A 114,525-nucleotide genomic window follows, 5' to 3' on the forward strand; every position below is an offset into this window, starting at 1 on the left:
TTTCACCTTTGCGTAATGAGACATCGTTCTGGGAAAAAGGCATCGGCAATGCAGATTGTAATTGAAATATGATCATTTATTTTTAATTGCGTTACTAGATGGTTGAAGGAGGGTCCACGAGTTAGCTCAGGACAGATTTGTTATTGATGCTGTAAATAGAGTTTTGTGGCAGGACAACAGCAGATTGCCTTTTTTTTCATTCATTTATACTTTTATAATAGTCAGAGTTCATTTAGATGAATATGCCGCCATTTAAATACCGTAAGGAATTTGAGGCACCATGAGGAAAGCGACTCAGTGGTAATGAGTTTCACGTCCAGCAAATTAAAATATACCGAGGTACATAAGATTAATTTACTTCTGTTCTGAAATGTGGATTGTGCATGTGAAAAAGATGAATTATGCTTTGAAACGTTGAAGAGAAGCATGTCAGGGTGACTAGATTAATTAATGTATAGTCTAATAATTTTAAAAATATATTTGGGGCTTAGGATAATAGACTAAAATCGATAGCTGCAATGACTTACCGACTCCGAGTAATTGGTTGACACATATCATTCATTGTATTTTTTTTTGTTTGTACTGTATTTCCAATTATCGGATCATGATAGATATGAAGATGCATTCTGCAAATATATCAAAACGCTCGGCAACTTTTCAAGAGAAATAATATTTAATCATATGTGACAGCAAGAACATTGTCAATATATCATTTTATAGGATTCGATCTTGCACTGTCGAATATACAAATTGTTTTAAATTTAGGCTTAAGGTTGGAGCCCGTCTTTGTCGACTTTCTTTTTTTGACGCAGCCGAAGCTATTGTTTCTATATCTTGTCAATTCAAAATTTTGTTTTTAATTTTGTTCCACTTTGAATCATCAAAAATTATGGATAACTGACGAAGAAAGGTTTTCTCGAAACCCCGATTAAAAATGCAACAAAAGAAATTAAAAGGTGGATATACAATAATCTATAAACTCGTTATTGACACGTTAATGTATACTGTTATAGAAAAACCATTTTGCTCAATTAGTTGAATAGTTAAGAGGCAATGTTCCATTCAAAGTTAAAACATTTAATTAGCACATGCAAAACATTTGCGACATAGCCTATCCGTTAATTTAATAAAAACATATATATTAGAATTTGATCCAGGAGAAAAAACCTAGGATTACCACAAAAAATCAGGTTATTGTCTTACTCGTACCAATTTTTTTTAGTTGAACTAAAATATACATGCTACTTATCTGCGAAACTCCTCATTTTCCCATTGATATTTCTGCTTTGAAGCCAATAAATGGTTCAAAAATTTGCATATATATATTCGACATTGCCTTTATCAAATTTTTGTAATGGAACATCATCGGTCTTGTTCATACGCCAAAATATTGACAAATGAGTCAGATAAATAATGTAGTTTTAATTTAGAAACAAAACTGCCAAGAGATTAATGTATTTTGTGTTAAATTTAGGCCACGTTCGTTCAGCATCTTGTTTGGCTCAATATAGAATTTGTATTAGAAGTGGGAAGCTGCGAAATTTGAGTTAGCTCAGAAAATAGTGTGATAGGATATTTTTCGGCAGGATGTGATTAGACAAAAACCTTATTTGGAACGAAGACCTGAAATTTCTAATTAGTTGAAAAGGCACAGACGCTAGGCAAAAATTCATTGAAAAGGATTTTTTTGAAAATACACCGGAAAAATATTTTTAATCATAAATTTATAACAAAATTTAACAAAAATAAGTTGGAATAAAACATACTTAAAAACGCTGATTTAGAAACCACTACAACTGTTTGTCTTAGATTTAACGCTAGAGCGTCATTATACAATAACATACTGAATACAGCACGATCCTGCCATAATACGGTCACTTTGTTAGCACACAGTTACATCATTGTTGTTTCAATGTAAGTTAATTGTTCTCAGTTAAATGAGCAATATTGATACAAATTATTTTTATTATTAACCAATAATTAGGTCACATTAAATGAATGGAAAATTTACCAACCTATTCTAGACGAGATACTAATTCATTCTGTCTATATTTAAAATATGAGGCACTAACAAACCTGTGAAATTTTTAATGGGATTGACTAGATTAACCATGTGGATCAATATTTCATTGAATTTTAAGCCTAAACGGGTGTAAACGGCGCTTCACATCAGCAAATCATACTTGAAAAGACATTATTTTTGTTCCACTATCAATATTGATAAAATATGTATAACGGTGGAATTTTGGTTATACAGATGAGTTTTGAATGAAATACATAAACTAATCGTTTGCAAATTGCATTTATTATTTGTTTCACCAGAATAGAATCCTGTGTTGTCATGATAAAATTATTCAAAGATACATTTGAAAATATAGCATGAGCGAGTGTTACACGATATTGATAGACCATGGCTTCGCTTATAAAAGTGTTTGTATTCTGCTGTTCCGTATCGTACTATGCAAGCGCTTTTAACTTGGATAAACGCGTATCTGGAGCTAAATTTTTACCCTCGGATTCGTACAGAGAATTAGCTTATCATTTGTGGGAAAAAGAAAAAGAACAAGCAAACGTTTTGAAATTCAATGCAGTGCTGTTTGGATCAAAGTAAGTACTTATTTGAAAAATTACATCAAAACTCCAGAGCACGAGACACGGGAAAATAATTGTAGCCTACGTGTGTTTTACTGGAGAAAACTCACTGAATTTCACATGTAATGTGCACGATATCATTTTGAAAAACATGTTTTGTATATAATTTAGAAACAGCGAACTCATTTCATTGGCACTTTTAGTACCAGATTACACCTAAAGCGTTTACTACCATGGAAAATAAATTATGAGCTAACATCACTGGCGATTGTGATATCAAAACGTAGCGTAATAATGGCATACGTTGGAATATCATCATGACTACTAAGGCACCAACAATACTGAGGCATAAGATTATTGTGCTATCCAATTTAGTATGCTTATTTCCGTATTAAAGTTCATTCCCACTCTCTAATAGCAGTATGTGCACCAATGATTAGTATTGTTACCTTCTTTGTCTATCCGTATCTACGATTGAATTCGTTTCATTTTTTATATTTCAGTTGGACATTAGTAAAACCAACAGCCACACTAGAAGTTGGTTTAAGTGGAAGCGGAGAGACGGAAGAAGAAAAACTATTTGCAAAAGACATTAGAATACGATATGGATGTGGTAAGGACTTGGGTATTTTCATTTTATGTTGAGTTGGGGATCTTTAGAAATGGAATTAACTGAAACCACTCTTTCCTAAAGTTGTGATGTTTGGCAAACTTTGTTCTATTGAACCAATGTGTCAGTATCAAAAAGCTGGGAAAGCTTTCGATTTTTCTGTAATATTTCTCACCTAGGTTAGTTTCTCCACGTATATCGACTAGGGGTGAACAGGTTTTTAGATCAAGGGCCAAAAATTTTGCACACCTTGACTGGCGGGCCATATAAGTGTGACGTAAAAAGTTACATTATTCGAACAAGTAGAAACAATAAGCCTCATGTCAAAACTAAATTGATTCGCAATCTCAACAAAATTCCTAAAACGAGCTATTTTCAGCTAAAACATCAAAATTTTGTTTTAGTTTGGTTGTGGCTGCATCCGGCGGGCCAGATTGAATTACCCAACGGACCAAGTTTGGCCCGCGGGTCATAGTTTGCCCATGTCTGGACTAGACCATACCAAGCAATTTCTTGCAAAATCAACATTTCAAAAACCAATATAATGATGAAGCATATCACATTTTTTCGGGGCCATTGATTTTTTCAGTGCCAATGAAATGCAACTCACGACAGGTCATATACCTAGAAAAACAAAATCATAATTTTTAAAATTCTTTTCCCATCGTGGTTCAATGAACTTTGATGTCGTAAAATTGTTCAGCCTGAATATTTGCCGAAGCCGCTTGGAAATAGTTCATCCCTTATCATGAATATAACGTGTTTTATCAAGTATGAGTATAGCTTAAACACGAACCATTTGTTGGAAAGTAGCTTTTCATTATGAAATATATTCTTATGACACACATCATAAAAATAAAAGTCGTGTTTGACTTGCTACCTAATATGTACAAAATACCTGAAAATGAACATGGAGGTTTGAAGTACCGAAAATGACATATATGCATTAGTTAGTTTCACGGGGCACATACAATTCTCAAAAATCTATATTAAATATATGCATGCGTCGTATTTAACACTAAGTTTGGCATAATTATAAAAATTACGTGATTCAGAGGTTTTGTTTTGTATTGCCTATTACCTGTATGGGTTAGAACCCTTGGCGACCTATTGTGTGGACAATATATTGATAATTTACCACATCAAATATCAATTGTGTAAATAGCCATTTATTTGGGTTTATTGCAAGCGCACAGCGATTTGTTTTATTTAAACTGTTTGAAACAGTTTACGAGTAACATTTCATGTTCATTGTGTTTTATTTTAACAGACATGACAGTAAAGTAATATTACATTTCTGTTTAGAAGTGTATCATCATATGTCACCGCGTAATATCCACAATACTTTACCGTATTAAGCAGCCCTGCATTGCTTGGTTATTATCTAACTTTCATACTTTGTCATAAATGTCCAGATCAATAACCTCATTAATTATAGTTGTGTACAAATGTTGACAATAATCGTTCTTATTTTCTGTATATGATATATAGTAAATGTAAAAATAATAAAAGATAATCATAAAATGTAGTAACAAACATGGAGATTTTCATTGAAACTCATTATGTACCTACTGTAAATAACAAAAAATATATAACCCTAAAAATTACAATTTGTTTAAGCCTGACATTTTCCTATCACTTGACTTTGCATGAACTCAGCATTTCATAATTATTATTATTTGCATTGGAACGTCTATTGCTGGAAATATTAATGTTTAATCAATGTGATCGTTTCACATTCAACTCGTTTTGCTCGGCCGTGTGGAAGTTTGTATGAAAAGAAATTGAAATGTTTTAAAACTATAAGTTCTAATTTTGAACGATGATACTTATATTGTCATTTGTGTCATAAATTGCTCGTTTTTAAATGTCGGCCTGCTATAAAAATAACGGTATTTTATATAATTCAATATGTGCCAATAATTTTTCCGAAAAGTTTGACACAGCAACCGGAATCCGTGTATTCGAATTGGCAACTGCGGTCATGGTATACGTCTGTCTGCGATATCTAAAAACTTGCCAACATTCCTGCTTAAAATTAATCTAAACGCATCACGTTCAAATCATTATGCATTTCCTTCCTTCAGCATATCGTAAAGCCCACAAAAAACTAATTGAAATAGAGTTGGGCATGTGTTTTTAATTTTTATAGCAGTCTCAGATCTTACTCTTGTATAAACACACTGTTCTTTGTGAGTTACATTTTGCCACTACGTTCAACAGGTATAGTTGTATAAGTAGTTATAGAGGAAAGTAAAACGAGGTCGAGTTTTGACTTTTTTTGTAACTAAAAGAAGCACCTTTTCATAATATTCAAGTTAATTATATGAATAATCTTTAAATAATCAGCTATACGAATCAACACTTACTAATAGGTAATGAACAGAAAAAATAAATTTGCCATATTATACGATTTACAAGTGCACTATTAATGCCAGCTATTTTTGATTTATACATGCCCTCTTATTAGACGAAGGTTCTGCCATGTGTTATTCATACTTTTTGTATATAATCAAGTTTGCTTTATTGAATTGTCTCTTTTTAATAGAGCTTTTCAACGCATCAGCAACGAAGTGTTCAAGCAGTATTACACTCACTGTACCAAGTTCAACTATTAACTTGACATCAAACGGGAAAAATTCCATCGCAATTAAGAGCAACGACGAGAAAAGTGCAATTTTGGTAAGATTCACTCAACGTATTATCAACTTGTGTGAACCAGCAAGTTCATCGTGCATCCCATATATATTTAATTAACATCGTCGGCGTGAAATATTATGATTTGTTTTCCCTGTTTAAATTTTTTAATGTTTTTGAAGTTGTCTTAAATAATATGAAATCAATATTCACGGTCCTTGTACTCCGAGCAAAATAATGATGCTGTGCATTTAACGTTTTGCAGTATTGCAATTTAAAAATGTACTTACTTATCCAATACTTGCAAAGGTGTAGGTATTTCTCATTCTCTTTTATAAAACTCTATTATCTGACGTTGAACACGTTGCGCCAACACGAAAAACGAAGTCCCTTCATGTCGTTTTTAATATCTTATATTGTTCCAATATCCGAGACGCTTCCACCGGATATTAAGACAACCACGTCCTAGTTATATTTTTTGGAACAATATCATTCCTTTTCTTTATGATTATATGCAAATGTCGTACGGTTGATCTTTGCTAAAGCAATACAAATCGTTCAACAAAAAGTATTATATTTAAATGCATGTATTTTACAGACTATATATTAAGTCGACTAAACTAAGTACAATTATACAAACTGGGCTCAGGATATGGGCTCTACATGAGGAACCCTTAGGCGTTAGGAGGTCGTACGCGGACGAGCATTATTTTCGATTCTGTGTATCTTATCCAATTCTCCATGCTCTGGTAGTAGGTTCAGTTATACTTGGCTTGTTGGTTTTCGGGGTCCAAGCTTTCAAACTGTTATGAAACATAGTCAAGGGTGACATTGTGTAGATTACAATTTCAAATATCAAGCTACATTATTTCTTATTACCTAAAATATCAAGTTAAACACATGTGTTAATGTTCTTTTTTAGTTCATATATACATAATAAATACAATGTAATAGTGTCGTGTTTCTCAGATAAGAATCAATTTGAAGGTAATATCTTGAAAAGAGTTCAAAATTCAAACATTGGCAACACCTTAACTAGCGGTTGCGGTTGCTGTGGCGATGTCACTACAGTCCAGACAGTATGCTGGAAATGACAAATCGTCACGTTGTTTCTATTTTAGGAAGCTATTCAAGTTCTATTCCGAGTCACTAAAGACGATGCAATCACGATAATTACTTTTTGAAAAAATATTGATTATTCACTTTAGAGTAAATATGTGTATATATTTGAAATATAAGCAATGTCAGACGCACTAAGCTATGTATTTTGACGGAGACAGATTTCAAAACCCCCGATATATGTTCGCCCACACCCATTGTTCGACACGAGTTCATCATCGCAACTAGGAAGGTTTAATGACTTCAGTAGTTTATGCTTAACATGAAATATTTCAGTTATTCGAGACAGTATTTGGATCGAAATTTGCAACAAATTATTCAAAGTGTGGACTGTTTTTTAAAACTTCGACAATAAAACATGTAATACAACAATACCACGTTTATAATTGAATATGAAAAATAGATAAATTTGCTAATGGAAAACTCATTATATTTCATATGTACTTCAAAAATCCACAGACTTTACTAAGATCAACGAATATTTACCTCATCCATGATACTGTGAATTGCGAAAGCTATGGATGAGTTGGAATTTGGCAATCATTGTTCGTACAGTTGTAGTAACATTATTAATAATTATGCCTAAACATATCACCACAATTTCAAATACATTGGAAATACTTTAATCACAATATCTTGCTTTTGTACATGCAAATAAGTTCTGTTAAATACACTGGTTACCTCACATTGGCCAGATTCAGAGTCAAATATAAACTACTGATAATTTGTATTACAGACAATAAATCACTATAGATAACGTTGATATTTTCAGATTTGTCAACCGAGAGCAGAACAATTTTGTGAATCTTCATCTTATTCAACGGGTGCTTGTTATCTTACCACTGTAAACCACACTAACAATAAAGAAGAACTTTTCACAGATACTCCTGCTTGGAAAGAGATCACTCCATGTTGGAAAAGTGAGTCTCTGGTACTCGTTTTAAGAACACTTAGAACAAGTAATTTCTCAACGCTGAATTGCACATTTTAGTTATTGTTTTGATTATGTCTTAGTTATGATTATATCAAATCTAATACCACCAGTGATCACTGTACCAACACAAGTTTATATTGTTAACAAAAGTAATCTAGTCAATTATCCGAATACTGGTAAGTTCTGAAGTCAGTCAGCGCTATTGGCGTCAGCCATGTTTTTACATACTGAGTAGGCAACATAGCTTGTAAATGCAGCTTGCGATTTTGAAACCACATATAAATTGTCTCTATAAACTTTACTTACACAAGTATTAACAACACTCTAAACGCCACCGCTCCGGAAGATTCTATGTTAAATAAGAATGACCAGACTTTTGATATTTATTAAAAGCTTATTCTTTTCAGGTTGCTATCCGACTATCGTTGACTTGGCGTTTGTTGTCGACGGATCATCTTCCGTGAAGAAGAAAAACTTCGAACGTGTATTAAACTGGATGGAACAAATTGTTCAAGCATTTGACGTCACTCAGTCATATCAAATTGCGGTTGTAAGTTATTATTAAAAATTTGTGTTTCGATCTCGACATATCTGAAATGATAAAGCAAAATATTGTAACAATACGTATTTTTGCATTTGCTAAACAAACGAACAGTAGATGAAATTTTTCCTTCATAATATATTTATTTCAAGTGTATTCTCATTTTCAAACAGTTCAGTTTAAAATTGAATTCAAAGCAAAATGAACACTAACAAACCGGGGCTTCGCTCTGGATTACGTCGGGGATTTTGACATGATGTTTAGGTCGAGATGATAACACGATAATAGAATCCATAATTTATATTGAGATTGTGCCAGTCAAAGAATAAATAAAATATATGTTATACTATTCTAGGAACTCATTTTCTTTATCGCAATAACATATCGACCCCTTCATACAGGTAAAATATGCAAGAAAACAAAAAACAAAAGTAGAAATTCAACTCGGGCAATATAAAACCCACGAGTCACTCCGAAATGGAATAAACCAAATACAGGTAACAAACCATCGATGGATTGTGATGTAAAAATTTCAATAGTGTTCGACCTGTCATGGAAAAGTCGGCTAATTTACCGTGCTATTTCCAATAATTTGAGTTTGAAGGCTCAGTAACCCGTTCATAAAAAGTTCATCAGAGAGGGGTATCCTGTGTTAGTCATCGCTGATTTGAAATCTGTGTATCTTTATCAAGAGTAGATGTTTCCAATTTTTTACATCAAGGCAATTTAATTACATTGAAAATCCTTTTCGCGCAATATGTGAGTCATATCTTTCTGTGTTTTATAATTGTAAACTTACATCACGCGCTCCTTCAAAAACAATTGATTGAACAAATTTACGAGGTAATGGATATAAAATATATGTAACCACACTTTTGAAATCGTGATTTTAGTACAATCCAGGAGGCTCGCAATCAAGTTACGCAATCAATCTCACAATAAATGATGTTTTCAACGGGCCTAATGGGCGATTTCCGAATGCAAGAAGAATAATGTTGTTTCTTACTGATGGAAAATCATCAGACTCAAGGTAGGTACATGTTTCATGTCAGGATGAGCTTCAACAGTAGCCTACGATATAGGTGTTTAAAGCATTCACCTATTGGCGGTTTTAAACGAAGAATAAATTTCGTGCCCAATAAATAGCTGGGATAAATCGACCAATATTAATCTAGTATTGAAGTCAGTTATCGATTAGGCAAAAAGTTTGTTCAAACTCAGTTACTGCTCTTCAAATACGACATTTTTTTTAAATTGCATTGTTTTAATATTATTTTGCAGTTACATATCCAATCGAAAAAAAAGAACGCTATAAACACATATTGACTAAAATGCGTTCAGATAATCGTTTTTGACATTTTTTAAACACTGTTTATTCCCCTAAGTAATGGTGAATTTTATTTGATATATATCGTATCATGAGTTTTCTAACGTCATTGAACAAACCTGGCGGTACCTCTGACTTCTATTGCCCTGATTTACAACTACGTAACGCTCCTATTAGGCTTGTAAAATCCCAATATTATTCCAACTAAATTTTATCCACATTGGCAATAGATATATCAAATTGGTTCAAACACAGATTTCAGATTCATATTCGTTTTTGACAGCCTGCTAGAATCAACCACAAATTACGCGAGGCAGAATGATGTTGAGGCATTTGCCGTTGGAATAGCACAGTACAAAATGAAAGAGTTGCTGATGATTGCTGGAGACCCATCGAGAGTTTTCACTGAAGAAGATTATGACAACTTACCAAATACAATATCCAAATTACAACGCGGAATTAGAGCTCTTGAAGGTATGTATGAGAGGTCATCTATTCTTCGTCGCAACACCGACCCATAAATCGTTATAACTGTAGTGTACAAAGTGTGCCAATTGATACACAATAAGTGTCACGCCCTCATCAGTGGTATGCTTTAATATTTAGGAGCGAAAATCGTGCAGTTGCTGTAAGCATTTTACATTTTACCTTCCAGTGTGAAACACGATTTACATTTGATGCTGCAAAGTGACCCACTGTTATAAAGTTGAACGTTCTGTTAAGGAAGTAGCTCTTACAAATGATTCAGCCTCAATAATAAACTATTTTGCATAACATATGGAAAACTATTAATAATTCCTTGCGGAGTTTTTAGAATCCTAAAAATAGAATGACCTAATTTTTGGCACACTCTATCAGCAACTTAAGCGATTAAGATGCACGAAGATTGTGATTGTTGTGCGCCAATGTGCTTCCTCCAAAACGAGGCACAATAAATTAAATTTGTCAAATTTCTTTTCAGGCGGCAACAAAATAAGTCAAAATATGGGGAGTGGCGGACTAGATCAATGTAGTGCAGGCATGTCTTCTATATTCGGCCGAAAGAAGGTAAAACGATATTTTTCTCATGGATATTGTTTGTGTTGGAGTACTGTATTGAAAATGTGTTTGTTAGCCCGAATGAATGTTGTGTTGAATGCGAGGGTTGGTAACTTATCATATAAAATCGAATGGTTGTGTATGCATTCTGATTTTGCCATATGTGCATATGTCATTGGCTGTATGTGTATATGTATGGCTGTATATTCATAGCACGTTACCAGCCCTATCGTATTGTGATGATAGGGTGCAGCAGCGATTCGGTTAATGTTCGGAGAAATTTGGGAGTCGGGTAAAAACTTTCACGCTGTCGATACAGCATCCTTATATACCTATTTTTTTGAATAATGTCCCAACGTTGTGCTATTATCGTGTACCAACAAAAGTGATATTGCCGTAAATGATGGTTGTCTGAAAATGTAACGGTGATTTGGAAGTCTGTGGAGACGTTGCCCTGATGACCTCATCGGCGCAGTAAGTAGATATACTTCTTTGTGAGGTTAAAACAGTTGGTTTTGTATAGTAAGTCTGTGTGCTAGAACCGGCTAATGAACCAGTGGGTGTGGTAGCAGTAAAAGGTGAATCACTTCTCCAGGGCTGGGCATTTTCGAATACCTGATGGTTTCTGAATCGAATCGATTATTTGTTTCAAATCAAATCCCGAATAGCCTACTTGAAATATATGTAACTATATGTACGTGACTTTTTATTACTGAAAACCAAGAATCCGTCTGTAAGTCGGTTCGTCGAGTGCTGGGACACAATGAGAAAGATGTTTATTTAATAACTCACTAGGAAGAAAAAAGTCACATGTCAGAATTGTATTTTGAAAATATGGCTTCGACAAAAAAATTGAACAAAAAAAAAAAACAAGATGGAGGCCTTTCCAAATTTTCGTCAGAACCGATTCGAATAATTTACTATTCGATTCGATATGCCTCAGCCCTAATATATTGCAAAATATATTGAATATTTAGCAAATAAATCGAATATATATAAACAGGTCACTTAAGGATTAGAAGGTAAGTATTTAATGTCGACATTACAAAAACAATAATTTGAAAGGTTGGCATCGATATTTTAACAGTATAAATAGAAAATAGATGCTTTTTTCGGCCTCACCGCCGATGTACAAGGTAGGTATCGGTGTAGAGACGGATATTGTGGAGCTAATAAAATATGTGGTGAGGCGTGTGAACGGTAGGTATGTGGGCCAACAAAAACGGTGCAGCATGTCTGTGGACTGTTTGAGGACGAAGAGCTATCTGCGTAATTCCTTCCGAATGTGCTCGGGGATATATATACGGACCACGGTATTGCAAAGAGTAAGTATATAACGAAACACATAGCCTTAGAAAAATAAATAATCAAATGAAATCACTCATTTGTAACCAAAAAATCGGACGAAATCCCTCATTTATGATTCGGTCCAGTTGCATTTGGTACATAAACTAAGCTATGTTCGTTGGAATATTTCTAAAGCTTTCCACACCATTGACCCTTCATTCCATCTATATTTAAGTAACCTTTGTCGCATATGGAATTTAAGATGTCCCATTCGATTGGAACAGGACCTGCAAGACCAAAAACAAGTTGTGCAATATGATAATTCATTCTCTAATAATATTTGGGTCATGAAGCACGGAGTTCCTCAAGGAGTCAAGCATAATTACTTGGTTCAATAACATTTTTGCTTAGAAGTGTCAAAACGAGTCAACCATGTTTGCAAATGACACTGATTTGATTCTCTTTGGGATCATCCTGGAAGATCTATTCACAGTTGCAAACCGAGAACTAACCAACATTCATAGCTGGATATTGGTAAATGAATTATCTCTTAATGCTAACAAGATTAAATTTGTATTATTCAATCCAAGCAAGAGAAGTGTGTGTTGTACAAATCCTTTGCTGATCAATGGTAACAAAATTGAAAGAGTGAGAGAAATAAAATTCTAATCTTTGATGAAAATCTGGCTTGGAAATCACAAATAGCATATACTATTGGTAAAACAAAAAGTAAATGTGAAAGTGTAAACCATTAATTTAAAATGGTAATATACTCAAAGTTGAAGATATAATGAAATTTGAAGTATTATCCTTAGTTTATGATGTTCATATCAATTCATTGCCAAACTGCGTTGCCTACATACCTGTTAACTAATTCGGTACAAAATGTGGCAATCTCTACAGGAATATTTATTTAAATTTATGTTGTATGAGTGATTGTGTGTGCGTGTTTCAATTACGTTAATACTTGTGGGTGAGCGAACATGTACGACTTCTTTTGACAATATTTTTCAATCTAAAATCTGTACGTTTCAAACCTTGCTTGAGTTTTGTTCGCCCTACTGATTCTGTGATCAATTTTTTTTATTTTGCTTTTATCAATTATCTTATCGTCGTTTATGCTGATTATGCAGTCAAAATAAATTTATACTCCCATATGTCCGAAGTATGCTGCATAATTTTTGTAGTAGATGCAACCATCTAAAAGTTTATTCCGTCATGCGAGAAATCATTAATAAGGATCATTTTTATTAAAACTATTTAACCACTTGTCGCTTAGAGTTAGGCTACTGATAGTTGGTTTTAGCCTAGTCTATCACACCTCTTTCGGGACTCATTTTTGAATATGGCAACTAAAACTCCTCGGGAGATATAATGGCAATAAAGTTACTTGATTTACAACTAATTTTTGAAAACACAACTGAATACTGGCAAATTACAGGCAAAACTACGAGAACAGGCAACGTTTACAAGCATGATCAAATGTTTGTCTGAGTGGAAGAAGTATCTGAGCGGCCGACAAATTGCAATTGTTACGGTATTGTTGACTTATTGCTGATTGATCTTTGTTATGAAAAAACACATAGAAATCGATGCTCGGGGGAACATCCATTGAGACACAATAGATTCGAAAAAAATGTTGTGTTCACGCAGCAGTACTTGAAAACACCAAGATTCTCCATATCATCCAGCCATATTTAACTTAATATAGTTCGCTCACGCTTTTTTCGTCTTTGTTTATTTATGTTACACAGTTCTCTCGTTACGCTTGAGTGATGCGTCATGGATTTTCTCAACGCGATATTGTGGCGCGTGTCTTAGCTATCTATGTATGTATGTTTATTTGCCTCAAAAAATAATTTCGATGTTTTATATGCGGATCTTCGGTAAAAAAAAGTTGAGTAGCCCTGGAATAAGGTATAAATCGCATTTTTGTGTGTTTTACAGTAGATTGTACGATACAAGTAAAAATTTGTTCTAGACATGAACTTGCCAAAAACCAACGTAGGGTAGGACCACGACACAAAAGGATTAGATTCTAAGAAAGTATACAATAAACGACATATGTAGAAATTCTTTGTTTACACTCGAGTTGTTAATCATAAATTGCATGCGACAAAAGTAATGAGAACAATAGAGTCTGGTATAAAATGTAGGTCAATTTCGTAGGCGCTATTGTGTGGAATTTATTGTCACCACGTCTCAGCATGATAAATTTAAATTTGTATAAGATGATCTTTTCATTAACTTATTGCAAAAGTTAACTTATTATGGTATGCGAGGTATTCCTTTGAAACTTCTATCTAGTTCTTCAACCAATCGAACACAATTTGTTCAACTATCACATGACACGAAATCGTCAAAACTTCCTATTACCTGTGGAGTTCCTCAAGGCTCAATTCTTGGAGTATTATTTTTTCTCCTGTATGTAAATGACCTCCCCAATGCCTCAATTCTTCTCACAAAACTCTTTGCGGATGACACTGGATTGTCCACGAGCTCCCTATCTATGTCATCATTGCAGGCAAATATAAATGACTAACTCATAAAAGCTCAAAATTGGATGACCAATAATAAATTGTCGATCAACATTGCTAAATCAAAATTTCTCATAATTGCTTCAAGTAAATCGTCCACATCTCCAATTTTCCAGGCCACAATTGACAATCAACTTCTTGAAAGAGTAGAATATTATAAATACCTAGGCATAAATATTGATGGAAACCTAAACTGGAATAAACATATTTCAGATTTGATTAAGGAAATTATCTTATGCTGTAGGAATTTTAAGTAAAGTTTGTAAACCCCTCCCCTCTCGAGTTCTGCGTATGAAATTCTTTGCCCTCTTTCAATCTCATATTCATTATGGTTTGGTGGCATGGGGATACTCAGTTACTAATAAATTGTCAAAAAGAATACAAGGTTTTACAAAATAAAGCTGTAAGAATATTATCTAATTCTCCACCTCGTTCTAGTTGTACCCCTTTGTTTGCTAAACTAAAAATTCTCAAATTCAAGACTTGTGTCTTTTTGAAGTTGCTAAAATACGGTAATGCATTAATATTCATCAAATTTATTACCAAGAGCTTTTGATAATTATTTCACGGCACAGTCTTATGTACACAGCAATCACACCCGATCATCAGCCCAAGGGTCTTTTTTTGTTCCAAGATGTAAATCAAAGCGGACACAAAGTACTCTGAGATATACCGGGGTAAAAACTTGGAATGACTTACCTTCTAGTATTAAAGACTCGACATATCCAAATTTTAAAACTCAGTTACGCAACCATTTACTATCCTTATATTCTTCATAAATGTGTATTGCATTTTCCAAGACCATATTTTATTTCAGTGTTTAGTGTTTCCTAGACATGATTGCTGATCCGTACAATACAATGTTACAATACAATTACATGTACCTTACATGTTCATTGAGCTATTTTTACTGTTATGGAGATATCTTTTCGCGTTAGCTACCAGTTTCAGTACTGGTATTTCTTTGGTATCGTACTATTACTAAACCTAATATATATTGTTTAACTTTTTCCAGAAACGTTAACCTAAAAGTGCTGGAACAGCACTGCTTCGAAATAAAATAGGGGGAATTCCCTAATTCTATAAATAACAAGGTGTGTTTTTGCCTTGCAGCGTCATCTTGGGGCGATGCTGTTCTCGCACAAAAACGTTTCGCGCTTTGCAAATTTTGTATTTAAGTTTTAAGCTATTTTGAGGTTGCCGCTGACAAGTAGACCATATAGTCATTTCGCGGTTATCCTGCCATTCGGTACAAATATTTTTGTGATCTTACTTGTTTTAAATTTTGTTCTGCTTTGCCGAGATGGCTAATAAAAACGATTTGACTGATTGATTGATTAGCGACGATCCAACGAAGTAACTGTACAAAGCTAATGAACCATAAAAATATGCAAGAACTAGAGACAATAGATCAGTGGGTTGCCCGAGACTTGTTTCTTGAGCAATGGGAGTTGATTGCATCCACGATGACATAGTTAGTCAAACGGAGATATTTTTCATCTGCCAGTCTTTTCTCAACTTTTTTTCACCGATCATCCCTACTGCACGGAAGCTAATATAATTCCAATAAATGTCGTTTAAGTTTTGATCTAAATTCGGACGTCGTTTTTGAGCTTTTAATACTGTTAGGCAGTGGATTCCACAATTTAGGACCAAAACATGTGATCTTCTTGATTTTCTCACATACGGAACAAAAAATTTATCGTAACTTCTGCTATTTCGAATATTATTATTTACGAAAACATGATCGAACCAACTAGGGAGTTGATCAGTAGAAGATAAAAACACCAATGTGCAAATCTCAAGTATTAGTAAATCTTCAACACGTAGTAGTCTTCACTTTTGAACAAATCCGCGACACTATCTCCCCGATCCCTACCAAAAGTCATTCTCAAGAACTGATTACAGACACTTTGAATTTTTGCTGTAATACCTTTTTGACAATGCATTCAAGTATGTATGCAATATCGTATATGACTTTCTATTAATGAGTGGTATAATGTTAACAGGCATGACTTATCAAGGTTTTTATTGACTTTTGAAATAGCTCCGAGTGCTGTTGCTGTCCTTGTTTTAGAATAGATAGTACCAATTTTGAGTGATATTTCCATGACAATTTGTCATCGGGTAAAACACCCATGAAACGAATTTGGTTTACTCTTTGAATGCACTTGGACTGCAGAATTAGCTCATCGTTGAGAATGGGTAGTTTTTGTCTAGGTGCACTGAAAATCATGTACTTGGTCTTTTCCGCATTTACTGTTAGTTTGTTTGCAGTTAGCCAAGATTCAATATTAGTAAGTCAGCCTTAGCTTTTTCAATAAGGTCTGGTAAATTTTTCCCTTGTAGAAAAGGGGTGGTGTCGTCAGCAAATAGGATAGCATCAAAGTTCTTGAGTGATTTAGGGAAATCATTAATCATAATTAAGAAAAATATAGGCCCCATAAGCGAGTCCCTTGAGGGACCCCAATTGTTAAGTCGCAGTATTTACTTGAAGAGTGCCCGTCATAGACTAACACTTGTTTGCGATCAGCCAGGTAATTGCGGAACCATGAAAGACAGTGGCCTCTAACACCTATTTGGTAGAGTTTGGAAAGCAATATATGATGGTCAATGCAATCAAAAGCTTTCGATAGGTCAAGAAATAGTCCGAGAGTATAATGGCCTTTTTCAAATCTACCCAGTATTTTACTTGTAAGTAGAGCCGTAGCCTGCGAAGTGGTATGTCCCTTACGAAAACCAAATTGTTGATGGTAGAAAAAACTCTTCTGTTCTAATAAGTTAACTAATCTATTGTACATTTCTTTTTCTAAAATTTTTGAAAAAGACGGCAGTAAGCTAATCGGTCCGTAGTTTTTGACATTTTTCATGTCTCCGCCTTTGTGAAACGGTACAACTACAGCGATTTTAAATTCATCAATAAATTGTCCCGATTGCAGAGAAAGATTAAAAACATGAGCTAGAGAGAGCATGCAGTTCCACGGTATTGCTCTGATAACCTTAATAGGGATTCCATCAAGCCCACAGCTGGTTTTAGGTCTAAAAGCTCGAATAATAGCTTGCATTTCATGAAGTTACCGTCATTATCATTAAAGTGTCTGCCCAGAAATTCCCAGTCCTCTCTATAGGCTAGTTGTCTGTATAGAAGAGTTGTCCGCCTCCCGTTTCATACAACCATTACAGCTGAGGTTCCCAGACTTTTGTTTCTGCGCTGCTAAATTATCAGGAAATAAACTCACGTGCATTTACACGAAAACACGAAAGTTCTTTCTGTAAATAAAACTTAATTTTGTGATCGTTAATGTTTACGGCTCGGCGGTGTGGCACATCGTGTTAAGCGTTAGAAATACACTCACCGCTGCACCTCTGATTACCCTGCGTGGGTTCGCAACCCATGCGGAGGTAATTATGTGTGAGAGGATTGCTGGACTCCTCGCGTGGTGGTTCACGTAACCGCTCGTCGGTTACGGCTTTCTCCGCCATCAAGTCCATGCATCTGAAAACAAATAACTTGCTAACTAATCCTATACTCGACATGGACTGGTAACTAAACGAGAGGCCGTGGTTCGCTATGATTAAGCAGTCTTATCAGCTTTCCAGTCCCCGGGATAATTACGTAAATCCTGTCCTATCCTAAATCCTACTTTTATTTATGCCTTTCAAAGTTTATAACCATGTTGACTTAACTAAGAAAGTCAAAAGGTCAACTATTCTTTCTCATCTCTGCCGGATTTTCCTTTGAAATACTAAAAATAGTATCCATGTTGGCTAAACTGCATCTCGAAATAACGAAATTGCAGCAAGTAGTATCTACCTCGTGTGTTACGCCACAGTTTCGTAATGATTGAGTCAAACCTACGAAACAAAAGTAAACGATATGAAATGGTAAAATAAACTGTTCGATTCATATACACAACATTTGGGATAAAAAATAAAAACATTCATAGTAAATACAATATGTAAAATATTTAATCATATATTATTAGAGACGCACTTAGCCGTAAATATGACTTAGCAAATCATCGCTGCGCCACGGCGCCACCTTTGGGAATCGCCGCATCACAGCATTGTGACATTGTACTGAATGGAAGTACTAAAGTAAATAAATAAATTACCTTACTTGTTGCTGTGGACAGATTGTCGAAATGGCTCAGCGGAAAGTTGTTTCATCAGCTTTGATAAGGTAAGTTATATTTAATATTCAGTTATTTCAGTGTTTAGGTCTATTCAATTTTACTGTGATTTGACCTCAATCTAACCCTCAATCTATTATATCCAGTCCAATAAATACCGTAATAGAGGAAGAGATATACCCGTATAGAAGTAGTGTCGACTGTCAATCCTGCAATCAGTCAATTGAATCAGATGCAGAGATGATAGAATACACTGAAATTCTGAAACTTCATGTTTTTTTTAAAAGTCTGCTAGTGCAGTAGTTGAGTACCGCTACCGTACAATTCACAAAAAATTTGGTTACTACAAATAGATTACATTTTTTGTATGAGAAAATGTGAAATTTTGATACTGCATATTTTAAATAAAATGTTTGTTGTTAACTGTGTTATGATTACTTACAGTATTATGTGAAAATATATTTTATTTTAGACGGAGCATGCTAAACACTGTATCCAAGATAGTGAAAAGTCGTTCATTTTCATCAAGTACGAGCAAAGTTCCGCTTTCGAAACCACTCGGAAATGCACCAAATGTTGTCTTTGCTGAAGGAGATGAGGAATCTGATACTCATGTAACAACACTTTCCAATGGATTAAAAGTTGCTTCGCAGACCAAATTTGGGACATTTTGCACAGTGGGAAGTGAGTGGTCCAAATTGAAATAGCAAACATCAAAATAAGCCACAAAATACTCAAAACTGCACTTTTATATTGACGCAAAATTTTCTGAAACATATTTTAAATTTATTTATTACAGTATTATGTAATAAAATAAAGGTATTATTCTATAGCGAAATGAAAATTTTTCAGCAACAAACCAAATCTCACTGAAATTGCAGTAATTTCAAATATGTGAATTATTTTGAATACAACTACAGTGATACCTCGGTAGTCGAACATAATTTGTTCAGGATCGGTGTTGACTACCGATTTGTTCGAGTACCTAGACATTTTTGTCATAGGAACCAATGGTAATTATTTTAATTCGTTCTTACGCATTCCAAAATATTAAGAAAACGTGTACCTAAACAACAATAATATTTTAAGTGTGTATATGATAAAAATTGAACAAAAATATAAAAAGAATGTAAATGCTCATATACTATTTAAATTTGTACATAATAATGATTTTACAAAATTAAGATAAAAATACGAAAATTTTTGTATAAGTTATTGTATACTTGAAAAAATTTCTGTTTGTTTTTTGTGTACGATGATGTCATCAAATTTTGCGCATCCTATGATGGTTCCACTTTTGCGTAAGTCGTGAAGATTGCCTTTGTGTCCATATATTTGCTTTGTTGAATGGTCAAAAGGCAGCCGAAATGCATGTTTCAGGTGATGTCATCTCACTCGGTGACGCGCTCAGGTGTTCGACCACCAAATTTACGTACAAGTAATGCAACATTTCTGACTAGAATTTTTTGGTCGACCACTTAATTGTTCAAGTATTGAGTCATTGTATTGATGTCTTCGATGAATTTGTCATATTTGATATGTTTTTTAGTATTGGTGGATGCTGGTTCTCGCCATGAATGCTTTTATCCTAGTGGTGTTAGTCATCTTCTGGAAAGATTATCATTTTCTGGATCTCGATTATATCAAACAAGAGATGATGTCATGAAAGCTGTTGAAAATTTTGGAGGAATATGTGATTGTCAGTCCTCCAGGTTTTTGTTACATATTTTTCATTTGTTATCAGTTGTTAAAGTCATCTAAACCAGCCATTCCGAAAGTGGGCTAAATACAATGAGTAAGAATTCAGATACTCCCATCCCTAGGACTCTGACTCGTTTCCGCCTCTGCGGGCCGTGCGTCAATTTTTGTATTTTGGATGTACATTCTGAAAGTGGGCTAGATACAATATGGTGCAAAACACCAGATGACGCTAAAGTTAGAATTTTCCTGTTTGATAATGATAAAATTTTAAATTTAGTCAAATGTTACCAAAATAGTATTTGCATAATATATCATGCTTCCTCCAAATAAAACTATTTGGTAAAGATGTTTGATCCAAAATAGCTACCTTAACATTTCTTGTTTTAGAGACACCATGATTTACGCAGCAAGTGTTAGCCGAGAAAATCTTCCATCATTAGTAGAGCTTCTTGGTGACTGTGTTTTTCAACCTGCTTTACCAGACACAGAAATTGAGCAAGCATTAGAAAACATTAAATTTGAGTTGCAACAGCTTGATACAAGGCCTGATCCTGAACCACTCATGACTGAGTTAATTCATGAGGTAAGACACACCTTTCTCACACCTTTCTAAAGACAAACTTTAAATTTGATCAATTATCATTATTATACATACTAAAGGTAATATTATTATTAATGAGGTAGAGAGAAAATTCTAGATGTACTGAATGATTGACCTTTGATATGGGTCTCTTCAGGGTTTCTCAAACTGGGCCATTCGCCACGAGCAAATACCAACACTAGGTGTCATGAGCAATAACTACATTAATTTAAAAAAAATTGTCATCTTAATCAGCTTTATCATTACAGCAGAAATTATCTTGTTATCTTAGTATATAGGCTACTATTTCATTTGATGGAAAAAATAATGCATATTCCATATTGCTTGCTTTTTGCAGTAAATCGAAAAATTAATTTATTTAATATGGTGATTCGTAATGTTTTATTGTACATTATGTAGTACTTACCTAGTTGATATTTTTCTCAAGGCTGCATTCAGGGGCAATACAGTTGGGCTACCAAAATTTCCAAAGTACGAAGAGATTAATAAACTTGATCGCAAAACATTACATAAATTTTTACGAAGCCACTATATTCCCAGCAGGATGGTTCTAGCTGGCGTCGGTGTAGAGCACGAGGAATTATGTGATTTAGCAGAGAAGCATATTTCATGTGAGATATTTTTCCTTTCCGAATATGAAAATATTATGTTGTAACCATGACATCACAACTACCATCAATGTTAAGTATTGATGTTAGAATCATAAAAGAACACAGTACAGTAGGCCTACATACTCAGTTTATTTCTACAGCATTTATTTTGAGGGAGGTCAAAAATGATAACAAATTTTAAATTGACTTTCAAACTGCTCTTTCCTGCAGTTGGCGATTTGTGCTAAGCGAGGGGAACAAGTTTCAACCATCACACCCCTGATTACCTTGCACAGATTCGCAGGTTCGAATTCCATGAATAATAATTATGTGCGAGAATATTACCGTTGTAGGGTGGTTTGCAAAACCGCTAGTCGGTTCCATACATCTGAAACAAATAACTGGAATAATGACTATTCTCATACTGGACATGGACTCTCTCAACCTGACGAGAGACCATGGTTAAGTTGTCTTATCGGCTTTCCTTTCCCTCAGGTTAAATATGAAAATCTTGTCCTATATTCCTATGTTTCATTTCAGCCCAAGCAAAAAATCCAACCTGGTCACTTGATGGCGATGTTTTAAAAGACGAGTCAACGTCACAGTATACAGGTGGTGAAGTTCACTTGTCGAAGACATTTGATTTATCAATGAGTGTAGTACCTTTACCAGATTTGGCTCATGTCTCCGTTGGTATGCAAAGTGTTGCATTTACGGTAAGTTTTTGAACTCTGAATATTATAATCTTATGTAATTTACAATGTCATTATTGAATCAGCAATTACCTCAAACGTCCCTAGCCCTGGCAGTAGGTACGTTGCACATTTGGGTTAGTGATTCTTGCAGTTTGTAAAACTGTCTCCGAATTTTATTTGCAAAACAGCCTTTTTTTATATTTGATGACTAGGTATACTGTAGGTTTTACTAAGTTCATATACAATGTTTCAGAAGAAAGTCTTTCAAATTTTTTTGAACGCAGATAGTATAGCTTTGATCAACGAAACATAATGGTATTGTTAGCAGATATTTTTAATTGTTGATCTTAATTAGATTTAATTATTTTTGAAACTTCTAATCGGGTATTGAATTTTACATTTCCCAACTTCATGTCATACATTCATATTTTGAGTCTCCTATTTTATAGCATCCAGACTTTGTTCCGTTCGCTGTTCTTAATATGTTGATGGGAGGTGGTGGATCATTTTCGGCTGGAGGTCCAGGGAAAGGAATGTTTTCAAGATTATATTTGAATGTTTTAAATCGGTGAGAATGTGATGTCTAATATTATTGCTGAATGTATTTTTGTCCAAAATTAGAAAGATTACAGGATTTCGATACTACGCATAAGCAAAATGTACAGGTCTGTGACAACTTACACCAGACTTCAAACTTCAAGCCATTCCAAAAGCGACTCTTGAGTTGACAATAATTTTAAACCCTGACTTCAGATCCGCAATTCTCACAATGCAATAGGTAACAATCCACAAAATAGCACCATTCGTATCTGTGTTTTTTTCCTATGTACAAAATCCGCATAATTATCTGTGTTTTTTTCTTTTGTACAAAATCCGCATAATTATCTGTGTTTTTTTCTTATGTACAAAATCCGCATAATTATCTGTGTTTTTTTTCTTTTGTACAAAATCCGCATAATTTGTATTTAGACATCATTGGATGTATGCAGCCACTGCGTTTCATCATAGTTATGATGACGGCGGATTATTCTGTATTCAAGCAAGCACACACCCATCACAAATACGAGAGTGTGTACACGTTATTACGCAAGAATTTGTCAGGCTTCTAAATGGTGTTGAGGAAGTAAGTGTAATATGATTTTCAATTTATTTTCTATAATTGTATCGTAAAAGTCTTACTTCATGTATAATATAATGGTGCAATATTATGCCTTTTGCTTTATTCTTTTCTTGTCTGTGGTCGCCTTGAATAGAACCTAATGAAAATTTGTATGTGCCCCAAATGAAATATTGTTTAATTTTTTAGCTGTAATATATTAAAACAACATCTCTGCATAGATCTTTCCACATTTATTTGTGCCTGTTAATTTTGACTTATTTTTCTTTCATTTTGAAGGCTGAATTGTTAAGGGCAAAAACCCAACTTAAATCAATGTTGATGATGAATTTGGAATCACGACCTGTCATGTTTGAAGATGTTGGAAGACAAGTACTTGCTACAGGTTTAAGAAAATCTCCACAGGAGTTATGCGAAATGATTGGTATGATATTAAACAGAGAAATTATCCAAAATTTAGTATACTTCAAAACAACTGTCGGTATTAAATTTTAGGTGCTCCAGAAGTGTGTGTACCAATATTGAGGTAACTAATTTTGTTCGTCTCCTTTAAGTTGTGTAAAGAGCTGAATCCTATGGGCATGGGGTATATTCACTTGGCTAATACAGACAGTCCTCGAACTCGTAATAGAACTAAAATAAAGAAAACCGGAATAAAATTATGGCTTAATTCTAACCTGGTACACACTCTACGGGAGTACCAAAATTTTATACTTTTATTCTGTTACTGTTACTGAAGTAATCACAGTAAAGTCTAAATTTGGATATGCTAATCATAAAATCTTGACTACAGCGTAAAGGTTACTTAACTTTCTGGTAGAAGTATTTACATATTTAGGTTGAACAAGTGTTTATCACTGCAACAAATACCCAAAGTACACTACTTTGTAATCGTCATATCGAGCTAGGAAAATCAGCCTCTTCAAACCAATAGTTGGTTTCTTTTAGTCTTTTTGATAGTCTTTTCGCGACCCCTCGTCCATTGCAGTTCAAATATTGTACTTTTTTCTTTCAATGGATTTATTTAATTTTTACCATTTGTTTAAATGTACAATGTTTTTGCTCGACGAAAAATAAATATCTGAATCAAAAAAAAAAAAATTATGTTTGTAATATTGAATATTCTTATTGATGAGACTTCAATTATGCTTTTTGGTGCGAACAATCTAATTTGCTGTTTCATGGGTTTAGTTATTTGAAGTTGTTTTCAGCTAGTTATAGAAATCACTTAACATCTTGTTTTTCGTTCTAGAATCCGTATCCAATGATGACATTTTGAGAGTTGCAAACAGAATGTTATCAAGTCGACCATCTGTAGCAGCATTAGGAGATGTATCCAACTGTCCATCACTTGCTGATATTCAGACTGCTCTAAATAGCAAAGATGGTAAACTGCCAAGAAAGTTCAGATTGTTCGGACGATGAGTGAATAAATGAAGACCAACCAAACTCACATATGTGCTGCCTATTTGCGCCAAATCTGAAATATGGAGCATTTGGGTGAACATACTCATTGCTATTTACTGCCTGCACCTCGAAATTTTGTTATCATCTACCCTCTTTCCGCTTTCATCTCAATGCTGCTTAGCACTGGTGCCATTTTATCCATCAGTCGACCATTTTTTATTTTTAATAACATCTTGGAAAATTTCTCTACTCCCAGGTTGAAAATGATTTTGATATGGAATCTAATTTTGTTCTTGGGAAAATAAAGGAGAGAGAAGATAGCTAGTTATGTTCACCTAAACTAACTTAAACCAAAATAAAAGATTGTATATGTGGTGATTTTATCAACAGCCGGACCTAAACAGTGCGATTCTCAACATACAAATATTTACCTGGACTGCATATCAAATGACCTTTTTTATTTAGGATTCGAAAACGCTATCAATAAATTGCATTGTGCTGTGATATTAAATTTTCAGGATAAAATCAGACTGAAGTTTAAAAAGATTCAATTTTTTCTCGCTTGAGAAATGAAAGAGATTTTCTCTCTCAATATCTGTTCCCAATCCTCTTCTTTGTGCATTACGATGCTTTTAGCAGGTTTGTGAAACAGATCTTTAATCCTTTTCGGTTCCTCAAAGATAATATAATTCAGAATAAACTTGTGACATAATTAGAGCAAAATGCCATAAATATAGTTTAGTAGTTGCTATGGAACCGTAATCTGCAAAACAATTCAGATCTTTGCGTAAATTGAATTGCCGATTCACAACCACAAGAGGCCGTCGTTATCCATATGATTAAACCGCCTTATCGGCTTTCCGCTCCCCTTGGATAAATCTAATCGTTTCTCGGTTGTGTGAATCTCACTTCATATGAATATTTCAACCTTCTGTCAAAATATTGTGTCTATCCTAAACCAAAACATAGCACGACTTCAATTTTACATGCGCACCTTAACCGTTTTCTCCACAATATTCATCTACATCTATCCTTCTCCGTGGGAGAAATGTGGCATTCAGCCTCGGAGTAACACCATAATTGTGCAGCAATTTCGTTCACTGATGATTAGTTTTATATTGCTGCTAATTGTATCTGGATCGCTTACAAAACAATGGGTCTTTGCGGTCCAACTACTTGTAGATCAAATTGCGAGCAAGCATGTACTTCGGCATCAGAACATGCTGAATCGGTATCAGTTTAAATTAAAATGATTACTTTTTGGGTTTCAATCTTACCTCCTTCCATTCAATCTCTGCCTTGGCCAGGATTTCTGGAAATTTGCAGATAGAGGCTGTTGACACACAAATTGAAGGTGACAGAGTGCCGTCACTGCCTTTGGTGCCTGTAGTTTGTCTAGTACTGAAATTGAAACAAATTAATTTTGAAAGAGAAAGACTATTTTTACGCTGTTCCGAATAATTCCTAACTAAAAAGAACTTTGTTTGGGCAAAGCTTCACGGACCCTCAAATTGAAATTTCTACATATATATAACATCAGTAGATTAGATGAATCAGTTTTAATTCATTCTAGAAAAAATACAAGTTTGGAAATGATGAACTTTATGATTTTGTAAATAACATTACCCATATTTCGATATTCCATAATGATATGCCAATGCTGCGCATGTATGTGGGCAAGCAATATATTGATGTTCCTCCCAACATTTTTTCATCGTTTGAACGATTTCTTCATCAGTAACAACGGCAGTTCGAATGTTCTCCTTCATCTGGTGACAATTGAAAATGTTAATGTATTCGCAGAATTTGAATGGAAAACGCACCCGCATACCGTGCCTTGAGGGTGAAACATGAGGCTATAGTTTGGATACACTTGGACAGTAGAGATACTATTTCGAGAATAATGGACTAGCTAGTAGGCCTACTTGGTTAATTGGGTCAAGTATGGTAAACCAAAAATGTCTTTTCTTGGTCATTACACATCATTAGGTCTCGTGTTAGACAATTTGGGTCATTTTTTATATACAAAACGAACAAATAATTGTAACTTACTATGATGAGCCAAACATAAAATTACGCTCGCAAAATGTTTACCTTCTGATGCAAATCTTTTGGTAATGATGTTGATCCCATCGTATCGAATTTTTGCATAATTTCTTTTGTTGCCTGAAAATCTTTACCAGAATAAATCCACATTACTCTCTCAATATTCGGGGGTATCTGCATATAAAAAGGATTTAGACGCATGGTATGAATGAAATGTTGAAATGAATGAAACGATGAAATTGTTGGCTCAGTCCTTGATGTGCAATCGTTTTACAACTCTCACTTTCTAGCACTCACCATATATTCGTTAGTGAAATTCGTTATAAAATTTTATAGGATGTATTGAAATAAGAAGAAACACCGCACCTCAGTACTTTCCTGCTATCAGTACCTATTTATTTAAATTTAGTCTTGTTGTGGATGACAGCAGTAAAACTGCATAAAAATACGTAATGTACGATATTCAGATGGCTTAGCTTATTTTTTTAATTTTTCTGCCTGTGCCACAATCCTGTTATGGGGAAAATTTGGAAATAAACATCCGTGATATTTTAAAATATCAAATATTTTATACAATTTACTTTTATACAGTTACGTTATTATTATTACCTGTATGTCCATGGAACATGCCAATGTTTGAACAACTTCAGACGCCACAGTGAAATCGTTATTTCTTAACATTCTGTGAACGATATCATTGTTGTTTACAACACATGCAAATTTGACCGGGACACCCATTGTTTGAGATAGAACACCAGCTGAACGAATGTTCAAGATGTTAAACGGAATTTCCTTAAAAATAAGTTGGAGGTCCAACGGGAACGTTAGACGGACGAACGCAAAATCTTCTCACACCATATTAATATCAATAACGAAGCTAACAAAATCATTTTTAACTATATGACTTCGTTGGTTAAATTGTTACAAATCATCAATTATTTTATTGAATAAGGTATTACATGATTTAATGCGCTCGTGGTACCTTTTGAAAGGCGGGACGTAACAAGCCAATAACTATAGTGGTACATCACATTCAGGTACCTTATCAATCTCATTGGTAAGAAAAACATATTGTCAAAAATACCTGACTGTAAACTTACAAGCTATGTTACCACATCCTCCCGTGGGTATCACAATATCAACCGGCTTCCCAATGGGTTCAGCAACTTGTAGGTACATGTATATATGATGAGCAATTTGAACCATTACTCTGCCCCAATTGATTGAGTTTATGCTGCATAAGTTATAATCTTTTACAAGTTTGCCGTCGTTGAAGAGATTTTTAATTGTGATCTCAAAATCATCCGAGAAACCATCCGCTAAAATGAAATATATATATATTGTGATAATTTTTTTTTATGAAAAGGAAAAAGAGTATAATTGACGGTCAGTCTTTTGTGCAGTTTAATTTTAAATCTCATTGGCAATTTATTGTTGAAACATCATACTATCGCGAAAAATAGTGTAGTGAGTGTGTAAAACCAATATAAAAGTGTATATTGTAGTGTAGTGTTAGGTAGGAAATTTACATAAATTTTGATTCTATTGACACATCTCAGATATAATTTATTGAATGAATTAAATAGGATAAAATTGGATATATACTATTATTAAAAACCCCTATACCTGCATAAACATGTACATTGTCATCCAGAACCGTTGTCATCATTAATTCTTGAATTTTTGATATTCTATTATGAGGTAATATAACAATGATATCAATATTTTCCTTTCCTCGTACAGCTTCTATTGCACTGCTACCGGTATCGCCAGAGGTACCTGCAGTTCAAAAATATATGTCGTGGTGAAGAAATATTTAATGAGCCTGACTCTTCTTTAAAGTAATCACGAAAATAGTTATTGATTCATCAATGGTGGTTCTTTCCATGCAAAGCTTCGAGCTAGCTCATAGTTGTGGTATGATAAGACCTACACCCGCTCTTTTGTGGATTACTTCCAAGTTACATCTTCCATATTATAACTTGCGTTGTCTAATTTGAAATTAGTTTACTTTTCAAATACAACCAAATAATCATAACTGTATCGTAATACAAAGATAAAAAGTAAAATGTTGACATAACAGGGCGGCAACCGTACCGACTATGACAACAACATTCTTCCTCCGTTTTTCCAAAAAATACCGGTACATTTCACCAACCACAGACATTGCAAGATCTTTGAATGCCATAGTTGGGCCATGCCATAATTCCGCAATATGAAGATCATCGAAAGAAGCGATTCTTATAACTTCATCAATGTCAAATCTCTTGAATGCGGAAGAAATAATATCTATGAGCAAAAATAGTTATATATTAGTTTAATTATCGATAGAAAACGTGTGTATGACATATGTTTCAATATTTAATAGGACATTTAGGCTTGGTTTACGGTTCATTTTAAATATTAATAATTAAATGAATTTATAAATATTAATTAAAATTAGTGAACGCTCAATCAAGATAAATTGGTTCATTAGTATTGCATGGCGTATTAATTGTACAGAGGGGTTGTTTAATCCCACCGAGTTGTCGTCTCGTAGGTTTCGTGAACATAAATGTAATGGTAAAAAGAAAAGCCACATACATTATTATTATTATACGGTACTCAATCGTAATCGGCGTAGCCTTAACAGGGATTGGCTACTATAGACGTCGTAAAATACAACTCGATCATGATTACGAGTAACGGCCATAACTAGAAAGCGATTTTCTTTACTTCACTTATATAAAAAATATTAGGTATGGGAAATGCTAGAAATGTACATCTGTCAGGATCGTATGGAATCGGTGCGAAAAATCGCCCAGACACTGTCACAGACAACTTACCTGGAAATATTATTTTTCATAGAATCTTTTTAAAATGTTTTTCATTTAATTTTGCAATCTTACTTTTGAGATCTTTTCGGGGGATTTCTTCTTCGGTAACGAAAATCGATACAACTTTTTCCACTATTTCTGCATATGACAAATTTTTCCATGATGTAAGAGTTTCAACTGGAACTGGAATACATGATATTTTTGAATAAATATGTATAGATTCGAATAGGCATTTTCGTCGTGCGGCAAACATTGTACATTTGAACAAAAAATAAAAATATCGAAAAAACGTACAATCTTTTAATTGAAAAAGGCACGGGGACATGAAAGACTATCAGAGAGAACATTTTTGCTGAGTTTAGTAGCAGATGACGTTAAACAATACGGAAGAATATTAACATAAAGAAATAAAATTTGAAAACTTGTTTGTGATGCGAGGTGCATTTCTCTGCGGTACGTTCTGCCACCAAAAATGTTTTAAAATTTCGAAGCCGATCCCACATCTACTCATGTGAAATAATTAGTTGACATTTATGTTTGATATAGCGGTATAGTGCTCAGTTTTACCACATGACTCACAAATTATTTCAGTCTGATAAAAATAATGTCATTTTATATGGAGTTGACATATGATACAATCTCACCAGTGAAAGAAATTATGAAATTTCTATGCATAATACTACAGAGCAAAATTTACTTTTTGGGTGTTAGGTCAGCCATTAAGTGAAGCAAAGGTATAGTTTAATCTTACTTTGTGGTATATTCTCCGGTACAAACAGTCCACCGTCGTTAGCGTAACCGGAAAATAAAGCGTCTTCAAATGAAACTAATCCAACACCGCCTCTTGTACTGACAAATTTCATTTTATCTGTTTCTTTACTATATTAGGTACATTTAAATACCCAATCTTAAATATACTAATTTCTATTGAGAGGTATAAGGTTTCAGTCTGAAATAAACAATTTATTTGCAGCTCTTGTTTTCGTCTGTCCATTCTGCCACGTAAGTAACAGGTGCATAAAATGAATTTAATATTTAGATAGCACACTTGTTTGATGTAAATATTACCATATCCATAGTAGTTGAACACGATTATCAAAGTTACCCGACTTGGTATTATTACTCTGTTACGCCCGGTTGCCCGCGACTCGGCCATTTTCTCTTGTCCCGTTCCGGTCGGCTGCTAGCGGCTCTCGCCCTTGGCATAGATAGCAAAGTTGCATTTCAAAACATAAAATTAACAATAACGTGGACTATGATCTATCTGCAATTTGACAAGACGAGAGGCCGCGCGTCGTATTGGATTTCGTCTCCCCGGGATATATATAAATTTCAGCTCATCTTCGTTCCTTTATGCAAAAGACAGTAAGTGCCGTTGTAAAAAGACAGTGTGACTGGTCATATTTATTCCAACTTTTGACAGCCTCTGTAACTTGCTTTTTGAGCCAATGACCTACCGCTTTCTATTCACTTTAAGCTCATGGGAGTTGAGATATATATTGACTATGGCACAATACAATATTTTTAACTTCGAAAACGGCCTACTGGCTATCAGATGATTAGCTCCAACTTTGTCAACTAGTTGCCGTTACCCGGCAGTATGAATATACATAGTCTTATCATAACCAGATAAGATTATGAGTCACATTAAGTTCCCCCCTTCTACCTGTAACGCCCGGAATTGGATACTCAAACTGCGCTACGTTTATACCCAACCACTGTCAAGTACCACGTCCCGGTTCTCCTACAATTTGCAATGCAAACTCGTAACATTAAGTCCCCACTCACAGTCTTGAACTTTTGAACCCAACACCTCAGAAGATCACACGAATTGGAAGAACTTTGTTGTAATATTCCGCTTGAAATCACGACAGAATACGGCAATAGCATTCACAATGCACATAGAGTTTGTGGCTCAACTAAAGTTTGAATTTCAATAATACACGCACAGAGTTTGTATGAGTTTGTGATTAACACACTGAGCACTGGGTTTGTGTCAGAGTCTGAGTTTGATTACAAATATTGATAGATTCCGGGATTAAATAACTAAATAAAATACAAAATAATTAGTAAACATTAATACACAATAAATCCCTGACTATCCTATATCCTAACATAATGATTCCCTAGCTACATTATAAACATAGCAAAATCTACTAACTACAAAACACACTCAACTAAATCCTAAAACACCGGCAAAGCATATGACTGCAGATTGCACCATCACAGCTCGTCTCCGCTCACGCAGAACCGAGAGCAATACAAGAAACTAACTATAGAACAAGAGTCGTCGTCGGTCGATTGCCTCAGCCAATAGCGTGCAAGACAAACATATTGCGACATAGCTACTATTCCCACTCTCTCGAATACGATAAAGAAATAAACAAGAACTACCAAAATGCGACCTGCGTCCATTACACCGGCCCCTAAGAACCGTCTACATCCCACGGTTATTACCGACCACCAAAAGGACGCATGTCTCATTTTCACGAAATGAAAACATGAAAAACAATATATACAAAAATTACACAACTCCCTCTAACAAACACAATTTACGAATGTCTCGCATGTAACAAGAATCCGCAGTCCTCACACGTACACTGCGGACATGCCCATCTGAATCAGGAAATACTTCCTCGATTAACCCTTTCGGCCAGAATCCTCTCTTAGTCTTTTCATCCACAATGAGAACAATATCTCCAATGGCAAAGTTTCTCACAGGCTTGTGCCACTTTTGCCTCAACTGCAATGTTGGCAAATATTCTTTCAACCACCTCTTCCAGAAACAATCTGTCATTAATTGTACCTGGCGCCATGACTTCTTATATCCATCTGCTTTCATGAATTGATCAGGAGGTAGATTCGGATTAGGCCTACCAAGTAACAACATATTAGGACTCAAAGTTGCGAGATCATCCGGGCTATCTCCAATCGGACAAATTGGTCTCCCATTTAAAATGCTTTCACACTGTGTTGTAAATGTATGCAGAGCATCATCATCTAATAATCTCTCCCCAGCAATTGCTCTCATCAATTTTCGAAAAGATCTTATCATTCTTTCCCATGCTCCATTTGTATGTGAAGCCAAAGGTACAGAAAAACACCATTCAATGTTTTGCTGTTGCATAACTTTAGAAATTTGATTTTGATTCCAATTTTGAATCCCTTCACGAAGTTCTCTCTCAGCACCAATGAAGTTTGTTCCATTATCACTGTACATTTTCCTTGGTCGTCCACGTCTGTTTATAAATCTCTGAAACACATTTATGAACGATGAAGTATCCAGTGACTTAGCAATCTCGATATGAACCGCTCGTGTGGCCATACAACTGAACATACATCCATATCTTTTCTCCTCACTCCTGCCTCTCTTCACTAATATTGGTCCAAAATAATCACAGGCAGTTTCCATAAAGGCATGATCACTAGGTGTCACTCGAACCTTTGGTAACGGTGCCATCACTTGCTCCCCCACCTTAGAGTTCCATCGACAGCAAGTAAAACATTTGCTCAATCTTCGACGCACAGTTGCATGTCCCTTAATAATCCAAAATTTCTCACGAATTGCAGATAAAACATGCAAAGTACCACTGTGACCTTCTCTTTCATGATACATGTCAATCACCAAATTAGTAACATAACTATCACTCGGCAAAATTACTGGATATCTACTTTCCAATGGCAAATGTGAACGATCAAGACGACCACCAACTCTCAAGATCCCATCCACAACAATAGGATTCAGTTTCTGTATTGATCTCATCTGCTCATTTCTTGATAATGACTTCTTTGGCGTCCTGACAATCTTTTCTTCCAAAGATGAATGATTATGCAAAGCATCGATTTGTTTTCCAAACTGCTCTCTTTGCACAAATCTTACTATGCAATCAATTGCACAGTGTAATTCACAAATCTCAAAATGTCCTGTTTTCAGCTGACCGACATCTCCATCACCTCGAGATTTAGCCACCTTCCATCTGAGATAAGATCGATATCTCAAAAGCCAAGCTGTCGATCTCTGAAGTTTCTCCAAAGTAGAGTATCTCGAAAGCAAATGCTTGATTGGATTTTCCTTCAAGTTATCTCTGACACAATACACAGATAAATCTTGCTTCAATTCAGGGTCATTATTTAATATGCCACGAATAGGTTTTGATTTTGGCCATAGGCTTTCTTCTCTCATCAAAAAAACAGGTCCCTCAAACCAAATCTTTGCCTTGTCCAACTGATACGGTTTCAAACCTCGAGATGCAATATCAGCCGGGTTACATTTCGTGTCAATATGTCTCCACTGCGAAGGCTCTGATCCCTCATGAATAACAGCAAGACGATTCGCCACAAAAGTATGAAAGCGTCTTGTCGTATTAGTGATATACTGCAACACTGACATTGAGTCGGTCCAATAAATTACTCTATCAATTTTGTACTCCAGCTGAGTCTTCACAAACTGACCCAACTTCACTGCTACCACTGCCGCAGTCAACTCTAGCCTTGGTATAGTCACTGGTTTTGAAGGTGTCACTCTTGACTTTCCCATAACAAAACTGCAATGCACGGTTCCATCAGACTTGTTCAACATTCGCATATAGCATGCACATCCATATCCGGTTTCACTTGCATCACAAAAAATATGCATTTGAATTTCACTAGGGTCATTCATATCTGATGATTTCAAACAACGAGGAATAGAAACACTTTCCAGATGCGGTAAATCTTGCAACCAGTTCATCCAGCAAGCCTTTTCACCATCAGGAATTTCATCGTCCCACCCCAAATCTTGTTTACATAATTTCTGCAGAATTTTCTTCATAGGCAAAATAAATGGCTGCAGAAATCCAATCGGATCAAATATCTGGCTCATGGTAGAAAGCATACCCCGTCTTGTAGTTGGTTTGTCTTTCACATTCACCTTGGTCACGAATTTATCCAAATCAGTATCCCAATATAACCCCAGGGCTCGTTCCACCGGTAGATTATCAAGATCCAAATTCACCAAAGTCTTTGCTCGCTCACTTTCTGGAATTTGCTCAAGCACCTCTCGACAATTGCTGATAAATTTCGTCAGATGGAATCCACCACTTTCCAGTAGAACAGACAATTGCTTAACCAAGTTTATAGCGTCACCACTCTTTGCTAAGGATTTCAACAAATCGTCAACATAAAAATTCTTCAGCACAGTATCAACTACCGATTGTTCAACACCCGGCTCATTATCTGAAGCACATTTCCTCAAGGCGAAACCTGCAACTGATGGACTTGAACGGCTTCCAAATATGTGTACCAACATGGAATAGTCACTTGCTTGAGATGACAAATCATCATTCGGCCACCACAAAAACCGAAGCGAGTCACAATCTTCTGGCCTCACTCTCACCTGATGGAACATAGCCTTGATATCTGCCATCACACCAATTCTTTCTTGTCGAAATCTCAAGAGAACTCCAGCCAAATTATTCGCATAATCTGGTCCTTGTAATAAATTATCGTTTAAGGAAACCCCACGAGAAGTTCCGGCCCCATTGAAAACTACACGGAATTTTGATTGTTTCGTACTATGATGCCCCAAATAAAAAGTTTTGTCACTAGTCACCAATTCATCATTAGGTATTTTTCTCGCATACCCATTGTCCAAGTAATCATTTATCACGCTCTTATAACACTCAAACAATTCTGGGTCTCGAATAAATTTTCTCCTTTGGTACATTAATTGTTTCTCAACCATGGTACGATTATTAGGAAGTTTTACCTCTTTATTCTTCCATGGGAGTCCCACTTCATAATGTCCATTAACTTTACAAACAGTTTTTTCCATGATAGACAATGCCCGCTTGTTTTCAACAGACAGTGAGGATGCAGATTCACATGCATTATCATTAAAATCATGCTCATAAATTTGACACAATTGGCGATGTAAAATATTATCATCACAATGAATAAAATTCACAAAATTATTATCACAATTAGAAACACTCTCTGGGCCAAACAGTGTCCACCCCAACAAGGTTTTCACCGCTCTGGGCTGTCCCCTTTTCCCGCGTTTAACCTCTAACACATCATGGGCATCTGGGACATTTGAGCCTATAAGAAGCTTGACCTCCCTATCCGTATTATCAGAAATATCAACATGGGAAAAATGTGAATACAATTCCGTATCACGCACACTGGGAATACTCGATTTTAAGTTTGGCAAACGCTCAACAGTTAGAACTCTATCCAGCACTAGGGAGTTGCCTGCACCCGTTGCAGTCAACGCTACCTCAAACCCCTCTTGGATTTTATGACCAGTCACAGTCTGCACAGAAAAATTGGTTTTAACCCTACTTATACCTAGCTCCCTCATGAGCCCACTAGTACAAAGGGACACCGTAGATCCCGGGTCTAACAGGGCATAGGTTGATATCTCCCTACCTCCTATGGCCTTACCCCTGACCGTGACTGGCAACACTTTGAGTCTAACATTCCCAACCCCTCCCGTAGCCTCCACGCTACAGGAAGTTGCTCCACATGTAGCTTTCTCACCGGCCCCACTGACCGGAGCACTCGTCTCTTTTCCTGAACAAGAACTTACAGGATTAGTAGAACCACCCGGCTTTTGCCGAGGTGGGAAATGCAGCAGCACATTGTGCTTTTTGCCACATCCATCAACATTGCATAACACATTGCGGGTACACTCATTTGCTTTGTGACCACTCAAAAGGCAATTATAACACAATTCATTTCTGCCCACCCACAATGATCTTTCTTTAGGAGTCATTTTCTTAAACTTCAGGCATTTCCATAATGGATGTTGATTACCTGACCCACAAAAAGGACAATCAAACTTTGCAATGGCCCCCCTACTAGGTATAGCATTGGAATCGGTCACAAAGGAGGATACCCTATCCCTAGTCTTGGGAACAGTCCCTCGTTTAGGACTTCTCGACTTTTTCTGTTCCCTATTCGAACAGACAATCTCCCCATACATGGTAGAAGCACCACGAGCAATTTGCATAACATAATCCTTTAAATCGGAAAACATTGGTTCCCTCCCCACCTCATAAATGCCGCTTGCAATCTTAGCATAGCCAGACTGCAAATCTTCAGGCAACCTGGAAAAAATCTTTTTCAAATTAACACTATTATTAAGATTATCCATACAATCCCATTGGTCAAAAACAATCTCACAATTATCCATTAATGTTACTAACTTATGCAAGTCAGCAGAGTTATTATCACGAAGAGGTTTTCCTTCAATCAATTCTTTCATAAAGGAATCTATAATCATATGTTTTTTGCCAAACCTCTCATTGAGAATGTCTAGGGCCCGCTTGTAACCCCTTTCCCATGGTTTAGTAATTACACATGACCGAATTGCCTCTCTGGCAATGCCCTTCGTACATTTTAAAAGAATAATAAGCTTACGATTTGCTGGAATATTTTCCACATCCACTGCTGCTGTAAATTCACTCAGAAACTCTGGATACCTCAGTGGATCACCATCGAACTCAGGTAGATCAACTTTCAGATGTTCACCCATTGATGCTGGACATGTAGGAACCACCGGATACACAGGAATTGCAGGAGAGCTCAAAGATGTCACTGCTACACTCGAACCGTAGACATTCTGGACAGGAACACTGCTCACACGATGATATTCACCCATTCCAGACACGCCACTCGTGACTGGGAATTGGCTCGCCACCGACACACCACCTGTGGCCGGGGCATAACTCGACACCGGCATGCCACTCATTACCGGATTGTAAACACAATGTCCAGATTGTACAAACGATGTGACAGGAACTTCGGACGATCTCTGCAGTCCAGGATTAGACATGTTTATAGCATTAGTCAATGTTGACGTCATCAATGGCACACGAACATCAGAAAAGTTTGTCTTTACAGGGGAAACCACAGCAGGACTTGATATAGGAATGTTCTCTATTTTTCTTTCAGGAATCGGCTGCAACTCAAATGATGAGGGTTCAGTCTTTACAAAAGGCACATTAGATTTAGGATCATAAATGTTCACAAATTTAGGTTTTGTCAATGGCTCTATCCCACTGACCAAGTTTTCAGAGGCACAACTTGTATACTCCAATTGATTGCTATCCAAATTAGAACTCATGATAGATCCTTCAGTTTCTTCGAAACTCTCAGCTATCAATTTCGCTTCATCTGCAAGATATTCCGCATCCAAAGCTCTTTTTTCAATGTTCAATTTCTCCTTTTCCAAAGTAGCTTGTTCACGTTCACGTTTAGCTTGAAGATCAGCTAGCTTGGCATCCAAACGAGCTCTGGCAGCTACTGATGATCTCACAGATGATTTATTTGAAGATTTACTTCTATGAGAAGCAACACTTGTTTTTCTTGATTTACTAGACACAGAGTTATTTTTGCTGGCGGCAGCATTGTATCGCTGCAAATATTCCCCATATAATTTATCACATACCGCTTTCTTTCTGAAAATTTCATCACACTTTACAGTCGCTTCTTCAAACTCAAGCTTGTCCATCTCCAGACCGGTATTGACAGAATTTCGAAAGTCTTCACAAGCATTAATACAGTTCTCAAATGCAGCATCCACAGCTTCTTTTGCACCCACAACCTCTTTGTATTTCTGTGGGTCCAGCATTAGATCCTCAATGGTTTTCAGAAGCTTTGTAAAGTGGCTTTCATATCCCGCACGAGATCTTTTCTTTTTCATTCGCAGTTCAGAAACAATACCATCTTCATCAGACATCTCGCAATATGAATAGCTTTATTCCGTTATGAAATTGTCCACGATAGAATGCAATTATTCTTCGAAATTGTAGAATAACTATGTATTTGAAATTCTCTACGTAAAACGTAGGAGACGAATCTTTATTTGTAATTGTGTAACGCCCGGAATTGGATACTCAAACTGCGCTACGTTTATACCCAACCACTGTCAAGTACCACGTCCCGGTTCTCCTACAATTTGCAATGCAAACTCGTAACATTAAGTCCCCACTCACAGTCTTGAACTTTTGAACCCAACACCTCAGAAGATCACACGAATTGGAAGAACTTTGTTGTAATATTCCGCTTGAAATCACGACAGAATACGGCAATAGCATTCACAATGCACATAGAGTTTGTGGCTCAACTAAAGTTTGAATTTCAATAATACACGCACAGAGTTTGTATGAGTTTGTGATTAACACACTGAGCACTGGGTTTGTGTCAGAGTCTGAGTTTGATTACAAATATTGATAGATTCCGGGATTAAATAACTAAATAAAATACAAAATAATTAGTAAACATTAATACACAATAAATCCCTGACTATCCTATATCCTAACATAATGATTCCCTAGCTACATTATAAACATAGCAAAATCTACTAACTACAAAACACACTCAACTAAATCCTAAAACACCGGCAAAGCATATGACTGCAGATTGCACCATCACAGCTCGTCTCCGCTCACGCAGAACCGAGAGCAATACAAGAAACTAACTATAGAACAAGAGTCGTCGTCGGTCGATTGCCTCAGCCAATAGCGTGCAAGACAAACATATTGCGACATAGCTACTATTCCCACTCTCTCGAATACGATAAAGAAATAAACAAGAACTACCAAAATGCGACCTGCGTCCATTACACTACCTAAGTCTTAATGTAGCCTACCTTTACGAAGTCTGCAAACAATCTGTAAGAACACAATTTACCGACCGTTAGGTAACGTTGAACTCGACGCGTGCAGCATTGAAACGTGATGATTGATATGAAACCGTTTGCTCTTCATACACAGCCGATTTTAAAGTGTGCTTGTCATATCTCGTCGTTTGTTTTGCTCCCGTGCTGTCGCAGCACAATAAATTTGCGATACGGCCTAGCCTGTGCCGTGAATAGCTCGAGGGTAGTAACTGCATACCGTTGACTGCTGAGCATTTCAACGCAGTGTTGTTTGCCAAATTTTATTTATGTTGGCATATCAAAAAAATTGTGTGTATAGCGCACGGTATCATGCGACATCCTACGATCACACATAATTCGACATGGTAGCTGCGAGAAACTGAGCCTGCTGGTCTCATACTTTTACAATTGAATAACAATCAGGTTTGAGTCTTATCATAACGAAGAAAGTGCTTTCGCAAATGTGTTTTCGAACATCGATAAGATTCTATCCCTTAGCTTTGGAAAATGCTAATTGCAAGAAAAACATACAAATATATCAGTATGAGCCGAATTTGACCAAGGTTTCTACCACCACCGGTACTTGGTTGAATGGCTTGGGCTCAAACTGAAGTTCTTGAATTACTTGTTCTGCTGTACTTTTTCGATCCTAATCCCTTGATAATATATATATTTCAAACATAATCTAGATAAGAAACTAACCAATAATTACTTTCATTAGCATCCCACTTATATTTACCAAAACAAATTGGAATACTCGCTACTTGAATGCGACTTTGCGACTTTTTTACTCGCTGTACATAATTATTAATTTGATACTGTACATAACTTTCGAACGCCAGTCGTCGGGTGCGGCACACGAAACCCATTTGCTGCGCTCGTCTAAAACAAAAACAGGTTCGCTAATTATCAAAACATTCCAAAAATCAACCAATTTTTATGGTCATCTCGGACGCCTCAATGGCGCATTATCGATATAAACGAATTATGGGCTCATGCTGCGACATTTTATTTACATCAAATAGAATGGGGGTATTTTCAAAACAATGGAACATGGCAAAAGCAACATTACATTGATTACTTTAGAACTGGTGCTTTGGCAGGTTCCTTCGTCAGAGAATGCGTCGCCGTCTAGTTGCCCTTTTAAATAATTACTTTAGAGAAGGTCAGGAAAATGACTGGTTGCCATTCAACTTTCATTTGTTTGTGGAATGTGAACGATTAGTTAGTCGGGTTTCCTTATTTACCTCAGCATAGAATATTGTAATATCTATAATATATATACCAACCACCAATATATGCTTGTCTTGTTAGATTTCTATTTAAAACGAAACGTAAAAATTTAACTAATGAAAGAAAATATAAGAAAGCAAATTGATTTTCATGAAAAAGTACATAATATAGGAAACGGGATATATTCGCAATTGAAAACAGGTACGAATATCGTACAAACGATATGAAGTGCAGAGATTTAATAATAAATTTAATTTGCAAAACACATATCTTAAAAAAGCAGAATGTCATGGATATATTGAAAGAAATTACGACAAACAGTAAGTATTATGCAGTAATTGCATTGCGTTACTTGAACTAAGCACATTGAATAACAATTCTCGGCAATTGCAAATCAGTGATACATATTATTCGTTTTTTTTTTTTGATTCTATCATTTTCTGCTTACCAATATATAACTATGAGCAATACAAGACACATTGAAATCAAAATTCAAATCGATTCGGATTTGGAATTGAAACAAACGTAAGTCAACGGTTCTGTACGGCAGATAGCCTAACACACGATATTATTTGGGCTTACTTGTCGCGGGGTCATGCTTTTATTCTTGGATTCCAACAGGCATGCCGCGTCTGAAAACGTGTACCTGCATATACCTTTTTCATATTAAACATAGAAATATTAAAAAACTGTTTGGTCTCACATATAAAACTATCGAAAGTCGTTTAAGTTGATTCCAATATTACCAAGTGCGATGCGTACATAATGTCAAATGGTATTATTCATGTTTGTGTGTCAGTGACTCCACATTATTGCGTAATAATAGTAACAATTGTCAGAACTGTAGCAGCGCTCAGCTGGTTGCCATTTTTTTTATTGCAATGGACATTTTCACCGATCAATGAATGATAAAACACAAATCATCATTTTGAAAAATAGCTAATATAAATAGTTTTTAATTGGTCAATTACAGTGAGTCATAGTAAAACTGGAACTTGATTTGCAAAAACTCTTTGCAAAGTTGGCTGGGTCCATTTTATTTTTACCTTTCGGCCAGTGAGCATTAATAACTTTACAGTTTACATCTTGCCAGGAAGCGTGCTGAATATTTTTTGCAGAGATACGCGTTATATTTTCCACATATCGCAACTCTCCTTTGTCATAAATTTATTTTGACCTTCTACGTTGTTACCAGACTTAATACCAGCAATCTACGTTTCGTACATATTCCAATTCGAGGTTATTATTCATACTTGACTCTCATTCTCTTCTGCTGAAATCTCTTCTATTACTAACGGATTTTCGCCCAAAAGCCAATACGTTGTTGTTTTCCCTTTCCCCTTCAGTTCTATTTCTCCTCGAAGTTCCAGATGAAAGGATCCGAATCTGTCCAGCAGATTTTTCGTCGATTGTGAAACATGGATCAACAATGCTATAAATAGAAGCATATTACATTAATTCTTTAGCTATCCGAATAGTTATAATATATTATTATATAGTATTCTTAGTCTGATCGTGGGTGTGGCGAGATGTACATTGATTGATATCTGTATATTGCTGTCAGATAAATAATAAAGAGCTAATGGGCCCAAGATGGTCTTCACTGAAACGTTTGAATAATTACGTCATTATTTGTTTTTATCCAGAATAGACAGGTATAGATCTTATCAATTCAAATTGTCCTAAATTGCGACACAAACTATGTGTAAACAAATAAATAAACTTTCACCGCAAGTCGCAACGGCAAATGTTTTGATGCGAGTTGTTTGTTTGTATATTTTTTAACTTGATTTTTTATTCTGTTCTTCACGCATTTAACACATGCTGTTAGTTAGACATGCTGTCATGACTTATCGGGTATCACGATTTGAAATAATTTTAGCTCATTGTGGTTTAAAAGCTATTTCTCAAATTTTGACATGTGTATAGTAGACCGCATGGATTTTGACGACTGTACAAATTGGATTTATCTATTACAGTGAAAAAGGAGGCAAACGGCAATATATTACCACCAAAAACTTACGTAGTCCATTCGACTCCATCCTTGAAGCAGTGTTCACTGTGTCTCCAAACAAGCAGTATCTTGGCATCTTCAAACCAACGACGCCAGCGCAGCATGGTCCTGAAATAAGTCGATTATATACTCATTTTTTTACCAAACATTCCTTAGTTCGGATTTGAATAGGTATATGGGCATGCAAACGAACATATTTTCATAGCATATCATGTCCTATTAGGTCAACATATCTGCAACAAAAGATGCACAATCGAGAGATTGTATATTAGATTCTCGTAAGTGGAGCTTTTCATATCGTTGTCAAATAATTGGTATTTGTATAAATGAAATTATAATATTATACCTGAATGTATGCCAATTCTCAATTTGATTTGTTCCCCGTTTCTATGGCGTATTTTAAAACTGTTGACCGCGCTCAAGAGTGCCAACGAAGTTCTTGCTATTTCTGCGGCATGCCTGATTCCATTGCGCTCGGGTAAACCAGAGACAAGCATGTAAGCATCTCCAATGGTTTCGACCTATAGATAATTGAAGTAACTACTATTTTATTATTTACTTTTTTGGTATAATGAGTAAACAAATCAAAGAGGGTATTCAAATATATGGGTTTTTCTAAAGTAACTCATGTAGCTTCAGCATAGTTTAGCTGATAATTATGTCGAGGTAAAAGTTAGTAAATTGCTTTCACTCCGTACCTTATAAACATCAAAATTATCAATGATAGCATCGAAGCAAGTGTACAAATCGTTCAACATGTCTACGACTTGCATTGGTGTAGATGTAGCTGATAATTGAGTGAATCCGACAATATCGGAGAAAAAAATGGTGACGCTTTCGTATGCTTCGGCTGGTACAGCATCTCCTCGCTTCAATCGATGAACAACTGGACTGTAGAGGCGAAGGAAATTTATTAATCAATGATTATGAGTATTAATGCCACACGTACAAAATAAACAATTATGTTGTGTCCAAGGGTATCCTTATTTGTTTAGTTGGACTGCTAGGTATACAATATCCGAGTAATTACCGATTTCTATCAGTTATCAAAGTAAAACTTACACTGGAAGCATCTGATATAACAGATCATCTGCTTTCCTCTTTTCTTCTAAGTAAGCAGCTGTTCTTTCTTCGACCAATCCTTCCAAGTTGGTGGCATACTGTTCCATTCTCGATAACAAACTGTCCAGCAAATTTCCTGGATTTCCCCTGGACAAAAGTGAATGTCAATTTCACATTGTTCATACAAGAGGATAGGCAGCGAAATTGAAAGTGATGGCATTCGCTAAAACAGAGTCATGGCTGATTAGCGACCATTAATCATTCAATTTCTGACAATTCAAACCGGGGAGTTTGTTCCCCTCTAGCTAAAATACCAACTGTTATCAAATTTGAAGCCAATCGTGGTCCACAGTACAAAATACGCTGATACACTATAATGATTTCGATGTTTAATGCTGCGAACTAAATAACAAATTGTAAAAAAATTTCATACTTGTTGAATCGCTTTATTATTTCTTTTGATTCTGTAAAGTCAGGTCTTTCAGCCGGGTCTTCACTCCAACAGCGTTGTAGTAAATGACAAAATCCTTCACTGAGTGCATCGAAGTCCACAGACGGTCGAAAGTAAGGATAGTATCCATTACGCACTTTAGTGAATATCTCTGATAAGAAAATATATAATTAATTTTTTACGAGTTTTATTTTTCCATATTTATGTTACTTCAATTTTTTACAAAAATGTAGCTTCCTAACCTTTAGCCGAAAGTTGCATTCCATCAACATAAAAAGTACCCTTTCGAAGTGCAATCTCGTGCAAAATAACCCCGAAGCTGTAAACGTCGCCTTTCTGAGTTCCACTAGGTGGTGCTGAAGCCATTCTTAGAAGCTCGGGTGCGGTCCACAATTGCTCTGTGAAATAAAATACAGCTTTTAGCAAATTTAATAAGATTTTGGACGAACAATAAATGCTATATTGCTTTTACTTCGATGAGACGAAACTTGCCCTCACTAACATTGGAATTTTAGGTCAAAAGTTATATGAAAATTATGAGTGATTCGTGTATTTCTAGATATAACGACGTAAAAATATAGGACCAAATATCGCTAAGGACCTTTAAGTTAATGATAACATGGCTCTGGGCATCAATTTTATCATATGACAATACAAATTTCACGCTAGGAAATATACGCCAACAAAAAGTCCAAATGGCCTTAAATTGGATCAGGTCCAATAATTCTTAGTTAATATCAATAAACTGTTGATATAAGATCTGCAGATATAATGATACTGTTTAGATTAATTGATAATAATAACATAAACCTAGAATACGTACTCGTTGTTAGACACAATAGGTCATAATAGATGAAAAAAGTCAATCGAAGTTTAATTAAAAGAACAAGCGTTTCATAATTGATTCACTGCATTTGTGTGTATTTGGGTAAGGTTTGAAATCATATCTGAAAATGAGTAGCTTCCTCAGAAATATGTTATTGGTAGAAACAACTGTAAAGTTCTTACTTGCATAAAATTGGTCAAAGTCTTCGTAACATGGTACGGAACGGAAAGATGCCAGCCCGTAATCAGTAATTTTGAGAACGAATCTTGAATCAACAACACAATTTGTAGACTTTAGATTTCCGTGTGAATGAATAGCGCTTCCGTGCAAAAAGCTCATTCCTATAAACAACACAAAAAACTGTTTTATGTAATTAAATTAACCATTTGTTGAAGATAACAAAAAACGCTCGCTGAAACGAACGATAAAAGCACGAAATGAGCGCCCCGAGCGTTTATTTGGCTTTTGATTGCATCTAAAAACTTAAATATTTCGAATTTCAAAACGCCGATACTTAGAGACCCAGCTCTCTAATTTAGGGTAATTTTAGTCGAAGAATATTATATGAAAGAGTCTCGCATTGTTTTTTGTCGTTTCCATACATTTTATGAAATGACTCGAGAGTTGGGATTACCTATTTGTGTTTAAATACTTTACACATTTTATTTAATATTAATTTTTTAATTTGATATAGCTTATTTTGATTAAAATGTTATAAATTTTAAAACTTGGGAGAATTTGCCTCTAAGCTGGTCAACGGAGCGGGCATTGAAGGTCTAATGTTTATTAATGTACATATTTACTGAAATGTCTATAAAGGAATCCATGAAATCAAAATGCTATAAAGACCCTGTAAAATATTGGTGGGATTTGATTTTTCTTTTCAAAAACTGGCGTTTTCAAGAATCGAACTGTTTTTCAGAAATGCCTTATTTACTACCATAACAAATTGCTTAAAGGTGGTCTTCGTGTTTTCTGTATCAGATTCTAGGAGCTCACTGAGTTATACATAATTGTATTCTATCTATGTCCTGCCCTGCGGAAATATGGGAAGAATGTATAATAAACAAAGCGACGTTGTATTATTTCTTAAAAAACGAGATAACGCCATCGTTATGTTGACGATTCTAAAAAAATTTAATGAACAATTTGCGAATCAATATTTACAATAAATTTATTGGTATATCAGGTAAAAAAGGCGATCTAATTATCGATTGGAATGGTTTACTCATCGAGATACATTTTTTTTTAAAATATAACAATCTTCATTTTAAATTTATAGTTATTTTAAAATTCCAAAAAACTTTTAATCCTGCTATAAGCGAATCCTTAAAATTATGGAAATGGTTTTTTAAAATGATATCTTGTTGCTACTCTAAATGGAGTAGGGATGATTTTGTATGTCTTTTTTTATTACATATTCTTTCTCTTAACCGTGTATGACCCTTTCACCTTGTATATTACAAATAAATATTTGTTTTATATCACATTATCTGACAAAGCACATTTTTGCTATCTATCCTAGTTCATCCGATTTAGGGGCGTGTTGAAAAATGCTTTTTAAGCAATATTATTTGAAGAAATACCGGTATACACTGTACAGGCTATTACTTTTGATTTTTGTTCGATGTATAAAAACCATAAAGTATTTGTTAATTACCCTTTAGTTTAAATTTTCGACAGGAAAAACATTTATGATTAATTCAATCGTTTGACAAATTATTTGAACGTGATAAAGTTTTTTTTTTGTGTTTCAGTACAAAGTTACCCATGTCTTCATATGATGTTATAGTATTCTCAAAATTATGAAATGAGTTTAATTTTATTTACAAACCAACATACCTTTTACAACATCGTTCATGAGTGAATATCGGAACATCCAATCGAGTTGAATTTCATCGTTCAACAGAATATCTCGCAAACTTCCTTTTGGACAATATTCGGTCAAAACACATATACGAGGTGGATCAACACATGCTCCCTCAAATCGAGTCAAATGGTCGTGAGTGATGTCTCGCATCTGAATAGAGAAATAACAGTTTGGCTTGAGGATAAGGCAATAATAGTTATGAAATAAAATAAAATAACGGATAAATGTTTGAAAAATCAGAGATCCCCATCCCTATACGATAGGCCGCGGTCTTGTGGGCTTTCTTCTCCACTGGTGTAAATAAAAATAAAAAATCCTATCCTATATTGCGTATTAGACGGGGTTGAGAAATGGATGCCTATACTGTAATCAAATTTGTAAGGGAAAGGAATAGCACGAACGCTTAATATGAGTGTACTCGAATTATAGAAAAAAGATAAGACCCTTTCCAATAAAATAAAAATTTCTTACGTGTTTAAGTTCCATTTGTAAACTTCTTGTAAGCTCCACTTTCTTTCTATTAGTGAGTTTGATCATCACTAGTTTTCCCTGTAATGATTTGGAAAAATGTAGATTAATTAGTAGTGCAATTCAATAAATGGAAATGTTGTTGAATAAAATATTTTTTTCCACATATAAATACCACAAATTCCACCGTGCCGAACGGTAATGTATATTCGATTGTATTGAACTTGACCGCGGTTCACTTCGACAATACCGATTCCTGATTTTACCGCATGCTCGTTTAGTTATATAAGATTTCTTTAACTACCGATTATAACGTCGTTAAAAATTCCGATCTGCTTGGATTGTATCCACTGTTTTGATGTGATTAATCATATTAGGGTCACGAGGTCAACTATAGACCACTAATTTTGTAGGTAGGTGGCATTCAAAGAATCAATATGCAAATTCGACGGAAAAATTATGTTGCACATTGCCATTTCAGAGTGCTAGTCAAAACAATTTGAATTCTAGTTTGAATAAACAAATATATCTTTATCAACACGATCTATAATAATATCGACAAATATAATTTACTCATTATAATACTTCATGCACATATGCATTTTTGCAAGTTCAGTGTAGGATTGTATCAATGGACCTTTGTCGACATCCGATACTAAATACGACTATCATCAAAATGTTTCTCATTCCCAAACTTCGATAAAAGTCATCAAAATGCAATATTATATCTTGTAAGACGAGAATTCGCATTTTTGAACTGTGAAACATAGAATCATGTAACGCATACGATGGCTGAGTTTAGTTGATCTGAAATATTATTTTTTTTAACCCTTTTTATACGCTAATCGGTATAAGGAGAATATAGTGATGAAGCGGTTTATTACGCAAAAAATTTAAAGACTTCGAGCATATTTATTTCTTACCTTGTACATTCCGAGAGTGGTGCAAGTTCCACCTGTACGGTCACTGATCAATGATCCGGAACTGGTTTTTCTTTGCTGAAATTTTAAGTTGTAAATAAGTTTATTTAGTGATAGATTGAAATTATTTACCAAAATTATAATTTACTAAAAAATATTAAAACATATTCAATTATAGTCTGAAATATTGAACAGATTCTGAAAAGAGTCGAATGGAAAATGTCAAATATTACAGCAGTACTACTGATACCAAATTCAATAGTAATGACTCGACAGAAAAACTAACAGAAATTTATTAAATAAAATAAATTTGAGTTATGGAACTGCCTTAGTATTCATATCTTTTGTGTTATAACTTTATCGAGAAAGTCACACTTTCTTACTTTCTCATAAGATATGTACGTGCACAGATAAAAACTATTGTGTGGCATACTCATTTCATAACAATTGACTTCATTTTTGACATTTTTCAACCCTTTTACCTCTCAGGTTCGCATGCAATAACGAAATGAAACAGTTTTGATATGAAAAAATATCGCAATAAGTGTGAAATATTCACCATAACCACTGCCGTATATATGACAAAAAGTATACAATATTTATTGTATTCATACGCCCTTTATACTCATGCATAGTTCATGTCTCTATCTTTTAGCATCATATTTTGATAAGCAAAGACCATCAATACATCAAACACAGACTCCATATTTATTCAGTTGTTTCGTACCGAGTTAAACAGACATCGCTCATATTTTGTTGTTTGTTGACCAACGGCTTTTTTTTTTTTGTATCAGAAAATGACGAAAATTGTATTTTAAACCATGATCCAAATAATCGTGCCGATTTTAGTACTGTTCGGAAGTGGTGTATTGAAATGATATCGAAAAAATAAATCGTCTTTGAATTTTTCAAGTCAAATAAAAGGTCATTGTTACAAAAGATCAAATATTTATTAGTCTTGCAAAAATAAAACGTTAACTGGATAACCGTCTAATATTTTTCCGGCAAATATCTGACGGGAGAATGGCAATTTTGTTGAAACACGTAAACAGAGCAACAAACAAATAAATAAATACGGACGTTAGCGACAAAATGTTACAGTTTTACGGTAACTGCAAAACCGTTTTAACAAATCGAAAGATCTTTGAGATATCGGCAAAACTTTTGTTTTTTACATTTAAGTGCTAAATACATCGAAATGCTTTTATTCACCATAGTTAGATCCATGCGTTTATTATTTTGAGTTAACAATAGAATACTACCATACATGATCGCTTCACCTGTTACTTTCACCATGTGCATTTTTCACCTTTATTCACCACCACGGCGCCACCCCTATTTTAAGCTTACTATACCTCAGCATCGTCCACTCTATTGCTCCATTTTCGTGAACGGAACTTTTTAGGACGCCTGTGATTTCGCTTAGATGAAACAGTAGGAGTCAAAGGAGGCACAGCAAAAGACATCACCTCTGCTAAAGACAAATCGCTTCCAGCAAAATCGATGGTGTTGTTTCTTCTTGGAGTTTGAGGTGTAACTCTGTAGTCTGCACCGCCTCCAAACACTCCTGGTGTAGGTCCGTTTGCCATATTTGATGTTCCGTCGTTTACCCATGTGATGTCGCACCAGAGTACCCTCCACAACTGACTTTGTAATTCTTTGGTCAGTTTGTATTTTCTGTAAAAGTTTAATAGAACATTGTATAAAATCCTAAGTTGAGGCATACATTAGAATACTTAAGAATGTGCTATTTTAAATGTATTCATTAACGCGATGTAGTATGTATAAACATTACTATCAAAGGTTTTCTAATACTTCAAGATAAAAAGTTTATACATAATTAAAAGATCAATGAAATATTGTTTAATATAATTTCGTCACGCGGTTTATATCTTCGTTTATATATTTATATTTGTTTATTAAGAGGTTTTACAATTTCCAATTTAACGTCACATCGGCGTTACAATATAAATATCAAAATAAACTGATGCAAAGAAACATGAATATATTTCCAATATATATGTAATATACATACCTGTAGGCATTGATAGAAACTATTGCGACCACTGCAGCTAAAGATACAACGGAAATCACGACCGCTTCCGTCACTGTCAGTCCTAAATGAAGCATTAAAATTTGCAACGTTTTAGATAGTTGTACATGTATGGTTATATGTTGTGTAAGCTGACATTTTCAGCCTATACACTCACGTATTCAAAATAAACTGTCAAAATGTGTTTTGTATGATTGATGTTTTTCTATCACACCGACGTATTTAATATTATATGTGTCTGATGCCTTTTGCCACAAAATTCCGAAATTATATAATGGAACATTCCGGTTTGAATTCTGATAACGATTTATCTATATGTTCGAAAAAACGGCAAGGAAATGTGTATATTTGATTTTTTCAGAATTTAAAATAAATATCATGTCAAATTTTGACGACAAAAAATTTATGTCATTTTTTGTTGATTTTTGTGAACTGTTGTTGCCTATCCTAGTGTGAAAGTTATTGCAATGAAGGCGTGGCCACACAAATTTTTTATTCACATTTGAACGAATTTATCGACTATCATAATGATAATATTGTATTCGAAATTTAAGGCTAAATGTGTACTTAATGTTACACTCGGACTGAACCATATGAAATTCTAAACGAGTAATTTAATGTTATTATTTTTGAATAGTTTCAATGAAAAAGAAAGTAAATTTTTGAATTTCGCAAGTTCCAGGAAAATGCCTACTTTGCTTCTTGCACTTTCCACCCGAAAATCCACAAACTGGTACATCCGGAGGTGGTGTACCGGAAGGCCAATGTGCCGCCATTTTTGGTAGTTCTCTGTAGAATTCGGTGTCTGAGTTGTACTCACCAACGACGACAAATTGTCCTGTAATTTTTAATTCGTGAAAATAAATGGCGGTCACAAAATCTTTATAATTAACTTTTTTCTACGCAATTACAAAAATGTATCTAAATAATTTTTCAAACGGTGTTTTAAAATATTAAGTATTTTGTATCCAACACAATTGATTATTATAAAATTACCTTGACTTTAAATACCTAGTAGACTAATTCAAATGACATGAAATTTTTTTTTATCAAAAACTATGCTAATCGAAAAAAAATGGACTTTTTTATTATTTATCTTACCCTGAACTGGATCCAAATCTAAAATATCAAAATCAATTTTTCTGTCTCCGTTATTGTTCATCGACATTTTCCCTGTCACACCTGAAATAGAATATTTTAAAAAATGATATAGGGGAAATTATAAGAATTAATCAGTTTCAAAAAATTTGTAGAAATGGAAAGTAATTAATTATTTTGGAATTTTTTTTTAAACGGTATATCATCTGGGTAAATATGAAATAGTTTATCGAATTCAAATTTAAAGCAAAATCGAAATTATTCACAGTATATTTGAATCTAATAACTAAATGTAGTGTGTAACATTCTCGAGTAACGATTTCTAGAGATGTCTGTGGTACCTCTATGCCTAACAACATTTTCTCATTTTTCACGCTTATGAGGAAGATATGGTAAACAATTTTTATGGCATTTTCATAACTACGAAAACTTGTTGGGACAACACTATCTTGTCTTGTATATATAAGGGTCAGTGCCCTAATGGGCTCAAAATACAGCAAAGATACCCAACTGTCGATGTCGATTTTTAAATTATAGTCAGCTCACCCACTCATCTTCAAAAACAGACCTACTTAACCCATAACATATTTTTCTCTTTGTAATATGATACAAAAAATAGTGAAGACGTTAAAACCACAATTTGATGAAGACGAAAAGTTTACCAAAAACAAACGATGATTGCGACCATATGGCTTCGTAATATTATTACATTCCCCATTTAGTGAAGTCGTTGTATATTTTACATATTATGCTTAACAGTGTAATTTTAGTGATTTTGAATTGCTTAGAGCAGTGTGTTTCAAGTTTGTTATACTTTATCTATTTTTGTCACGATGATCCCTTAAAGATTTCTCCCATTAGTTATGTTTACCCAGAATACAAGTTTCTAAATTGCACAAGTATGTATATTTTAAAATCTACGTTTCGTTAATATTGGAAGTTTGCTGTGCTGGTTGACTTTTAGTGTCACAGTATTACGTCTACACGTTCCACCAACGCAGCATCACCTCTAAAACAGGAATTCCTATTAAAATATATAGGTTCAATTAAGTCATCAGCAAAACTGGATTGTATATTACTTATTATCTAGTCCAGTTTGTAAATGTAGCCTGAGGTTTAGCTTTACACATTTTTTGTTTATTACTATAGTTTCAAAATTCGAAACAAATGTTTTATATTATAAATATATTTAGTTTTAAAAGTCATTCTAGCAGAATCAATTCATTTATAGAATAAATCAAAATTATAGAAAGAAATTTGAACAAAAATCACACGGCGAAAAAAGAGGAAATTTGAACAACATTTTACAAAACTAAATATAGATTGCCATTTTTTAACACAAATCGTCAAATTCAAAAACATTTGAGACATACGGTTCGTGCTGTATTCTGGCTATGTTTCCGATCCAAATGCCAGCCCGTATGTTATTTGAATTATTAACGACTTTGACATATACAATGTAGGTAAAAATACACATGCTTATCTCTTTCTTCACTAAAAAGGAAACTCTATACGAAAACTAAATTGTGCCTAACCTCAAACAATTTATCCTAAATATGGGTTCATCTAAGAGATTTTATGCAAAATAGACAAAAATACAACTTAAGGGTCAAAGTTAATCCTTAATCTTAAAAGATGAGTGTCAAGATATGCAAACCAATTTTATTAATAAATACAAAATACAATTTTAAATCTGAATGATCCTAAAATTGGTTACTATTTTAAACCGCTTTCATTTTCTAGAAATTATACCGGTGAATATCATTCTGTCTTTATTACAGATATAAATTCTACTCATGCGACTTGTGCTTATTTTGTAACTTTATGAAGCAGGAAATATCTTCAATATGGAGAATCTTTAGTAAATGAATTCAAATTAAATTGATAATTGTGATCTGAAACTAAAATACTTAGGGTGTTTGAATTTTTCAATTTTCTGGACTGTTTGGAATCATATGCAGAATATTATACATTAGAAGTCTAATCCTAGTCAGAAAATTGTCGGGTTCTTCAATTGAGAAAAAAAAAACTTTAACAACCTAATTTGTTGAAGTAATTTTTTAACATCAAAAGATTTCAATTTTGTGTGATAGAATTTCCAATATTTATATTCGATCGACATATTCTGTTGTATTTCACACAATAATAAATCACCTCAAGCACACCATGTGGTCTTGTGAACAACCTTAGCTTTTCTTATCTACAATATATATCTAATATTTAATACAGCATTATTAAATAATTTGAAATTAAGGACGTGGAATTTAACAATTTCAGCTGTGTGTGAATGCGTCGATGAAATCTCCATTAAAACATGCTTCACTACAACAATAAAAACCGCGACTAAATAGTAAAACGATACCTAGTGATGCCACATACCACTTTCCTTCAAGATTGACGTATCTACTTTCAATAAAAATAAACAAATATAAATTAAAAGCTTATAAAATCAGATAAATTCGGGAGATGGATGTAAGCAATGCAATTGTAGTTTTTAGAGGGTATGACGTAATAGAGTTCATGGCAAAATACATTTGGGGCGGGACAAAGGAGAGTTTCGTATCAAAAATCACTAGAATTGTTAAAGATCACATTCATTAAATTACAAGTTCGGAAAGATTATTTCTAATCTAGATTTTTTGTGAAAAATCGAAAGAGCAAAGCTCAAATATATATCTTCATTCTGTTCTCATAAATAAATTGCAGGACAAAATGTTTATATATATCTTAACATAATATTTTTTATAATGATATAATTCTGGATCAATTGTGATTCTGTTTCAAAAATAGCATATATATTGCTTCTATGACGTATTGCATAAACAATAATCCCGTTAAGGATAAGTTGATGACATAGCAAAACATAATTTGCGGTATTACATACGCATGTTAGGGTTGTCAGAAATAACCTATTCACTACTAGTGTTTATTGCTTTAGTGACGTTGCACATTACATGATAACATATACTAATCACTCATAGCGGAAATAACAATAAAAGTTTGTATACATACTGTATAATTTAAAAGTAATTTAGCATAAAAAACCATTGCAATGATACGTTTTTTTTATTTATCAATATTCAATAAAAATAACATTCGACTCATTCAATCTATACTAGTTGAGTGTGGAGTAAGTATCTCAGGATGAGATGGTGCTATTCATAAATCAGATTCCTGCACGAGGGTTACCAGAGATGTTTATCAACACATCAATAAACATATCCTGTGCTATATAGCAGACAAAATGCAAATTTCAAGTTGGCGAACTGCTGTTACTGCCGAACTGCTGTTACAGCGAAAAAATACCATAAAAGTAATCACTAAATTACTAAAAATAAATGTCCCACACTTTTTTAACACTGGTTATGCCTGCTATTTATATCTGCTAATATATTATTGGAGATGATATTTGATAGCAGACGTGAATTTCTCTAATTAACTTTTATTTTACAAGTAGGGGCTTCATATTCGTAGTTGTTATTTTATGTATGCTTAACATTTCTATTTCGTCTGTCATATGGTCAAACTTGCGCGAACTTCCGATTTGTATGGGAGTTGTATGCAGCGCAGTATACGCGCCGTGCCACGAGTAAAGGCCAGATATTTGTCAAGTTTGCAGTTACGCAGTGTTCTTTGAACTGTTGTTTGTGGCATTGTTTTGAGTTATTGCTATTTATTGGAAAGTTATTTAGGGTTTACCCTATTAGAGAAGAAAAAAGTGGTCAAATACGCACGTTTTATTGATACTACGACGCCAACCAGCAATTTCAAAATAGATGACGCGCAGTCGGCGTTCTTCATGTATTTTAATACTATGTCGTTCAAAAAACTTTGATTTTGCGATAAAAGGCACGTTATAATAACTTATTTCAGACAATTGAATTTACAGCACTGAGTAAAATTAAAGAAGACAGAGTAGACCTATACTCAGTTTTTATTATACCGATTCTCATTAAATACTAAACAAACTCGCACAAAAGCAAAACTGCGCAAAACCACTGGAGATCATGTTTTTTTATATTTTTATTTGCTACAAATAAGCCGTTTTTTGTTGAAAAATGAAACGTGACTAGAACCATGAAACCTATGCCTGGTGACGGAACAACGAAATTTCTATTGTGTATTGCATAAATAAACAAATACAAACACACAACTTCATGTGGTCATACTGAACTATCGAAATTCTTATGAGAAAATTAATATATTTCATGTATAATTGACTGACAGGCGATAATCATAATCGTTATGTAACGGACGTATACACAAATATTTCCCATTTACTCAGATTTCAAAATAATTTTTTTTGTCTGCAATTCCATTCTATCAAAATACCTGTTGTTTCAGTACGTCTTTGGACAATTTGTAATCGACTGATACAGCAATTCACTACTTATTCTAAAAATAGTTATTGAATACTTTGTTGTATTTATTGTGTCAAATTAAAAATATAATTTATAGCTAATTTATTCGTTACTTTGATTTGTTTCGATTTCATTTATACCGCTTAATGCTACGCTAGATGAATGAAATATAATATACATACCTTTGAACGATTTCCCCGCTATATAATTTTCCATGAGTCTAGTTCCATTGAGCGCAAACGACATAGCTTGCGCTATCATATCTTCAGTGTATCCTCCTCTACCAACCTCACCAAATCTCGCAGTAATGACATCATCAATACTCTTGTTTAAAATGTCGGCAACCATTAGCAAAGTATCGTGAAAAATAGCCGGGTACAGGTTTTTCTATTCAGAAGTAAATTAGGTATCATTAAATTTCTCGTATCAAGATAATTTTAGTATTGGAACATGATACTTAATTCAAAATGGCGATAACCGTTTTTCATGAATCATCAATTGAATACAAAATGGCGCAGCACGGTGAATAAAATCAGGATAATGGTTTACTAATTATTTGTAAACAGGCTTCTTGTCAAAACGTGCCAGAATTTCTGAGAAATATATAGGCTGGGCATCTTCGAGTATGACATAGAGCATAAACAAGTCTACAAAAACCTGTAAAAACAACACGCTGTTGTTGAAAATGGTCGCTTGTACATCTCCCAACAAGTGATGTATACATTTATTTCAAACGGCTTTTACTATTTCAAAAACCTTTATTGATCGAGTGATAAATAGTTCTACCAAATAGACGAACATTTGAAAAAAATATATACAAAAACCTCAATGCTCACGTAAATAGTATATTACGCATTGAAAAAAGCACAAAATATTTCCATATTGGCAATTATCATGATCAAAAAAATTGGTTCGACGACTTGTCATTTGCTGCGACTTGATATCAGTCTATATTTGAAGATCATCACAAAGACCACGAATTCGGCTGTTATGCAAGTTATGTAGGAGCATTTTATATTTGTTCAAAACTTGTTCTATCATATTTAAATGAATTAAAGAGTTATAACTCAAAGAGTTGGAAGAATAAAAATTGCAACACATCTTTTAGCATTTTTCTGATTGAATAATAGAAATCAGGAATTTCTACAAAAGAACTTGGAATTCAAAATAATTATCATCTTCCACAAGCATACCTGAAAATACTCCGATATCGTGGATGTTTGATATCTTGCCTGATCTGCTATCGCCTTTACTGTAAGTTCAACAATATCTTCATCTTCATTTTCAATCATCATGTTTCTGAAAAAATGAGCGGTGAGTGAATTTCATTTAGATAATATTAATATGATTTACATAGTTATTTTATTTGTTTTCTCACAAAGCTTTTGAAACGTGTGAATTCAAAAACACAAGATCAATAACTTACTTTCCAAGTCTGGATACAATCTCTTTCACGAAATGCTCGTACTCTTTACTTTCCTCTTTTTGTAGACGAATAATGAGGGAGGATTCTAAGCCTCTTCGCACAGCAGAATCCTGCAGAATTTGGGTATAAAAATTAATAGGTCTTTAATAACGATTATTTTATTTTGGAGTTTGCTGACTTGCAATAACACAACCACTACTTAAAGTCGACATCTGTTACAAAGTTTCCGAATTCAGTCACCTTTCAGATAGTCGTGAAATAATACTTTATACAATTTCACCACGTCTCACTTATATGTTTTCAGAATTTTCACAACAAAAATTTACAGAGGTTATTCGAATCACTAATATAACATTTTTTAATCAAATACTTACAATTTTATATGCTTCAAAAGTGAAGTTTAACATATCTTACGTTATGAAATGTTCCCGTATGGTCAGTCCACATCCAAGGTGTTGGTCCTAGTTTGTCTTCCAGGTCAATAATGACGTAGGCAAAATTTTTGTTCGAATATTCGTGTTCGTCAGCTTGACGAAGAAATTCGCGAACCACGTGATCAGCGGCGCTTAGTACGATGACTAAAAATGAATGGAGTGTTTTAAAAGTCTATAATTTGATTAGTCAACCACGGTATTTCTACCAAGAATGAATGTGCTCGGATATTTTTGTAGCATAGTCTGTAGGTACTCCTTCAAAAATTAAAAACTTTATCCAAAACTCAAAGAGGTAAAGCAATTTCAAATATCGTATCATTTTTGCATAGTAAAAAAGTCCACCCAATCTTGATATATTTTAATTTTAAATGATGTGAAGAAATTTTTCAGTTTTTGTGTTTTTTAGTCGTATCTAACTAATTATTTGAACACTTGTTTTCTATAGTATCCCGTGTTACGCCATTTTACTGTGTACATGCATACAAAATTAAACCTGCTTGATTTGCACGCTATTTTCTTGTATACGTTCTATTTTATCGCTTTGATTTATTTATGGCAAAACAAAGCGTTCCGTTAAAACTCATCGCATACCTGTCACAACACTAACCAACACTCAGGCGGAAAACTTCTGAAAGCCTGCATTTTCGAGATTCACAACCGCACAGTAAGTTTTATTTGAGATGATCCGGATTATTATGTCTCATTTGCACCGTAATTAAAGTACATATACGTCAAACGTCCTTATGATAACAATTTGTTACAGGTGTTTAATATCATATCATATACCAAGTATTTTGTGAATTGAGTCTCTGTAAGCCTTGCGTTGTCACTGACTTTTTTTGATAAAATTAAGATTAAACGGAGCAGTCCAACATGGTGAAGTTCAGATACTAGTTCAAAGATATTTTTAACACTCATCGTACTTACGATAAATCATTATAAATGATTTATTATCAAGTTATTGTTCTTTGTATAAACTCGTTGGTAGATTTTTTTTTTCAATTGTTTGTAAGTATGCGAAGATTAACTTTAAAATGATTAAAACAATAGCACGCAATGTAATGAGTGTTTATGTAACGTTATGCAACAGAAAAGGGCAATGAATGAGGTTACTTCAAATAAATATTGACATAAGTTTATACTTTCTGATTCACTCAAGAAATATATCGACTGAAATTAAACTATAGTCTTGCTCATGTTGAATTTCCTTCATTAATTCTAACTCAGATATTAGTTTGTGAATACAGATAAATGGTGATTAAATTTAACTATACTGTCATTTATCATAAGGTTATCTCAAAATCTGTTAAAGGGCAGTGGACAATCGGATTATATTAATCAAGATGGAGCAAACGAAAACTGTTTAAGCCTATAGTATAGTTTATTTTATTAGTTGCTAAAGATACCCTCAATCAACTGTTTGTGAACATGTTTCATATTCATTTCAAACACTTTTTTTTATTCATTGTTAGTTTTTGAGCAAAATTATTTAAGTACTTGTATTGGAGCCGTGTTGAATCATTTCATTATACTATACAGTATTTATACCGCCATATTTTTCTGCAGTAATGCATACGTTTCTAAACATGCATCACCAACTGAAAAATGGTGTAAGACTGAAGGTATGCGTGTGACTAGCTGATGTGCTATGGTCGGCATACATGGTCACGTTTTCTAGAATATGTCTGATAATAAAAATAATCCGTTAGTCATCATCATAATTTATTCAGGCTCGCCAATGTGAGGTAATCTGTCGGTCTAATCGTCATTGAAGTTTCCGGAAGAGCAACTCAACAGAAAAAATCCCGCCTATCATGATTTGTCTGAATATCGGGCAGTTGTAAACAAACAAAGACGACGTAGATTAAAAGTTTCATTCGATATATCTGTTTTATATTAACAAACATAAAACATCTCGTCTCAAACTCAAAATACATATGTCGCCGGGACTGAGCAGTTTTCAATGCAAATTTATTGTGACGAAACAATTGTTTTTGTGCCGTCATACTCAGTTGTTCCAACTATCTTTTGGCAGTTGTACTGACTGACTGGCCACGGAATGTAAGTTCTACTTGTGCTTATTATAATAGTGTTGAATTTTAATAGGTAAATTGTCGTCATCTATACCAGTTCGGATAAATCTTTTCAGACAAGCGATGCCGATTGATTTGCGTGACGGTTATGGTACTAGATCACACTTGTGTTTGTTGTCAGTTTATGTCGTGAGCCGACTTTGTTGCAAACATCAACAATGCCGACTATTACTTGAAGATATTTGAGTCTGTTGCCAACATCCACTTTCCATGTTTTCCGTCAATCAAAAGTTGCGAAAGATTAATATTTAGACCGTAGATTAAAACTACTTTCTGTTTAATCAAATTCACGTGAACTTAAGTTATAGACTGGTACTGTCATCAAGCAATGTGGGTTTTGCGGGAAATGACTTTAAACTACCACAAAGATTTTAACAGATTGTTATCTTAATGCAAATTTGCTTACATAAAGACGGTATCGATGAAGTATTGAACTCCATGCAAAATCACAAAATTTCCGTTTCGCAGTAAACGAAAATAAGCATTTCTTATCTTGATCCACACGTTGACGAAATGTCTCTAATGAGCAGGGTCGACTGTCTAAAGTTCCGTTCACGTGAGCACGATATATTTCTGCGAATAAGTTAATTTTTTTGTGCCGATAAAGTTGACTTATATTATGTGGTTTTTTATCGCAATTAAGAATGAATCGAGATAGTATTTTAAAAATCATATGAAGTTAATATCTATGAAAGAAAATGACCTAGAATTTTAGGGGGGAGGGCGTTGTATGAAAATTACTGCTTGGGGTGGATGCCGGGCATGCGGTTTTGTAATGGCTATGCCGCTCCAGGCATGTTCGAAAAATAATTTATATATATAGTGCCGTAATTTCAACAATATAGCAGTAAGTGCACTATACTATACAACCGATGTGCAGCTATTGCCAACAATGTTTTCCGATGTTTATGAAATTGTTAAGACTTTGTGATTCCTAACAAACAATTGAATGACCCACATTTTTCTTTTTTGCGACAAAATATGATATGTGACCCGATCAGAAAAAAGGCTCGCCATTCATGCCCGAGGTGCACATATCACATTCGTATGCATGTAATCTCTACGTTCTGATACATTGTCGATAAGAGATTTTGATCACCCGACCATTGGAATTCTAATCATTATTCAGCATTCTCAGGCGTTCAAATTTTTATCATGACTCGGCTTTTAATTGGAGGATTCCACGCACGCAATGTTTCTGTTTCGTGCGACTTCTAGTTTACATTTCAAGTCTATCTCTTAAATGTCGGAGAGGCTTAGTCTAAAAATCACAAACAGGAATGCAACCGGCAGATAAAATTTTTTGCAAAGTAATATTGATCTTGTGATAGGCCAATTGTCAATGCAAACTATGCTTTCTATATTCTAACCATTGGACACTTGCCGGTTCTGATTGAACTTAACCCGTTCTTCCCACCATTTACTTTGTTGGTTGAAATAATAGGCAAAAATCACAATGTGTAATTGAAGGGTAAAAGTTTCCCGGTTGCTGAGATGAAAAGACTCTGATAGGAAAGATAGTCACGGCATCAATTTGAGGATTAACAAAATTTGCTTCACATTTGCGCACGCGATCCAAGACGTTTACGCGTGCCATATTATTGGGCTATTATATGCTTTTACTACAAAAAGCGATCAAGCCGGGTGATAGAAAGCATATTATGCACTAACTGAGGTATCGATTTTATGATATCGGCAAATGTATTAAATAAATTAGGTTGCATTCATTCCAAGTGTAATTCAGCATTGAAGAATCGATCTAAAAATGTGAAATAATTTATCTAATTCTTTGCGTTGAGTTCTTGAAAAGTTGTAGATTTTTAATGAAGGGTACCACGAACAAAGTTACCTGTTTGTCGTTTCTTTTTTTTAAGTTTTTGTTCTAATTATTCATTATTATATCAAAGCAACATTAATACAACAGTTTTCTCATTACATTTAATATGCTATATATATATAAACTATGGAAAAGTTGACTATTTCAGTACCATATGTATAAGATACGTATATACATAACGGCGTAAATAATAAATAATTTATAAATAATAATTAAAGATAAAAATTTACGATAATATCTTTTGGGACGAAGTGAAAATGATAATCTTAATTCGGGGTGTATATTCAATTAAACAAAAAAAAATCGTATTGATACATCTCCCTTTCAGGCATCGGTAGTATCATATTCTCACAAAATTTCGACAGGGCTGTTTTTTATGCAAAGTTTTTCTGTTCAAAGTGGCATTTACGCTTAAGAATTTTTTTGTGATCGGCACTTTTTAATACTAGGATAAATATTCAAACTATGCATTTCAAATATATTTATAAAAATTCCAGATATAGAAAGTTATTTTTTCGAAAAAGAGGATGTGGATACTTTACTCGCGGTTAGGAGCTTTCGTGCCAATCCGTTATTACAATATGCAAATTTGCATCACCCACGAAGGCTACGTTACGTTTCATCCTAACAAGGTATTATTGAAGTCTTTATGTCGCGTGATGTAGTGTAATTACGTAAGAAATCGCAAGATTTAGGCGATCGAATTCAACTCAAATTAAAACCCTAATCCGCTGAATAAACGTCTAGGAACTTATGAAGACGATTTTGACGGTTCCTGGCACGCGAACAACAGAACGTTTAACGAACTACGCACGCAAACTTACTGAAACGAAGATGTAGATAGAGCAAATTCAGAGATGAATGCAAATAAGATTCAAAGACTATTACAAATTTGATCGAACAAAAGATATTCGACTGAAAGTTCACAGAGACTTAGTAGACCGCAAATTCAAAATGTCGCCTTTAACAGCCAATTAGTATTTCTCAAACATAGACTTCAGATTCGCATCGCTGATAAGACATGAACTTGATAGTAGTAAGACGTATAGGTCGGATGACATACAAAGACTGGGTCGTGGTAGAGTGTCTTCCTAAAAAGGGTTATCACTTTAACGCCATTAAATCGAATTTTCTTGTCAATATCATCTAATGGTTTCAACCCAAAAGGAAGAAACTTGAAAAAGAAAACTGGTTTTGAAAAATGAGGAAACATTTTATTGATTTTCAAACTCCTCTGATTTTTTAATAAAATACTTCGGTGAATATTTTTTCAAACTTTGATTATAAAACCATATTAAAAACATCTAATTTTATGCAATTTTTCAAATAATTTTAAAAAATTTAAACATTCGCCTTTTTGTTGTGAAACCCACGTTATAATGGAATGTATTTTTAGACCACGTTTTAAGAATATATTTATCACTACAGTATAAATTATGCACTAACTGAAGTATCGATTTTATGATATCGGCAAATGTATTAAAAAAATTATGTTAAATTTATTTCAAGTCTAATTCAGCATTGAAAATCGATCTAAGAAGATGAAATAATTTAATCAATCCTTCGAGTTGAGTTTTTGGAGTTGAAGATTTTTGAATCTACTGAAGCGTACCACGAACAAAGTTAAATGTTTATCGTTTCTTTTTTTTCTTTTTTTTTTTGTTCAAATTATTCCAGCCAACATTATTGGGACAGTTTTCTCAGTACATTAATATACTATGGAAAAGTTGATTATTTCAGTACCATATGTATAAGATATATACAGAACGGCGTGAATAATTTCAATAATAAAAATTTACGATAATGTCTTTTGGGACGAGATGAAAAGGATAATCTGAATTTACGTTGTATATTTAATTGAACAAAAAATGTTCAGATTGATACATATCATATTCTCACAACGTTTCGACAGAGCTGTTATTTATGCAAAGTTTTTCTGTTCAAAGTGACATTTACGCTTCTGGGTTATTTTTCAATTGATCGGCACTTTTCAAAAACAGGATAATATTCAAGCGATTCATTCCAAATATATAAAAATTCCGGATATGAAAAGTAATTTTTGAAAAAGAGGATGAGGATACTTCACTCGCGGCTAAGAGCCTTCGTCCGAATCCGTTATTACAATATGCAAATTGGCATCACCCACGAAGGCTACGTTTCTTTTGATCCTAACAAGGTATTATTAAAGTCTTTATGTCGCGTGATATAGTGTAATTACCAAAGACATCGCAAGATGTAGGCGATCGAATTCAACTCAAATTAAAACTCTAATCCGCTGAATAAACGTCTATGAAACTCATGAAGACGATTTTAACGGTTCCCGGCACGCGAACAACAGAACGGTCAAAGAACTACACATGCAAACTCGACTGAAACGAAGATGCAGATAGGGCAGATTCAGAGATGAATGCAAATAGGATTCAACGACTATTACAAATTTGATCGAACAAAAGATATTCAACTGACGGTTCACAGTGAATTAGTAGACCGCAAATTCGAAATATCGCCTTTAACAGCCAATTAGTATTTCTCGAACATTGACTTCAGATTCGCATCGCTGATGAGACATGAACTTGATAGTAGTAAGACGTATGGATCGGATGACCTACAAAGAGTGGGTCGCTGTGGCGTGTCGTTTTAAAAGGGAATTATTTTAACGCCATAAAATCGAATGTCATCTTGTCAATATCATCTAATGGTTTCAACCCAAAAGCATGAAACTTGAAAAAAAAATGGTTTGGAAAAATGAGGAAACATGGTGTGAATATTGAATATATTTAAAATGCAATGTTTAGAAAGAGGTAGGCTATATGCGGTGTTAATTTGTTTTAATGTCATTTTAACACTGTCCTAAAGCTCATGCTGGTACTTTAAGTCTGACGTTAAAGACCCGAAACGTAGCAATCTTTAATCTTAATGGGATAGCCCATTTTAAAATCTCCAGACCTGGTTTTAATAGACTGACATGCTGACCGTAAAAACGCTTTTCTAAACTACGCATGAAGGGTCAAAATATAAAAATAGTTGAAAAATTACGAGACGCATCAAAGCGATATTTGATGCGAAAGTAATTGAGAAAACGAGCCCGTCTACATCTGGTTGAGTAATGAGACAACGAAATTTTTCCTACGTGTTCCTGAAAGAAATTTTGCCCGTAGCATATGCTAGCAATTTATTATGGACTTTTACTATGGAAGCCATTTTGCAGATTATAACGTATCATTATCCATTCCTATTCTGAGCATGATCATCGCATTCATAAACTATTGGTTGCACTCACGATCCACTTTCGGCTACGCACGTTTCATTTCTCTTGTTTAGTATATACAGTACAAGTGTATACACATGTGTTCGAAAGCCCTATTTACAATGTAATTAAGAAGATGTTTCAATTTTGTGTCTATATCATAAATACCATATATATATTTGGATTCTTGTTTCAAAAACTTTTTTGCATCTGATGGGCGCATTAACACGTAGAAGAAGTGGAGAAACTAGATATTATCGAAGCCCAGATACTTGTACCACTAAGTGTTCACTCACTTCTTCCAAATTCTCTGACGCTCATCAGTACTTCAGTGTAGCTGTACGTTGACTGATTCACACTGGGAAATTCTGAAAGCCTGATTTGATCGACAATGTGATCACTGCTATTCTGCAAAATTCCTTCATATATCCCTTCGGCAAGAAAATAGTAGGGCCTGAAAATTATATAACTCTGCTATAATTTGCATTACTATAAAAAAAAATGTATATTTAGCTAATGTATTGTTATAAATTTTATCTGATATTCATTTTTGCATAAAAATTTCTTGAAATTAACTTTTGTGATTTTATGTATTCTTATTCACAAAGTTATTATAAAACGTCACATTCTCACCGTTCCTTCAAGTCGTCCTCGAAAACTTCAACACAAGTTCTGTGCCATCCATAGTATTGCAAAACACTGGAAACGCAATTTCCTACTTCTGTTGCTACAGGTCCAGTTCGAACCAGTGTGTTGATCAAATGGTCATTTTTCTGTATAATTAAATTCTGAGTAAATGCTTCTGTATAACTATAGAGCAAAATGATCAAATATAATAAAATTTCTTTATGAAAGTGCAGAATGTCAATTCAGATTTAACTGCAGTGTGGAGTTACAATGATATTCAATAATGGTTTCATATGAAGTTTCTGAATTTTTTTCAACAGTTGGGACAAAGGTTGGTGTTCAATTTGAAATAAAATAAATCTCCTTTTTGAAAATAAGGCACTTATGGGGGCCCGTCTTTGTATAAAGACGCCCCTTTTGAGCAGAGCTGTGTTTCTCCTAAAAGATACATTATTTTGGGGTTATTTTTGGAAATGATCAAAATATAACGTCACTAAAAATAATATTTTCACCCTTGTAACCGAATATTATATCTAAACTTGGATTTTATTTTTGCTTCAATGCGGATGAGGAAACCTAATTTAGGACATCGCGTTATATAATCGCCAGTTTAAAACTCTTTAAATCAATAACTGAGTATAGATTGAGTTTCCACGATAATAACAAAGTAGGGCGGTTAATCCTATTGCGAAGGTTATCTGAAAATCTCAGAATTGATACTTTGTGTGAGATTTATAGATAGAGACGCGGTATAAAAACTTTAGTAACTTTCCCCGCTATTTGCAGGTAATTTATTCGCCTATCTTTGACTGCGTTTTGCCAAGCAGCCCCGAAAGATGAAGCACACTTTCCTTGGTTATACTTACTCCATCGACAGGCCTTACGCTGCGCTCATAATAGTTGCATTGAGTATGAATTTATGAAAAAATTAAGCTGATGTTTTATTTTATTTATTCAACATACAATGAAATCCAAAAATATATAGTTTAGGGTTAATTTTATCATGTTTAAGTTTAAATCTTTCATACAAGACAAGAAAGCAGTTGGTAAACATTTAGAACGTTACATAATGACAAAATTTCAAACTTTTTGGAAATAAATAAACTAATGAAGTCTCTTTGGCATTTTTCAGCATTTGGGAGAAATTTTAAAAGTTATTTCTTTAACCATTCATTGAACTGACTATATCATGTTGTGTTCAAGCGATATCACAAAGAAAATATCACCTCGCAAGTCTTGTGGGTAGAATCGTAGACACATTAATTTTCATTATTGTGCTATAAAATGTGGAAATTTGCGTTACCTCTGACGCACTCGCGCAATCTGTAAATATATTCACCTCTCAAAGCGAGTAATATAATTTATAATCATTACATCTGGAAATGTTTGAGGTATTCCTCCACTGGGTTTAGCAAAAAAAATGGTCCAATTCTACTGGTTTTAAAATAGGAAACCATAAATAAGATTGATAAAATTAAGGCAAACATGTCACCTGTTGTATTAAAATCATTGGAACAAATAAGAATTAACGTTTTTCAAATACATTTTGTTTCGTTTTATTTCGAAGCATTGAGGCATTGTTAAATTTCACCAAATATTATCTGTATCCCGTTTATTCCGGATTTCACAAATTCTTTCCCGGATTGTTTGTTGTTGTTTGCAAGCTGCCATGACCTTTCGTGCGTCATAATAGGTCCGATAAAAAAATATATAAACATATCCCGAAAGAAACTGACCGTTCTTGTAGTTCTTGCTTAGTTATTTATCTTATACGGTAACGAGAAATCGTCCAAAATCACGAAGAGGCCGTGATGGTACCACTGATAAGGCTGCGGATAATTTCCAAACAAAAAAAACTCATTTTTGACGATGTTAGGGTAAATAAGGATGCAAAAATTTTTGACAACACAGATAAAATGTGCAAGTGCACAATAAAACATACATAATTAGTTTGAAATTTGCCTATCACTGTTGATTACCTAATAATATAACCAAATGTTCGCATTAAATCACCAAGTTATACGCTTTGCGAATCTTCAATATGGCAAGTTAGTTAAAGTAAAGTTGTTACATTTTTCATTTTCTCAACTAACGCAACATATCCCTCAAATAAATCGCGTTCTCTCTCTTTACTTATTGTTGATACTATCGATGAAGGTCATCGCTCATCAGAATCAGAACAAAAATTTTTTGCAAGAACTTTTTCGTAGAATTCGGAAATACCTATATGACTGAGTTTAAGCATATATTTTTTTCTAATGTAACATGTTACGTTACGAAGTAGGAAAAACAGTAAATTTTACTCGCTATTACAAGTGTCCAACCAAACATAGTTTGTGATAGATGCGCCATTGGTTCTACGGCAGTAAATCTGATATTATTATTATTAAAATATTCGGAAATGCGGACAAAATTTTTGATTACTATATTTTCGAAAAAATATGACGTTCCAGTCATTGATGACGTCACTAACCCTACTTATCAAAATGCGGGCGATATTTTTGAAAATTGTATTTTCAAAGAAATATGACGTAACACGCATCGATGACGTCCTCGAACACAACGTTTATTTTCACTAATAACAATATTTGAAAAAATATTATTATAGATCAGATATCATGAATATTTTTGAGTTACAAATAAAGCCTAGAACAACGATTACTTTCTTTTAGTTGTTTGAAATATTGTCTATATCTAAAATGGACGATATGATACCAATACAGGCAATTCTAAATGTCGTACTTGTAGAATGCTGTTATGTGAAATATTCGTTGTTATGACGCCAAACGTTGATAAAATGAATACACGAAATTACTTACTATTACGGATTAGGGAAGGTCATTTACACATTTATTTGTTACTACTTGAACGATATTGTATAGTGTGAATTGCTAAGTGAGCCTATTACACTGATGTTGAAATGTTTTTACTTGGCGATAATTCAAAGAATAGGTTGAATGTGGTTTATATACATTTACATACAAGTTGATGTAATATCGTACTCTGTATCACGTTCTCTTTTATCTCCGGTAGTTGTGGTCACGGTTTAATTTCGAACCATTACATTTTTAATAAATTAAAGAAATACTGAGAAACACCGCCCTAATTCATTTACTAAATAAATTTTTTTATATAAAAAAATATTTTTGCGGCCAAACATAAATTAGACATACAATAACGTTCTTTCACCCAAACATCTTTGTTCATGCGATATTCATTTACTGTTTACGAAATCGTATCAGTAGGTGTTGATTAGGTGCACTTTGTGTTCGTAAATTGTTTATGTTAAACTAAGGTCAAGAAACACTTTATTTTTATCTATTACCGGATTAAATCCCAGTTACAGTATGCACTTGTGAAAGTTGTTACAAAATACCAGCCACATATTTTAAAATATATACGTTGAAAATTTTATTCCGTTTATAATATGAAAATATTTATAATTAAAAGTGATTGTTCATGATAGGGTATTTTTCTTGTAGCTTTTTATGTCCAAAAACGTGACACTTTTCAACAATATTCTGTTAGAGCCACTAAAAACAATACGTGGTTTTTTATTCGAAAAGAAAAATTGCCTCAAATGTTTATACCTTGTTGTGTGATTTTTAGTGCTTTTTATAATAAATATAGCTTTTTTATATAAAAATTGAAAACACAAGCACGTTATTTTTCACTGATACTTATATTTTGAAATAGGACTGTAAGAATGTCGCAAAGAAAAAAAGACTCAATTTGATGTCTTGACAAACCATACACATTTGTGATTGGAACATTGAAAAAGTAAGACAACACCAGTTTAAGGCTTGAATTACAAGTAGACATGCTTCCGATATTTCTATAAAATAAGGTTAAAAAACGCATACAGACAGTGCGGATCTATTTTTGTATAATTTATCGTTGTCATCAAACTATATTTTATTAGATTGCTCTAGATATGACTCACTGTGAATATTTTTCGGTTATTCCATTCAAAAAATAACTATCATATTGGGTTAAATCTTGAGTCCCGTTTGAAAGCATGTTTATTATTTCACCGTATATAGTGCTACTTTCTCCCGAAACGTCGGAAAAAATTAACACGAAAATGTACTGTTTTGCGCCTGCAGTTATGTAGATAACGGAACAAAAATGTTTTACGATAATGTTTACAGCAATATATTCTACTAAAATACACTGTCCGATATGTCCTGAATACTTTTAATGACTTGCTATTTTACTTGTTTCCAATTAGATCAATTACGACGTGAGCTTGTGCAATAAAATTCACTTGAGTATCGAAATAGTATACAATATAGAATTGATTGTCCGTCAGATGTAAAAGGTTCAAGCGAACGTGTGTTTGAGATACAAAACACACACTATCCTATGAAAGGTTATATTTTTTGCATTTAGTGAACATTCCAATCACATTTTAGCAACGTTTGCATATTTTGTCAATACCAGGACGCCATTGGTTTTATTGTAATGAAATCGAAATAAGTTTTTGTAATGTCACAAATCTTAATGGGTGATCTCAAATGCGTTAAATGTTGGAGTTGAATGTCATAGATTTCATGACTTAGGGTTATAAATGCTACTTATTTTTCAGTCAGTCCTTGACCAAACAGACCCTCAAAGTACCGTCAAATTCAATAAGAATACCTGCTTTTCGAAATCCGTGGAAGCTTATGCGCCGTATAAAATTTTTTACTACTTTTATTTTATTACCTCCCGCAAAGTAACTGCGTAAGTGAAAATGTTTTAGTAACCGCTAACATGTTTCCTATCAATATCTAAATATACCATCTCTTGCTTTGACATTTAAATTTTTCCATTATAAATTCGGCGATTAAAAGATGTGAGTGCCGACGTCTACTATATACATTCGTAGGATAGGGATAGGAAGGATAGAAAAACTGATGTGTACACTAAAAATAAATTCATGATAAACCTCAACGTAAATAGTAAACGATAATTGGTGTATGCACTATGATATCGGGTCCAGTTTGATAACACTTGGCATAGGTTTTTGTCGATGCCTCTTAGTACATTACCAAACTGGAGGCATACTATTCTAAGTACATTCCTACCTAATGAACCGGTTTCGACCACATATAATTGTGATGGGAGCACGGCAAAGCAATATATTTTAAGTTCAATTTTATCCAGACCAATAACAACCATTACAGGTACAGCGAGTAAATTTCACTCATACACGAAATCTGGTATAGGATTTCCGACAACTTTCCAAATAATACCCAAGAATTATTTTTTTGCGTGGATTGGTTTGTCTTGGAACGAGACTTTGAACTTTCAAGTTACTTCCGATGTACAAAACGACGCACCCTCCACGACGCAAACATTGTTGTCATTAGACCGCCTGATTACGTCGTTTTTGTAGGCGGTGTCGAGAAAATTGAGAGTTTGGGACCAGCCCTCTAAATTTGTATAGCCGATTTTTTAAATAAAAAAGAAATGGATATTTCATGTCATTAACGCGATTCAATTACACGGTGAGATCCTGAAGTTTTTGTACCGGTCTGAACACGATATTTGGGTATTTTCTCAAAATAATTGACGTAAAATTGGTTTGTTAGCAAGGTCGTAAAATGCTCAGGTTCAGCTTGAATTACTAACACACTACTGGAACGATGGCTGTAGATATAGCACACCTACTTTACAAGTTCGGGGAACACACAGTGCCATTTATTAAAAGGCGCGCAACTATATATCATGTCATATTTTGAAATACTTTCGGTACAGTTTGGATTTTCGTTGTGTTTTTGCTCTGTTACAACAACAAATCTATAGCTATTTTTGCTCAAAAGATTTTGCTTCCAGCTCTTGTATAATTGATATATCTGCTTACAATAGAAGACTTGTGGTTCATTTTGAGCTATTCGAGTTCGAAATGTATTACGAAATCTGTGCTTTTCGGGGTGATTCAGGTTTGTCTTTTTTTAGGTTTCAAAACAACACTGGTTCAAACAATGTTAATAATATTAAGTTTACGTCTGGTTTATCCCGAAAAATATGTCGCTTCTCTTTCATCAGCGGAAGTTTTCGTATTCCTCACGCATTCCGCACGGGACCAATGCGCAGCGAATTTGTTGATGCGAGCGTAGCATTTTCGTCGGACTGTGGCACCGAACGGCACCGAATGTGTTGGCCTGCTGTGAATCGATGGATGTCCAGATAAGACTGACGTCATCGAATCAAATCTTCGAAACTCTTTTGACTCGATGCGGTAAAGTTATCAGTGGCTGTAACCTGTTTTTGTTTGGAGCGTTAAAACTTTGATGACAGGATAGACCCTAATTATATCTATTGTAAAATCACCGGGAGAAAGGCACAATGCATTGGAAAATCAAATCGGGTCGAAAAGATTAGTAAATTGGTCAAAAGTTGGAATTATTGTTATTATATTATTTTTAGTACGTACTTTCGCTATAATCAGTACTGCATGCTTTTTCACTGTATTAGTATATGAATAAGTGAAAACGCATTCATTTCAACAATTTACTGAACATAAACTAGTGCTGCTTTCTATGCGATCTTCGCAGTTGTACGCAGAAAACAGCATTTTAAGCATTTACAAGCACTATGCCTATCTGGATTTAAACTTGAACAGGCCTGATAATTATCTAAATCAATTATATGTTTTGGTTAGGATAGGTACAACTGTACACCCGTACGCTTCTCATTATTCCCGCTTTGAAAGTGTACGGTAAGTCAATTTTTTATAGGTAAGTATTACCCATACATACTCGAGTTAGATTTTGCTATATTTCCATCACAGGATGGGCAAAAATTTATTCTTCAATTATCCTGTTCATGGTGATTTATCTTAGAATCATGCATGGTTGATGCTTTTGTTTGTACTATTATTCACACCCTCAATGGAAAAGAAACAAAAACAAAATAATGACGAACCAGTCGCTTGCACGCAAGGCAGCTGAGTCACAAAAATATCAATGAAATCGTGAAACTACGAAATATTTCGAAATTCAAAATTGATTTAATCGCTATGATATCTTGATTATAAAAATTGAAAACAAACGACCACGAGCTCAAAAATTATTCGACAAACTATTTTTTAATATCGCGGGGACATTTTGACACTCATTCATTCATTGTTGAGAATGAGCAACTAATAAACAAGAAAAAGAATACCAACAACAACAACAGCATAATAACAAAACGATTTATAGATCTACTTTGTGTCCAAGAAGTAACAAATAAAATCTTTAAATAATTGCAGTCTCTTTCCCATGAACTGGTATCTAAAATAACATACTGGTAGGTGGTTGAATGCGAAATTGCGACTATTTTTAGTGATTCGCTATTTATTATGACGAACTTCCTATACTACAGTTATGAAATAACTACGTGAGGGCAAATTGAATATGAAAGAATTCCTGTATTAAATATTATTCTCTTGAATTCATTTTTTTTAATATAAATATTTTTTCTAATATTAGATTCTGCATAGGAATATTTTATAACAGAACAACACTAGCATCAGAAATGTTAACTTTGTCATATTTCCTGTTTTGGTTGTGTTCACCATAAAAAACCTAGGAATTATTCGATAGGCGTATACAGCGTTATAACCCTATTTTACATCGTATATATCGAGCAAGGGTCAGATTGGTCATTGTTACCTTAAGCCTAGAAGCTGAGATAGTGTGAAAAAATACATGGTAGGTCATGCAGAAAAATGGTAGTTCATAAATTTAAACTACAGCTGGGATAATTCCGCGTTCAGATGAACGACATGAAAACTCAATAAAAAGGACCAGGCGTACGGACGAAGTGATGCTCACCACGTTGAATACAATCTTTGATTTTAATAAAGATATTCTTTTATCTTATCTGCCATCTCAATTTCATTTGATAGTTTGCACTAAAGAACTAAAAAATATGTTTTTGCTTTTACAGCCGGCACTGGAAAATAAGAAGGATAATAAGGTTACAGCGATAGAACATCGAAAATATGTTGTTGTCGTTCGGCACGTAATAATAATGATAGCCGGTCTGATAAGTTACGTAGGGCATTTAAGGCTGAGCAATTTGCGTTGTATCATTATTACTCGTTGAAAAATTTGAAAAATGTGGTTTCTCAGAAAAGTGAATAAACAAAGAATTTTGAGGTTTCTCTGGCTCGACTGAACGAATTGTTTACACAAAACAGGGAAATGTCGATAATTCGATCTTATGAAATGTTGCCAGTGTTTTATTAAAGTATAATCCCCGGGATAAACTTGCTTTTTGATTAGACCAACCGCCGTAGCGTTTTTCAATCCAGGGAAATAACATTTAAATTTGGGAGTTCAGAAATATTTTAGTTTTGTTTGTATTTTGCATCTTACGGCATTGTATAAAGCTTTGAATTGCGAGGCACACGAAGTATAGTCGGTCATGCTGAACCGCTAACTTTGTCCATATAGAGTTTTGTTAGGTGTCGTGAAAAGATTTTTATTTAGTTGAATCCACTTTGGCTTCTTGTAATACATAAATACGTAATTTTTTATCAAATGATCAACCAAACAAAAATGGGTATTTACTCTTATTTTAATTTGCACTGGATTGCCACTTCGATTATTCGTTTGAACAACTGATTTCTATCAAATAAATGTATTAGAAAAAGCTTTGAAATATTTAAAAAAAATTCCATCGGACGCTTTGGTATAGTCAAAACTCTTAACCCGTACTCGACACAATTTAAGATAGTACCCTCTATTGACTTTATGCAGTTCAAATAAACTTGCTACGGGGAATAAGTGATGTAATGAATCGTGCGTACCAAGCTATGTCAATGTCGTCAGTTTATATTGAAACATTCTGGATTATACTCGCCGCAGCGTCCGGTATCCATAAAGATTGATTGACGTAAACGAATTCAAGTTTCTTTGTAAGAAAGCTAACGTAATTCTATGGTTGGATTTTCTGCGATGTATTTCCAATCACGAATACAACTCAAGAGAATGGACAATGGTTATGTTTCAACTATAGAGACAATACTTAAAGAAAAGAACCCTCATTGACCTCAATTACAATCACACTGCGCCATCAACACATCTTTAGACGCCATATCGATTAGTAAACTACTTAGACAGATAGTTGTGAATGATACATAAACTTGTCATATGTCATAAATGTCTTTGTTTTCCACGTACCAAGTAAGACTTGTACAAGAAATATTGTTACGTGCGAGTTATATACCATAAATCAGTTTTATTGAGTGTACTTTTACAGTCGTGTATAGTGTGGCAAGTAAACTATAAGTCAAGTAAGTTCTAAGTTTATCCTCGCCAATCATGAACTTACCTTTGCACGGGTTTTCAGACGTCAAAAACACAGTTTATATTTTTCTTTACTAATTTACATCAAAAGCTGTAACACACACAATGGAAATTCGTCTGTCGTCGATGTCGCGGACGTTTTTACTGATAGATTATTTAAAATGCAACTATGTCTAAACGGATTGAAATATTTTAAAACATTACACTAACCCTCAATCCGGATGAAATTGATCTGGGGCTGACATGTAAAATATTCCAATGTGTTGTGAAGGCGGCGACTCGTGAAGTAGCATAACTGCTCATTGGTCCAATCATGACTCCCATTTTATCTTCCATCCTCGCATCAACGGAAGCAATTTGTGAAACTCTACAAAACAATAAATATGATGAATAATAAAGAATATGCTTATAAAAGATTTGATGACAGGTTTACGAATATATTCTAAAATGACAATAAACTTGGACAAATTTTCATATTTATTCCTTCGATTTTCCTTCTGATAAAAATGAATTAGCTCAATCATCAAAAGTAGCGGTGGTTTTAAAAAAAAAGACAGGCGACACAATTCACGTCAAGCAGCAAGCACAATGTAAATATTGTTGATGGGTGCGTGATTTGTACTATTTTTAGGCTCGTGTATGTGTTGAATGTAATTTAGACCTTTAGACGATGCCGGGCATATTTAATTTTAATATTCATTTTTACTTTTTACATTTTTGCATTAGGGTAATCTAAAATCTCCGGAAGTATTCAGTTTTCATGTATTTTCGATTTGAGTGCATTACCTAATGAAAATTAATCAATGGTCGAATGAATAACTTTTCTCTTCTGTTTGCGACAGATGAATCTATTACTTAACTTCACTCAAATTTGAAATAATTGGATCGTTTGTCAAGCTCAATCGATAGAATTTTCACAACAGTTTTTACATTGTGATGGTTGAATATTGATATTTTGAAATTAAACTTTATATGCTTGGTAATATTTATACATCACCGTGACTAGATGTATAATTTTATGTGATTGTACATTTACAGGACACAATTTAATATGATCCTCTTTTGTGTTGCCTTAGTCCCACACAAAAAAGTACACATGCGCTAGTCACACAAAAAATGCGGTTTGTATCAAGATATCAGCATTTCTGTTTATAACAGGAACGATGATATTTTTAGTAAATCATAAAGTACTATTGTCTGCAGATTCTACAATAGTTATAGTACAATACATTTTAGGCTTACCTTGAAGACGCATACCCGTGTTCTCCGCTACAATCTCTATATTGTAACTGGATATCGAATTCTCCTGCGATGCCACTGGCTTTAATTTCCTCCATTGCAAGATCCAAGGCAGGTTTTATAAACGGATACGACCACGGGTAAAAATTGTAGCCCATTTCAAAGCATTGAATTCGTTCATACAAAGTTTCGTAACTTGTACAAGCGCTTAGATAGTCATAGTCACCCATTACGTAGTTTTCTCCTGAATCTCCCTCGGAATAGTCACTGTAGTCCGGCTGGTATACCATTTCATCCTCGGACAGTTTTAGATCTTGTAATATATTGTATATTGCAGTTATTCCAGGAGCCATAACAGTGATGTTTATAACTCTTGTTGATTTTACAAGAACAATACTCTCAAATATTAACGCGAACACGACAAGTGGACGAAACATCGTTTTTCTTCAACTTCAACTGACGTATAGTAAGTAACTTATTTGTTTTTCAACATAGACTGAAAAGTTTGATGATTCTCGCTTTTCTATAAAATATATATAAAACAAATATCATCAAATTTGAATCTTCTGTCTCAAAAAATCGGTGAATTAAAAATGCTCTCGAGTGATATATTTTTGACGCTCAATATTTTCGATTTTGAGAAATATGTCGACTTTATATTTTTCTTGACCTAGCTTAGCTGTAAAGATTAAACCTGCTTACTATATGAATGATCTTCTTAACCACGCGACATCATTTACAAACTAAGTAATAAAACACTTTAAAACTAAACAACTGTCAGCCAAACCTTAATAAAACGTCTTATCAGTTTTCTACGAATGACGATCGAGGGTCGAATGATGCTGTCAAGATCCAAAGAAGCAAATAAATAATCTTTCGGAAGTTCAACAATCATTGAGGAAGAAAGGTCGAAACGAGAGAAGTGAAAGTCAAAATGAGAGAACGAAAAAATAATATTCACCTATGACAGAAGACGAATGCAAATCATTCCGCACAAGGAAAGGTGTTGATTACAGTGTAATAAAACCTAGTGAATTTACTGGAATTTCATAGTAAGTAAAACATGTTATATCTAACTGAAATATTAAGATGACTTATACACACCACGAGAGTTTTATAATCAAGATCATTTAATTTGAATTTCAAATGTTAATTATTTTATAAAAATCCTGAATTTGATGTGAGAGATAAATAACTAATTTACAGAAATTGATGCAGATGCAGCCAATTCGGAGGGCATTGGGAAAACGAAAATGCTGTGTTCCTTGAATGTCGATGGATAATATAGTGTAAACGCGAAGGTGTTTTGAATGTTCTTCAGAGTATTGTAAGTGAAGTTGAAGTTTGTATAAGTCATTCATGGAACTCGAATCACAACAACTTGTTAATAATAAAACAAAAATTATTTTTATGCGATCATGAAATCGTACGTTAAATAGAATACTCGTAGGATTTATACAGGATAAGCGATATAATAATAAAAAAGGTCTGATTTATTTTTGAGAAAAAAAGTCAACATAATTGAATGTAAAATTGTGTGCCGGGAACTGGAAGAATATGGACTGTTTGCTGAAGATGAACAAATATTTTGGACAAAAAATGGCCCTAGTCTACAGTGATCGAAACGTATTTATTATGAAATAATAATCATTTACACGAATGCTCACAATATACCTATTATTCATCCCATTCAATTTATTCACTGTGAAAGCCATCAGAGTCAGAATATTCCTGTCTCTGTAATTGGTTTCGTGAAGTGTGCGTGGTTCCGTGTTCAAAGTAAAGACGATACAAATTGGTCAAGGTTAAATGGAACCCGTTCTCCGTTTTATTGAATGCCACATATTTGCTTTGTATCCATAATCCTTAACGTCAGAGTTTTTCACGCTCGATTAAACTTATTCAAAACAATTCTACTGAAGTTTTAAATACCTCCTTGTTATGAGGTAATAAAAGTTTGAAATTTTGTTAGAAACAGATCACACTAATCAAGAAAATCAAATGTTTATATTATTTGATCTCGACACATGACTATTTTATGCCGAGCATAGTTAGTGGCATAAACCAGGGGTGTGCAACCTGCGGCCCGCGGGCCAAATGTGGCCTACATAGAAAAACTGTGCGGCACGCGGAGAAGTGCCAATTTTGAATAGTGTGAGGAAAATAGACTTCGAATTGCTGGCATTTCCATTGAAGCAAATTTGGAAACATTAGTCAGGAAAATAAGCCAGCTACAAATATCTCACTGAATTCGTTTAAAGTCGGTGTGACAATAAATTTGAATAGCATTTTTTTTTCAGAAGTTCATGCGTGTTGACTCATCAGTTTTGCAAGGACCCCGGATAACGCCATAAGATCAATAACAAAAAGAAACTATTTTTGTGCATAAAGGTTGCACACCTCTGGCATAAACAATACAACAGAATGCTTTTTTAGACAATCTAAAATAAACGTAATCTTCAGTGTTTTCAAGAGTGTTTAAATCACATAAATATTGCAAATTTCTAATCCGGGGAAGTCTGTCAATCGAAGCGTTTTGTAATGCAATTTTTAAGGTGTGATGCCTGACTTTAAAACCACCCAGTACAACTGTTTTGATACGCGCTATCCCAGTAAAAACACCAAGTAAACACATAGAGTCGAACTTACCGTAGACTTCCGCAAAAATGATTTTCGTGGGCGAATTTGCATGTGTCGTTTTGGTGAATGTAAATGTTGTCTAAATAAGCATTTGAAACTTTTTTCAATAAAAATTTTTGGAAATTTTCTTATAGGACGCTGATGTCATAAGAAAATCTGTTACCTTTGGTTGACTTTGAACATTGGAGACAACAGAATGCTGATACTTCGCAGAAAAGACTTGTGGAAAATTGATTAGTATACCGCAATGACCAAGATTGCTATCTACAGTAGATCTATTCTCTACTGTGTTGTGTTGACTATGATAGATTACCAGCATAATCTTTTTTCGTAGTAATCGTTCACAGTGGTTAAAAACAATATTATGTCGTTACGTCCTTTTTAAATTTATACGGTAAACTTGTTACTTAATTACACTCCATTTTTATTTGTATATTGTTGAGAAAGATACTAATTTTAAATAAGATGACGTAACTTATAATGCTGGAGATGTAACTCAATTTTGTTATCTCCAACTGCGTAACGACAGTCCAAGGTATTGTACCTGTTACTACGAGACTATTGCTTCATATTGCCATATGGTCAACTTACAATAATATTCATGTAAATTGTCTTCAGGTTGCGAGTTGAGATCTCTTGAATAGCACACAAGTAGATTAATCGACGTAAAGCACTCTCCAATGCATCATCATGCCCTATTTTCATGCATACAACCATGACCAGCAGCACCAACAGTTTTCTTTGCGTACGAATAGAGTTAATATATCCGAAGAAACGTTTAGATCGAACATGGGCAAAGTACTGCCCGCGGGCCATGGCCGGCCTATTGGGTAATTCAATCTGGCCCCTCTGATGCTGCCACAACCAAATCAAATTCAGATTTTATTGTTTTAGCTAAAAATAGCTCAATGAATTTCTTGAGATTGCTGTTAAAATTAGTTTTGGCCAGAAGTGTATTGTTTTTCACCTTTGCTTAGTAATACTGTAAATATTGTTCATAAAATGTAACTTTTTACGTCACACTTTCATGGCCCGCCAGTCTGGGTGGGCAAGATTTATGACCCCTTGTTTAAAAACCGTGTCCACCACTGGTTTAGATACTAAACGCACACAATAAATTACTGAAATATTGAGTTTGGACAGAATTAATCGAATTGTAGGAAATTTGATACGACATATCACAGTATCATAATAATATACATTTTAAAAATACAACAAATAAACAATACAATCATAATAAACAAATAAACAATAAACAATTAATGATGCATATCCATCCGAGTCAATAATAAGGATAACGCTGTCAAAATAAAGTTTTCTTCCGAAATTTTGCGGTTTTATTTCTTATATTTATTATTTGTTTAATTTTGGTTGAAGAGATATGTCAATCTGAATGCATGACGAATTCCATACGTCATAGCATCGATCGTTTTTATAGATTTCATAGAATTAAATCGAAAATTAATTTCAATAAGTTTAGTCACAAACACAAAATATATCACCTAGCAACAAGCTCCATCAACAATTCATCTTCTTTTTGAAGAGTATGTGTAGAGAGCAAAACGCAAGTTTTTGGAAGAAAAATTCTAGTATAAAAAGGAATAATCAAATACGGGAAAATTTATGACTACATATATATACATTTTTTTGATAATTAATTTCTTTTGAGATTGGCTTCCGCCCAATTCTCTTTGTCATTGTAATTGCATTCTACTGGTAGTTTCTAATAAATATATGAAAATTTTTTTTTTTTTGAAACGGGGGTTATTTGAATGAACATGTTGTTCATATTTAAACTAAAATACAAAATGAAATGAAATTTTACTTATCATGTAATACAATGCTTTTTTAGCCTAGGTGGTCATGCTATGAATATATTAAATATGAATCTAATTTTCTCTTAAAAAGTGATTCAATAGTATTCTCCGCCCACAAGACAATTCTCCACTCATAAATTTCATGAATATTGTTTGAAAACCCCAAAGAGTATCTCGCCCACTGGGTAACCAGAGATCTCTGTGGTTAAATTTAATATTTTAAGAAGTTCAATGATATTTCTGTATATTGTTAGAAAAAACGATGGCGCAATATGAATATATTTATGTAATAGATATCTGGGATAAAATGGCATCGGATGTTAACTTAATATTTCCGTTGTGTCATTATACAATTCGGGATTTTCATCACGTTAAGATTGTTATGTCTCACTGGGTACCTCGCACCTGCTCCAAATACGACTCAGTACAATCGCAAGTCAGATGAAAAGAGTTACAGAGTTGAAATGATCATTTCCAATAAATATGGGCTTTTCCGAAGCATGGAGATCATCGCTGCTGGCATGTAGAACACTTAATGCGCTCTTATAAATTAGGGGAAATAGTGTAGTCAAACAGTTCTCAATCAATATTCGTGATGCGTGGGAGTTGCATCGAATAACAGTTTTTAAATTTAGACTTTCATAAAGAAAAGAGAGTTGCACATGCCCTTTCGTAAAGATTCACATCAGCGGAAATGCATTGGCATTTCTGTCAAATGTTGTTACTCACACATATTTATAAAATAAACAACTTTTCAACTTACTTTGACGTATTATCGTGACTTCGGATTTGCTGGCCTGTTTAAAATTGTTGATATTAAGTGAGCGAGGACAGATGGTATCAAAATTACTTTGTGGGTTCAAAAAATTTCCCCACATAAAGCAATTCGTCTTCTAACCTGTCCTCATTTGATACGGTATATTAGGTTGAAAGTTACGATTTGCCATAAAAAACATACAAAGAGTACGAAAATCGTGCGCGTATTACGCATTTAGTGATTGTATCGTGTCGGGTGGTATTGAATATGTTTATAACCACGCCAATCACTCGCGATCCTCATCAGGCTTATGTACCTTGTACTTTAGTGCTTGGTATTATGCACCGGTGATAGCATTAATAAAAGTAGATGGGAATCTGTTCAATTCAAGTAATAAAGCAAGAAAGAGATATTACGAAATATTTAACTACAATAATGATTGACGTTTTTAAATTTAAAAACTTTTTAATCAATTCGCCTTTTTTCTATTAAGGCATAATTTTAAACAGCAAGAAGAAGTTTGATAGTTTTCATTTTATTCCCCCCATCATTTCTTAAAAGGTATAGTTATATTCTTTCGGGATCGTATTTTTTTTTTTTAATTCAACTGTCTTATTCGTTTAGGGTCAAGACCATCCTTAATATGCATAGTATCCAGGTCAAGTTAAACTAAAACATTCCAACTGTACCTTGATAGATTGGGGTCAATAATAAGTACATTTATCAAGCAATCCATGAATTCCTCTTCGTCGGTATAGTTTTATAATATGATAAAGCCATTGGTTGTTCATAAATAACCGAATATTTTCTACCTGAATATAAAAAATTCCAAATATAAAAAGATATATTACTAAATCTTTTTACTCCGGGGTATGTACACCTAAATTTTCAATCTTCACAAACATCACGATCATTTGTTTGGTTGTGGTACAGATATGTTTGTTTTCGCTTCTCGAGATGTCTTAGAAGACGTCGTGGATTCCGACGAATTAATTTTACGATATCTTCTACCGAGAAATTGTCATTGTTAAATAAGTTAGGTTGAAAAGTTCAACGACGAAATTATTTATTAGCTCTTGTCAAAATCCGAGATCGAACGTGTTTTGACAATATGTCGGAAGTTTCTACCGTTTTCCGTCAATGACGTCACTCTAACCATCAAATAGGAAAGAACGTTCATGTTTCTACGGTGCTATTGTATTTGATGAATATTCTGCGAATATTAACGGAGAATAATCTGATAAATATTGATGGCAACAACCACAATGGTTAAGTCAATGATAACATGCTGGTAAGCGAATTCTGCGTATTCATACCACAGAGACAGGATGACTGAAAATGAGTCTGAATTCTTGGGTGTTAACTGTTACCCGCTCATTGTGCAACCTTAACCATACGTATTAATCATATTTTGGCTGAACAAATTTGCAATTTTTTTTGCTTTGGGAAATTTGCTCATTCATATGCACGTTTACCCCACAGCGTAAACGTGTAGAAAGTTCAGTATGTGAAAAAACATGAATTTTTTCATATTACCAATTAAAGAACAAGTTGGTCTGGCCAAATATAAGAGCCGCTATATATATTACAGTGCTGTTTATTCTATATCGATATAAACAATACATATGGCCATATTCGTTCAGGACGGCAACCAAATAATTCCGCTAGATGACAAAAGTAGCTGCGTAATAATTTCACTAAATGTGGTTCAGTCGCTACTGCACCTTCTTAAACTATCGGAAAACTAAACAAAAATTACACTGATTATACCCTATAACGTGATAGTACTGATAATTTGACAGCCCGAATCTCCAACATTCAGGTCTTATCAAGCATTGCGCGAAACTGCAATAGGGTCATAATGAGCATTTTATTCATTTTTTTATTTCTTATTTTTTGTTCTTTTATATTCGATAACGACCCCTGGTTTTACACTTCGAGGGGTGGGCTTTGATTGAGCAACCCACATTGACTTGTAATATATATAAAGGTATAGACAAATTACGGTTAGGTTTATGGCAGGGGTGACGAACCCATTTGCTATCGCGGGTCATTCTATCAGTCACCGCTGAGTGAGCGGGCCGCACAAGTGTTTAGTCATATTATGATATCTATTCATTTTTATCAACAAAAACAAACAACTGCATCCATACAGCTGAAGGCATTCAATGATATATTGCAGCATAAAAGAAAAATAGAGCATTCAATGCATTCAATGCGTTTTACTTTTGAAAACTTTTTTGCTTCACTAAACGCTTTATATTAGGACAAATTGACCATTTGGAAACTTTCAACTGCAAGCCAGGATTTTCAATATCTGAGAATAATCTTTGGCGGTAGCAATGGGATAAAGCAAAGTCAGTGTTGCAAGAACATATCAAATTTGTATAATTATTAACATCGCGAAAATACGAATCAAAACTAGATATTCGACATTTTTTTAAGATCTTCCATTGTTTTAAAAACTGAGCTAAAGTTATAAAAATTTTTTTAGTTTTCAAATGTCCCGTGTATCGTTCGCCAAAACATTACATTTTCACAAAGTAAGGTTACCCCTCCTCCATTAATTCCTATGCGTTTACCGATAAGACGGCGTAACTAGGATAAGACAATGGTTATTTTAATGAATAATCCATTGTGGATTCAACAAAACAAGATATATTGAAAATAGTGTTGTCAGTAATCGCTTGAATGACTGAATCGCCTGAATGACTCGCGGGCCGCACGAAATTCCTTGGCGGGCCGCATGTGGCCCGCGGGCCGCAGGTTTGTCACCTCTGGTTTATGTCAATAGTGGGTCTATGCAAATGGCATGATTTTTTTTCAATCACTAAACTGGACTTGAATCGGTTGAAGGAGTCAAGATCACGATCAAGTAGAGCCTCGGTAGATACGAATTTTGCCCATACGACTCGAAATTAATTGTCTCAAGCCATCGATACTTGGCAAATTGAACCGACTTGAAGATACTTATATTGACTTAACTTGGTCGCTGGCCGTTTGACTTCCGACAAAGATAAGCATGTATTGCATTTTGGTCAAATATGAGCATGAAATAATCTTCTACGCTGTTATTTAATATTTATACGAAATCGGTATTATGGCAATTTAATTATGAAGATTATTTTCAGACTAATATTTATTCCCATGTTTATTTTTGTTTTCAAGAATTATTACAAGCGATTAAAAATGCGTATCAAATTAATCATAAGTGATATTCAGCAGTTTAATATATGGATAATCACACATTTCGCTAAAGTAAATCCTACAGCAAATATGGGCTTTAGAATTAAATATCGAATGTCTAGGATATAATTATAAGATATTTTGGCATCAACACAAAAATAGTGTGCTTGAGATATGGTCAACCGTATACTGCTGCCAAAGAAATTTTAATCAGATCTATATAATCGCATTAACTTAAACACATAACCAATCTGAAAGTCAATCAAACTAGTCAATATACAAAACATAGTTAGTTTCATATCAAAAAAATTGTCGAAAAATGTTTTTACTCTATAGTTTAATAGTCAAAATAATTATAAATTAGTCATAGTGTATTAGTAATGAAGGTGGATTTATTCAACAATGTTCAAACGACAACAATGAATTGTGGTTTATGAATTAAGACGATACAATTAACGGCAAGCGAAAACTTATTGTCGTGAGAAAACACCACATGGTCGCAATGTTTGCGTTAGCTAACGTTATCCGTAACGCACGCATACTCGTCTATTCAACACTCTACACAGTGCGTCATATGCAATCCAGCGAGCAGCTGGATACGTTGGAAAGTTGTTCTTAATAACAATAACATGTGCACAAATTAAAAAGGTAACGACGAAGGAAATTCATTCAATTATATAAGGGTTCTCAAGGTCCTTCGATGTGAGAGTTCATTTTCATCAATGTAAGGACCGTTGAAAGGATGAATGTGGCTGGGTCCGGTAGTATCGTCATCTCGCAGGTTGTATTAGAAGTTATATTCAAGAGTGGTAAAGTATACTGGATCTGACCGAGGAATTCATGTTTGGTTATTGTTGACTCTTATAACTCAATTATCAGCCTAGTATTCAGGAATTAGTGATGAACATAATACGAATAAAAATGCTTTTATTCAGCAGGCAAATCTAGATTTTTCGGTATTTCTATTAACTAAATTTTCTGTCAGAATGAGACAGTTGGCTTCGGTATATTAATTCTGACGTTTGTCTGGATTATCCTCGTCCGTACCGATGACGAACAGCGCTACTTCCTGTATCTTCTATACGCAGCGGATGTAATTAACAACATTAACTTAATATTGTTTTAGGGGAATTAGCTCGAGTTCGCCTGAGAGAGTAGTTTAGAGTTGCTAATTATACAGCAAAATTCACTATGTCTTTACCCTAAGACTTTGTCTACGATATAGAGTGAGTAAATTTTCACTTGGCTTCGAGAGACCACCAACATAAGTATATTGCTGTAACAATGCGCCGCGTTAAACCTAGCCCCTTGTGTCTAAGTTAAGTAGAGTTCTATTGCGTTATCAATGGGATGATATCACAAGTTAAATTTTTTAAGGTTATTATATCCAATGTGCGGCGCAAGAGATTATATAAAATGGGATATGAAACGAGGTGGCAATTCGTAATATTTTTCTTTAGGATGTCAAAAGGGTCATTTTTTGGATAGATGGAGTAAGTTTATTAGGTAATCTGTGCGGGCTTTTTTTGTCAAAGATATTCAATTCAAACTTATTCGGTATGTTATTGCTATATTAGCCAAACTTCTCGACCGAGGTTCTATGTAACTGAATTTATGGTTGCAATACTCCCAAGATTTCAAGAACAATCGTTTGCAACTGTTTTCTGTTTGTTCCATATGCCTAAATGACAGATACCGTTATCTCCGCATGCTGAGAACATGCTGTAATGTTCCAACGTATTCATCGTCATATGTTTCTTACGAAGGTGTTGTATAATAACAAATGATGATTAATTAGCATTTTTGCATGAGGATAAGAATTAGAAAAATGACTACGTACGCAAGTTAGACACATTCACTTCAAACTTGAGTCACAAGCATGCAGACAAGTTAGTGGCGGGAAAATCGGCGACGTCATAGTTTTATTTAACAAGTTTATGAATGATCTTCTATGTATATCCCATGTATAATACGACCCCGATTGTTATGTAATAGTGTGTGCATGTCTTTTGTGTCACTAAATCATTGATTCTAAAAAGAGTCCCAAATTCGGGTAAAGCTAGAATCATCTTTTTGGCATGAGAATATTTACTCATTTTCGAGAAGTGTTGATATGCTCAATACAAAGAACCAAACGCAACATGAACCACGAATTCCTTTGTGAAGAAGAATACGCAAAATTTCGACACATTATTTCCGCTTTTCGTTGATCAATTCGCGCTAATTTCTCGAGATTTAAAGCAGAATCTTCAGTGCCATAACATGGCCCAGGGATAGCGGTTTTAAACCATGCTTAATCAATACAGAAAGAAATATCATTTTTTTGCGTGTGGCAGAACTGAGCAGCTTTCTTCTGCGTACGCTTACAAACATAAACGCTCGTGACGCTTTTCCGCTATTGCGTTATGTACCGGAAAACGAATGAACCGCCAGCAGTCACATTGAATTCATCTTAATAACAGCAAGCAATGAAATAATCTGTTTTGCTCCGTAGTATTGTTGTTATTATTAAGATTTGGCCTTAATGATGCATCCTTTAGTTATCATGTCGGGTTGACGCAGCATTGTCTATGTGTATGTATATGGTATAAAGTAGAAAGTTTCTCGGTGTTCGTCGAGAGTTAGTATTCATCGGTCACTATAAATTTGTAGTAAATATATTTATGTGGCTGGGTCGATAATTGTAGAAAATATGAAGGATTCGACATAGCGAAGATTTTATATTCATTTCGCAAATGATGTTCAAAGTAAAATGTAGCAGGAGCATGTAAATATGTAGTAACTGATTGTGTAAAAAATTTGAACGAGTGAATAGTTCCGTCTGGAAATTATTTGGGATTTAGTGCTCTTAGATACAGGAGCCCTAATTGAGGCTCGACAATTTCAATTAAAATGAGTTGCGCGATAGTCTTTATAAATTGAATATTTATATTGTTTCTCTAATCTGATCTTATTTTCTATTTGCCATATTACAGAAAAGCGTTTTCGTTTTATTCAACAGCTTTGTATAAATTTATATCATTGAAGAATCTCTATAATCTAGTATTATAATTTCATGAAGCGGATAAGAATTCGGAAAAAAATAATCTTTTTAAGAAAAATGATCCCGTAAGTATATAAAAAAGTAGTTGTAGTCAATTAATAATGTAACGATTAATAATTACAATCAAATTAGGACTTTTATTGGCAACCATGATTGAGACGCTGTCACCATGACACTATTCTATGGAATGACGTCACGAGACCGTTAACATGTATCACTTATTTAACTTGAGCATCTTTTCTCTCTAGTCGCAACTCGCGATAGATATCCTGGTGAAATAATGTATTTGCAAATTTACTTAGTTGAACTTATAAATAAAAACCTCCTTACTTACTAGTAGAACCTGAAAATAAATATTAGTTTTGTAAGGTAATTCTGTAGTGAAAAAATATGATTGCTACATCTTTTGGTAAAACGGTCTAGAACTCTAGAGATATACCTATTATACCATAATATAAGCCATGGTTATTTATGAGATGTTTCAACATTTCGTCCGTACAAGGTGGCACACAAGAAATCAACAAGACTTATTAGGTAGAACTTCGAACTAAGCCATCTTACCATATTTTGAATCCCAATGTCTGCCACCTCACCCAGGGTGGTATAAGTTAATAGGCAATGACGAGGAAAGATTATTCTGGTCATTCCAAAGCAAATTGATTCTGATTCTTGTCTATTTCAGGTTGTTAAAAAGTCTAATAAAAAGTGAACAATTGAAAAGTAATCTAGTTTTTTTTTCTTATCATGTTCTTTGAATTTTTCTGCAGAAATTTTCATGTTCGCCTATGTCTGTGTATGTTAGCTTTATCGTCGTTTTCATCCTGCGACAAAAATGGAACCTCGACTACAGCGAGCACAAAAATAACATTCGATGTAAATTCTACTGCAGCGACGACAACACACGCAGAAGAAAAGGATAATGGTAATTACCAATTTAGCATCTCATACAAAAATATCTAAACTGTATAAAAGTCTTCTACAAACTACATTATATACATTGCTTATACGCATTCTCGTTTTTGTATCGTTTTGGATTAACCTCAATCTTACGAACTTTATTACTTGAAATTTTAATCATTTTCTAATTATATATTGTAAATATAATTGATTAAAGTTTTTACAGTTCACATGCACGATGATGGGGATATGCTCTGCATCGTAAATTTTGGTGATTGTATGAATGCAAATGATACTTGCTCAGACGACAGGGCGTTTTTAAAAGGACTTTGCTCAGACTCACCAAGAAGATTATGCTGTGCTCCGAGTAAGTAGTAGTCATAATGAAAGAATTTAGCCAATGCATGATGGGAATTTGTATAAAATACTATTCTCACCGTAAGGATTTCAGTTACATATTGCTGTGTTCTTATCGCGCAATGATTGTTCTCACTCCTTGCTAGTCAGTTCATGGGCTAATAAACCACGACCACCACAGCGAATAGGATTTGAAAATTTGTGTAGGCTGTATGCCAAACTAGAGATTTCTCAGTTCCTCTAAGCAATACCGCAATATACGTTATTCGTAAAAGATATTTTTTCTTGGGTTAAAACATAAAACATGTCATAGATGGCCATCCAGATACAGAGCTACACTAAAATTATTTCAACCATTGTCATTGTTTATACTTATATTGATTTCCTAATATCCTTACAATTTTTCAGTGCAACGAGAAATGACTTCATGGGAAAGCAAAGACGAAGATTGTATCAGTCAATTTGGTGAGTGCTTGTTGGACACAAACAACTGCTCAGGAACGTTTAAAGATTTCACATGCGGAGGACCATCACACAGAAGATGCTGTACACCAGGTATGAAGTCTATCTATTTATTATTTTGAATATTAGTTTAAAAAAAGGAAAATAAACAAATGTTCAAACTAAATTCATTTAATGTTAGCTTCAATTCTTTTATTTTCATAATATATGACATTGAAATTTATTTATAAATACTGTGAAAAATGTGTGGAAACAATGAACAAATTCTAACTCCCGTTTTCTAGATGCCAAAGACGCTGCAGAATGGATAAAGGACGATAAAATCTGTGAACAGTCTCTGGGAACTTGCCAACTGAATTTGAGAGAATGCAAAGGAGAGTATCAAGTTGGAACGTGTGGAGGACCGCAACAGAGACAATGTTGTCTCCCGGGTACCTTTTACCTTTTTGTTTTGTTATTTCAACAAATATATAAACTTGTATAATTATAATATATTATTATCAAAAAAAAAATTTCTAATTATTTGTTTTGTTGCAGGCAATGATGTTAAGACTGAATGGAAAAATCACGACGCAAAATGTTATGAAAACTGGGGTACATGTACTGCTGCTGTAAAATCGTGCTCGGGTAAACGAAACAAATCGATGTGTGGAGGTCCTGATGAGCGACAATGTTGCGTTCCAGGTATCTGCTATGTTTACATTTAGTCTAATGAAATTCACACCACAAACCAAACAATATAATGCAAATCAAGATGGATTCTGCTAAGTATGGCATATTTCTGGTATTATTACCTGTATGTGATTTGAACGCCCACTGGCTGCTATTGCTATTTCAGTCCAACTAGTCGCTAGTCGCTATATTTCTTTTTGGATTTTAGATAAAGCAACGGTGAAGGCCTGGGCAAAAGATGATGACAAAAAATGTCTTCTCGAATTTGGTTCTTGTCAGCATGATTCAGCAAATTGCACCGGAAAAATCGAAGACGGCAAATGTGGTGGTCCATCATATAGGAAGTGTTGTATTCCAGGTATAGTATGGTTCTATGACTTCTTGAAATAGGATTGACATCTGAATTTAATAAAGATTCAAATACGGGCATACAATAATTTAATTTAAGTGAAAAAAATCAATGCTTCAAAATTTCGAAATATAACCAAAAACGATATGCAAAGTGAACGGACTTGAAACATAAACATCCATAAACGAAACTAAAATATTGAAATAAAACTCAAGATCTTTACCGAAAAAAAAAAACGCTATGAATTAATTTGATTTAGCTGAACTAACGAACGTATCAACATATCAGTTATAACGTTAACTTTTCTGATTGTTTCAGATATAAAAAATTTGGAAATTTGGAAGAAGGATGATGATTTGTGCAATGAGAAAGGGGGTCAATGTCAGAGCATTGCAACACCATGTCACGAAAAATATCAAGAAGGATTTTGTGGAGGTCCAGCAAAAGTTCGACAATGTTGCATTAAACCAGTTAAAGAAGGAGAAGTGCTTGGAACGGAGAAACCGGGTAAATTCACTAATAAAAACTTGATGGGTTACTTTTAAAATCTTAAATGTTTTTTTTTATGTTTTGGTTGGTATATGCATAACACTATTGCAAGTAAATGACACAGAAGTTAAAAAAATACGAAATGAATTCATGGAAATTCATTGGTTATAGGGAAGTTTCTATATTGGTGTAAGCCTTGTTACGTCAGCTATACCAATACATACACCTCAAGTGTAATTGTAGATATAAACTCCACTTGATGCGCATAATTGTCTAACTAAAAAAAAGATCTTTGCAACATATACTCGACTTTTACAGATTCAGTAAAACATATATTACCTTTTTTCAAAAGATATAACAGTGTTACCTTTTCATTCTGGTGATTTAAGAAGTGAGCAGATAAAAAAAATACAATTCATGTTATATATTGCTAAGACTAATTTTTATCAATAATACTATTTTTAGATGAAGACAAAAAAGAGGCGCCAGCAACGCCGAAAAACACTTCAACTGATTCAATAATGAAACGATTTTCCTCGAATTTAACATTGCTACTGAGTGTGTCAATTCCCGCCCTGGCTATTATGATAATAGCTTTGTATTGTCTTATTAAAAAGGTGGGGTGTACTGATATTGTGTTGTTTTTGCTGTTGTTAGAATCCGTTTTCTTATTTATGTTATATCTAAATTGAGTCCGTGCTAGTGCAAACTCCGACTTCAAGTATGTTTATTTTAACTTTATATATATGGGTAATTTCAAGTTTCGTGACTTCATTTTACTAAACTTTCTGAAGCTTTTTAAACTCTTACCTATGCTTTAGCGCGGAACATGTTGCAGACCATACAAGAAATTAAAAACACACAAGACACCTTGGTATAAGATGGAATATAATGAAAGTAAGTGTGAAGCCATGTTTTTTTGTTGAGATTATTGGTGCTGGCATACATGTTTCTCGTGTAGCTTGTGATCTACATTAAGTGACAATAAGAACGCTCTTCAACACTGCCAACGTGGTAAAAAGTCACAAGATGTTATTTTCGATCTTATACCTCGACTTTAGGTTGGTTTGGTATATAAATCAGAAGCAACCTATGATCGACTAACCCAGAATATAATGTAGGTCACATACTACGCCGGCACCACATTTTTTCTGTGACGAAGGATATTTTATCTGGATTCGATTTTACTACATTTAAACACGCGAAACTTTAAGCTCCTTTGGAAGGGTTATCATTTTTTATAATTGTATCATTTTGCCATAGAAATGAATACAACTAATATTTTTGTTTCTTGGCATGATTCAACTTTTTGTTTTATTTGTGATTTGAGTAGTTGAACCATTTTCAGTGGATGACGATGAAGATGTCAACTTAACTGCATCCGAAGAATCTAAAACATATGCTTAGAATTATAAACCAAATGAGGTATGTATCCAAAACATTATGAGAATATTTCTGTGATCAATCTAGAAAGCGTTCAATGAGGCGAAATACATGACGAAAGAAAGGAATAAAGCACTTTAGATTCTAGTACAATTAGTCGATGCCAGATTCGAAGAAATTGGGCATCTTTATATTATATACAAAGTGTACTGTACATTGTACTGTGATGTGGTATACGTATTTCTGAGTTTCAATAGAGTAGTGTGCAACTTTCCGATTTAGGCAAAAGCTTTTAAAGATTAAATCATTATGTAACGAGGTAGTCAAGAATCTAAAAATATGCATAATTCTATTAATACATTTTCTTTGTACTCGAGTAAGTTATTCTTGAAGGTAAATAAAGAGATACTATCTCAGATCTGAAAAGCAACACAACCATTTTAATCCAAAATCATCAAAATAGAAACGAATATATAATGTTGAAATATTTTGCAGCACGCTTCTTTGACAAAAATACTTTGTTAAAATACTGCATTTTCTTGTAGTTATACATAGTAACTATTTGAGAAATATGAATAATAAATGTACTTTTGTTAAACCAGGGTGGGTGAAAAAACGATTACAGTATCTCTATTAGGTTTTATTGAGAAACATGACTTATCTTACAGATCAACAATGAACATCAAATCTTTGAAAAAAGATGAACGACGTTCTGGCCTTCTGTCAAACAATCATCATGAAAATCTTCTTCGCATCCTGAATCCTTCGTAACGAAAGGATTTTTCCTCGTATTTTCAAAATTATTATGTTGAAATCAAAGCATTACAACTTACAAGCATAAGGACAAAAAATTGTTTTTAACCTTCTGACCTGCCGATGTCGATGCTGAAAAATTCAAATAGCGGCACTTCTGCTTAGGGTTTATTGCATTAACAATCCCAGTTCGATGATAATTGCAGAATAGCATTATTGATACATTGAATCTACACTAATTAATATAAAAAAGACTCTAAAAATTTAATGACGTAAAATGTAATATGGTACAATTTATTATTATTATTTTCATTAACATTATTTTGTGTGTTTTATTTATATTGACTTTTGCTTTTCTCTATTAATGAAATGTAATATGACCGCTATCTTCAATGTAAAAACTGTTTGCATAAAAAACTATTGTTTTTATTTTTGTGAATCGACCGACAGTGATGCAAATAAAAACGCCAAAATACAATGCATTTTCAAATAGCCCTTTGATAGTCCCCAATATCATTTGGTGAATTCGATCCCAGGCCGAATCTGGTCCAAACTCTCATCCCAAGCCAAACTGTTACATATTTAATTTTACAGGTATAAAAAGGAATAAGGTACACTGGACAGAAGAATCTTTATAGCTTAATTTTGTTACTTAATTAAATGCATAGAATTTGTTTACGTTTCTCATTGACTAGTACGCTCGACTAATGATAGACGTGTTCTCTTCGGAGTTCTTCGATAACTCTTTGAGCCATCTTGCGGCACACTAAAAATGAAATAAAAAAGTCCAGGCTTATCACAAATCAATTATTTTTACCAAATTCATTAATCCGCAAACCCTTATGAGATGGATGTAACCATTTTTGGGGTAAATAATATTGAAACAAGATTCCGCCGTTTTGTAGGTCAATTTCAGCAAGTCTTTGTCGTTTTTGTCTTGTAATTTTGGAAAATTAATATTCGTGTGCATTATTTGCGGATAAAAGAAAATTAATAATAGGATTAAAAATGACGAAAATATTAAAAATAAGCGAAACATTTGTATTTCAGTGAACCGATTCTACAAATAAGACTGCAAAGTTTAAATATATGGGCACAAACTTGTACTGATATGTAACTTCTAATGACAGTTGTTGAACTCTCGCTCGCTGAAAATGATGGACAAAAAAAATCATGGTTGCGAAGTTTAGCATGGTTTGGAGATAAAATTGAGAGCTTTAGGAGTTTGGAAAATATATGAAAGGAATGTCGTTTTATGAGTCTTTTCAATCCCTTAACTGCTGAAAGTTCTAAATACATTGCCGTGGTAGTTCAAAGGAAACCATAAATGAATCACGAAAATTCCAATCTTTGCAAAATTGGTAGATCATTAAGTATCAAGGTCTAGCTACAATATTTGTATTTGACAAATTTTTATTTTAAGCAATAAATATCGAAGTTTTTGAAATCAAAATTTCCTCAGAGCAGCAGCAGTCTGGTTAGTTAAAGTATATACAGCGACTTTGGCTTGAGCCAGTTTGTATATTTGGTTCGACAAGGTAACAAGAACATTCTCAGAGTGTAAAAAAGTTTTGCATCTTATAGTAGTGGAAGATGACGTCGGTGGTGTAATTTAGTTTGTATGAGCATTATCTTTTTGCGGTAATGATTTCTAAATTTAGAATAAGGGAACAATGATTCTTGAGAGATGTCGACCTGGCGACGCCAAAAATCCCCAACCCATCCCTGTAAATATCTGGAAGCACACTAGTGTGTCGCGAACACAGTTTAAACAACAATTGACTATAATGAAATTGTTTCAGATATTTCGCAGACAGCTACATCTGCAAAAGTTACATCAGATATAGACGTTTTAGGTCGTATCACAAACATATTGTATGGACGTTCGTATTTACCAAGAAATGGCAGTATATATATGCTTTCACATAGATCAGTGTTTCCAAAAGTAGGCGAGCAAAAACGCTCCCCCTTTAGGCGTTTGCGAGAACTGTAGGGGCTCTGACCGTGATCATGGGGGCACTGTTATCAGCTTGGCCGTTTGGGGGCGCTGACAACAACGGGACAGTTATAAGAAAAGTCAAAATATATGACATTTTTTGGATGTTGGAACGTAGAATATTCCAATTTATTGTATAGCAGTCTAGCGAGAGAAAGGAAAACCAAACAGACGGCTTTCTATATGGCGAACAAAGGTAGCTCATCCGGTTACCATTCCATGTCGGGTATGGGATTAGTTAGCCAGTTATTCGTTTCAGATGTATGAATTCGATGGTGGAAGAAGTAAATGAACCACCCTGCGTCGACAAGGATTCCAGCAATCATCTCACACATAATACCACCCATAATAACGACACATAATATCCAACGCGTAGCACAATGTGTCACATCGCCGAGCCCAAAGACGGATGGAGCATAAATTTATTTCGACTTTTTAGTCAATGGGGCGTTTGTAAGTCAAAAAGTCATCCGAAAAAAATATTATAAAATAAACTATTCCCTAGTGTTTATCTTAATTTGAAGCGCATATTACTTTTTTTGTGCACTCAATCATGATTTTGAAGAAAGGTTGCGTGACAATGTTTAATATTAGCAGGGACGGCACAGTGACATTATTTGCTTTGCATATGACTCACGTTACATGGAACATATACTTATTAAAATGGAAATTCCGATATCATAATAGTTCGAGTTAAAAATTGTTTGTATCAATTAGGTTCCGTATTGTCACTGCACGTACAGACACGAAAATTCCCCCTATTTTAGATGGGAGTCATAAACGAGCATGATTGAAAATAGTTAGTAATAAAATAGGTAGTAATCTATTTATACATATGGACATAGATGTCGTTCATGTATTGAGATTGGTTTCTCTATCAACATGAAACTATGAATCGACTATACTTCGTTGTCGTATTGTACACGTTTGCGTAAATTGATTGCTTTTTGGCCGTTGGTTAAAGTTACTCCAACATAAGGAAGTTTGTTCCAATGCGAAACAAATGCCGATTAGTCGCTCCTGCTGAAAATGCTATTTTGTGGAAGTGACAAAGTTTAGAATATTTAAAATAGCATTACCTAGAATATACTTTGACTCACGTCTGATCCATTTCAATAGACCGGATATATCCTTCAAAAGAAAAAACAATTCAGCACGCCATAACGCATTTAAACAGAGTTTTAATATACTACATACAAGCTAGTTTGCACCTATACGTATGATGACAGATAGTTTGATTTCAGCATTTATATTTATTTTAACAGGTATGAAACTCAGATGTGAGTGTATTTTTATACTAGCATTTGAAATATTTTTTAAAGTTTTTGATTAATTTTGAATTTAAGTTATATTTCATGATTACTAGCCTGTTTGACCATGACCGTACTAGCCTGAAACTAGACACAAATGTGCGGATTGTATTCCATTTTGTAAATATTTAACAAAAAGAGAATAAAATACATAAAGCAAAGCCACTTGTAAATACAGTTGAGCTAGATTTCAATATTGTGGCTGGAGGGTAGGGAAGTAAGAATGAAGTATGCAAAACAAGTGTACAAATGAGTCCATGCGACAAGAGCACATATATAAATAGAGACAACATACCACCAAATTCACTAGATCTATACATAATGCTGCAGTGCATTTTGTCTTTCAGGTCTCCCTCTAATTCTTGCGGATTGTCATTTGGGCGCCTCGACCATCACAAGTAGAAACGGGAACATACCAATTTCTCCTGTTACCGGCAGTCGTTACAATGACAACCAAAACTGTGAATGGAAATTTTCTCCGCAAAGTGATTGGACGTTTGTAAAAATCCAGATCGATCCATACGATATTGAGTCCAACAGTCGGGATTGCGAAGAAGATGTTTTAATCGTAGGAGGTGGGTAGATATAAGACGAGTCCGGCATTTGTTGCTTCACTGAAGATAATACGTTTATGCGAAAAAATGTAGCCTTTTTTTATAAATTCAATGGTTTATACTATGATTTCTATGTATTGACACTGTGAAATCCTTAATCTGATCATCATCAATTATCACTTTTCAAGTAGATATTTGTATGTTGCAACAGGTAAAATGTTCTGTCAGAAAAGAGATTATAAAACGTGCATTATTTTGAGCAAAACGGAGAAAAGTGTTCGCAATTGCAACGTTAGTGGATGTACAGTTTACACACTCAACCCTTGGCCACCGACCATTCAGTTCATATCAGATGAATCACAGACTGGATCATTGTTTTCGTTGCAATATTCATTCAAAAGCTGCAAGTCGACTCTACGCCCACGCATACATGTACCAACGGATGGCGAAAAAAGTTAGTAACATTCCAAAGGTTATTCTGCTTTGTTGTAACTAAAAACAATAATACAATATAAAAACACTTGCACCTTTAAGACGTAAAGTATAACCATAAACAGCAAGCTGCATCGGTGTATGTAATGTTCATATTTTTCTGTATGTACGACTAAATAACTTCACGAAGAACTGAAATACATTTCAATATAACAGTACTCTATGTCCACTACTCTTGTCCATAAATTTCGAGTCGGTAACTGTGTCCTATATTTAATCTTGTTTTTTTTGCACCTAGAACCTCTCGATTTTTTTCTATTAGAACATATAATCCGCATTTCTGTATAACACCTTTCAGATGAAGTATTTTCAAATAGTGTACTTTTATTAGAAGTTATAATATATATAAATAAAATATACTGTTGAAAATACTTCTGCAAATACTGAAATGCCTTCTGCACATGTATGATCAGCCGTAAAATATGTGTGTTTTAACATATAATACATGTTTAATCTAAAATACAGCTGGAGTTATATTTTAATATCGAACATACTGTTATTTATTTTAATCAACTGATCTTAAACAGAATATGGCAGTAAGCGTGTTGTACCAAAGAAAGAATTTACTACAACTGACCTGTGGACCACAGTGATGGACATAGAAACAAGAAGTAACAACAATAAAGGTTCGATACTAATTTTGTCGAGTTAGTTTGTAACTTTCGTTCAAAATAGAAACCAAACTGAAGTGCTGGGTAAATTTGAACACTGCGATGAGGTAATTTCCGTATATCTTCATGAACGAACTGGGTTGTATAAATACCTGTGTTTTACTTTTGCGTGACTGCAATTCGAGTCAAAATAGCCAATCGATGCCAGAAAATAATATTAAATTTATTAAAATTGCAAATACCAATGCTCAATTGCATCTATAAGCGTAGCAACTGTGAATAAAATACAATCCCGAAATAAAGAGAACTTCGAATTTGCACTTTCAGTAATAGAATTTGAGATAACTGTGCAGTGCATATACATACACATAACAACAGTTAATTGTAAATACAGAAACCAGACTATACATAAAAAATAAACCCTTTTTATGTAATATTAAAATGTATTCACAATTTCCAGAGGAAGCGATACACAAAGAGTGAATCATGATTTGGGTCAGGTTTTGTATGCTGATGATTATTTAGCAAAACAGTTCACTCTGATCAGCAGAATACTTTGCTAAATCAATGAACATACAAGTTGGATGGAGGTGACAATAGCCGAAAGTTTCACCAATACGTTAATGATATAATGTTAAGCTAATAATATTTTATCTCATTCAGATATTTCAAATAATCAGAATCACATATATGTTATTCTTGGAAGCATTATTGGCATTCTTGTTGCTACAGTTGCAGTAATTCTATTTTGCAGATTGGTGAGGTAAATGATTTTTATGAAAATTATAAATTCAAGTATTTTTTATTACGTTAGTTGCAAATTTAACGAAAACTCATAAAATACAATGTTTTTTTTTCATACAAATTCAAAACCAGTGTAGATACTTACCATATAACTTAGTATGTGGGTACTTCATAATTTAGGTAAAGTCTACAACAACTGGTACATGTATACTAATTTTTAATGAACATGCGGAAGTTGGGCGAATAATTTCCCAAGTTTGCCGTCATGGTATTAATAATACAATCTATTGTGCACGTAGAAAAAGACAACAACAGACAGTGAAACAACCCCGTTCCATGGAGGAAACTGAAAACGGGACATTGACAAGTGGAAATATACCGGCGTCAAACTCTATAAATGTATACGAAACTATTCAGGATGGAATCAGTTTTGCCAGATCGGTTGACGATCCCGCAGTGCCAGCATACGGTGTTATGATAGACAATATATTGTACAATGAACATTATCCAAATATAAATTGAATGCTTTATCGCCCTATATTATAAGACATCAGTTGTGCATTTACTGAAAAAAAAAAAAAAAGTTTTTCAAACCGAAATATTCCAATTAACAGTCGTAGCATAGCATAGCTATTTTTCTATATATTTTATGAATATGTGAGTTAAACCTCTCAACACTTCTAATATGGTAAAACGTTATTATGAAAATATAACCTAATTAGGCTATATGAAATATTACAAATACATTCCAAAAAGTTTATATATTCATGATTTTTTTGCCTTGTTTTTTTTACAAAAGAAACCAAATAATAATAATTCAACAAAAGCTTGTCTGAAGTTAATGCAATTGCGCATTCTAATAATTTTAACTTCTTAAATACGTGACATCGTTGCTTATGTTGCTGGCATGTTGAATTTCTGAAACATGAACTTGCTTATATTGATCGTCAACAACGTCAAAAAAGATCAAACGAACTTAAAAATGTGTGTTTACTTATTTATCCCCATGGGATTACAGATACGGATTAAAATTTCTCCTTGAAGTCTTTCAATGTCTACACTCCAGGTGAGTTATACATGCTGAGTTCAATCCTGTAATCACCGGATCCAAATCATGTTACGATGTACGTCAACATGATATACCGTTAACCTTATTCTATCAAATAAAAATAATTTATTGTGTACAATACAGATAATAAATATTTCCAATCGTATTATTTCGAACAAAACAAAAAAGTTTGCGGCAAATGGTTCACAGGTATTTATAAAAAAATGTATTTCATTGATGTTTATTTTTCGTCTCTATACGTGTTTTTTTTTTGTCGCGAACTAAAAAATTTGACAGAAACTTAGAAATTGGTTAAAAATTTATTAAAAAGTAATAACAGCAAATAAATCTTTGACATTCTAAAGCAATACATTGTTACACTTCGCAACAACTATATACAGGGGGGGGGGGCAAAAATTTCTCGAGTCAGATATCAATTATATAAGTTTATTCTAACTTCATAATCAGCATAACAGGCAATAAAATGATTGATGAAAACAACTAAATGAAAACGGGTTATGAAATCATCAAGACACAAATGTTCAAATCCTCAAAGTATTATAAAGTCAAATGTTATTATTTGTTACTGATACACAAAGTGATAGACATTTGTTTGCACTCGCTATCATGTTAGATGACAAGCTTACGAAACGCGTGCGTAAAACCCTAGACAATTTTACGGAACTCATCTCGGTGCGAGAGCAACGTCACGTCGAATACGTAACAAAAGGTCGTTGCTATAATTAATTAAATTTACACGGTAGAACCTTATGCTGTACGGTGTTGTTGTTTTTACCGTGAAATTGTTTACGACGACGTGGTTCGTATATATAGAGACGAGAAGGTACACTTTGCCATAGTTTTCTTCGATGCAGCAAAGTTACAGTTAAATGGTAAAATTATGGCTACAAGGCAAAAATCTAGAATATTTGATGTTTCAAATATATTTTCACCTAGTCAGGGTAGGAGAAAGCTGATACGCATAGATGGAGAATTTGGAACACCTATCGAAAATATACTGCACAGAAGACCTTCTGTCGCAGCTGCAATGCTCAGCTCATGGAATACGTCGACTTCTGTAGGTTATGATTTTCAAGTAAGTGCTGTAAAGCTTGTTTGATTGGTCCATGCTTTAACTTAAGAAATAGTTGAAATAATTAGCTGTAAATACGGTAGCATGCTTAGGTCAAAGTCTTAACAAAATTTTACAATTAGTATATATATATATTAAGTATATTATTTCATAACTTTGGCATATAGATTATAAATATCCATATAGGGCGGCATCTGTCAAACTGAGCTATCTCTTTTCGAAGCAAAAATTGTATCAATTTTAAAGAAGTTTCAATATTTTTATACGATAAATTTGTACAAGTTGTTACAAGACAGAGGTTTGCAAAGGTATTGTTTCATTATTTACTCATATATGGGCAATGCCTAGGTTGTCTAAAATAGCATGATACTTCTTACTCCCGAAACATTTCTATAGAATGTACATACTATTTAACGCAATATTAATTTAAATCCCAATTTTTTTAACAGAAGTTACGAAACTCGTTATCACAGAATGACATGAAATCTACAAACAACTTTGTCTACCATAAACCACCGCACACCCCATTATCCAGCAGACGACAATGCCATACCAGCAAACTGAGTCGGAGAAATGCAATGACAAGGGCTGACGTCCGATTGGCGAAGTTAAAATACTGCGAAAGTCAAGGCCATCTCAGCCAAGTACCCAGTTCTGAGCGCGTGGAATGCCTCGTGATACCGAATCCTATTCTAGACTCAGTTTCCACTAATTCAAAAAGCCAAATGAAAGCTTCAACAAAAGCCGAGTTTGCGTATTTTTCTAACGCATCCTGGGAAGACAGAAAGCGGTCAATCCAGCACACACAACAGCAAATTCGGGAAATAAAGCGATACAAGCGATCCCCAAGTTTTTTCAAAAATTTGATCACAAAATTAAAACCTAAAAGACGAGGAGACGGATATTCGATGCAGCAGAATAATATGGAATCAATGAGGAGTGAAAATTTCTTAACACTGTGGCAGAATAGAGTATCTAATGACATTGATCGAACAAAATCTACGTCGAGAATGTGTCGTGGAAAACTGTCATCCCCCGTAACTCCCAGAGTGGTGAAACGAACATTTACAGACTCTAGGTAAATAGTAAACAACCATATACTTATAGCTACCAAGTATATATATATATATGACGCAAGTAAAAATAATTATCCTAGCTGGAAATAGAAAGCAGCAATGTATATTTAATATAATAAAAATATTCGGTTGAAAAAAGTCTGGGTAATTTAATGCACTTTTAACATACTAAAGGTAATCATGTACGACTTTGAACAGCACTATTGTTTGAAGAAAAATTAATAAACATTTGCCGATATTACTTTACGCTTAATGAACCTTTTTATTAAATTCAGACTGAGAGGAAGACGACCATCTCAAGAATCTTTGTCAATGGGATATTGTTTGAAAACACTCTTACAAGACAAAAGTAAGCTTATAATGATTCATAAAAAGACGTTTATCACTCCATCGTCTAATATCAGCAGACCAAATGTGGAACTATTTTTTTACTGCGTCATAAGTAAAGAATTTAATCAGTTAGTCCGCAGTGCTAACATATTCGTCAAGAAAACAATCAGATAATAATATTATATTTATTAGAAACTTGATATATCGTCCAGTGTTTGTATTTGTAAGAGCTAAAATTTTGTAGAAATCATTCAATAATTAATTTATTCATGTAAGCTCGAAACTTATTACTTATTTTTCTTTTAGAATTCAGCAAAAATTTCCACGACTTTTTAGTTGGAGAGTTCAGTGAAGAAAATTTGGATTTTTGGCTTGATTGCGAATCTTATAAAAAGAAGAAAGAAGAAAAACTAAAAAAGAACGCAAATAAAATTTATAATCAGTATTTGGTACCCGGAACCTTAAAAGAGGTAACTTGAATAAAAACAAAATTATATTTTTTTCCTGCTTTCGCAATTGTGGGACGAGCGTAGAGATCACATAACTGAGTTTTATTCGTTTCAACCATAAAAATCATTTGAATGTCATCTCGAGTGTAAAAAGTAAGTCGGTTCGGTTTAATAAAATTGTGGTTCAGTGAAAGCCATCCAAGGTAAAAAAAAATTGTGAATGCATCACTGGATGTTCTAGATATTTACTCCAAATCCTTGGATAAGCTTCTATTATATTAATATATGATAATATTAAATATTTTTATTCACAGGTAAATGTCGACTCTGAGATAAGAGCACGAGTGGAATGCGAACTTTTCAATCCAAGGCGAACTACATTTGATCAAGCTCAGAACCAAATCTATAAATTGATGATGACCGATTCGTTCCCTCGATATCTTGAAATCTCGAGAATGTTGGGTCACGAATGACCACATTAAAATGAACCGGCATACTTGAATAAAGATTCATGTGTATATTGTCTCCCACCTTGCTTCGAATTTTGTTGGTGTATTTATTGTTATTCTATATTAATTTTCCTACTGTTCAAAGTGTTCAATACATTGACTCACAAGCAGAAGATTTCATTGGAGATTAACATTGTGATAGTGGGGTAGAGAAGGAACAAAGTGCACGCTTTCTATCATTTCACATTTTACGACTTTGATGCTGAAAGTTGTTTGAGGCAATCGTTCAAATACGTTTTGATGAAAAGTAAAACAAGTTATACACCAATTGCCAGATCTGAGAAGGGAATACATATACGTATACATATAGATATACGTATCTTATAGCCTGTCATATATACACAATATAATTCAAGATTTCTCACGAATCAATCAAATTTAGAAGTTGAATCAATCTAATAAAGAGGGGGGGGCGGAAATTTGGATCATAACTATGAACTGTAAAACGGAAATCGATTATAGCAAAAATTCGTTATCTCTACAATTAGCAACTTGTTTTAAATATTGTGCAGTGGCATGCAATGTCATTTTAACAGTCAATATTAAAACTTCATGTTTATGCCACGCTTCGTCTATATTGAATAATGCAATACTAAAAATTCATACCGAAATATTCAGATGAAGGTTTTGCTAAAAATATTGATTGAACTTGTGCACACACCCGGTAATTAAAGCTTCAAGAAATTGAAATAATTTATCATTTCTTATCGACAATTCAAGGTTATTACTGCATTTGTACTGATTGTATCGGTATTAGATAGCGATTAAATAGATAAGCATACCACTTACAACTCAAACAATAGATCCATTACACCCGGAACAATAGGGAAACCAAATACAGATAATAATAAAGATGCAAACAATAGAATTCCAGTTATCAGCAGCAACAAATTAGATTAATCTGTTTGCAGATGACAAAGTGTTATTTCAAGCTAGTTAAAAAGTGCAAATATTCCAAGAAGTAGAACTCAGATTAGCTCGAAACGTACATATATAACAAACCTACCTGGTATAAACCATCAGTTGTAGATACAGTATAATCAAATACTCTATTTATCAAGTTGTAGTGTGAAATCACCATTTGGAGTATTTTAATTACAAAGAAACGAGTACTTGGCCAAGTTCAATATGTTTCAGCAAGAAAACGCTAATTGTCATTTGAATAATATGAAAAAATATCAATCTTCATCGAACTGCAGACCAAAATGGAAATCTGCGGATGATTTTATTTATGTCGATTCATTACTAGCTTCGTCAATATTTGCTGCAACTAGGACGACAAATCAGCAGGTAAAATATTTCTTCCGATAGAGGTTTTAACATGAGGAATTAAGAATAATTTTCTTTGATTTATCTGGTTTCTTATTTTATATATATTTTTTAATTTGATTCAGAACATGAGACAAAGATCTTCGTCTCGACACGAACAAAGAAAAAGGCTCGTCAGAGTTTGCCCACGTGCTCGTTCCAGCACTCCAACTAGGAGAAGAATGATTTTGAAAAATAATATTAAAAGTGAATCAACGTACGTTTCCATTGATATTTTGAATAAAAAGATTTCTGAAATGGAGGAGGGCGAAAAGCGGACCTATACGTCTAATTGGTATATACCGGAAAAATCAGATAAAAAAAATAATGACGTTAACAATGGGAAAATCAAACATAGTCACAGAATAGCAGTCGTTTGTAAGAGAGCAAAATCAGCATTCGAAAAAATCAAATCAGCAAAGCGTAGAAGTAACTTTGGAGGTATAAAAACGTCGAAACCCAGATTAAGTTCTGCTCTTTCTGGTTCTGTCAAAAACATCATTGCCAAACAATTAATCGAGGCTGGAATCAAGGGAAACAGTGCAACAGTTGGAACTACAAACGTCATTTGTAAACGTAAAGAACTTTGTATTGCCAGCAAAGCTTTAACCAATGAACATAAAATGGGAGAAATAGTTTCTTCCAAAAAATCTCATGTAGCCCGCGTCGCTAAACGAGAGATGAAGACAGTAAAATCATGTGATAATATTTTATTGGATTCGTCTGCACAAACGAAGATTCCCGATATGAATTTAATGTTTTCAGTTGCACATTTCGGAAGTTTCAACGAGTCTAATCAGAAAAAGACAAATCTTCAAGATACTCTTAGCGACGAAGGTAAAACAATTCAAACTGTTCAAAGCATATAATTCTGTGACATACGATTCCAATATGATTACTATGTAAAACAACACGTGGCGGTTTCACTAATGTAATTTTACATTTTTTCAGATGGTCTCAAGAATTTTCGAAAATTTCTTCGATCGGAATTCAGCGAAGAAAATCTTGATTTCTGGATTAGATGCGTTGCTTACAAACGAATTAAATCTCCGAGACACAGATGGCAAGAAAGCAGACAAATATATAATGAATTTTTAGCTCCCAACGCACCCAAAGAGGTTTGTATATTCTATTGATAGTAGTTATTTTCATTATTAACATCAACCTATGTATCGGCAGTAAGTGCACACCATCAATATTAATTGTTTTTATCAATTTCAGGTTAATCTGGATTCAAGAGTGAAACAAAACGTGAAAAGAAACATTGAGTGTCCGAACGAATTCACGTTTGATGAAGCTAAATGCTGCGTTTTTTATCTTATGGAGACAGATTCGTTCCGGAGATTTTCCAAGTCTCGTAGACATAGTATTGATATGATTTTGTAAACTTGATTACTTCATTATTTATTTCATGCAATCACTGTGAAATTTTTATTGAAATAGTTCCAATTATATTGTTACGTGTTTTAAAATAAAGATATATTTATATATATATATGATATAGTTGCGGTTCAATGAAAGCATAGAAAACTTGTGACATAAACTCCAGTACGAATATTATTTTGTTTTCGAATAGGGTTCAATGATTCAAATACGCAGTTTAGGCGTGCAGTGGCATGTCGGCTAATGCCATTTTCTCAAACTATATAAAATGCCATGTTTCTGTCATGTTTCGTCCGTATTGAATAAACCTACCGAAATATTCAAATGAAGAGTTTGCTAAAAATGTTGATTGAACTTACTTTAAATTGAGATGATATTTCATGTGCACGCACCCGGTAATTGAACCTTTACAAAATTGAAATGACTTATCATTTATAATCAGTAATTCAATAGTATTACTGTATTGTTATTGGTTGTATCGGTATAAAATAACGATTAAATAAATAAACACATCACTTACAAGTCAAACATGGATTTATTACACCCGGAACAATAAGGAAACCAAATACAGATAAGAAATGAAGTTGCAAATAATAGGATTCCAGTTATCAGTACTCGGGAGCAACAAGTTGGATTAATCTGTTTGCAGATAATAGAGTGTTATTTCAAGCTAGTTAAAAAGTGCAAATATTCCAAGAAGTAGAACTCAGATTAGCTCGAAACGTACATATATAACAAACCTAACTGGTATAAACCATCAGTTGTAGATACAGTATAATCAAATACTCTATTTATCAAGTTGTAGTGTGAAATCACCATTTGAAGTATTTTAATTGTAAATAAATGAGTACTTGGCCAAATTCAATATGTTTCAGCAAAAAAACGCTAATTGTCATTTGAATAATATAAAAAAATATCAATCTTAATCAAACTGCAGACCAAAATGGAAATCTGCCTATGATTTTATTTATGTCAATTTATTACTAGCTTTGTCATCATTTTCTGCAACTAAGACGACAAATCAGCTGGTAAAATATTTGTAAAATATTTTTTCTGTAAGAAGTACCAACAATGATATATGAGTAATAATATTCTTTGATTTATCTTGTTTATATTTTCATCATTCAAAGACCTCATATATTATGCTTGTCTCTGATATATATTTTTGTTTTCGATTCAGAACATGAGACAGAGATCTTCATGTCGACGCAAACAAAAAGAAAGTCTCGTCAGAATTTGCCCACGTGCGCGTTCCAGCACTCCAACTAGAAGAAGAATGATGTTGAAAAATGCGATTAAAAACGAATCAACATACGTTTCCATTGACATTTTGAATAAAAAGATTTCTGAATTGAAGAGGGGCAAAAAGCGGACCTATACGTCCAATTGGTATCTACCGGCAAGATCAGATAAAAGAAATAATTACGTTAACAATTGGAAAATTAAACATAATCGCAGGATAGCAATCGTTTGTAAGAGAGCAAAATCAGCATTCGAAAAAATCAAATCAGCAAAGCTTAGACGCAGGGGTCGGCAACCTTTTGTTGCTCACGTGCCTAAAATAAGGGTTGCAAGTCATTGGCAGGCCGCACATATTTCTAGAAAGTTGAAAACCGAACATATGGGAAAACCGAACGGAAGTTGGAACCACAAACGTCATTTGTAAAAGAAAAGAACTTTATACTGTCACCAAAGGTCCGCGTCGCTAAACGAGAGATGAAGACAGTAAAATCATGGGATAATATTTTAATGGGTTCGTCTGCACAAACGCAGATTCCCGATCTAAAATCAATGTTTTCAGTTGCACATTTCGGAAGTTTCAACGAGTCTAATCAGAAAAAAACAAACCTTCGAGATACTCTTAGCGACAAAGGTAAAATATTTCAAACTGTTTAAAGCATTTAATTCCATGACAGGTGTCACTACATACAAGTTTTACTAATATGATTTTATATTTTTTTCAGATGGTATCAAAAGTTTTCGAAAATTTCTTCGATCGGAATTCAGCGAAGAAAATCTTGATTTCTGGATTAGATGCGTTGCTTACAAACGAAAAAAGTTTCCGGGACTCAGATGGCAAGAATGCAGACAAATATATAATGAATTTTTAGCTCCAACCACACCCAAAAAGGTTTGTATCATATTCTATTGATAATAGTTTTTTATTTCATTAACTTCACATATGTATATAAGCAGTAAGTGCAAACCAATATTTTATTATTATTTAGAAGGGGACATCATTATTAATTTTTTTATTAATTTCAAGTTAATCTCGATTGAAGAGTGAAACAAAATGTGAAAAGATCCATTGAATGTCCGAACAAATTAACGTTTGATGAAGCTTAAAGTTGTGTTTTTAAACTCATGGAAACAGATTCATTCCGGAGATTTTCCATGTCGCGTAGACATAGTATTGATATGATTTTGTAAACTTGATTAGATCATTATTAATTTTCTGTAATCAATGTTAATATTGTTGAAATTGTTCCAGTTATTTTGTTACGTCTTTTAAAATAAATATATATTTTTATATGATATAGTTGTGGTTCAATGAAGGCATAGAATTTTTACATAAACTCCGGTCCGAACACCATGTTCAGAACAAGAGAAATTCGATGGCATGTCGAGGGCCAGTACTATATTTTATTTTATTACACAATCAAGTTTTGCTAAGTAACAACGCGGTAGGTGTGAAAAATATGTTGACGAACGCGGTTGACACCCTATTATCAAATTCAGTTTCGAAAGATTAATTGGGAAAATCCTATATTATTTAGGTAGTCAAAAATGAATTTGATATGATTTTTAATTATTCGTCCAAACCTAAATAGATTCGATAAACATGTTGTGTTGTCGATTCTTCGAATTCTATTTTCGAGATGTATTTTTTATGGTAAATAATTGCAAATACACACCCGATATTTTAAATTATCTACGTACTCTTTTTTTTTATTCGCACATGGCATGCCTACAACAGGTAGGACTTACATCACAAATATACTCAACCAATCGCTTTTCAGCAGCCAGGTAACAAGAGGCTTCATAATTTTTACTATAAGTTTTCTTGCCTATAACGACTGTCTGAGACAGCGGTTCTCAACCTTTTTTTAGTTTGCGGACCGGTGAAATTTCAACACAAATTTGCGGACCGGGGGACCTTCAAAATTAACCAAAAATGTCATGAACACAAAACATAATCAAAAGAATGCAACTACAACAAAAATAGACGATTTAAAAGAAAACAATACAATTAAATGGGGAATTCTTGCGTCTTTTGATATTATACGTGTTAAACGCTGTTCCAGCGAAGTTTCTGCAAGGCGAAGTAGAGTGTTGACTTGTTTGTCCCCATTTTACTATCAAACCTTGTTAAATTATATGCCTACTATCAAATGAAATGGAATCGGAATTTTTTTGTTTCTTCTGTTTGTTATATTCTGTGCGAGTACACGCCACTTATGGTTGCAACGATTTTGCAGGGTTGCGCTATTGGCATTGCCGCCATTGCCTTGCAAGGCTTCTTATGTACGTACTCATTTTCATTGCGTCGAAATAGTCGAAATCATGTAAAGCTGTAATCGTAATAATACTGTAATTGTACCGAAACCAAATCAAAATCTGATAACATGTTTTGTAGCCTGTTAGATTTAGTGCTACGCGTCTAATGTCACCTAAATATCAGATGCTCTATCCTTCTTTTAGGCTGGGTAGTTGTATTTGTGTCAAACTTATTTGTTGGGGTGTTTGTTCTTTTGCTTTTGTAACAGTAAGAACTAGCTGTTTCTATCCCCTCTTGATCTCTGTTACAAATCAACTTTTTGTGATATTGGCAACTTTTTCGCAATTGTCGAAAGTGGTAGTATATATATATATATATATGTTCAGTCTTTGTCCATGTCATTTGCCACTAGGTATCAGTATCACAAATAACTAGGCAATACTACGTACTCGCAGTTTTAATACATGATCAAAAAAGGCGCGAAAACTCCGCAGTATTTTCAACATAAGTCTTAACTGACGAAAATCCCGCGGTAGGTATCTCATCAAGCGTGAGCGTGCCTTGTAGTCAGGAGACTGACTATTCATTTATTTATTTCGATCAAATTCTTCTGACGACAAATACTGTTTTTTATATTTGTTTCAGAATAATTCTTAGAAACAAATTTGTACTTCGTCAAAAAACCTCATATGCCGTTTGAACAATATGAATAAAATAAGACTTGCATCTGTCTGTAGTCTGAATTGGAAATCTGGCGATGATTTTATTCATGTCGATTCAAAGTTTTTTTCTATATCATCTGTTTTCAAACTCAAGGAGCAGGTAAATTTGACGTTTTATAAACTTCCGTATAATAGTAGTAGATATGTTATGCCTCTATACTCACCACAGAATAGTAAGAAATTAATAACCACGACAACAATGAGAAGATGATCAATCGATTAATCGTTTATTAAAAAAAAATATGAACATGTTGGAACAAAATTAATTTTAAAAATATTTTCAGCACTGCGTGTGTCTTCTGGCATTCATGAATCTTCTGAAAGAATCTTTTTCCATGAGATTGTAGACACATAGTTGAGCTTCAGAAAATGTATTTTCATCAGGAAATTCAATATTAATCCTTGTGTTTCTTTTGACTTTGGAATCCAAGTTAACCTGGTAGGAGAATGGCATTATTTGAAATATCAAGTTTTTTATTCTCTATTCAAAGCTATCTTTCCGTAAATATACTCAAATTTTTCATGTTTGATACAGAGTACAAAATTCAGTCATGTAAAGATTTGAAGGTTTGGAATGGTTCGAAAGTGAGATAAGTATCTACGGAACAATTTGAAATTTGAATCAATTTGAATTTGAAATCAATTTTATCGTTGTATTTGAATTCCAATCATATTTTAGTTCTTTACCTCTTTAGGTGCATAAGGAGCCAAAAATTCATCAAATATTCTTCTACTTTCTCGCCATCTCAACTTTGGTGATTTGATCGTTCGGTAAGAAACACATTTGAACCAAAATTCCAAATTTTCTTCGCTATATTCGGATCGTAAAAAATAACGGAAGTCTTCAAGTCTACCTGAATAGTATCAAACAATGATAATTCTAAAAGAAATCATTTTTCACTTAATTTCTCAAAACATTTGGAATTTCTGTACACACACCATTGAACGGTTACAAGAAATTCATAAAGAATAAATTTAGATATTATAGGCGATTCGTTCTAATGTAGAAGAATTCTAATATATATACAAATTACCTTTATCGCCGATAATATCTCTCAGTGTAGTTCTCCTATAGTCTGGTCTTTCAAATTTTGTTTTTTCGTTTTCTGAAATTTTGCAACATGCTTCAATTGATTGCATCTGTGTGTCATCGATGTCCATAACGAACGCTTTCTTCTTTGTCAGAACGTTTTGAATATCCTTCACTGTTATGTTTGACGTTACATTCACGACAGGCATATCATTTTGAGAACGGGATAAATTTCGCGTGTTGAATAACTTACTATTTCCCCGAATTCTAGATTCTTTAAGTTGTCTTTCTATAATATTTGCAGCTGGTTTAGAAAGCGTCGAACTGAGACGAGCTTTCGTTGCTTTTCTCTTTTGTAATGCACTTTTACGTCTTGATTGTTTCATCTTCTCCAACGCAGATTTTGCCCGTTTGCAAGCATTGGCAATTTTGTGTCGATTTTTAGTATTTGTTTGTTGAATATAATCTGACATACCACCATACTGCTCAGACAATTTCCAATTTGAATTATGTATTCGCTTATCTTCTTCTTCCATCACCTCTATTTTTCTGTTTATGATATCAATCGAGACGTACGTTGGTTCGGCCTTATTTCCTGTTTTTGCAATTAGTTTTGTTGGGGTAACCGTTCGTGTTCTTTCACAAACTTTAACAAGTCGTTGATTCTGTGGTATCTTACTCGGTGGTCTTGTGATATAGCGTTCGAATGGGTAATTCTGAAAAAAATATGATTTTTGTACGTTATAAAAAAAGATTTAATGCGCAGATGTAGCCCTTGCGGTCATGTAAACATGGTGTTCAAAATATTTATAATAAAGGTTGGAGAGTAAGGATCAAATACCTAAATTGTGGAATTGACCTTGTGACCGACCGAGTACCTTCAGCGACTTTATAGTTGCCAAAGGGAGTTATACAGCTCGGTTTACTCTTCTGAGTGTAAGACAATAAAATGTAAATTCCCCCGTAATTTCTTTAAAAAATTTGCTAACTTAAGTACCTTATTGTGAGCTTTGGTAGAAGAAAACATGAATGATGCCATGAGAGAATCTACATATATAAAATCCTGGTCAGATTTCCATTTTTGAGTAGTGGTCGGCTGTGAATGCATTCTTTTCAAATAGATTGATGTATATTTTGAGTTTCTTTCATTCACCTTCATTATCTGCGTTATGTTTTCTTCTTTTCGGTACGAACGGTCTGTCTTTTTAGACAATTTACTTGCACTTTTTTTCAATCTTACAACTTATTTAGATGAATACAGAGACATCGTTAATTGAAATTATTGCACATGAACAAAAAGTTGTGATAGTGATATAAACAAAATTGAATTTGGTATTTATACAAATTCTAATTAACAAACATATTCGCTGATGAAATAGTTCTTTTATGTCGTCGCGGCCTTAACTTCGCACTTGTCGTCTTTCAACTCACTCAGAATTCTATAGGAGATATACTTCGCACCTTCCCCAAATTAGTCTACATTGCTGATGGAGAGCGATTGACGATTGGCACAATCACGGATGTGGACTATTACTTTCAAAAATAGCCTTATCGAAGCGTATATGAAGTAACACACAAGTACTGCATTGAAAAAGTTGACTTGACAGACTCAAATTCTATTAACCAGCGTATTTTATAAACAGTCCTCCCACAGTCTCATATGGAATATAGGCATTATACAAACGGTATTGCCTCTTTATACGATCCAAATATCACTAGACTGTTGATGATTGACTTGCCCGTGGTGTTTTTATACGTATCACTTTGTTAAATATTGTTAAAATCGTAGTTTTAAATACTAAATTATGGCTTTGCATATCGATACGCAAAAGCAAACAATTTATTGTAAACCATTAGATAAGTAATACGGCACGGCAATTGTGCAAATTGTGAAGCCTTATCAATCTTTTGCTTCCTTTTGTTTCGCGGCGCAAGGTATCTATTGTTGCGCTTGTAAATTGAACTTGTTATCGTAGGATGATTACGGTAGAAATTACCGAAAAAAGATAAGAGCAGGTGGGCAATGTAAACTATTGCCAAACTGTAACCCTAAATAGCCAGGTTGTGGCACAAGCACGCTTTTGGCACGATTATACGCGCGAGAGCTAAATTTGAAACTTTACAATTATTGGGTAGAATTTGAAGAAGGGTTTTATAATCACTCACAATGATTTCCATAGTCATTTTGAGTTAACATTTTGTCGTCATATTAACTCTACTAGTAAAAATAGTATCATATATATAGCGTACATGAAGCGAACATGTGTTTTGTAGACTTGGAAGAATTTTGAGTAGGTCATTCATACGGAAAAATAGGGAATCGTGTATCTTACTCTTTACAAAATAAACGAAATATTTACTAGTTTTACAGAAAATCTCGCCATGTATTACACCTGTGGCTGCGAACAAGGCTGCAGTATGCCGAGTTTTGAATTTCACTATTGTAGCCTACCTCATAGTAAACCATTTTATTTTACAGATGCTAAGTCCAAAAATTATCGCATTCTACATATTCCCATTTCCTCCCATTTTGCGCAAAATCCTCTCGCGCCAACAGATGATCCGAAGCGATGTGATTGTAGGTCAATTTAAGGGTAGGTTCTAACAGAAAATAGAATATATGGCGAACTTAGTAATTTCGTTTTCCAAAAATGGGACCAACACGTCGAAACCTAAACGCATGTTCACTAGCTAGACGAATCCAAGTTTAGCGGTCAGAAACAAGATATCGATAAGATCATTATGAGTTCAAAACGTAGTGAGCCCGGTACCTCGCGATTGTTGTCACGCCGTGCTATATACTTGATAACAAACAAGTTTATTGTCAACTAGTAAACCATATTTGCTGAATCTACATTTTATTTCAAATAAGATTAGTGGCATTTTACTTGTTATCTGAATAAACAGCATAGTCGTGCAATACACTAATAACCAGCACCAAACAACACAACACCTACACTGACATTATTGAATCCAAGATGCATTGCCTCACAAAAATACTGCCAACGCAGTACTGCAGTAATAACGAAAGCGACCAAGATATAACTGTCGGCCGACCATATATCATAGTCCAACAGTCTGGAAATCGTCAATCAAACGGACAAATTAAAGAGTAAAGCAACAAAAAACCGCGCGTGATAAATTACGCGTTTGAAATATAGCGTCTGATTGGCTGCTCTCCTTAACCAGTGTGCGCGCGCATTATTGACTAATGCCACGCCTCCAATGTCTGGGATTATTACCAACATTTGTCGGTGAATCAGTTTACCGACCTCATTTTTTGTTTTTTACCCCTAGAATGACGGTAAAATTTACTGAACATTTCTTAGAGCGTAAATAACAACCAAGTTGTTTATGTCGATAACGTTCATAGGATCCTTAGACAACATCGAAGGGCAAAAACCGTTCGTGTCCCAAAAACACTAAACATTGTTGCTATTTAAAAACTTATAGTTATGATCATATTACGTTTACGTGGCCTTCTATGATTGCTCGGAAATTCGGGAGATCGGGTCATGGCCTTCAATCCACCTTCAAACATAATTGGTTGTGTATTCACAAAATACTTCCAAATTGATAGTAGCGTGATACGTAGGTACTAATATTTCAGCAATAGCAACAACAACTATCGGTATAATTCTTTTTTAAACCC

The 114,525-nt window shown here is 34.0% G+C and overlaps 10 protein-coding genes across 17 annotated transcripts; 6 read left to right on the top strand and 4 right to left on the bottom strand.

Annotated features, from left to right (window-relative positions):
* Window positions 1-2,264: 2,264 nt before the first annotated feature.
* LOC120344355 (integrin alpha-L-like) lies at window positions 2,265-12,684 on the top strand. Its single transcript, XM_039413541.2, has 9 exons — window positions 2,265-2,607; window positions 3,096-3,205; window positions 5,751-5,884; window positions 7,731-7,878; window positions 8,300-8,442; window positions 8,835-8,930; window positions 9,327-9,463; window positions 10,044-10,234; window positions 10,722-12,684. The coding sequence occupies exons 1-9, from the start codon at window positions 2,411-2,413 to the stop codon at window positions 11,009-11,011; spliced, it is 1,446 nt and encodes a 481-aa protein (XP_039269475.2). The 5' UTR covers window positions 2,265-2,410; the 3' UTR covers window positions 11,012-12,684.
* A 5,972-nt stretch (window positions 12,685-18,656) lies between these two features.
* On the top strand, window positions 18,657-25,146 carry LOC120344344 (mitochondrial-processing peptidase subunit alpha-like). The gene is made up of 10 exons (XM_039413515.2): window positions 18,657-18,805; window positions 19,228-19,439; window positions 20,305-20,467; window positions 20,844-21,039; window positions 21,485-21,668; window positions 22,188-22,363; window positions 22,792-22,910; window positions 23,312-23,465; window positions 23,739-23,883; window positions 24,712-25,146. Exons 1-10 carry the CDS (start codon window positions 18,768-18,770, stop codon window positions 24,882-24,884), a joined length of 1,560 nt encoding a protein of 519 aa, XP_039269449.2. The 5' UTR covers window positions 18,657-18,767; the 3' UTR covers window positions 24,885-25,146.
* A 157-nt stretch (window positions 25,147-25,303) lies between these two features.
* Window positions 25,304-39,496, bottom strand: LOC120344351 (threonine synthase-like 2). Of its 3 annotated transcripts, none has more exons than XM_078113113.1 (11): window positions 39,342-39,494; window positions 30,480-31,394; window positions 29,801-29,911; window positions 29,010-29,201; window positions 28,539-28,691; window positions 28,013-28,231; window positions 27,522-27,670; window positions 26,961-27,086; window positions 26,493-26,635; window positions 26,144-26,267; window positions 25,304-25,539 (listed from the first exon to the last, which is right to left on the bottom strand). In XM_078113113.1, exons 2-11 carry the CDS (start codon window positions 30,589-30,591, stop codon window positions 25,414-25,416), a joined length of 1,455 nt encoding a protein of 484 aa, XP_077969239.1. In that variant the 5' UTR covers window positions 30,592-31,394; window positions 39,342-39,494; the 3' UTR covers window positions 25,304-25,413. The 3 variants fall into 3 exon arrangements, with proteins under 3 accessions (XP_077969239.1, XP_077969240.1, XP_077969241.1); XM_078113114.1 differs by having other exon boundaries at window positions 30,480-30,926; window positions 39,363-39,448; XM_078113115.1 differs by having other exon boundaries at window positions 25,456-25,629; window positions 39,342-39,496.
* LOC144423012 (uncharacterized) lies at window positions 32,253-38,450 on the bottom strand. The gene has a single exon (XM_078113166.1). It carries the CDS (start codon window positions 38,448-38,450, stop codon window positions 32,253-32,255), a length of 6,198 nt encoding a protein of 2,065 aa, XP_077969292.1.
* Window positions 39,497-40,981: 1,485 nt separating the features above from the next.
* Window positions 40,982-76,433, bottom strand: LOC120344329 (atrial natriuretic peptide receptor 1-like). Of its 2 annotated transcripts, none has more exons than XM_039413494.2 (23): window positions 75,918-76,433; window positions 74,886-75,042; window positions 65,398-65,537; window positions 65,061-65,218; window positions 57,568-57,731; window positions 57,154-57,263; window positions 56,921-57,026; window positions 55,910-56,114; window positions 51,370-51,450; window positions 50,963-51,106; window positions 50,251-50,332; window positions 49,685-49,892; window positions 48,219-48,293; window positions 47,299-47,376; window positions 46,800-46,977; window positions 45,140-45,298; window positions 44,374-44,529; window positions 44,114-44,282; window positions 43,681-43,827; window positions 43,317-43,509; window positions 42,965-43,139; window positions 42,628-42,726; window positions 40,982-42,036 (listed from the first exon to the last, which is right to left on the bottom strand). In XM_039413494.2, exons 1-23 carry the CDS (start codon window positions 76,349-76,351, stop codon window positions 41,852-41,854), a joined length of 3,603 nt encoding a protein of 1,200 aa, XP_039269428.2. In that variant the 5' UTR covers window positions 76,352-76,433; the 3' UTR covers window positions 40,982-41,851. The 2 variants fall into 2 exon arrangements, with proteins under 2 accessions (XP_039269428.2, XP_039269427.2); XM_039413493.2 differs by having other exon boundaries at window positions 49,571-49,892.
* Window positions 76,434-87,269: 10,836 nt separating this feature from the next.
* On the top strand, window positions 87,270-93,823 carry LOC120344356 (uncharacterized). 3 transcript variants are annotated; one of them, XM_039413542.2, is made up of 12 exons: window positions 87,270-87,422; window positions 88,125-88,279; window positions 88,472-88,621; window positions 89,020-89,166; window positions 89,358-89,504; window positions 89,611-89,757; window positions 89,954-90,103; window positions 90,413-90,601; window positions 91,049-91,200; window positions 91,405-91,480; window positions 91,917-92,008; window positions 92,635-93,823. In XM_039413542.2, the coding sequence occupies exons 1-11, from the start codon at window positions 87,370-87,372 to the stop codon at window positions 91,988-91,990; spliced, it is 1,440 nt and encodes a 479-aa protein (XP_039269476.2). In that variant the 5' UTR covers window positions 87,270-87,369; the 3' UTR covers window positions 91,991-92,008; window positions 92,635-93,823. The 3 variants fall into 3 exon arrangements, with proteins under 3 accessions (XP_039269476.2, XP_039269479.2, XP_039269477.2); XM_039413545.2 differs by having other exon boundaries at window positions 91,932-92,008; XM_039413543.2 differs by having other exon boundaries at window positions 88,481-88,621.
* Window positions 93,824-95,854: 2,031 nt separating this feature from the next.
* Window positions 95,855-99,257, top strand: LOC120344367 (uncharacterized). Of its 2 annotated transcripts, none has more exons than XM_039413559.2 (6): window positions 95,855-95,980; window positions 96,373-96,600; window positions 96,791-97,033; window positions 97,599-97,697; window positions 98,346-98,445; window positions 98,726-99,257. In XM_039413559.2, the coding sequence occupies exons 1-6, from the start codon at window positions 95,935-95,937 to the stop codon at window positions 98,946-98,948; spliced, it is 939 nt and encodes a 312-aa protein (XP_039269493.2). In that variant the 5' UTR covers window positions 95,855-95,934; the 3' UTR covers window positions 98,949-99,257. The 2 variants fall into 2 exon arrangements, with proteins under 2 accessions (XP_039269493.2, XP_077969077.1); XM_078112951.1 differs by having other exon boundaries at window positions 95,898-95,995.
* A 1,060-nt stretch (window positions 99,258-100,317) lies between these two features.
* On the top strand, window positions 100,318-105,735 carry LOC120344765 (uncharacterized). The gene is made up of 9 exons (XM_078113167.1): window positions 100,318-100,570; window positions 101,017-101,645; window positions 101,919-101,992; window positions 102,280-102,443; window positions 102,737-102,879; window positions 104,026-104,221; window positions 104,326-105,076; window positions 105,191-105,357; window positions 105,461-105,735. Exons 1-9 carry the CDS (start codon window positions 100,376-100,378, stop codon window positions 105,623-105,625), a joined length of 2,484 nt encoding a protein of 827 aa, XP_077969293.1. The 5' UTR covers window positions 100,318-100,375; the 3' UTR covers window positions 105,626-105,735.
* A 1,114-nt stretch (window positions 105,736-106,849) lies between these two features.
* On the top strand, window positions 106,850-109,333 carry LOC120344380 (regulator of G-protein signaling 5-like). The gene is made up of 3 exons (XM_078113168.1): window positions 106,850-107,495; window positions 107,587-107,753; window positions 109,325-109,333. The coding sequence occupies exons 1-3, from the start codon at window positions 107,339-107,341 to the stop codon at window positions 109,331-109,333; spliced, it is 333 nt and encodes a 110-aa protein (XP_077969294.1). The 5' UTR covers window positions 106,850-107,338.
* A 721-nt stretch (window positions 109,334-110,054) lies between these two features.
* LOC120344359 (uncharacterized) lies at window positions 110,055-112,672 on the bottom strand. 2 transcript variants are annotated; one of them, XR_013475410.1, is made up of 4 exons: window positions 111,871-112,672; window positions 110,878-111,589; window positions 110,531-110,693; window positions 110,055-110,279 (listed from the first exon to the last, which is right to left on the bottom strand). XR_013475410.1 is itself a non-coding variant. In XM_039413548.2 (4 exons), exons 1-4 carry the CDS (start codon window positions 112,030-112,032, stop codon window positions 110,124-110,126), a joined length of 1,197 nt encoding a protein of 398 aa, XP_039269482.2. In that variant the 5' UTR covers window positions 112,033-112,634; the 3' UTR covers window positions 110,055-110,123. The 2 variants fall into 2 exon arrangements, 1 of the variants encoding a protein (XP_039269482.2); XM_039413548.2 differs by having other exon boundaries at window positions 110,531-110,697; window positions 111,871-112,634.
* Window positions 112,673-114,525: the final 1,853 nt, after the last annotated feature.

Source organism: Styela clava, chromosome 5 (assembly GCF_964204865.1).
Source record: "Styela clava chromosome 5, kaStyClav1.hap1.2, whole genome shotgun sequence".
In the NCBI taxonomy this organism is placed as follows: domain Eukaryota; kingdom Metazoa; phylum Chordata; class Ascidiacea; order Stolidobranchia; family Styelidae; genus Styela; species Styela clava.

Coding starts and splice junctions, on each gene's coding strand:
- LOC120344765 (XM_078113167.1), top strand. CDS start 100,376: ATGGCTACAAGGCAAAAATCTAGAATATTTGATGTTTCAAATATATTT. Junction 101,993..102,279: donor AACACTCTTACAAGACAAAA/GTAAGCTTATAA, acceptor TTTTTCTTTTAG/AATTCAGCAAAAATTTCCAC. Junction 105,077..105,190: donor AGATACTCTTAGCGACGAAG/GTAAAACAATTC, acceptor ACATTTTTTCAG/ATGGTCTCAAGAATTTTCGA.
- LOC120344351 (XM_078113113.1), bottom strand. CDS start 30,591: ATGAAATTTGTCAGTACAAGAGGCGGTGTTGGATTAGTTTCATTTGAA. Junction 28,232..28,538: donor CAATGTACATGTTTATGCAG/GTATAGGGGTTT, acceptor ATTTCATTTTAG/CGGATGGTTTCTCGGATGAT. Junction 27,671..28,012: donor AGGATGTGGTAACATAGCTT/GTAAGTTTACAG, acceptor ACATTCGTTCAG/CTGGTGTTCTATCTCAAACA.
- LOC144423012 (XM_078113166.1), bottom strand. CDS start 38,450: ATGTCTGATGAAGATGGTATTGTTTCTGAACTGCGAATGAAAAAGAAA.
- LOC120344367 (XM_078112951.1), top strand. CDS start 95,935: ATGATGACAGATAGTTTGATTTCAGCATTTATATTTATTTTAACAGGT. Junction 97,034..97,598: donor ACCAACGGATGGCGAAAAAA/GTTAGTAACATT, acceptor GATCTTAAACAG/AATATGGCAGTAAGCGTGTT. Junction 97,698..98,345: donor AAGAAGTAACAACAATAAAG/GTTCGATACTAA, acceptor TATCTCATTCAG/ATATTTCAAATAATCAGAAT.
- LOC120344344 (XM_039413515.2), top strand. CDS start 18,768: ATGGCTCAGCGGAAAGTTGTTTCATCAGCTTTGATAAG. Junction 19,440..20,304: donor GACATTTTGCACAGTGGGAA/GTGAGTGGTCCA, acceptor TATGTTTTTTAG/TATTGGTGGATGCTGGTTCT. Junction 23,466..23,738: donor TTCTAAATGGTGTTGAGGAA/GTAAGTGTAATA, acceptor TTCATTTTGAAG/GCTGAATTGTTAAGGGCAAA.
- LOC120344355 (XM_039413541.2), top strand. CDS start 2,411: ATGGCTTCGCTTATAAAAGTGTTTGTATTCTGCTGTTCCGTATCGTAC. Junction 3,206..5,750: donor TAGAATACGATATGGATGTG/GTAAGGACTTGG, acceptor TCTTTTTAATAG/AGCTTTTCAACGCATCAGCA. Junction 5,885..7,730: donor ACGAGAAAAGTGCAATTTTG/GTAAGATTCACT, acceptor TGATATTTTCAG/ATTTGTCAACCGAGAGCAGA.
- LOC120344359 (XM_039413548.2), bottom strand. CDS start 112,032: ATGAAGGTGAATGAAAGAAACTCAAAATATACATCAATCTATTTGAAA. Junction 110,698..110,877: donor AGATATTATCGGCGATAAAG/GTAATTTGTATA, acceptor GATACTATTCAG/GTAGACTTGAAGACTTCCGT. Junction 110,280..110,530: donor CTCCTTATGCACCTAAAGAG/GTAAAGAACTAA, acceptor TTCTCCTACCAG/GTTAACTTGGATTCCAAAGT.
- LOC120344329 (XM_039413493.2), bottom strand. CDS start 76,351: ATGTTTCGTCCACTTGTCGTGTTCGCGTTAATATTTGAGAGTATTGTT. Junction 49,893..50,250: donor GTTTCTATCAATGCCTACAG/GTATGTATATTA, acceptor AAACTTTTACAG/AAAATACAAACTGACCAAAG. Junction 42,037..42,627: donor GATGGAGTCGAATGGACTAC/GTAAGTTTTTGG, acceptor TTCTATTTATAG/CATTGTTGATCCATGTTTCA.
- LOC120344356 (XM_039413542.2), top strand. CDS start 87,370: ATGAAGCGGATAAGAATTCGGAAAAAAATAATCTTTTTAAGAAAAATG. Junction 88,280..88,471: donor CGCAGAAGAAAAGGATAATG/GTAATTACCAAT, acceptor AATTGATTAAAG/TTTTTACAGTTCACATGCAC. Junction 89,758..89,953: donor GCGACAATGTTGCGTTCCAG/GTATCTGCTATG, acceptor TTTGGATTTTAG/ATAAAGCAACGGTGAAGGCC.
- LOC120344380 (XM_078113168.1), top strand. CDS start 107,339: ATGAAGACAGTAAAATCATGGGATAATATTTTAATGGGTTCGTCTGCA. Junction 107,496..107,586: donor AGATACTCTTAGCGACAAAG/GTAAAATATTTC, acceptor TATTTTTTTCAG/ATGGTATCAAAAGTTTTCGA.